Source organism: Paralichthys olivaceus, chromosome 16 (genome assembly GCF_024713975.1).
Source record: "Paralichthys olivaceus isolate ysfri-2021 chromosome 16, ASM2471397v2, whole genome shotgun sequence".
Classification (NCBI taxonomy): domain Eukaryota; kingdom Metazoa; phylum Chordata; class Actinopteri; order Pleuronectiformes; family Paralichthyidae; genus Paralichthys; species Paralichthys olivaceus.
The window spans coordinates 13,387,501-13,503,930 of NC_091108.1; the positions used below are offsets into that span (position 1 = coordinate 13,387,501).

Below are 116,430 nucleotides of genomic sequence, written 5' to 3' on the forward strand. Positions count from 1 at the left end.
TTTCTCTTTCTTTTAGTTTTCGAGTAGCTAAGTATTGCTTGAGTGTCGGGACAAAAAATCTACAAATGTTCAATGCACCACAAAACTTTTTAGGTCTTAAACCATCCATTGTTACTCACCAGTGATTCTAAACATACACTAATATTTTTCAGAGCACAAAAATACCCTTGTCTTGAATTATGCATGGTTTTGTGCAGCAACGTGGAGCAGAAAAGTTTGGAGTGGGAGCTGTGCACTAGTCGGAGGCAAGAAGAGGATGGGACTGATATTACCTCATGACCCTGCACCCTGTAGGCAAATGATACTCACAAATGCATGCACACCCACAGGACCAACCACATACACACACACACACACACAAAAACGCAAATAAAAATGACAGATGGCAAAGCATCATGGGGGAGATTGGCACTCACTCTCTCACACTTCCCTTCACTCTCTTAGACACGCAGCCCACAGACACACTAATATGCGGACACACACAAACGCACACACACAAACGCACACACGTCGAGGATCAGAGGCGCAAGATGAAGCGCAGCTTACTGCAGGCATGAGCTGCACCGCCCTGGTTACATTTTTAGCAGTGGAAATAAAATATCTGAAGCTCCTCTCTAACAAGAAAACACACCTGTCACTCAAATACGGTGATTCTTTGCTCTGAATATAAATGAATCTAGAGACTCGGGAGTCTCAGCTAAATCTTGTGAGACTTTCCTAATGCTGGAGGATGCTGAAAACCAGGACAGCCCAGTTCTGCATACCTCCAAACAGCGGGACACAATGGGAAATATTGACAAATAGCAATACAAGTCCCAACCAGAGACGGCGAATTTCATCACTGGTGAGGAGGCATTGATAAGGTTTCCACTGCAATCTCAAACTGCACAGCTGAGTCCAAATATGACTCATGGAGACAATAAAATCACACCAACCTGTAGGCACAATAGGAAAATCTGTAAATGTAATCATTGATTATGTGATGCTCAATTCAAACAGTGTACTGCTGGAATAAAATGAAGTAAATGACATGGATTCTATTATTATTCAACCAATACTTTCAATTAATAATCCTGACTATTTAAATTTCAGTTCACGTCACTTAATATTTTAACTCTTGTTTAGACAAAAAGGCAAATTTAAGACATCACTCTGGTTAATTGTGATTTGCATTTAATATTATTGAATTATTCATAACTGAAGTAAATTATGAGTGAAATTACTAATTAAACATTCAATTATTAATTAAGGTAAAATTGACAATAGCATTATTTTAACAAACTACTTCCTTATGAAATCCTAAATCATCCCTCTTGTCTCTTTTAGGTATTTTCATACTGCCGTCTTGGCCTGGTCTCTTATAATCCAGTTATATATATAATAATAATCATGCAAAAATGATCTGCTGCTTTATTAAATTTAGAAAAAAAACATTTCTCTGCTTATGTTTTATAAAAAGTATAATTGTTTCTTTGTTTGAAAATACATGACATCTTGAATTTCATTATTTATGTGTTCTTCCAGCCTCTGTGTTTAGTGGTCAATGATGCTAAACCTTTATTTGTGTTGGCAATGTTCTGAAATTGGGTTTTTAATTTCCACATTGTAAAGATGTATGATTTGTGTGTGTGTGTACAGAAAGCATTCAACTGTGGAGTGTGTGTGTTCTTTGTTTGTGCGTTTTCAAATCTCTCACACATTTATCATACCCATATCACGTGAACTTTAGTGGAGCAGCGTGGTTTTCTGAAGATTGTGAAATAATGATATCCACATCATAATAATAATAGCTTTCTTGGGATGATGAAGAAACAGAATTTTAAATTTGTATCCACCCACGTCGTCTCTCTGGATTTCTCTGGCAGGGAGAATGGGTTTTGCTTGAGGACCCAATTTAATTAACTGATCACCTGCAGCTAAAGGGTAGAAGAAGCACACTAATAAGAATTAAAAAGATACTAGAACGTCAAACTTTAGCTACTGTACGAGTTTAATTTCCTCAACACTCCTTCATTTTAGCCACGTTAACAGCAAGAACAACTTCCTCGCTCTCTGACCCCTCCGTCAAATCCAAGCCAACTTTAGAATATCGATGAAATACACACCCGCATGACTGTTATTTATGACGACTGAAGCTGTTGGATCACTGTTTCCCCCATTTTATAATTCTGGATGTGCTTCAGGTTTTGCTCGGCACAACTCCATCTCAAAGCCAAGACAACACATGGATTCGTGATGAGGAACAAAGGGAGGAGAGGAGAGAGAGAAAGAGAGAGAGGGAGAGAGAAGCGTGACTGAAACCTTCAACTGGCCCAGTGCTAAAATAACCAAACTAACTTTCACTTTGACCTCAGTCTCTGCATGTCTAGGACACAGCAAAGCTGTAGCAGCCTGACAATGGTGCGGTAAATGTACACCCACGCATCTTAAAGGGGCCCCAAGGTCGGAGAAAACCAAAACAACAAGAGAAAAAAGGCATCAAGTAATGGATGTGTCGGCTTCACAAGAGCCCGGCAACAGCTGGACTGGCTCCGGCTAAGCAGGAAGTGAATTACCAAATGAAATAAAAGTACATACAGAGCAGATTATCAGAAGGGGTCAGAACAAGAAAAAAACTAGTGTTTATGTGATGAGTGAAGCTGGTCTGTTCACAGGAAGTTTAGTTAGTGCAGCAGGAATGAGACAGTAAATCTAACATTTCCTTTAAATGGAGATTAAGAGACTCAAAATATCAGTTTACATCTGTTAGTGATGTGTTGCTCAATATTATGTTCATTACATTAAATAACAGAGCACTATTTTAAGTGTTTATTTCATTAACTGTTGTTCCTTCAGTCAGTCACTAATGTAGCACCACTGAGTTTGACTATGCTTCAAATGTTACACAAAGGGGTTTGAGAAATATATTGTGATTGAATAGAAAAGTATTACAAAGAGCCAACAGAGCCAAATAAACCTACTTCAGCTGCAATAGAGTGTAACACTGGCCTCTCACTGGTTTCTGAAGTAAATGTCCCATTAATTCTCTCCACTCTTATAAAATCCTTATAAAAATAATTTGAAGTGTGAAGCCAGCTACGAGACGGCACTTGACCACAAAACATTGATTCAGAGCAAAAAGGGATATTGGAAAAAAATGTAATGGTAGAAGACAGTATACATTTTTATTTTAAGAGCCAAGAAAACTATGCATCCCATAAACTATTGCAAACACGAATTAAACTTTAATTTAATCTTGTATTGATATCATATAGATTTGTGGCTTCTACAGGTGCAAATAAGGTCATTTTAAGATCTCTTAGCTTGAGGTAAATCTACCTTGAATGGGTGATAATCAAATCAAAATCTCAATTCACTTAATTAATGAAACTATGTTGTTAAGCTCTGTAACTGCCTAATGTTTTGTACCTTTAATATTCTTTTAACATAAGACTCACTGTGAATGTGCCCATGATGCTATAACATCTCCCAAATTTGCTTTAAAAATGATCAATGTACAACACTGATGGATGAAAACCTTGCAGCTTCAATTTCAACAATTTTCATGCTTTCAAATAAGTGGAGGGATTACTTGCTCCTCCATGAGCTGAGTCAATTTTTCAGCCCCTTAGGCTCATAAACCTCTTTCAAAGCCTTTAGGGAAATGCCAAAAACTGCGCCGTCATCTGGCTAAAAACATCCCTGTTTTTTTCAACCTTCTTCTTGCAAAACAAAATCGACATTTTGCAGAGTCTCGCCTCACAGGTGATGGTTTTCACCCGACAACAGCAGACTAACAAGACGCGTGCATGTTCACATAGGGACACCTACACAGCCCTCACTCAATGGAAACAACGGAACGCAGGGCTCGCAAAACACCCAAACGCATTTCGTCATTTCTTCCAGCGACCTCTGTCTCACTGCTGCTTGCTCTTCAGAGGCAGCCCATCTTCTGTGCAGCGGCTCATTACGCAGGCTGATGGTTGAGTCCTTGTCAACTCACTGTCCAATTAGCATATCTAAGGCTGGCTCACTTCTGAGAGAACTGTATATACATACTGATGTTTGCATAGCTGCACACTTGCATGTGCATCCCTACATCCCTAATTGTTAAACCGCTCTGACATAAAGGCATTAGGTAAATCATCCAATTACTACCGAATCAAAATCTAAGCCACACAGTTGCTTCTTCTAACACTCTTAATAAATGTATTTGTAGTACATTATTACTGATTTGATTTGTTAATGTTTCATTTCTTATGGCAAAGTATGTGGAGAAAATAATAAAAACAGGAGAAGGTATAAAAACATCTATTTATTTCTCTTCACCATCATTTCTCAATAAAATGAATGACGAAGAGTCCATTGAGCAGCAAACACACGCACACACGCGCACGCACACACGCACACGCACGCACACACACACACACACACACACACACACACACACACACAACACACAACACACACACACACAGTGCCAGACGAGACGCAACGGCAGCCAATTAATGAGCTTCTCCTGGAGCAGGACTAAGGCTCCCTGACAACAGAGAGCACCTTCATCTTCCTGGACATCATTGTCATCATCCCGGCCATCATCATATTTCAGTTGTGCTTCATTAATGAGACATGCCAGCCATTTTTTACTCCCCTGTTTCAGCTGTTTAGCAAAACCTACACATCAGTCACTAGACAAAGCGCAGTGGATTGGAGGGCTTGTTGATAAGCTGACGGTGAGAGTGATAACAGTAGCCTGGAGAAACACCGCGCTTTGTTTTAATAACCTTGTATTGATCGATCAGTCATATACAAATATCCAGTGGGGATGTTATTTATGTAAGACGCATTGAAAGTCTCAAATTGATTCCTTTTTTCACGGTTTACAGAATGAATTTCATCCTTTGAGAACATACATTTCACACAAACACACACCTGGTACATAGGTAGAGTTCCAGCACAGATCTGCGCTGCTCATTCACCATTACAAACGTTGCGCTGTAATCTTGAAGGAAGCCTTTATTCATTCTTTGCTTATGTTAAATACCTCCGGACCCTTTGGGAGCTGCTGGCGAATTTTCTGGAGACACACTGTTGTGTTTGCTCAGGATCCATCCCTCTCCTGTGTATTTGTGCTGCCATGGTATCACCTGTCTACTCTTGGTCACATGATACCTCGTCCACTGAGAGCTAATTATCTCACAACTGCAACACTGCTCTGCAACACCAGCTAGATCTTCCATAGAAAATGAACTCATACTGTTTGATATATAAAGAAGGCCAATTTCAAGAATGCAGATTACTGATAACTCACATGGTCACAAACTTAAAGAATTCATTATTACATTTCTGAGGCTCTGCATGCTGGTGAACAAATCTATTTATGTGGCGCACAGGCGACCAGTCTTTGCAGTTCTGTCACTAACCAGGCATTGCATGACTTCCTGATGAAGATGAGATTTGTGACGCCAAATGAATTTCTCCTTGAGGGACGATAAAGTTGTGAATAGAATTGAAAACAGGAGTAATGGGGTAGAAAAACTGCATTTGTCCTGCGTCCCATTGCAGAAATCAGACGGTGAGGGCGTCTCTGTATGCGAGGAGATGAAATGCTTGTCGAGGGTAACAGACTTGCGCATGGATGCTTCCCACCAATGACTAGCCATTACTTTCACCTCCGACAAACAAATACTTCATCTAACCTGGCACCCTGTGCACTTTGGAGACAGAGTAATGATGAAATGCCACAAACAAATGTGAGGCTGCATTCAGGAGCTGTGTCAACCACTCCCTGCATCTACACAGACTGCACAATGTTCCCACTGACCCCTGAGGGACACCAATCTTCTAGCTTTCAAGTTTGCTATCAGTGGGTTGTGATGGGAAAGAGCAGTATGTTTCCTGGACGTCGTGTCTTCTCCACCCTTTTGGTCTTTTGGAAGAGCGGAGTTGTTTCACTGATATAATACTGATGCTCTTTCACATGGTATTTGGAGGGACATCATATTTTTCTTTCCTTTGCTTTTGTGTGTGTAGCATCTATTTCAACAGGCCACTTTTAGATAGGTGGCTTTGGCATAAGGTCTGATTGTGCTTTAGTATGTTAGCATGCTAACATTTACTAATTAGCAATTGGACACAGTTTAGTTTTGTGTCCGTAATTCTGTTTCATATACCAGTGTTCAAATGCATTGCATGGAGAGGAATGAAACAACAAAGCAACCTCTATTTATAGGCTGACAAATGAGCAGAAATAAAGTCTACATATCAACTCATAAAATTGATCTGTACTGCAAGATTAGTGATTAAAGCACATTATTCATGTGGGATATATCAATATCAATATATTTATTGATATATAGAAATAAATGAATATATATGAATGTATTCAACATCAAATTTTTTAAACAAAACAAAATTATCTGAATATGTTGACTATTGACAACGTAAATCAACTGAACAGAATGGAATAGCCTCGCAACACATCGGAGATCACTGAGGTTGCCTAGGAATCAATATGCTTCCAAGTGACTTGCACACACACAGCGTTGTGTGGAAATGTGGTGTCAAACACAAGTAGCCTACAGTTTATGCTGATGGGAATAGTTTTGCAGGTATTTATCCACATTTGAGAGAGTATTGGGTAAACTGAAACTTTCAAGGGATTATAGACCCAGATGAAAGTTAGTAGACCAATTCATCAGTGCAAGATTTCTTGAGACGATCAATCCTGGCCAACTGACTCTACTGTTTCTTTAGCCAAACTGCTAGAATGACTTTAAAGTCAGACATCTCACATGCTATGAAACCAAAGTTAAGTTAATCACATGCCACTCAATGTATACGCAATGTGTAACACAGGACTTAATGGCCCTGGGTTGAGAATAAGAGTTATTTAAAATATGTACATGAAAAGAAGATAGCAACAATTGTGCTTTCAGCATTAGCATTCAAATGACTTCATATCATGAATAAAGCAATTCGAATATTCTGGTGTTTTAACTTTTATTATCAGCGGATTGTTCCCCTCGAAGTGGATGGTGCCGACTCTAGGTAGTTTGTCTCGTGCTTTGTCAGCCATCTTGTCAGTCAGCCCTATCCTCCTAATGACTCCTGTCAGTCAGGGATGTAACTGTCAAACCCAATCAATAGCTACACTTCCTCCTCCCATGATTGGATAATGAGCTGTGTACATCAACATGTTAAGCCATTTTCAGTGTGATCGTCAGCAGAAGGAAAAGCTCAACGCGTTTTTCCTCGTTGCAGTTCACTGAAATTTCCGCAGAGGAGAGACTGTAAAAGTTTGGAGGAGGACAAAAGAATGAGTCGGCGGTTGAGGGTTGAGCAGAGGACAGCGACGGGGGAAGCGATGCCCTCCTTTGCATTCGGGAGGAGAGGGGGCTGAGGCGAGGGGGCACGGCGGAGATGTCTTCAGATGTGGCAGTTGTGATGAAAAGAGGGGCGAACGACTGAAGACAAGAGGTGGGGAAGAAAGGAAGCGAAGAGAGGTAGTGGAGGAGTGTGCATTATTCATCCCTGCTGACACATCAGAATCTCTGATTCATCATCTGGAGAAGGGCATCAGTCAAGTCACAACCCATCTCTTAGCCTTCACTCACATGCACACACGCAAACACTGACACATGATGGACACACTCACACACGCAAATGACCTGGCTGAGAAAAGGATAATTATAGGTCTAGCTCGCTACAGGGATCTTTAAAAACAGACTTTGCACAGGTAGCTTCCACTGATTGTTTATGCACATATAAATTACCTTTCTAAATACTGTGTATGTGGTTACCTACAGCTGAGGGCAACACTGATCAAACATTACAATACTGTGGGATACCAGTTCAAACTAGAACACTCAGCAGAGCACAAACCTCCACTGAGGCCCAACTGTTTCTTTAAATTCAGTCAAGCTGCACCAAATGTCACAGTCCCTTGATTTTTTTTCATCAAGATACATGAATTATTCCCTGGGAAAATAATAAAAATGTTAAAAAATTTACCATCTCACTTTTGTAAGAAAGTGAAAAAATATTCTGTCCCCCAATCTGGATCCCCACCAAAATGTATTAGGTTCTTCCTGAGCCATAACACATCCTTCCACCAACTTTCATGGAAACCTGTTCAGTTTTTTTTGTGTAATCTTGCTTACAAACGTATAAACCAACCAACAATAAACAAACGGACAGGGGTGAAAACATAACCTCCTTGGTGGAGTTAATACGGCTAAAAGGTACTATATCTGAAACTTATAACTTACAGGTATTTATAGTATACTTGATTGTATGTTTAGTAACCTAAACTATGTTTAAATGACTTTAAATATATTTTGCTATTCGTGATAAAAGTTGCATTGAATTTGAATTGGATGATCATTTACTCTTCATCGGATACAACCAGTGTTTCTAGTTTTGTAAAAATAATATGACCCATATCAATTTGAAAGAAATTCAATTTCAGTGGCAAGAGCATTGCAACAATATTTGTCTAACACAATGCATATCCCATGATGCACACACTCATTATTGTTGTAGCCCATTTCTATTTCCAAAGTTATATGTGATTATTTATTGCAGCACAATATAAATTCATATTGGTGGAACACAGCTGTGACCACAGAGTGTGTGTGTCCATACACATCATAGAGTTTAGGGCTGACTAATGTGGTTGGAATCAATATCACAAAAGTGACAAAGTGCAATGAACCGTGCTCCACAATACAATTTAAGTTCCTAATTTTTCACATTTCTAAGTAAAAAAGCTTGTTCAGAATATTGCACCAGCCACCAGAATTTGACGAAGATGTATTTACATAATTTATTTATGGGTGAAATGTATATAAGAGTATGATCATAATTTTAAATATGATAAAAAATAATAATAAAATATATAACAAGCAGATAAATGATATACTGAGTCAAAAGGCTCCACGATTAAACAAAGATTCAATTTAAAAATCTAAATGTAATATTTTATCCATAATCCATTTTGTCCAGGCAGACTAACCCCTTCCCCTCGTTATGTTGCTCTCCTTAGGTTTCTTCCTTTTTTTCCATTAAAGACTCTCATTCCTGCATTTTTCTCACTCAACAACAGGATCAGAAAACAACCTTGCCCGGCCCTAATGGCTTCATTCTGCATGCCGTATACACTGTGTTCAGCAGTCTCTGAATAAACAAGAACAGGAGCGGAGAAGACAAATGCTTGCTGTTTGGGAGGCTTTGAAAAGGTCAATTAATATCAATGCCGAGACAACAACAAAGTTTTTGTCTGCTTGTAACACAGGTGGCTACGTTCCCAGCATCAAAGTGTAATGCCTTGATGTTCTCTCTCCTTCCAGCTGTGGTGCAGTGAAGCTAATGCACGAGTGTGTAGTGTGTACGGAGATCCAGACAAAATCCATGCATGGGCAGAACATGTTAACACAGAGAGGGAAAGCAGAGAGCCGAGCCGTTGGGTTAGGCTGCTGTTAGAATCTGGGAATAAGACTTCAATGAGGCCTTTTGACGTGAAACCAAAGCTGCACCACTGGGAGCACACGTCATCTGGCATATTTGAGTCTGGATGGATCTTACAGTGGTTTCTGCTTGGAAGGAGCAGGAAACCATTGAGGCCTATGGTTGAACCCTGTGAAATGCTATTTAAGGGAGTACATGCCATCACTGATTTCATAATCTGCTGCTCTGAACAGTTCTTAGATGAATACCTGTGGGGCCGAGCATCTCTGGGCTCACGGAGGAGAATATTTGATCTGTTTCCCAGAGACAGACGGGGGAAGGAAATTTGCCAGCTGAATTATTCTGCTTCCACATAATGGTTTTTGCCTGTCAAAATAATCCAAATACCCAGATCCCTGTACCTCTTGTGCATGTGGAGTGCCTTTGTGAATCCGCCTATTAAACAGGGGAGTGGAACCTGAAAAGACAGGGATCGACTAAAGAGAGGAATCCATGTGTAAAAATGACTGATTAAAATAATTAGGGATGTGGAAATGGTGTGGAACAATAACCAGCAAACGCACAGTGCCCCCGGGGGAAATTTCCCATCTGTGTGTGAGGAAGACCTCCCTCGGATTCACCACGACAGTGCGATTTTCCAGTTGACACAGGCCACACAGCGGAAATACAGAAAAAAGCTAAACAGGCGTTTGGAGTGTACATGATTAAATCCCAAACAAGCAACAGCCCTCAGAAAATGTGTGAGGATGAATCGATGTATCATAAAATTACACTTTGCCTGTACGCCTGAGTGGCTGCGTTAACAGCAATCCTACTGCGTATTATTATAGACATATGAGACTATGGTTTACAAAACACTGTCTAATGTGCAGATGGGCTCGTTTTAAGTAATGCTCCAGAGTAGCACATGCAGCTGCCACTCTATTGTCTGGAAATCAGTCTTGCCAAATAAGTCCATCCATCTGACCACCTGGTGTCAAAGAAACAGAGGTCTTAAAAGAGTAAAATATCCATTATGGATTTATAATGTGTCTGGGACGGTTTCCTGAAAAGTGTGCAGAATGACATAATCATAATAGAATTTGTACTAATATGATATTCTTATATAAAGCGTGATCTGGCTCTTCTTTTTTTAAACATCCTTGACCAATCTAAGATGCATGAGCTCTATTTAATTTTTAATTCGCCAATGTTATCATCTATTTTTTGCTCCTCTCTCTGTTAAATCTGACTTTACATAATAATGTGTTTTACCTAGAGAGGGTTTCCATCAGGAGAAGCCACTTTAAACGAATGTATGAGGAACAAAGGCTTTGCCAGTCAGTCTACCAGGGTCTCTCATGCTGCCCAGCCGACAATAAGCAGAGGGGGGGTGCTGAGAGAGGGGGCGCGCACTGGCACGGGTGTTGTTAGCAACCGACCTGATCCCGCACAGCCCCGCACAACCCCGCGGTCTCGATTTCCACCTCACCGTTAGAAAGAAACTCTCAAGTGATGCTGAGATAGCAGAGGGAAGACGCACAGGAGACTCCCGGGCCATGCAGGACAGCCACACGGTGTCATTTCACTCCGCCCGGTGAATATGCTCTTACCTCGTTAGTTTCCAAAAGGTTATTCGACATGTGAAAAGAAGCCGTCTGGGTGGGGTGCACCACGGCATGCAAAACATTAAAGTGCGTGAAGGAAGGATGCACGCCTGGATGCTGCGTTACCTTAGTGGGAAGCGCTCCGTCTTCCTCTCTGTCTGCTAGATTCATGTGGGTGGATTTGCAGCTGGAGGTTTCCTCGGATACATGTAATCCAGTGGCAGCGGCAGCGGAAGAGCTCCACTCGGAGAAAGGTCTGTCTTTGTGCGGGACGCATGCACACATCGCCCGGTGTTGCCCCGCACGCACCGTCCTGGCTGCTTGCTGACCGAGCGGACCGAACCTCTTCCCCCCGGGGGAGGCGCAGCGCGGCGGCGGGTCACGGCTGCTTCCTCAGCCCTTCAGTCGGGAGAGCATCGCCGGTCGGTCGGGCGGCCTCAGAATGTGCTGGTTGATGTCATTGATACTCTCCTGCCTTTCTTCCTCAATGCCCTCCTCCTTTCCCTTCCTCTCCCTCTCTCTCTCCTCCCCCTCCCCGCTCTATCTCTCTCTCTCTCCCTCACCGGTGCTCCCCCCCTCCCCTCCCCCCACCGCACACACACATGACGTGATGCGGGCAAGCCATCTCCAATGGCAACCGTATCCCCCATCACCCCTATTACCCCCATTACGTCCCCAACACCCCCTCCCCCCTACAGCTGTGGCTGGATCGCTGACTGGTGCAAAAGAGGTGGCTGCTGAGGAGGGATGGAGATGGAGGGAGGTTGGTGTGAATTGGTGACTGATTACCCCCCTCCACCACCACCACCGTGCTCCCCGGGGGCTAAAAATGAAGATAAGCACCTTTAAACCCTGTAGATTCCTATAATACAGTGTCTAATCATAGCTGTTGGCAGGATAACAGCCAGAGGTGCCGTATCAGTTCCTACAGAGTAGAACTCCCTCACTGAATTATAGCTGAGATACTGCAGTGTAAACCAACTCACCGTGGGACATCATGGGGGAACATTATTAACACCACATGACCTAACTAATACAATAATATGAAATAACAATTGTTGAGGATTGCCTAGATTTGTAAATTAAATGTTCTGAATTTGTATAGCAATTTATATAGATCTATTTTTCATCAATATAAAGGTTACATTTATATCGATATATCACTTATACTTGATCAGATTTGTAAAATATTTTTGCTGTTCATTAAGTTTTTTTTTAATTCTCTGAAATAAATGTGAGTTTAAATCCACAACATTCACTCACAAGCAAAAAATAGATCTTTGAACAGCCAGCGATGTGCAGCGGATAAAAAAGAGGTGTTTTAAAAATATATATATAAATCAGATAAACACATCGTAATTAATCAATCAATCATATGCTATCAATATAAAGTTTAGCCCAAAGTGCATTTATGTTGATATTTTTTATGTCTGTATTAAAAAATATAGATATGTTTTTGAAATATTTTTGGAATTTGCAAGAAACACATAAATAGATGCAGGAAAACCATCCAGCAAACAACACTTCAACAAAGCCTCCTTTTGATCCTATAAGAAGCGACATATACTGACACTCGCCTTTGTTTTTTCTTTTAACGTTTGGTTAAATTTAGGTCACACAACATGACAAAAACAACCGCCACTAGGGCCTAGTCTGAGGTGTTGGCGCACGGTGTTGGGAGGTTGGCATGACGCTCCAGGACTGAATGTGAAGGAGGCTTTATTCTGACCTCCCTGCAAACAGGCTCAACATCAGCAACTCTCAATTCTTTTAGTTCAATCAAATACATTTACAAATTTATATCGAGCCCTGCCTAATGGCTTGTGTAAAAGTCTCTTCCTCCACAACTCCCGCCTGTAAAGATGACTTGACAGAGTGTGAGAACAAGTGGAAAATTAACCAACTGCCATCACGTCTGATGGTAATTGGAAGCTACAGTTTTTGAGTCTATCACATGAGCCTACAGGGACAACTACCAGTCTGATTGATTTTTTCTTTGTTGACAGTGACATCTAGTGGGATGTTACCATAATGTGTTGTTGCTTTTTACCGGAGGTGGGAAGTGTTAACACAAAAGGTTTATGAATCCAGCATCAACTATTCAACTGTGTCTATTATGAGTCTATTTTGATGGCACGCTATAAATTAATATAACTTTATGATGCTAAAAATTCCAATATTTTTAAGGAAAATTTTTGTTTTTTGACATCCTGCCATAATAGTCTTCTTCCAAGATTAATAATCTAAATGTGTGTCTACATATCATGATCACTCCTCTGCGGAAGACGTTTTAAATGTCGTTGCTGTTTTATTTAATGACACCTGAGCTGTACATGTTGTCACAAGCATTTGTGCCCCCATTTACCAGCTGGAGTTCCTCAGCTAACCGTGCCAACATGACACCTGTCACAGTCGCACAAACAATGCATGGCAACAAAAGCAGATAATTATTTTTTACATTCAGCTAATGTTACACCAATGGTCATCTTTAAAATCATCAGCCCATATTGTTTCTGTTTCCTGTCTGAATAATGCAGCCTCTGTTGTCTGTGCACTGTCTCTGCCAGTCACCCCCGTGACCTGCCTGACTGTATAGCGTTACACTTCTCCCATTTTCAGAGTTGAAGCTAGGGCAAAAGCCCTAAAATTAGAAGGGTAAGTGCCCTGTCTCTACCACTGCCCCGCAGCAGTGACGTTAATTGCACTCTATTTATACTTTAAGAGAGCAGGACTCAGAAAGATCATGTTTCTGTTATGCTTTATTTCGGTGTCCTCGCGTTTATGTTAGCGAAGCAGTGGAAAGCCCTTGTTTAGTATAAAGAGATGAATTTAAATGATATGTTTCCAATGTTGTGCTAATATAACACTCAAATAATGTGTCTCCCACTCTCTAAATAAGATCTTTTTATAGACCTGGCTGCTTTGATGGGCTGGTGGTGTTTTTATGTCTTGTTATTGAAACCATTTCAATCCATCTAAATATGCGTAATGACGCTATTAACACAAATGCTGCAATTGTAAGCAACAGCACTCTAAGTAAAGAACTAGTGACTGGTAAAAGCACAGACTCATTTTTAGTTTTCTGATAGTTAAAACTCGTTTTCCAAATGACATGTAGAAAAGACACTGAGATAAGCCACAAACCAGCGCACACATCCTGCTGTGATACTGAATTTTATTCAAGTATCTCCAACACACTTTTGTTCTTGAGTTATCATCAGTTAAACGAATCGGTGCCAAGAGAGACGAAGGCAGCAACAGTTCATAGCCTGAATGTAAGTTGTCGATTTATGGGGCCTCTCCGTGTGCATTCAACTTGGTGGTTCTTAGCATTAGATTGACAAATTAAAACATTCATGATAACACAAGAAAAACTAAAGAGAGACTATTTAAAATAAAACTACAATGCAGGGGATGGCTGGAGCACCATCTGTACCATCTCTGTGAACTACTTTTGAGGTTAAATGGAAAATTCACTCCAGAACAGAATTAAAACATGGCTTTGGATAGTTGATTGGATACCAACAGGATGGTGTGAGTTCTGTTGATATCACCACAGATGCCCTGTTTCTGAAGCTGCTTCTTTGATACTGAATTTGTGACATATCCCATAAGCACGGGGACGTAGGCACAGTTTAGGCTTCAGCTTGTTCATTTGGATATAGGCAGAAACTTATAGAAAACATTCTTAGTTCATAAATTCAGAGGATAAAAAAATCACTGTCAAGAGAAGCAGCCCCAGATCTGACTCGTCATGTTAAGATGAAAATGTGAAATTGAAAAATAGTCCTTTCCCATGTAAAATCTGTTTGTGCAGTGAACCTTTGCATGAAAAGAAAACTGTCTCTGATTGAAACATCACAATCTGCATAGGTTATTAATGCCTGGGAGGAGTGTTAGCCAACTGTGGTACCAGCTCTTTTTATCTCCAATCTCATACTGTTTAAAGCAATGACTCTCCATGCAATCATGTTGCAGTCTGAAATAACAAACTATTCCAGCTACTGATCTTCTTGGACGAACAGTTTCATGAAGTTCCCCACTTTAGATTACAACTCCTGCTTCTAATCTGCAAGATAAGTGAGTTGCTTTTCATTTTACCACCCATTTAAAGTCTGAAACAAAACTCCATAGCTGACATTTGGCACAATGAATTCAACACCCTCCCCTATCACAGAAGCATAGCAGATGGTTTAAAGTAAGTAGAACCAGGCCAGCAATCCAGTTTGGGTGATGAGTATGTTCAAATACATCCTTTTCGAATTAATTAGCAAAACAAGTGAGTTGTCATATTCACCGTTTGTTTTTATGCATGTTATCAGAATAGTTTGATCAGATGCGTCCCATCAGCAACACTTAAACCCATCCCTCCTTCAGTCCAGCCACCTTCAAACACACACAAGCACCATCATACTATAACTCTGTTTTCAGTAGGAGAAACATTTAAGCCTGTACCAAGTGGCTGTTTCCCCAGATGTAAATCGTAGTACAAACCAACAGTCACTTTAAAAGTCTGTGTGAGAATTATCCGATACCTTACCAGGTCTCAGCCAGAGATTTAAGCCCAGAGGCTGGATGTTTATGCTATGGTTTGTCTGACCATAATTATGTTGGGGCCAGGAGCAAAGCAGAAGTCAAATAAGGGGCCCCAATAAAGAGAATGGTGTGGAGGACAGTGTTTGTGGGAGGTCATAATACAAATAAAAGGGGACAATATGAGGAGTAGTGCAGAGGTTCCTCGTCAGGGGAAAGTAGTGGAAGTCAATGCAGCTCAATGAAAGCCTCCATCTCCTCAGAGATGAGTCCTCTGTAGGGCAGTCTGTGCTTTTCAATTGCACGTGCCGCAAGGCACTGAAGGGTGATGTAGTTCAGTGGGTAGAGGGCCGGGTGCCCACTGCTCTGCTCATCCAACAGCTCATAGGCCGTCTTCTTCTGTGCATTCGTAGCGTCAAGGTGAGCCCCAGCCTTCATAAGTAACGCCATAATCTCTGGACAACCATTGTTAGCAGCGATGTGCAGCGGCGTGTTGTTCTCGCAGTCACGAGAATCAACGTCTGCACCACACTCTAGCAGCAGTGCTGCCACCGCATGGGAGGGGAAGCGGCCGACCGGGTAGCGGCCCACAGAAGTCGTTTCCTTGTCTACAGCCATGTGCAGAGGAGTGAAGCTGCTCCGACCCCGAGGGTTCAGTTTGAGCAGCCGATACACTGTGTGCTTCTTCTGATGCTCCTGCTCCGTGCTGCACTCCAGCTTCTCCAGCAGGAAGATAAGGTGGAGGATGATGGAGAGGGACTTGGTAAACTGTGGAGCCTCTGGGGGGTTGTCCCTCTGTGCCACAGCTCTCTCTACCTCCCTCACGCTTTTCCCCAGCACGGTCATCAGATCATGGAAGGTGACACGTGTCGACAAGGTGCCTTTGGCCCGGTCTTGAAGGACAAAAGAGAAGAGCTCTGCAAAGGAGAGGAAACTGGAGGCTGTCATGGGACTGAGAGGGTCTAGGTTGCTCTGCTGCATGTCTAAAGCGTATTTCCACAGGCTGATGCAACGCTCAAAGTTTCCTGAGTCAGCATACACGGCTCCCCTGTAGCGGATGTAATAAGAGGTGTCTGGGTGGGACGGGCCCAGGATGCGCTCTCTAACCAACAAAGCTTGCATCCTCATTTCATCTGGGTCTGTGATCAGAGCTTCCAGGTCCTCAGCTGTGTTCACCTCCTGAGCACAGCCATAAGCAGGGATTGGGGGACCAGGTGGAGGCTTGGCCAGGGATCCAGCTTTGTCCCCTGGCTGCCTCAGCTCCATGGCCCTCCTCCAGTACCTCATCGCCCCTAAGAGATCACGCTTTTTGTCCACAAAAGTAGCCCCAAGGAGTTCAAGTGCATCGATGCGTTCCTCTCTGGAGGTGCGAGGCTGGTGAGCCAGATACTCCACGATGTTGGTGTGACCTGTTACACTGGCAGCGAGCAGCGGAGTCATCCCATACCCGTCTCTTTCCATGCGGGCGTTGCACTTGAGCAGCATCTTCATGATGTCCAGACTGCCCGACTCCGCACAGTCGTGCAGGGCGGTGTTGCCTTTCACGCTCTTGCGGTTGACATCGGCGCCGCGGTCCAGGAGGAACTTGGCGATCTCCTTGTGGCCCTTGTAGCAGGAGATCATGAGGCAGGTGTGGCCGTGGCGGTTGGCGACCTCCATGTCGGCTCTGTGCTCCACCAGATAGCGCACGATCTCCAGGTGTCCGTCGAAGCAGGCGGCCCGAAGCGGCGTGGAGTTGGTGAGCGTCGCGTTGTTCACGGAGGCTCCGTGTCTCAGCAGCGTCTTCACCACGGGGAGGTGACCGGCTGCCGAAGCCGCCCACAGCGGCGGAGCCCCCTCGATGGTCTCCCCGTCAAAGTTAACCGAGCCCCCGAGTTCGACATTAGCTTTACAGTGCTCCAGGAGGTAATCCACCACCTCTAAGTGTCCGTATCTGGAGGCTACTAGCAGAGGAGTGCCTCCCTGGGTCTTCTCCTCGGCTAAAGCCTCCAGCTCCTCGGGAGTTTTGTTGCCCAGTAACTTCTGGATAAGTTTGATCTTACCATCTTTGGCCGCGTTGAAAACCGCCGTCGTTATGTCCATTTTACAGACTCGGTGCTGCCGCGCTGGACTCCAGCCCCATACCCGCCGGGTCGTGTTCAAACTGACCAGTCCGCCTCTAGACAACTCAGAGCCGGGACCTCGGTGTGGAGTCGGTTTCTGTCCCACATCTTTCTGCCATTTTGAGGCTGCTGTCAAGATGGCGTGTGTTGTTTGACAGGTCTACGTTTGCGATTTCCGCGAGGCGTTGTGGGTGGCGTAGTTTTGAGGGAATCCCCACTTCCGGGAGAGCCGGGCCGTTCGCTTAGAAAGCAACTACATATCCCGTGGTGCACGTGGGCCGAGCGGCGCACCAGCTGACGGTTCGTTTGTTATGGTCGCTCGGACCAACCAGCTCCTCGGATGTGTTATTATGGTGAAGACAGGAGCTGAGTCAGCTGATACTGGCTCCTCTCATCTAATGCAGGAGTTTAATGGAAAAGCTCTTTAATGGAGAGTAAGGGATTTGATGTGGTCTACTTGTGCAAGTATGAATATGAAAAATATAAAAATAGGAAACTCAAATTAAATAGAAAAACATTCTATAAGCACCATGGGGGTGATTGTTCAATATGTTGTAAGTAAACAAAGTGCTTAGTAGAGTTAGTGCGTTATTTGCCACAGGAAGTTAAAGTGGAAAAGTGTCACAGTCAGAGGCAGGGACATCATTATTATGGATCAGGTGGTGGAAGCTTTCTTTCAACATTGTGAGATTGGGTGTTTCTCACCATTTTCATGAATTTATCAGAAAATAATTCATGGATCTTGATGAAAAAAAATTAGGCATATTTAGGTGACTGATATTTAGAGTGTGTGCAATTTGTTGCGGATACAAATCTGGATCTTGTAACTTTTGAGTATTAAGATGTTTGATCATTTTACAGTACACTCTAACTGATCTGAACATTGCCACAGTGAATTGAAGAGCTCACAGGACGTTATCCTCCTCCACAACGGCAGGGGCCATAATACTGACGTGAATGTTGACATGCCTGATGCTGAACATGAACGCCAAGACCTTACATTAACCGGAATATAAACCTTAGTGTGAAAAAGTCAGTAACCTTCACAGAATATGTTTCTGGTGTAATGACAGGACAACAACAGAATCACAAAGATGCTGATGGCCGCATCCCAAAGCAAGCACTCCTGTCTCTAATACTATTTAATGGAGTGGAAACAAAAATAAATCCAGATTAAATCAACACTTTGTTTAATGGTCACATATATATGCATATTGGAAATTTACAATAATAATGAATAGACAGTGTTGAAAAATATACTGTTTTGATAAACATGTGGTGACTGTTGCCTCACAGCAAGAAAGTTCCTGCTTTGTATTCTGCTTGGCTGATGGATTTTTCCATGGTACTCTGGCAAATACATGCAGATTGCAAATATTAGTGGTTATTTCTCTTTATATATTTGTTGGATAATACGCTGGCGACCTGTCCAGGTTGTACACCAGGTGTACCCCATCTCCTGGCCAATGTAAGTTGGCAGCTCAAAGGATAAGTGGTATAGATAATGTATGGACTATTAAAAAAAAGTATAACAGTGGTCATGCATGAAGGAAATGCAGGGAAAGTTTGCATATTGATCTTTTAAGTGTTTTTGTATATGAGAAGGTGTAATTTTTATTTCATTTATAGGATGTCTGGCCTCAAGATAAATGTTATGTCAAATATCAAACATTCATCACTGAATATGCAGCAATCCTATAGGTCAAGTTTAGAAAAAAAGAAAACATTCTCATCTTCTTTGAGCTCACATATGATTGTGCACACGCATTCTTGTGAAATATTTCAATACTTTCTAAGCAAATAGAGCTGGATACAAATCAGCCTCGTGTTCTCAGAGTGTTTATATTTTTTAATGAAATATATTTTTCCTTCTGGGTCATAACAGCACCTGTCTAGGTATGTATGGGCAGAAAAAACACAAAAGGCACCCAGCGGAAGACAGTTGATTAAAAGTAGCCAAAAATGGTTTCAAAACTTTAACTTGACTAATTTTTAGGATTTGGTGAAGTGTCTTTCTGGTATTTTACCAGTAGAGGAGGCAAAAGATCCACACTTGGCTATTGCTCTGTCTTGTATGCCTGGCAACCAGTGTGCCTGACAACCAGTGTCGATGACAAGGTAGTTTTGTTTTTCGTTCAGACTGTTCCTGCAGGAAAAATACACATTTATCAACCATATATTGAACATATAAATCAATGTATATCTTCATTGCACACATAAATTGTGTTTGAAGCAGGAAAGAGTGTGTCAGCCTTAGTTTCAGGAGAGAGATGTAGCCTTTATTTTACGTGCTGCCCCTTAACAACTATTTGAAACTCACTTGGGGGCAGCCTGAACAGGAAACATGTTTTTTTTTTTTTTTGGTTAATTAAACAGGGAGTTTAAATGCACACACAGACAATATTGTGGTTAGAGAAGCATGATTAAAAGCCTCACAAATGACACCCAGCACAGAGGAGGGTCTATAAGCATTTCCCGGGGCTCCAACTTGATCCTGAGGAATTATTAGCAGATGAAAATCACTGAGACACTACTGCAAGAAAAAAAAACACAAGAGTGAGTCTGGTATTTTTATTTGTAAGACCCAAAAGCATACAACATAACAACACTTATATAAACATTACATCCACAGCATTTGAAATCGAATTCCCAAAGATAAATTCTTTCAAGTACACACATGGCTTTAGTCATTTCCACAGGTACGTGCAAAAACTCACACATGTTATTTTACCGCATTATTACAAAAATACAGCTCCAGCTTAAACAGCATCGTCATTGCATCACGGTCGAAATCAAACAGTGCCACGTCACAACGTTCATCAGAGAAGGCAACACTGTAACTCAATACACAAAGAGAAGTACACAAACATGGAGCACAGATCCACTGTTCACATTTACTGGTAAACATGTAAATAATGGTGCTTTGTTTGACCTGGACCGACTTCTGTGAAAACATGAACCTAGTAGAGTTGGACCTTTAATTCTACCGCGTCCGCTGCTTTGTGTCCTTTGATGTACATGACACAGTGTGCAAGATAAAACTCCCTTGTCATGACCATGCTTTCACGTGTCCAGTAGTTATCAGATCTGTGAGGAGGGATAAAAAGGTAGCTGGAGAAGAAAGGGCCTTCAAGGTGCAGAGCTGCTTGTTTTCACCAAGTCTTGACAGGAGCTCCCTAGAGGGCTTCCAGCAGCTCGCTGAGCAGCACCTCCCTCTCTCCTAGCAGCACATCTCTCTTCAGACTCGTTCCTTTGTTCACTACTTTTATCTTCATGGCCAGAGTCTTCACTTTTGCCTGAGGCAGCGCGTCAAAAAAAAAGTCCTCGTTGAACACTGGATTCCTGCTGTTCTTGATGATGGTGCTTCTCTGTTTCTGCTGCTTGCCAGGGTTCAGGTAAAGTGCCACACAGCAATTAATACTTTTGAGATCTGTCTGCCTGTCATAGAGGGCCTCTGCCGTGAGCACGCGTACCCTCAACCGAGCTGCCTCTGGGTCATAGTGAGTGCTCAGCCTAAGTGTCCCCCCCTTGTGGAGGTTGACAGTATGCTCGCGCTGCAGGAGGTGTGTCGCTGCGCCCCTCAGGCCGCTGCTCTTACATCCTCTGAAGGCAGGAGAGGGAGGGCAGCGCATGCGGCGGCGCTGCATGTTGGGGCTGTTGTCTGCTGAGCTGCATTCATCGGTTGAGAGAGAACTGTGGCGCGCCAGGGAGCGCTTGGCACGGGACACCTAGAGGGAGATGGAACAAGTAAACATACAGAAATAGGCCGCATGTTGATCAAGCACGAAAACAATTTTTGTTACACATTCATTGATAACCTATAGAAACCCAAATCCTCACCTTTGCTTGTGTCTCCTGGGTGATGGAGCGTAAGAGGGAGGCAGAGCGGGACAGGAGAGGGGAGTTGAAAGGAGACGACTCTGCTGAAGAGCAGGTGTCACTCTCTCCACCACTAAAATAGCGGTAGGGGTTGGGGTCAGCAGGGGCCAGTAGAGTCCCCCCTTGGGAGCGCCTCTGTGAGTTTGGGGAGGTGAGCGGGCTGCTGGGGTCGCTGTGGAACAGGCTCTCCTTGCGTCGGGTGTGAGGAGACTCCACCAGGGTGGAAAAGCCATAGGAGGTCTGAGCCTTAGGGACATACGGCAGAGACATGGCAGTCTGTGACTGAGGGTCTGCATTGGTGTTGACATCAACACTGACTCTGTCCACAGAACCAGCACCTGGCTCATCTGCACTCTCTATTTGGATGATGTGACGGTTGGCGGACTTCTGCAGATTGCGTGCGTCTCCCCCCAGGCGGGAAAAGAGGCGAGGGCTGCAGGGGTTCTTGCTGCTCCGAGCTCTGGGGCTCTGGCTGCAAATGGCATGGTCAGAGGCTGAAGGTCTCAGGGTGGAACGGAGCTGAGGTTCTGGGGTGAGAGAGTCCTCTGGTGGACAGCAGATAAGTTTAGGGGGGATAAAGAAGTCGGGGATCTTGTCTGGAGTGAGGACATTGGCATAAACAGAGATGGGAATGGCCTCTACTGTCTGCGGGGGTTCAGATTGTGTCCCTTTACTACTCTCCACAGAGCTACGGAGTTTCTCCAGTAGCCACATGCCCACTCAAATGCCTCAGCCGCAGTTTTTTCTGTGAACAGAGGAATGATGCTTGAAGAGGAGACATCACAGCTAATCATAATAAAGAGCCACAACAACTGAATTTCATTTATTTGTAGAGATTCACAAAAGATTGCTCCGAATATGACATAAACCTTAAACTTACATAAAATAGCAGAAATATCCCCTTGAACCATGAATTGATGAAGAGTTTATATTCATGTTGAAGCCAAGAGGCACATTTCTTTCACAATTCAGACACTGAATGTGTTTAAGCTGCTCCAGAAAGCACCTTAAGTCTTTGATTTAAAATCATTGTGCATCACAGTGAGATTTAAAATATAAACTATACATACATTTCCCCTAAACGATCTATAGAGTGCTTTTTAAGTTTAAAATGTGTTTTCAACAAATCAAACTTTTATCTTTTCAATTAAAATTCTGATTGAAATCTTTCAAATTAACGAGTGAGGAAAGTCAAAATAACTTTTCCCCTCAAACAAAAGCCACATTCACAGCCTTCGCGATGCAAATTTAACATCAAATATACCTACCTGTTGGTTTTAAAACTCTTTTCCTCTGGAAAATAGCAATCACCGCCGTGCGCTCCTGTGCAGCCTCTCCAGCCAACCCGTGCGTAAAAGGTGAATAGTGATCCTTTAACGGCTGCCAGCGGTAAAAGGCTGCTATAGATCGGGCACTCTCTCTTTATATGACGGGGGTCTGCGACTTGTGAGCCAATGAGAAGGGTGTGAAACCTTCCCATGATATTTATCGCAAAACTATTCCCTGCGCAGACACGAGGGGTAAATGAAAAAAAAACTAATTTAAAGGCAGTTGTTCCATCGCCCACAGAGTGCCTCAAATTATGTGGGTTTCAGATCTCACGCCTCATTGATTTTCAAACGGAGCGTCTCTGTGATTTCATTTGGCGTTCACGTGAGATCTGTTCTCTTGTGCATTGTTGCCAGATAGAGCATCTATCTCCATAACGCACGGCGCACACGGACAGACACCTCATAATTGGACTTCCTAGAGACAAGGTGGTGATGATTTGTAGTGGCAATGTTGTGTTCGCATGCACCATCTGAACTCACTTTATACACTAATGACAGAGAAAGCTTTTGTATTTAAAGTCGACAAAATAAAATCAACACACCATGACAAATAAACTGCAGCATTGTTTTCATCACAATCTAAAATGAAACTGCAGTGTGAAGTTAAAGGCGGCTCTGCCTTGCTTCAGGAAATTGTTGTCAAATAAGCCTCATTACAGTCTGCAGTTAGTGGATCAAACAGCAGAGCTCACATTGTGCCTGTTCTGATGTCCCCACCACTTGCTTAGACTCGTTCTTCGATGGTTTGTCAAAATCCCAGTGTTTGTCCATAGATCTGCATGGACGTGCGACTGATGTACTGCCAAGACATGTCCCCCAGAGCCTTCAGATTTAGAGAACCTCTGAAGTTGCCTGTGGCAGATTTGGACTTAAGCTCTGGAGCACGATGCCCTGCTGATCTGAGGACTGCAACATCAGATGACGTGTTTCACACCCCACCACACAACTTGTCCCTTCATTGACGAGTTGATAAGTAAATGAAAAACTGTTGGACCAACTTAAAAAATTACTTCAATCGGCAACACACAAATTAATTAATTTTGCTTAAGTTATATATAAGTGGTAACTTTGATTTGAAAGAACATAATTGATTTGTTAAACCAATTAGGTTTGTTTTTAAGTTGGCATCAAATTTTGGTTTAGACAACAACCTGATATCTTTGGGTTTTGAACCTTTGGTCAGACATATTCAACAAGTTCAAGACATCACTCAGAAAATAGTGTCAAACATTTGTATTGATGTAAGTAATAGATTAAATACTTAATTGATTTATTGAAAAACGTACCAGCTGATTAACTGATAACAAATATCCATGTTAAAACATTTTATTATAGCCTATTCATCCTTTCTGTGCGTATGTATTTTGAACGTTGTTTCGATTACCGCCCCGCCTCTCTTAAACTCCTGTAAATGTTGTAATTGTAATCAGGTATAAGTGTCAACAACTATAACTTCTTATAGATAAAATACTTGTTGACAAGTGTACAATATTACATTTGTAAACTGTTCTTAAAACAACTGTAATGTGACACTTTCATTCATTTAATGCTTATCATGCTAAATTGTGGGTCTAGTGTAAAGTGTTACCAAGTATTTGAAGTTGTTACTTGTTATTAATCACTTTGAGCTTGAGTGAAATGATCCCTGACAGTCACTATTTATTCGATTTTTCAAAACAACATAAGGAAGCCCATACAAGCCATGGCTGGACCGCAGATCTGATCACAAAAAGTGTTAAAGTACATAAAGTGGTAAAACACCATGACACATATCTGCATACTGTGTGTTTGAAAAGAAAATGTATAACATGGATGAATCAGATTCATTTTCTCTTTGGACCATTTTCTGTTAAAAAATTTTCCAACCCACAATGTCTTTTGCCAGGTGTTAAACGTGGAGGTGGATCTGTCATGGTATGAGCAGCCATCTCGTAGGAGTCAATTGGACCAGTCAGTGTTCTGCAGCTTTTTTTAAAATGGCTAACAAATATGAGGTTGTTTTACTGGACCAGTTACAAACATGATCCCTCCATCGTATAAATGTTAAATGTTTACTGCCCACCACATTATGAATACAGTTGTTACTGTTACTTGTTGTATGCTCTCTATAAATATGTACAATCATTCTGCAAGTGTCAGTTGCAATTTTATGCTGTAAAGTCTTGAAAAAAATTATTTTTGTATCTTACATTACAATCTCGGAGCCTATCAGCTATCTTCTGACCATGAATATTCACATACACAATCTGTTCATTGAAATTACTGACATTATTACTCCCTTTTATTTATTTCTATTTATTTCACTAATTTATTGAAAGGTTTTTCTTCCTATTTTTATCTAATCAAGACATTTTCTTTGAAATGATTTAACCACAGAGTAGTTCCACAGAGAACACTGCTCTGGTTTACTGTCACTACACGGTATCCTCCACTGCTCAGTACAACTACAGTTTGATCTGAAGGTCACAGAGCAGCTCCAATAGAGCTGGGATTAAAGACAGGAAGATATCGATAGAAATATCAATTAAAGGGATTATCAGCCACAGTTACGAGGTTCTTAGTTCTGAAAAACACAAACATTTCATCTAGGACCTGAGGAAGATGTTGCTGCAAAAATGATTATATAACAATTATTAGTTTCTGTCTTCACTGTGAACAAACACAACATTTATCTTAGAATCTATCAAATGAAATGTCTCTGTCTATTTATTGCACCGAATGTTGACCAAAAAAATATTATTGTCAAGACCTGAAAATACCGATTCACTGATGCACCACAGGCAAGTCAATTGAGCTGGAGGAGCTCAACATGCAGGTGCGTGAGCCTGGAAATCAAAAACACTCAGCCGTGTCTCAGCCGTGAGTGCTGTCAATGACGGCTCTACAAAAGAACTTATGCAAATGAGACCCACGTTATTTTTCTAAAAAAAGATATAGTCAATTATAGATTAGTGATGAACCATTGAGTTAGAACATCAGGGGTATGATTCATTCCACGGCCGAGACACCCATTTAGACATTTGACCAGTCAACTATTAATTGTTGCCATAGAGAAATTCTACCTCCAAACCAGTTGCATAAAGCTGTAACAACACTAAAAGTCTATGAGGGAAAGACTGTGGTGTTTTAAATTGAAAGAGCATGTCCTCTGCATGAGGCCGCACTTCAGACTCAGCTTGTCAGACTCAATTCCTCAGAGATGCAGCTTTGCTCAGCCTCAGACTATATTTAAAAAATAATAAGAAAAGGTACAAGCAGTTTACTGAAGAAACTAGAATGTCACTAGAGTGTGAACCTTCGGCAAGGCCCGAAAGTCCCCTTATGAAACCAAAATTAAATTCACTAGATCCAGATTTTAATTGGATCTGCACCAAATGTCACACACTCATAAACATCAGTGCTCTAAACTTGTCTGATTTTTTTTCTCTCTCTTTAAGATCCATTAATTATTCTCTTAGACATCAACAAAAATCTCATCACACATTTATAGATTCTTTATATGTTTACAAATCTGATGCACACGGACATCCACATTCTGATTACATTTCTGTAAGCAAATCACAAATTTGTGGATTCTTTTACAAATTTACAAATAACAAACACAGATTGAGATAAAGTTTCAGACCTCTCCATGCACACACACAAATAATAATCCTACCATGTTGGCCTAATAATCATTTCTTAATAAATCAAAAACTGGGTTATTGGCTTAATTGTCACCATTAAAAATATGAAAAACCTAATTGGACTATTGCCTGTTATGCAATACTGGCATCAGTGTCACCAATAGTCTGTGCAGTCAGTTCCTACTCAACACTAGTAAGCAGAGAGGAGAGCTAGTCACTGTTGATATTTTACTTAATCATGCAATCATGGTTTATTCATGGATTGCACATCAAATTGTAGCATGGGAAAATAGGAGTCACAGCACAGCATGAGTCTTACCTTATTCTGTGACAGTGTACACAACATGCTGAAATAATGAATACTTGAGGATAATGCACTTCCTTGTGTAATATTCTCTAAATCATCTCTCTAAAACAAACATGAAAAGGATCAATTAAGCCAGCACTGGCACTGTATGAACATGTGCGTGTGTTTGTGTGTGTGTGAGGTAACACACGTACAAGCAGGCGAGGTAATGGGACTCAGTTTTAATTGGATCAAGGCTGGTGTGCCTGTTATAATGAGGCCTTCCACACTTATCTGATTCTTCCCACAACCTGTTCAACCCAACCTACAGGATCGACAACACCATTTCTTGCTCCAATTAACTCCCTCTGTAGGTCTTCAGGACAGTATATTGACATGCATAACAGCGCATGTCACTTCAACCGATCATCAGCTGATCCCTATGGATCATCGCCACTAATGTTGGACAGTGGGAAAAGTGTGGACTTTTTTCTACTGAACATGTGTCCCTCTCCGCTGCTCTAAATGTCCTTGTTTATTTTTCAGTTCAACCTTCTCATCCATGATTTTCATCAGTTTCATGTGTGTGTGTGTCACTGATCTGAGGGTTAAGGACAGGGGATGTTGCACTTTGTTGAGCCCTTTGAGACAAATTGTGATTTGTGAATATGGGTTATATAAATAATATTTGATTGATTGATCTTGATGTGAGATTATTTTTCAATTACTTTATATGAAGAGGGACAGCTCCTCAAAACTATAGCCTAAACATCGCGATCACCCCCCGGTGGCCGGCTGCGGTATATATCTTGATTCATTGGCTCCACTCCCTGATCGCTAATGCACAGTTTAGCTCCAAATGACATCACCAGGGAAAGATGGCAGAACCCATATCTCGGATGTTTTGGCTTTTTTTATTTATGACAGGAGGAAGTGGGACATATCGTCCATCTTTGTACACATTCGATACAACCTCTCAGAACCGCTGGCATGGCTGTACAGATATTTAGTTATAATTTATACCTGCAGCTGGAGGTTTCCAGAACACATTGTTCATGTTTCAATGCTGTAGCTTCTGCTCATGCAACCTCTCAGCCCTTTGACTTGTAGGGTTCCTAATTGAGCAAATTGATCCAGAGAAGTCAAGGCACTGGTCCTGACAATGGATGAGCTGGTTGAAGTATTTTTCTTTTAACCTTATTCCTCAGGAAAGGGATTGTGCTCCTTCTTGGAGAAACGGTTCAGTATCCTAAGAGTAACATTTAGCACTGGTGACAAGTTGCTCTTAAGGCAAAGAGTTTTTTTTTCTTTATCTAAAAACATACATTGCCTAATAAGCAGCAGTGTGACTGTATTTACATTGACACTGTGACACTGCAATTAAATATTTTTAAACTTCAATATGCACACCTAGAATGATGTTCATATCCGTAATCCTGTGACATTACTCCCATAGATGTGAAAACTAAGAAATGAAATTGGGAGAACTCACCATGTCAAGTCAACCAGCAGTTATATTTTCTCAGTTATATGTTATACCAGAACAATTGTTGCCTAAAAATAGGACACAGGGCTCAATAGACAGAAATGTTCAAGTCCACCCACACCTTTCGAACAGCTTTCCTTCATTAGAGTGTATTCACTACTGGATGTGCTTTGGCTGTCACATGGGCTTTATAGGCAAAAAATGATCCCATATCACATGGCAACGACAGAACCTGCTGATTTCAGAACTCATTACTTTCAGAGCTGATGTTAGTGGTTGAATTCTCCTCTGAGAAACACTAAAAACTTAAATGTATCAAATTAGTATTATGATCCAGTCAGATATTCTGGAAAATTTCAATTTCATATTTTAATTAAATGCAATTCAGTCAAATACACTCATTAAAATACACTTTTCAGATTTTTCTTGTTCCATAAATGATAAATCTGACTAAAAATTCAAAATGGTAATTTTTCTTGCTATTGACCTTTTGTCACAGTTTTATTAGGAAACATAATTTTACACAGTATAAAAACCTATTGTTCTCAAGTGATGTCACTGCTGGGTCCATAGACTGTGTATAAAGATGGACAACGTGTCTCCACTTCCTCCCATTATCCAGAAATGAAGCCAAAATATTCAGGATACAAACACAGAGCACCCAGAGTCTGAGCAGTGGGGATCAGGGGATGGAGCCCGGTAGTGAGATCCCAATACAGGCACTCAACCAAGCGTGAGTCAGTCTCACCTGTCAATCTTGACGTCTCACCCTATTTGTCAGTGAAAAATTCTGACTTAAATAATAAAACAAACCACTTAAACATACATCTGCATGATAAGATCTGACTCAAATGAAAGAAAACATATTTGAGAAAAAATTATTTAACATGTACTTTGACTTTGTAATATGTTCCATGTCCGCCTTCTGATTAACATGGAGAGGGCGGGATTTATGACCAATACTGCAGCCAGCCACCAGGTGGCGATGCTCCACGTCTCTGCTCGAGGCTACATCAGCCTTGACTAGCATAGCACACATGAATCTCAGACCAGACTATTGGCAGTATGAGGCTCTGAGGGTTGGTAATGTAAGGATCGGTTTTTGACAAGGATGAGGAAGGAATGACATAAAAAAAACATGGTATCTCTGCTTCTGCTGCATCCACCTAACTGTCCTGTGTGAGTCCAACAACGTGATTAGATTAAATTAGTAGATTCTCATTAGATATTTGTTGTCACCTCAGCCGGTGGGATTATGTTTTTACCTCTGTCCGTTTGTTTGTTTGCTGTTGGTTTGTGTGTGTTGATGAGCAAGATTACACAAAAACTGTTTGGCAGATTCCAAGCTTGATGAAAGGATGTAGGTCAGGGAAGAAATCCCATTTTAACACTCCGAGATATGGCGTTCACCATTTAAACCATTTCCCAAAAGAGTAGATCAGATTTATAGATCTATAATCTGTATGTTTTGTAGAAAGTAAACCCAACCACAGTTTTCCTCCTTGATTGAAACTAGAAACATTACCAACGATGTTGGACTACAGAAATCATCATGTAGAATATAATGTATGTAATAAGGGTAGATAATGGCCCACAATAAAGTCACAAGCTTTCAGTGTGAGTCATGGCCCCCACTAAGATAAATGAAGAGGATGGTATTGAGTTGAGTCATGCTGGTACAGGAGGAACAGTTTGAGTGTGGAAAGAATCCAGGCACTTCCTGTTGCTGCAGCACAACAATCAGCACATGATTTTAAAAATGGGGAATATTTATCTAACACTAAATATATCTAAACAGCAATTCACATTGAATGAATTATGATTAAATGATGGGATGATGATGTACTGTTGATATAGCTATTTCTGCGTCTATAAAACATATAAACCTGTGTGTGTGACAGGTTTCCTTCACTTACTTTAAATGTAAACCTCATTTTACCGGAGTCTGTGTTGCACATGTGGACCTATAAGTAATTATCAGCGTGAGCACAGAATACACTGTCGGATATGTGAGTTGGTTGCCATGTGGCTCATCCTGCTGCTGTACTGATATCCTTTTTATGGCTCTGAGACAACCGACCCATCTGGTTCGGGGCCGCCGGGCACCAAGGTAAACAAAACACCCATGCAACACACACACACACACACACACACACACACACACACACACACACACACACACACACACACACACACACACACACACACACACACACACCTCTATAGAGAGAAACAATCTCTGTGATGCTGAGCCTTGATCTTCAGAGTGATGATGCTAAATTTGTTTGAGGATTGTCACACATACAAACCAGCTGAGCAGAAGCCATGAGTGTGCATAGAACAAGTAAACACGACAAACAGGAGGCAAAAAAAGAGGAGACAGATGGAGAGGGGGTGAAGACAGTACAAGATGAAGTATGTACAAAGTGAAGAGTGGACCTGCACCATCTGTAAAACAGTTGGGAGAAATAGCCTGAAAGTCATTTCATTTTATGTCACTTCCGTAGAGTTAACATAGAGCAGATGTTCTCTGCAGTTCTCTCTGCTGCAATAAACCCAAAACCATCTGATGATAAAAAACATTAAAATCATCTGAGGGGCACAGCTTCCAGCAACAGCTCATTCCTCCAACTTTATTGAAATTGCTTATAAATATAAAAACTGCATATTCTCCAATCTTTTAGAGGTTATGTGAGGCTGCATGCAAAAGAGAGAACAGGAGCAAAACCTCAAAAAGTTTAAATGCATTTCAATCAGGAGAATGTTATTGAGAAATGAGAATGAGTGGATTAGAGAGAAATTAAATTCATCGTGAACAAGAGGAATAGACTTTTGACCCCAGGGGAAGAGGAGCACCATGTTGTTAAGATATGAAGGTGACGTTTTCCCCTAACACTGGTAATGGTGATGAAGAAGCATGAAGATGGAATGTCCCCTCTGGTTGGATGGTTGGGGGCAAAGCTTGAATCAATACCTACATAACTAACACCTTGAGAAGTCTTGGTATAATACTTCATCACAGTCTGCAGTCTTTATGTCACTCAAAGTCACCTATTTTGCCTTTAAGAGTTACTATAATTTCTTCCCTCTGACTCAATTATCTACTTATTTTTAAATGTCAAAAAAATTTTATTTGATGCTTTTCATCAAGAACTTCTATTTGACAGACAAGATGAAATCCTTCTGTTGTCTTCTTTGGATCCCCTCCCTCAGCATTTATACTTGAGAGTTTGTGTGTGTGTTCTCTTCTTTCCCTTGTGACTGCGTGGCATTTTGACAATTGTGTGACAGTCAAATCTGTCAACAACGGCAGCATGATGAATCCTTACACAATATGCTGGCAATGAACAGTGTCTCTCAAATAGACAGAGGGAAAAGAAGGCGCGACCAAATGCTGCACTGTATATTTCTGACAAGAAGATAAACATGGCAGTGACGGGTTCATCACCAATACAAGTAAATCGATGTATAAATAATGAGGGTCGCAGATTGGCCCTGAGACAAGAGAGGCTTGATTGGGTCCACAATCAACAGATGTCAATAGTTGAATGTGTGTCTGCTGTGTCCGTCCTCCCGGAGTCATTTCTTCTCCTGAAATCAACAGAGAATGGTCGACTGGTCTTTCTGTTGAGTTTGAAGTTGCTTTTCAGCAGTGACTCATAACACTGAGCCTGTCAGGACAAATAAAAATACTACTGTGGTGCCATGGGACTCTAGCTTGGGTTTGACACCTCTGATGACACATTGCCTTTGAACAGCAGATTGTCCTTGGCTCTGCGCACTTTCTTTTTTTTTTTTTTACAGGAAAATAACATTTTGTATATATTGACTATGTTTTAATCCCCTATCTGCAGCAGAAAGACAGAATTGACTCTGGAGTGTTGACAAAAAGCCAGAGGGGGAGAAGGAGGAAATGGCGGTAGCAAAGTACTCAGCTAATAGGAGAGAATTAAATGAAACGAGCACCCTTGAGGCTCAAGTCTCCATGGACTCCTGAACAATGCTCTCACTGGCCTTTTAGAAGGGCAACGCGTGGATGACTCATGGCTCTGCTTCACCATGCAATAGTGACTGATTGCTGGTTTTTATGTACGACATAGAAGTGGTGAGGGGTAAAAGGTAGCAGCGCGGCTGGAGATGTACAGCACTGCTCTCCAGAAAAATAACATCTATAATTGGTGGTCAGAGGAAAGAGTCATGGCCGCTTATGTTTGGCTGGAGAACATTTTCATGTCAAGATGTTATTCATATTGTGAGGCTTGATTCCGTTCATATTTTCAATCTGTTACTTTGATAAGCCACATAATATATGTCACAATGAATTCAGTGATAATCGACAGATGTCAATAAAAACAATGTTGAAAAACGTTTGGAAAAATACTTTGACAAGGGGAAGTAGAGATTTTTATTGAATACCCTGATAAATTAAACTGTGCTGCTCTTTGGAGGAAATTCAATCTTGGTTGAGATTGGAAGCTGCTGTCCATGACTTTATATCATTAGTATGTATTCCTGTGGTGGAATATTATAAAGCATATAAGAAAGTCGTTTCATTTGTACATGTTGGGGTATTTCCCGACTGACCATTCATTAAACCCCTTCCCTTAACGGTAACAATTCAGCTGTAGCTTAGCAACCATGAGTACACACAGCCTAATGGGACAAGGGCTGAAGATATTGTATGTTTAAAACTGTAAAATAAAGTGAAAGTATATAATATATAATATTTTTCTCTGACATATAGTTCAGTAGAAGTATACAGAAGCTGTAATAGTATATTCTCAAGCGTACAAGTATCTTACAAGTGTATTTAAAAATGCAGATGTCCGAGTTATCTGTAACCTTTCCTGTCAGCCACCCTGTAAAATGTCTGAAAGTCTATATGGAAATACAGCAGGAAAATGTCCTAAACAATTCACAGCAATAGGTGTGTTGATGATGTTCTAACATGCGACAGACGCAAAACTGAAAAAGTCAGAATAAAACTCAGGATTAAATCTCAGGATTTAAAGGGTTGACAGAGATGTTAACTTGGAAAGAGTGAGTTTTAGCAGATTTTCATGGTAAGGGCTGGCGCTGGTGTCGATGTGCTGTAGACAAAAGTATGATTTCCACAGCAGCATTTACACTTACCTCACCACCCCTCACCTGAATGCATTTTCCTGTTGTTGTGCGTCTGACCCGGACAATCTCCTGCTTTTTCTACTTATCTTCATACATGAAAGGGAAACTGTTGGGACCCAATTTTCTAGAATTCATGCCTGAAAACAGCTGAAGGTACATTAACTCTTTAAAACAGCGAGCTGTCTTCTGGATCTTGTGAAACCTGTCCTCCCATTTCAGGGGGCAGGAGATTGTTTTCTCAGTGAAGAAAAAAAAACTAGTTCCAGTGGTATGTCTGTATTTTGTGGAGTCTGTGGATGGTTTTACATTGAAACTGCAGGAATAAAAGCTTCAGGGTCCGACATCTCATGCTGTAAATGTGTTTGTAATGCTGCTTAATGAATATGGCCAAAGCTCAAACATGTGTTTAGTTTAGTTAAAGTGGGGATTAAAGATAACTGCTCATCACATTCTATAATAATATCTAATATCTGGGGGCGCGATGAAATCAGAGCTGAGAACAATTATGTTCCACTGCTGAAATGAATATGTCAAAGTGAGTTGTGACTGAACTGTCCTCAGAGAGCCCCCTTGTGATCAGATCACCTGAGATGCATGTTAATGGGCATTAAAAAAAACCTACACACACAATACATGACTAGTCTTAACCAACTGTCTGCCTTTGATTGCTGGATGGTATTTCTGGCTCTCTGGCTTGCGTAATGCACTGACTCATTCACATTAAATGTTTTCTCAGTTGTACGTGAGTCCTCTCTGCAGAGCTGTTTTCTGTGTTTAAAACAAGTCTACACACTTGGTCAATACGACCAGCACTCCCCTTACTATCCTGCTAATTGCCTTCCATATAAAAGTTCAGCGTCCCAGTTGCCAATGATATTTCTTGCCCTATCCACAGTTGCTCACAATGGCAGCCTTTGTGTGTGTTGTGTGAAATGGAGGAGGACCTAAGGCAATAACACTTAACAAAACAGAGCCTGCATTTATTTATATTGTTAACACTCCCACAAACTACAGTTGGAGACTTATCAGCCTCCAGTTATCTGGTGATAGGTGCCAGCAAACCTGGGTGTCATTACAAAGCCATTGTTGTAATTTTTAATGGATTATATCTTGCGTAAATTAGAAATCATTTACTACCAAAAAACCTGGACACATTTGTGCTTTTCCACATGTTCTTTTGTCACAGCTGCCCAATGACAATATAATATGGGAGGACATCATGACAACTCCTCTAAAGTGAAGCCAAAACATCGCCCCCTGGTGGCTGGCTGTAGTTCATGCCATAAACACTGCCTCCGTGTTAGCAGATAGGATGTGCAAGAAACATCTATATATGGTTTCTGTCAGCTCTTATCACACTGATGTGTGTCTGTGTGTTCATGTTTCTGATACGCTTGGTTTTAATTATTTACTTGAAAGTGGGGTAAGACGTCATGATTGACAGCTGAGACTGACCTTTGGACAGGTCGGTATGGGATGTTGTTACCATGGCTCCACTTCCTGATCAATAATCCACAGGTCAGCAGTGTCACATGAATGCGCTTAGGTCAAGAATGTTTTAGCTTCATATAATGGGAGGAAGTGGAGGTTTCAACCTGCCCATTACCAATTAGGCTGTTTAGACCTGGTATCAACATTCGATCACAAGTGGACAGCTCGAAGTGCGTCAGTTCGAAGTGCGTCAGTTCACACCTGACATTTGAATGTGTCTCCAGTGACCATTTTTGATTGGATCTATCATCTCTACATGCAAATAGACACTTGCATCATTTCTGTTTACAAAGACTAAATTATGTTGTTTTTAGCCTGTCTGAGACTACAGATGGGTCCCTTGTCAATGACCCAATGTGTGTGTGTGTGTGTGTGTGTGTGTGTGCGTGTGTGTGTGCATGTGTGTGTGATGATGTTCATGCTGTTATGCAAATGACCAATGTTATGAGCCTATGAAGAATGCGCTTTAGTAAATACCATACAGGAAATGCTATTTTTCGTACATTGAGTGATACCAAAAAGTAAATATGGATATTTAAACCAGAGAGAAGGATGTGGGGCTCTTTCTTTATCTGCAGTGCAGAAATGTCATGTCCATATACAGCTCACTGAACTGAAACTGAGGGAAAAAGAGAGGCAGATCACATGTCTCTCCATATCTGTCTGTTCAAATTAATCTCCACCTAATGAATGGGTCCACCTGTAAACACACGTTTTTCATGTGATGTCAGCTGTGCACTGAACAATTTCTGTTTGTTCCCGCCTTGCCATACAATTATGCCTTTAATGGAATTGTATTTATGGCATGACAAATGTATAACTCCTCACTTCATTCATACCACCAGGAGTGTGACATTACTCATGATGATATAGATCTAATGGGTAAGACTAACGAGTCTAAGACTCATGTAGCTCATCACCTCTGCCAAGGAGGTTATATTTCTTCCCCTGTCTCTTTGTTTGCTGGCAAGATCCTACAAAAACCATTAAACTGATTTCAACGAAACTTGGTGGAATGATACGATGTGTCAGGGAAGAACCTATAAAAAGGGGTCAGATCCAGGATTTTCTTTCACTTTCTTTAAGATTTTCACAGATTTCCCACAAAGTAATTCCTGGATCTTGTTGAAAAACAATACACACCATGGGACTGATTTCTATGAGAGGGTAAGATTTGGTGCACCTTTGATAAGAGACAGAAAAACACATCAACATTAAAAACAATATACAGTTTGGTTAATTCACAGCAAGTTGTATTTTCTACTTTTATAAGATTGTACGATTATCGATCTGTCATGTGTCATAAAACAAGGTGACATCATGCTCTACTGTTGCTGTCGAGTTTCCAGGATTGTTTTCTGTCTTCCCATTAGAGTGGAGATATTTTCTGCATAGAAAAGGTTGTTGTGTGCTGAAAGAGCTTCAAGGGTATTTTGATATTTACTAAGTTAATTCCTGTGGACATTAGAACAGGGTGTCTTAGGCTACGGCCCCTAATGTATTATTAATAGCCTTGATCTATAGATAAATGTTAGCTCTGGAACTATTCATCTGTTTATGCATCAAAGCACTTGACATTTGATAAAAATCCTGATTAATGAATAGTGATGACAAATCTTCCCCCAGTGGAATAAAAAGGTGCAATCATCTTACTTATTGATAATAATTAACAATTCTTTGTGTAATCTCATATTGTTTGGTTTGTTGAAATATTTGATTAAGTCTATGTGAAAAATAAAGTAAATACAAAATAAATAATGTTTATGATCAAAGCACAACATTAAAACATTTGAGATTTAGTTGGATATTGGTTGGCATTTGCTCTCTTTCATAAGAACAGAGGAGATGAGGTGTGCAACAGATAGATGAAAAATAAAGGAGCTGCTGCAGAGGTGAAGAAACGAAGAGTATCAGATGGAGCAGACACAGAGTCAAACACGGTTCATAGTTCTGATCGTTCACAGTTCAATGGGAGCTCTTGACAAAAAACTGAAGGAGAAGCAATGAGACCAGGGTTGAGACAAACTTTGGCAACATAAAATACATCTAAAGATTTCTGGGTCAGGCCTCAATGTTTCCAAACAAAGCTGTAGAAATAATCTAAATAGGTCTTAGGAGAATGCAGAGAATAGGCTTAGAGGTGGAATACGCTGAGACTACTTCTCCTGATTATCTTAGTAACACAGTATCGACTCCAGTTATAGCAGGAATTACAATGCTCCTCACAAAGGTACAGGAAGTACAGGAAAACATAAGAAACAATTTAAATATCTTATACACATACAATGTTTTTAAATAGATTAAAGAGATGAAAACAAAGGGGATATCACAGCATTATATCATGTTCTCACAGGGTGAGACAATCACACACATACACACCACCACACACACACACACACACACACACACACACACAGAGTGTACGAGTTAGTCCCTAATTAAGCTGTTCCCTACACTTGCACTTGTTCGTGTGCAGGTGAGGAGGAACCATTACAGAGAAAAGTCAACTAATTTGCTTGTGGGAAAGAGGAAACGCAGCAGGCTGTGGACTATAAAGACAGAAGGTGGGAAGGGGGTAAGCGAGAATAAAATGTTGATGCAATGGAAGAAATAAAAAAAAGACAAGGGGTAATAACAAAGAAAGAAAAATAATAAATGGTGTGGAAAGGGAAAGGCTTCCTTCAAAGGCAGCTGCAGAGGTCAGTCTTGCTGTGAGGCAGCACGTGAACATCGTCTATAACTCTCTCCTTTTTAACATTGCAGAGACACTCATCCCCTTTTTGAAAGCACATCTAGAGCAGGGGTGCACTGCTGCACTCACCAGCAACCCATCACGGTCTTAATAGTCTAAAATGACATGAATCCTAACAAGTACATTTCCAACTGAGATGCTTCCTCAAGTGTTTATCTGACATGACTCATGTTGTATTTTTGAGCCACTCGATGTCTTCAGTCCACACAAACCGTGGATGAAGGAACTACATTTATCTATTCATTGGCTTTTAGGAAATTGATTCAGCTTCTGTTCCGTGAAGACAATTTTCTATCACTAGCTGTAACAGAGTTATTATTCTGCTGCAGCTTGTTCCACACATGTTGGTGTCATTTTGTGAACGTGATTGGAGCATGTAGACTAATGTTCCAAACAGGTAAAATGAAATCCACTGTCAAGCATTATTTCATCACATTATTTCAATTATTCACTTTTGAAAACGGTAATAGTGAGAATAGGGCTACACCTGACAAAGAAATCAAATTTGGCTGTTCATTGAAAATATGCACAGATTTTTTTCTTATTAGTCTTATAGACTATCAATCAGTGCTGGACAGCTGGATTTTTTGAACATGGTTTTTTTTGGACATTCATTGCTTGGAGGAGAGGTGAGGAGTTAGTCAGTAGGCTGCACCACTTGAGGGCACTAAATACTACACACCGTACCATTGATGAATTAACGTGAACTGTAAATTCACCACAGGGCAGAAGATAATGTTATCTCAGGGCCTGACGGTGCTGTTGCTTCAGTCTCAATAAGACTCACGCTGGGGCCGGGGAAAGGTAACGATATTAGTGCAGCATAAAAGTGAGGAGCGCTCACTCTGCAGCTACTTGTGCAGACCAAAATGTCCCCAGAAGTACCATGCACACGGACTGGAAAAAAAAAACAATAAATGATTCAACAACAAATGATCCAAATCTTTGACTTTTAGGCGTCATGAGAATAAAGTCAAAATGTTTTTTGTCAAAAACCTTTGCCAGCTGTAGGCCCTAACAACGTACATTTTCATACTCGCCGGGAGAATGTCCGAGCAGAGCAGAGGTAGCATTTGTATATAAAAATGAACTGATCCTGTGTTTACTATATTTACTAAGACAGATGATAATGAAAAGCTTCACTAACCAAAGCTCATCTATGGGAAGCAAAAACACAAGGGACAAGCTGAGTAGTCAGAGAGAAAAACAAAGAGAAGCGTTGATGTAGATGAGAGAGGAGAAACAGATACCGCCCACTGTGCCCAGGACAGGATTAATGTCATGTTCCTGTGCTGTGAAAACCCACCAGATCACATTCAAACAATGGAGACCTTTGATCACAGAGATGTGTGTTCTTTGGTAATTGCAATTGAATCTATACACTCAGTTTAAAAACACAAACTAGTTTTGCTTATGTGTGTATATGTGCAGTTTATATTTCCATATTTCAATTCCATTTCAATCTTTATCCCTTTCTCTCTTCCTTCCCACACACTCACCTCCCTACAACCAATACTGTATTTTCACTTAATACCATGTATTTTCATATAGGCCTAATGAAATTGTTATTGGTCAAAAATATGCCTATTCATTTTTCGGATCAGAGCCGTTCTAATGTCCATCTAATAATGGAGAGATATATATTTATATGCTATTTATATTCCTGTTTACATGTCAGTGTCATTGTGGTGTTATTCCATCCCAACCGGAAACCATTTGATGTTCAATGTTACTGTTCTATCACTTTGGGTGATTTCTTTTTAGTTTTGCAAAAGCTACAACTCCATTTTTCTTGCGTCCTGTGCATGTGTCTTCAAGTAGTTGGTAACTGTTGTTCATGTAACGAGAGGTTGTGACAAACACGACCTTAAAATATGATTAACATGTAACATGTTATTCCAAGTAAGGCCTTATTCATGTTATTGTGATAAGATGCTGTTTGTATGGCAATGTTTTAATCAGACTATTGTCTAATCCTGTTAATATCAGAAGATTGGTGTCGGTCAATGTGATTTGCTCAAAAGTTTAATAAAATGCCTTTGAACGCCTCTGAAGCTTTCTAATCAACGTGCTCTATCTTGTTTGATTAGACATTCAGGATTTTAACTCTATCTTTAACTCCCTGTTCCTGCTTGCATCCAGTCTTCATGCTAAGATAAACCAATCAGCTCCTGACTCAGCTCCATGTTTAGAATACAGAAACAAGTATCGCGTCCATCTTCTCAAGACGACAAATAAAGAATACTTACGTTTCTGATGTTGTTAAGCCAGGGCATTACCTCTGTATTTAAATGACTATATACAACATTAACACTGTAATAATACACACTGACAATGGAACATTGAAAGACATTGACACAACACAGTGTTGTGAGATCAACAAAATACCAAATTAGTCAAGTTTCTTTGCCGGGTGAATCAGACTCTTCTAAAGTTGCATTTGTTTTTTTAACCTCTCATTCAAGTGAGCCGCTCAACAGCAGCTCCTTCCCAGCACGATGTTGCCACCTCATTGGCTCTCAGTGGGGGATCATGTAAAATGGTTAATGAGCTGTGCTGCTTTCTCTCAGACATGTCTCTTTTAATTACAGCAGAGAGTTCACGTCTCGTGTCAACAGACCACAAATACTTTTATCTGACGCTTTCTTCTTCCGTCTTTGTGGCAGATCCAGTCAGTGCCGAGTGTCTTATTCCTCCAATGATCACAGTCAAATGACTCTGTTGAAAAAGTGAGTATGGTTGTCAGGGTGGTCCCAAATCTTGAAATAAAAGAAATTTAATTTCTGTATCTTAAAATAAATGAAACTACACTACATATTCTAATTTACTAATTCTAAAGTTTGGTTTACATTAGCAGTGTGATGCACAACGTCCCAAAAACTTCTCATGTGAATAATGTTACACTAAGAAGGATGCTGGCATGCATTGTTTTTGTAAACCTGCTTATAAGGCTGGCCACTATAGTGACAATGAAAACAGACGGATGTGCTGTCAGGTAGCAATTCAGCAGACCAGGCAGTCTAGCTTGGTGGATAGGCAATTCATCAAATAAGTATTAAACTAAACTAAACATTCAACTAAGCTGAGAGTGTGTTTTTAGAATTAATTTTATGTTATCAAAAATATTTTATTGCTACCAAACACTGATATAACAACACTTTTTTCCCCAATGTTTATTTTCTTTTAATCTATCTTTATTTAGATTAAGAACTAGAAGAATTTTCCCATGAATAAATACTTAATCCTTTTGTTTTTTTTTTTGCAGCCCATTGATAATATCAAATAAGGGTTTGAGAAACAAGAAGATATGGAAGCATGGTATGGAAAGTAGGTTGAAATTTCTATCTAATCTAAAATGAAACATTTGATTTATTTAAAGCTCAGGTTGAGTTGATCCTCAGGATGGATTTGAGAGGTATGAGTGTAGGATGTGGTGAGGAGGAGGCCATTCACCTGTCAGTATTAACACTGAAGGCACGCCTGCCTGCTCTTACTTCTGTTCTCCCAAGGAAGATGGAGTGATAAGGAGGCTGATCTGGACCATTGAGATGCAGTCATGGGAAACTGCAGAACCTGTTGCCTTGCCAACCAAGCCCCTCGGAGTGTGAGGGTTAAATGTAAAAGATTCCCTGCCAATGCAAATATAGGCTGCCATCTGTTTTCATTACACCCCTTTTGTTACATATTTTTAAAATATGCAAGAATGTGCAGTCTTGTAGATGTAGGTGTTCACATCACTGGTCCTTTTCAGTAGGATCCTAATTAGATATTTAAATGTGAGTGCAATATGCTTACCTGGAGTAATTACAAGAGCATCCATATGCTTCTCAAGGTGCAGATACGATATATATTTATATATATATATTATATAAGTATATGTAGGCTCTTTATATTATGCAATTTTATTGATACCACTGCACGTGTAACATAACATTTAAAGTGAGCACTGACAATTGATTAAATACATAGAATTAGTTGAAGCTTGTAATCATCAATGTTGCACATGGTTTCACTTCAAATGCTATAAAGTAAATAGTCCATTCATCCATCTCACAATTTTTGGACATAATACCCAGTTGTCCATTCCAGCTAATACTAGTTTTAACTGTGCTTTAAAATATAAGGGGAACTTCTGATAATCTAAAGTTTTGTGGTCAACTTAATTTCTGTCTCCGACTGTAAATCTCCAGAGGAGCTGTCACGGATACAGCAAAGGCAAAAACAGCAAACTTGTTGCTTAGGAACAGTGAGAAATAACCCTAACTTTTCTTGAAGCATCTGATCTTATCTCCTACGGTGCGCAAAGCTGGGTATGTATGTGTGTGTGTGTGTGTGTGCGTTGCAGGGGGTGGGGGTGGCGGTAAGGCGAGTCAGGTTTAGAAGAGGTTGTTTCCAGGCAACTGTTTTTTTTTTTTTATACGAAACTTGTTTGTTTTTCTGTGTTTGCTGTCTCTTCCTATTCATGACGATCCTGCTTTTCCACAAATACAATATAATTTAGGCAAGGTTAACTGACTTTATGACCCAGCATATCTCTTTGACGTAAAAATGAGTAAGATGCTTTGTGTTTGTCTGTTTGAAAAAAGATCACAAAGAGTATAGTTATATAGATCTGAGGTGACCATATCTTCTGCAGAACATACACTGTATATGCAGACTTAGGTAAAAGAACTGCTAAACCTAATTTTTTTTCATACAGGGAAAATGATGGCAAAGCCTTTTTCCTTTTATCCTCTGTGTGTTTTTTGTTTGAAATGACATTTCTTATATTTGTTCTCCTGCACATCCATCTTTCTGTTCCCATACACATGCCTGCAGCTCGCCAGAAGTGGCCTTTGAGTATTTGTGACCTATAGCTGCTGCCCAGTCTTGCCTCAGACAGGAACAGTTGATTAAACTGCAGGCGCTGAGGTGCAGTTCATAAACAAGTAGCCTAAACCAGCTTTTCATTAACTTTTCAATGAAACAAAGCCTGTTGTTAGGATAACATACGTGTGTCATGCAGCAGTCTGAAATGTCATCTTGTGACCTTATTACCCTCATCATTCTAATTAAAGCTGCATGTGTGAGGCTGGACGCGTGGGCATTCGTGTGTGTGTGTGAACAAGTGCAGATACATTTGAACATTTGTCCAGCCACACATGCTGCATAAATACATAAAGAACAATGTTGTTCTGCACATTTCATATGAGGTAGTTACACAATAACAAATTTTTGTACAGCTGAAGTTCAAAAACAAGCACAGAAAATCTACAGTATTATTTCCATAGAGAACAGAAGAGCGGTGACTAATGACAGCACCTACCTCCTCCTCAACATAGCTAAACAGGACACTGATGTCTTTGATTTGAGTTTTAATTGGCTGCATGAGGTGTTTAATTAGAGGCTTTAACTAGAAGTTTCAGCTGGAAACCTGTGGCGGATTCTGTGTTTTGTTGTAGCCCTAATTAAAAGCCCCTTCCTCAGAAGACACAACCTCCACATTACCCAAACGCACATACTGTGCATGTCAGCATGCATGTGTGAGGGTCAGAGGGCCGACGTCCCGCTGCCATCACTAACAGCGAGTTCACGTGCAGCATCCTTTTAACGATCCCAGGCGGTAGTTTATCTTAGGGATCCAGTGCTCAGCTCCACGGCGTGTCGGTTTGATCAAAACCCTTTTTATGTACCTCAGTGCTGATGTGGTCTAACTGAAAAACTGCCCCTTAATGTGCTGGATTATTTTCATCAAGATCCATGAATGATGAAATCCATGACAGTGTTGAAAAACATCTCACAATGTTAAATATCAAAATTGGGTGGGTCCCTCCTTTACCCATAGGACATCCTTCCACCAAGTTTTGTAGAAATCAGTCGAGGAGTGTCTGTGTAATCTTGCTTTAACAAACAAATCAATAAATAAACAAACAGACCAGGATGAAACATAACTTTCTTGGAATACGTAATAAAAAGACAGGTTATCTGACATAACACTGGTAAAAAGTAACAAAGACAAATAAACAATGGCTGCTGCATCTTACATTCTTTAACAATCAGTGGATATCTGTATTTGTATCTTGTCTTTTATCATGTGATTGATTTAGGATCTGAGTTGGGGGGGATCTAGGATACTTTCCACTTGCTCTTTGGTCTGTCTGGTTCATATGACTCAGATTTCTCTCATTTTAATTTGGTTTTCTTATATTTCTCACATTTCAATATAATTTCAGTCACTGTAAGTTTCTTAAAACATCAGGGAAATGTGGGAATTTGTGTTGTATTTCATAAATATATTAGAAATTTGTCAGCAACATCTGCTTTATTTTCTGTGGACTGATGTAATAACTGTCAAGGGTCAAGGACATCTTAAGCAACTTTTTTTGCAGTCAGCAGGAACCACACAACTGGCTGTCAGGTAATGAATGATGAAAAGTGAATTTTAGACCACAGCAAAAAAAAAAAAACAATAACTGAACCACTCTTCTCTGTATTGGCCTGATGCTTTATGGTTCACATTGATTCCTTTGTGTGTTGTGTTCAACTCCAGGATCCAGTTTCAACAGGGAATACATTCAATTAAAGAAATAAAATGCTGTTTCATTGGGACTTTAATTGTGGCCCAAGTCTGACATCAGACTGGTGCAGTCAATTTCTATATAATATCACGGAACAAAAAAGCAGCTCTCGTCCAAATATGAGCCAAGATGCAGGGATCGACTTGTCTCTCTCAGTCCTGGGTTTGAGCAAATGAACTTAACTAAATATATGACAATAAAACTGCCTTCAGTCTACTTTCTCAACATAACCTTCCTGCATGTTGCATTCAAACAAACCGTATGAAGGAAGAACTCTACCAGAGACATTTTACAAGGACTTCGACACCATGCACTAATCTTTCCTACAGTTAGATAGCGCTCTCTGCTGGACAAACTAATGAAACCACCATTTAAGCTTCTACTCGTCTGTATTGTACCACTTTACATATCAGTTCTGTTCTATTTCTATTTTTACCTTTTTCAAGTTGGTAGCCATTTATTATTTTCATGAACAACTAGTCTGACAGTACATAAATACGATTGTTAAACAACTGTCTTCTCACCTCTTCTCTATTCTCACCCCAACGGTACTGTCGGAGATTAAAGGGAGTTTTTTCTCTCTACAGGCACCAAAAGTGTTTGTGTGCTGTTTGAGGGAACTGTTGGGTTTCTCTTGAATATATTTATGTGAAGTACCTTGAGATTTGGCACTAATTGAATTAAATTGAATCCTGAAAGTGCAGCAACTAAAAGTTCCAACATGATCACAGACAGTATGTGGATAATCTGATTTTACATGATGTTATTCTGTTATGTTGATTATTTTTTGCACACATTACCATCCACATTGCACAACCCTCATTTCCACTTCTATCTTAACTGTGTATAACACACAGTCTATGGTACAGTTTGAGATAATGTGGCACATACATTTATTGTATCTGTTAATATGTTATAGTTTCATATTCTCCCTTTGTAGTACTATTCTGTTTTTCTCTTTTATATTCTATTCTAATTTAGAATATTTGATTATTGCTGATATACATTATCTGTGTTTGCTGTAGACACTTAGTTTGAAAAATCCTGTAATGGCAATCAAGCTAAACCTTGAACCTGACCTTAAACTTGGTAAATGTGGCAACAATGATTAGAATACTGTTGTTACTGTATATTCCATAGATTCTGTCTACTCAGCTACTTATAAATAGAGGAAATAAACGCAATCAGAGCCAGGGGTAGTTTCCTCTCATGTGGTTTGAGTCATTGTATTAAACGTATCTATGCTTTCAGAAAACCTGCACACATTATTATATCAATGAAGATTTTGCGCAAACATTCATAATTTTCAGTTCAAACTCAAATAAATTATCAGATACAGAGCAGATAAGTGTGCATCATTAACCTTCCACTTAATACACTCTCCGTTGCTGCCCAGGGTTTCCAAGGAGGAGTTAATTTCCCTTATAGCAGCAACATGTTTCGACAATAAGTCTGATGTCATATTCCCCAAGAATCTTATCACATGGTTCCTCCCTTGTGAGTCAGGGAGGGGTCCCGGCTTATCAGCAGAAAAAACTCTTACTTTTGGCCTTGTTAGTAGAATATCTTTGAACCTGTCTAAAATATTCTGTTTGTCTTCTTTTCATCACATGCAATTTATTTTTAATGTATGTCATCTAATTCCTTTATATTTTTTTTCTAGCAGCACGGGATAATATGTTGAATATGTGCTTGTGTTAACAAATGAAGAAAACAACCTCATCAAAATGGACTGTGAGGTTCCATCACCACTGACATGTAACAGACTTCAATAACTTCACAAAACATTGAACTACAGCCAGATTCATCACTTTTTCATATGTGTTGTCAATTTGATGAGGTTGTTATCTTTTCCCCTGAAAACATTTCTTGTGTTGTTTTCGTTGTTTGCAGCGTGTTTCTGTATTCGCATTTGTTGTGACTTTTTGCAGCGCATGTGACATCAAATTGGTGAAGTTGTTTTCTTAATTTCCACGTGTTTTTCCTATTTGCACGTGTCTCCTTAATTTGCATTGAGCTCTCTCAGCCACCTTACTAAGCCACTAAACGTATTGTGAATTAGAGCTGAGGTACTCTTTGTTTTAAAAATAATTAGATTTGACTGTAGGAAAATACTGCATTCATTAATGTAAATATTAAAAGGTCAAGCCCCACATCGACATAAAGAAGAAGGACTACAGATATTCACAGAATCTTGTACAAAACGTCTCTCTGCTTGAATAAGACCCTCTGATTGTTCAGTTTTTTATTTAAATCTTACTCTTCTTTTGTTGTATTACCTTTAAAGGGTCAGTGTAAAGAATTTAGTGACATCTAGTGGTAAGGTTCTAGTGAAGAAGTTGCCCCTCACCTCACCCTCCCCTCCCAAACATGACAGATAACTTGTGGTAGCCTAGCTTACACTTTAAATGAAACACACTACTGAAAACAGCACTAGGATTCATTTATATTAAACTTCTGCCAATAGATCCCTTTCACCTCAATGATTCACACTCAACCTTTACCTAGATATTAAATCATGGCCTGTGTCAGGTCGAGTTCCTGTGTGGGCGGCGCTCTAAGACACGTGACAGCTGACGGCACAGCTGGCGCCATGCTGCAGCTCCTGAGACGCACAGCGCTGTTGTGTGCGGTGGGGAACGGAGGCATCGTGAGAAGCATGGTGAGTGTGTGTCCACGGTGTGTTTCCTTGTCGACTGTTTTCTTCGGTTCAGCCGTGAACGCGTCTGATGCCTCTTTGTCACAGATTAGAGGTCAGGCACGTTCAGGACGTCTATTTTTAAATCCGGTGCAACGTTGAAATGGGTCCGACTGTGATGCAGCTAACACCGCTAGCTTCTCAGAATGAATCTGATTCACTTCACCTGTAGTTTGACTTGAGCTGCTCGAGCTCACGTTTAAATCCAACCAGACACTTATGTGTGTGTCCGCTGTAGTGTCGTGACTGCTGTAATCGGCTTGTTTCACAGTGACGCCATCGCAGATGTGATAATGATAATAATGATAATCTATTGTGATAAACTACAGAAGTTACTGGTGTGAATCCCCTGATCGTAAAACCCATTCACTCCCTTGTATTTATCAACTGTGGTAGATGTGGTGGTTAAATCTTCGATCCAGCAAGTCATTTCCTGTTTCTGTGAGACTTTAATTAGCCGTCGTCTGTTTTGGGTTGGGGGATGTGCATTATGTGTGTGTGCGCGTGCGTGCGTGCCAAAGTGCACTGAGATTAAGCAGAAATTGTTGACGTCTATGTCTTTGCTCACATCTGGCTCAGTCATTTTACTGCTGAGACATTATGAACAAAAAATACATCATATAATTTGTCAATGTCAGACGATATCGTTTATTATCCCCATAAATGTCACATTATTATTTCTGTTAAGTTTAAAGACTCATTTGTGCTCTCCTGAGTGAATTATATGTTAACCGTCCTCATCTACGCATCCATTAAGCATCTCATCAATGTATGAGGAACCTTTGATTAATTGCTACTGATGAATATTATCCTGCAATAATGACTGATATCGTTTTATTGCCCAGCCCTGATTTATCTTGTGTATTTCTCAAGTTTGAACCTATATTTGACCTTTGGTTTGACTCAGTGGACTTCAACCATGCTGTGTTACTCAATCACACACCCTCACCTGTATCCATGTCTTTCCTTCACCTGTATGCAGTGTGCTCAGGTGGGAGACTGGCAGAGCGCCAAGTCCATCTACGAGTTCTCTGCCAAGGATATCGACGGCAATGAGGTGTCTTTTGAAAAGTACAGGTAAAGTGAATGTATAAAACACAATATCATGCATCCTTGTGCTCCCACACAGGCTTAAATGGATAGTTCACCCAAAAATTTAAATTCACTCATTCTCTACTTGATGGAGGGATGGGTGAAGTGTTTGAATCCACAAAACTGAGTTTCAGGGGTTAACAGCATTGCAGCCAGATCCAAATAGAGTAACTGCAGTTACTGTGAGAACTTATACAAGATCAGTGAGAAGGCTTTCAAGGCTTTCTGACACTTGGATGACACCACACAATTTTTTTTCCCTGTTGTTTTTTACGTTTGAAGAAGTTGTTGCCATTTACGCCGTTTTCTCCTGAAACTCCCAAAAAGTTTTTGCACCGCCATTAGCATAGTGATGAGTAGATAATGAGTGCCTTTTCATTTTTGGGTCAACTATCCTTTTAAGTGGCAAGAATTGGAATATTATGGAGTTGAAATGTCTCGCCTTTGTTGTACTCGTCATGACAAATATAACAGTGATAGTTTGCATAGTTTTTTCCCCAATATTCTTGTTTGTTTCTTTTTTTCCCGGCCAGAGGGTTTGTATGCATCATTGTGAACGTGGCCTCTAAATGAGGAAAGACCGAGGTAAACTACACTCAGCTAGTGAACATGCACGCTTCCTACGCTGGGAAAGGTTTACGAATCCTGGGCTTCCCCTGCAACCAGTTTGGAGGACAGGTAACTAGCATAGCCTGATGACTGTACAGCTTTTGTTTGTTTCATTTTTTTTTCCATTTCTGTACTGTATCACAAGAATTCTGCCCAGTGTTGCCATTCATAAAACACATCACCCCTGAACTGTTAAACTATAGGTTGTTCATTCCTTCCATTTCCCAATGGTTCCTGGTTGGATAATCATTTCACTGATTATTCATCTAATGTCAAACATACATCTTTTGATTTCATACCATGTAAAGCTGTATCAATTCAGTTGCAAAACTAGGATCAATATAATATTTGTCTAATATATTTCTCTCTGTCTGTCTGTGTGTGTGTGTGTGTGTGTTTTCAGGAGCCAGGGACTGAATCACAGATTAAAGAGTTTGCTGAAGGTTACAAAGTACAGTTTGACCTCTTCAGTAAGATTGATGTGAATGGAGACAATGCTCACCCTCTTTGGAAGTGGATGAAAGCACAGCCTAAAGGCAAGGGAACCCTGGGGAAGTAAGTTATTGCCCAACCTTACTGTTGACTTAACAAGCATGGTGACATTGTGCAACAAAAATTATAACAGCCTTCAATGGCGCATGAATTTTACTGGGGGAAAAAAAGATAATTCTGGGCTAATCCTACCTGAAACAGGTTGAGGTGCAATATTTGAAAATGGATTGCAACACATGCAGAAGAGTGCAATCGTAATCCATGCCATCATTAAGCAGTTTGATATAATAAAGAGACCGTGGAGCCCTGCCCTATCAGAAAAAATGTAGAAGAAGCCAACTGTAACAAGACTCACAGAGAAGTAGATCCGTCATGTTTGGCTAAGATGGAACAGACAAGGAACTTTTGAAGCTGATGTTAGAAATGAGTTCAGAAAACTGACAGAACAAAGTGATGGCATCCAGTATGTTACAAAAGCCTGTGTTAATAAGCTGTAATGGAACTCAATTGATAGTAGTTATAATTATCACACAAATATGAAAACCATCATGTGAAATCTCTACCTATGAATGTGATTTTACGTATGAAAAAAAGGCTATTTTTGAAAAACTGTACTGTATATTCAAATAACCAATAATTAATGGCTTTTAACACTAAGTTGTTTAGGAAGTATTGTAAGTCCTCACTTTGTCCTTCTTTAGCTTATAACAATAAATAAAGGCAGCCAATGATCAAAACACTGCAGGTGAATAAAAAAAAAAAAGTGAAACAGCCTTGACCGTGTTTGCCCTGTTGCCTGTTGTTATAAATTAAGGTTTGGTTCATTATTGTAATCCAATGAAACTTGAATTAAGGTGAACTACACATTCTGTGTTCAACCGAGGATGAAACGACAGTCTTTGTGTTAATGGCTGCTGGTCGTGTTATAATACATTTTTGTGCCTTTCTCTCCACAGTAACATCAAATGGAACTTCACCAAGGTAATTCGCTGATATACTTGCCATTAACCCATTTCAGCTCTACTTTCTTACCTCAATTTCATTCAAATCCATATTTGTGCTAATATGTCTATGTCTCTATACTCAACAGTTTCTTATAAACAGAGAAGGACAAGTGGTGAAGCGATACAGCACAATGACTAATCCCTCTGTAAGTGGCATTCACTGTAGTTTTTGTAGTTTCATATTTCCATGCATTCTGTAAAATGCAACAATTGTTACATTATATTTAACCTATGCATATTGTTTCATACTTTTTTGATTTAGATAAACATTATCAATCTCAATTTATAGGATTTTTTTCCTGCAATTTGTTGCAATAGGTTTGTCATAGTGGACAATTAGAAGGGAAAGTGGATTATAAATGGAAGATAATAACTGCTAATTAATAGTACATGTAATATAATACAATTAATCTCTGTCCATGGTCTGTAATGATGCCATTCATCATCTCTGTAATTGTAAAAGTTTCTACTTGTTTCTGTTTGCAGGATATGGAGAAAGACCTGCTCCCTTACCTCTAATATGACTGTCTTCCGTTGACCCTTGACCTCTTTCATGGACATAAGGGTATTTGTGTGCTTGGGTGTCTGGACTAGTGACGGCTTGTCTGTAAACCCAACATTGGGGAGGGCAAGCCTGATGATCCCCAGCGTGCAACTGACCTACCAGAACTCACCCACACCAAACCCTATTAGACCATGTGAGAGGACAGTTTCAATAGTTATCAAAGTAGAGATACTTCACATTTTACTTTAGTCTCAAAACAGCCATTCCTTATTCTTACACAAACCCCATCTTATCCTTTCTGAATGTTAGTTGACAAGCTTGTGCATGTGTCAATATTAGTTTGATGTAAGGATATAAGATGCCATAAATTTCACTTATTTCTGAAATGCTACTGATAATATTGTTTGCACTTAAGTTATGAATGGGCCCATTATTGTACCATTAGCATCTGTTGAAATTGCAAAATAAATACTGCATGAATGGTTACTTTAGTTGTCTGTCATTTGAATATTATAATATATTGTTTATTTGAATAGCCTACTTGCATTTTGTAACTGATAACAGAAGGTTTTACTTTAGACAGTAAGATAAGATTTAAGTTAATTCCTACCATGATTTGTGTTAAGCTTTTGTGTGTTTCAATATTTCAATACAGTGCAAATTTCAGTATTACCCAGAATACATTAGGAGACTAATTGGTACATTTTAAGTATAGCCTAATTGAAGAGGAAAGTATGAACCTATAAAATGAGGCATAACCTTGTAATTGTGATGGGTGGAACTATATATATATATATATATATATATATATAATAAAAGCAACAATGTGAAGTCTTGTTACTAGTATCAAAGCAACACTATATAACTTTAACTGAACAACAACGCCCTCTGCAGCCACACAAAACGTTGATTTTTTTTTATTTTTTTTTTAATGATTTCTGTAAAAAAAAAAAAAGTAACTCCTAAAGTTCAGCATTACTCTTGCTAGGCCCTTCTAGCAATTCCAGCTATGACTATCAGTCTGTTACACACTTGACACGGGAGATCGTACCCAAAGACAAATAGAAATAGAGCAGGGAATCAGTGAGACGTCAAAATTGTCTTGAAGCTGCTGTTTTTAAGGTTGGACAGTGAGTCGTTTTGCAGTCATACCAGCGTAAATAAGACTGATACCTAAAGGTTGGATATGCTCGATGGCACAGGGACACTCCTAAGTGCTAAATCGTTTACTGTCACAGCTTCAGAGAGTCTGGACAAATTGGATTTGAGCCTGAAGTGGCCCACCTGTAAAATAGCAAGTGTGGCCCAAATATTACTAAACGAATGTGGGCCTTTTTTGGCAAATGTGGTGCTTTAGTCAAGGTGCAATCTGGATGTGAACCTAAAGTGGTAAATGGTGAATATGGCTCAAATAGCACAAAACAAATTGGGGCCATCTTTGGCTGATATGTGGAATGAACTTGTGGGCCAGATCTGGCAAACTCGATCTGACCGCCCAAGTACCATCTTTCCATGTGCTGAGATTTACATTGTAAATTATTTTGTTTATATGCTGCTGCTACACTGGCAGCCATTTACAACAGACGAAGAAGAAAGAAATATCATTTTTTTCACTGTAATTTATTCATTTTTTCAAAACATGACAATTTGATTTCCATCATGTAAGCTTTACTTTTATCTTTATGTTATCTGAGATCACTAAATGTCATCCTCTAATATTAATATTACGTGCCTCGTGATCTGGGCACGACGATGCTGGAGCTGCACGCGGCTCATCCTTTGCGTGAGAGCGCTGACGCACAGCGGCAGCAGAGGCAGAGTCTTGATGATGAAAACAGAGACATGCACACGCCCGTGGAGCTACAGGCCCTGACTGCAGCAGCGGACATCGAAGACATGACGGGATTTCTGGATTGAGTGGAGGCGCACATCTGCTTCTGTTTGAGGAGGGACACGGCTGCGCGTCCTGGAGATGGACGGCAGCACTGCGGAACCCGGCGATGACGGGTCTGCCAGCCTCAGCATACAGCTCGACCTGGGGGACACTGGTGCGTATGTCTATCAGACTCATTCTCATATAGTGCAGTCATTGCAGAGGGTGTATCCGAACCTGCAGGTGCACTGGAGGAGAGAATATGGACCTATAGGGAGCAGATCCTGTCATGCAGACATATGTAAATGTAGTCAGACTGAACAAGGACCGAAAAAAAAAAAAGAGATTTTTTTTCCACTGAGACAGACACAGGAAATAGTAGTGAGAGGAACCTGAGCTGTGGAAATGAATAATCAATAGCTTGGTTAGATAACAGTGTCACAGTCAGGGCTGCTCAGCTGTGGATGCTCCACAGTGTTAGTGGCTCACTGCAGGTTGGCACAAACACAAGGTGTGTAAGGGCATACACACAACAGTTTGCATGTAGGTTATACACGCGCACACACAGCCTTGCACTTCTGTCTTAGTGTAGACACTCATTGGCATAATGCATTACCCAGCCCCTTATACCCTAACCTTAACCGTCACAACTAAAAGCCTGACCTAAACCTGAAATTAAACCTTGTTACCGAGTCTTAACCTTCAATAAGCTCATTGAAAGTGGGTCAGAAAGTGAGGACTGACCAAAATGTCCTCACTTTACTATACTGTCCTCGTTCTATAGGGACTTATTAGGACTTTTTATTGACTTTCATTCATTGACAGCTTAACCAAAACCTTAACCATGACCAATTCACGCCTAATCCTAACCTTAACCTATATAACCATAATTCACATCTATCCATTACCTTGGTTAGGATTTCAAAATTTAGCCTCATTAGGACTGGGCTTTAGTCCACATGGTGTCTTCTGGTCATGGCATGGTCAATGTTTGTTCTGTAAAAGGTCCTAAAGAGGCAGCATGAATGAGGACACACACACTCACACATACATTTGTATCTACAGGAGCCATATCTCTGTGGGAAACCTACACTAAGGCCCCCTCAGCACCACTGTAATAAACACATTCTCTCTCCTGTGCCATTTTGTCCCTCTACTCAACCTCTGTGTGTCTTCATAAATCTTCCCATTTCCTCTTTACAGCTAAATCTGAGGAGTGCTTTACATAATCTGATATGGAATTATAGCATAAACCACATACTAATCCCTCGTGGATATCAATTTCCAGCAACTCTGACAATGTTGTGGGCTACACATAAAATGGCAGAATATCCTTGTCAGGTTTACGATGTTTATGTGCAAATATAATGTTCCGAACGGGAGAGAAGCAAATTTGATCCTAGTTTGTTGAGCACGTCCGACAAGTTTTCTTTGCATGTGCACGTTCAGATAAGGGAGACATCTAATCCTCTTATAAACACACACACACATGCCATAAGGCAAACATGTCTTAATATTGACACACAATTTTTCATCACAAACTGAGTGAGTTTTCCTAACACATTAAAAACACACATTGTCTTACAGGTTGCCAGTTCCTTACATAGTGATCAAAACTGCTAAATTTGTCCTGTTTGTTGCTCGCAGCTCAGTGGCACATTAGTCTGGCGTGACCCTAATCCTACAGAGATTGTGTGTGTATGTGTTTGTGTTTGTGTGTCTGTTTATATGTGTGTGTGTGTGTGTGTGTGTGCATGTGCATGTGTGTGCATGTGTGTCTCAGGATACCCATTGTTCTGTCTTACAGGCTTTCATGTGGCATTAATGAGGTGTCAGGTGTAAGTAGCAGTGTGTGTCCTGTCACTGCTTGAGTGAAGGCCCCAAATGGATGCAGTCATTTTTACTGTGTGCAGATGAATGCTGAATTTTGTCACCATGATTTTACATGGTGTGTTTTGGTACAATTTCCCAAATTTGTTTCAAACTTTTTAACGTTCCCTTTTCATTTTTCAGCCGCTCTATTGGCAGGGATGTAGGGATGGAGATGTCAGTTTATATGTTGGTCCTGACTGAAATATCTCAACCAATAATACATGGACTTCCATTGAATATGTTATATGCGTGCATGTCATTTTGTTCTCCTCTATCATCACCCAAACAAAAATACAAAAGAGAGTAGAGTGGGTCATCCATTAACCAGAAGGTCGTTAGTTCAATCCCCGGCTCCTCTGGTCCGCAAGTAAAAAAAGTGTTGCATAGGAACTAACTGTGAATGTAATTTTTACTGTAATGCTTTGAGTGATCATTAGACTATAGAAAATATAAATGTACCATTAAAATTATATTCATATGATAGTTTGCAGCATAGACTTTGCTGCTATATTTGTGTACCTTGTCTTTTTTCTTAATACATGTATTTATTTATCTTCCTCTCTTAACTCTTAACGGTATTCATAGTGGAAGGCAAAGACAGAATGTCATTGTGCAGGGCCTGTACATATGACAATAAACACTTTGAACTTAAACTTAAATGATATTATAAGGTTTCACAGAGAAGAAGATTTCTTAATCTCTTCTATTATTTCTGAGGTCCAACAATAAAAGTGCATTCATGTGTCCCCCGGTAGGATGCAATGTAACCTGTCTTCATGACTTTGGTGATCTGCTGACTTGTCATCTAGCGCCACCATCAGGTCATCATCAGGTTTTCAATTTAGTTATTGCCAACTCAAAACTAATGACAGGCTAAACCAGGTTAGCATTATACCTGCAAAACATCAACATGCTAACTGTCATTATGAGCATGTAACACTCAGCATTTGACTTAAAGGGATAGTTCACCCAAAAATGAAACTTCACTCATTATCTATTCACCACTATGCTGATAGAGGGGTGGGTTAATCCATAAAACACTTTCAGAGTTTCAGGGGTAAACAACATTGCAGCCAAATTCAATACAATTGAAGTAAATGGTGACAAATTCTTCAAACGTAAAAAAGAACAGAAAAAAACCAGAAAATGCCTCCATACTTCCACCATGTGTTTGAGCCTAAATGTCCTCTGTGATCCACGGGTGCACACTGCTCAAAACATGGTGTAAATGACACCGGTTTGAGCCCATGGATTGGGATTGTTCTTGCTATTAACACTGACGTGTTAATGTCTCCCCAGGACGATACTTCCTCACTGTCAGGCTTGTTAGTTTAGATTTTTTGTATTTCAGATTACTATTAGAAGTCATTACATATTGTGTATGAAGTGTCATTATATTTTGTCGTGCCTCAGTCATAACAACATACACTACAGTTGTGTGGTGTGTGCTATAACATGGTTTACAGAGTCATTATACTTGCTCTATCAGCAACACTTCTCTTAATCTTCATCCTCCTATGACCTGAGACTCAGCTCCACGATGTAAAGTAGTTTGTAGTAACATTGGAGCACAGTCAACTGTTTCTTTTCTCATTCACCTCCTTCCTGCTCATTCATCCTATTAAACATACACAGACACGGTCCAGTTGTCTCCCTCATGTCGGGTGGGAAAGATTCCTCCTAATCCCCCTCTGTGATTGGTCAGCCATGTGATCTGGTGACCTCGACCAATGACAGCGCTCAGATTATGGAGGAAGTCAATCCAATAGAGTTTTTACCTTCTCGGCACAAATCTGACTGATCCAAAGATAGAAAAAAAAGCACATCCTACTCTGCAGTGGTCTGACCGCTCAATGTCAGAGTTTGGTTCTGGCAGGATTCTTTTGCTGCATGTTTTTCTTTTTCTTTCTCTCTGGATTATCAAACTTTATAATAAATTACCTGTAGGCATTGAACTCTTCCTCTGGTGAGTTAAGATTGTATGGAGTATTAGTTCCAGAATTAGCTTTAATCTGATGCAACAAAGGTATTGTGCATGCTCCTTTTAAAATAAACAGAGTAGTTAGAATGAGCTGAAGGATGTGCATCTGTATGGTTATATGCATAGTATATATAATCTCTATATATATCAATAATCAATGTATAAGATTCATTTGAAGCTAGTCTGTAGCTTTGGTTTTGATCAGTTTTGCACTTATCATTGAATTATATAATATATTTTGAATTATCTGCATTTCTGTATTAAGATATTTAGATGATGATAGATAAGATATCAAAACCTAATGCTTGCACATTATTCCTTTTTTTTCAATCAAAGGGAACTTTTATTTTTGTCCTGAGGCTGGTGGGTATTTATTCAACTTATTTTATCCGCTTACAATCGCCAACCCCCCAATCAGTTATCATTAATTTCTAACTCATGCTTAATATTCTAAACAACTCTGGACCTGTCTCAGTCTATTTCTCTCTGTTTCTGTCCGCAGATTCCGCCAAGAGGGCTCAGACCACAGAGGTGAGAGGCCACTTCACACCATTCCCCTGTCTCACATGTCTCTCTCACTTTCTGCTTCTCTGCATATGACCTCTGATTGGATCCTTTTGACAGATGCCGTCCCCGTTTGGAGCGGGCCTAGCCCACGAGAGGAAGATCGGTCACAGAAGGGTCGACGCCTCTGGAGAGACGACATACAAGAAGGTATCTTCTTCTTGCTTGTCTCTTTGTCTTTTGTCTATTTGTAGGTTTGCTTTGAGTCACGACTTCATCATGTACTTTCCACCCACACCTAACGCTGTTGTTCTCTTCACTTCTCCACCTCCAGACCACCTCCTCTGCCTTGAAAGGGGCCATCCAGCTGGGTATTGGCTACACCGTTGGCAACCTCAGCTCCAAGCCTGAGAGAGACGTGCTGATGCAAGACTTCTACGTGGTCGAAAGCATTTTCTTCCCCAAGTATGTTTGTATGCGTGTGATCACCAGTGTGTGGGAAGTATCTTATGTAATGCTTCGGCTTCTTTTACACTCTTTGTAACAACCCTGCCTTGCTCCACACAGTGAAGGCAGCAACCTCACGCCCGCCCACCACTACCTAGACTTCAGGTTTAAAACCTACGCTCCTGTGGCCTTCCGCTACTTCAGAGAGCTGTTTGGGATCCGACCTGATGACTACCTGGTGAGATTTGCAGTTTCTCTGATGACATGTTGTACATGTGAATTGTTTGCTGTCAACTAACATCATCATGAATAATGCATACATGCACATCACACAAAATGATTTGCATCAGAACACCTACACTTAAATATTTGCTAGGACCCTTTTTTATATTTTGCAAATCTGATTGTGGATGTATTTTGTGTATTTTGCATGTCACGGCGCACACACACACACACACACACACACACACACACACACACACACACAAACACACACACACACACACACACACACACACACACACACATACACACACACCCCCCTCCCACATGCGCTCACATGTAGTGACATACAGTGAACTCAGCTGCATGTTTAAGCTCACTCTCTCCCTGTGCCAGAGGGAGATTAGAAGACTACAGCTGCCTTTTTTAAACTTCAAGTAGTGCAGCAGACACTCAGTGAGTGGTGTGTGTCTGCATGTGTTTGTGTTGGTGGGGGGGTACCAGTGTTACTTGCATTGTGTTGACTAAGCCACAGAAAATTGATTTACTTGGTTTGACAAATTAACAAAGGCAACAGGCACTTTCCCTCACTTTTTAACTTAAGACTCTTATTCTCATTTAAGTCTTATTGGCTGTGAGACGTCTGGTATGAATTCAAACCCACTGATGCTGTTGTTCACGTTGAGCTGCCACTTGTGCAGTTTAATATTGTTCACTTCAAATCCTAATAGTCCACTCTGCATTCAGCTCCAATACAAAGTAAGAGAAATCAGCATAAGCACATAGAACTGACCGAGTGTAGCTTTTACTGATGTTTGGAAATAAATGTCAAACCGTGTTTACTTTCATAATACGCCCTTACTACAGCAAAAACAAAGTTCCCTTTTGCTGCTTATGAGCAGTACTTTGTGAGGGGGTTGACATGTTGGTATTTTGTTGGCTATATAAAAGCTGTTTTAGATCCAAGGTGAGCACTGCGGCCCTGCAGGAAACACTGACGTGTTAAATTTAGGATGAAATTCAGCTGAAACAAACAACACCTAACAAATTTTCAACATTTTCAACACCTTTTCTAGAGGGACAGATCATTTCTTCAAAGCAAGAAAGATTAAAAAAAAACAAGTCTGTTTTGTAGCTATGTTAAAACTGTCTTTTCAAAGATTTGAGTGAAATTGTCTGACATATTCTAATCTATATTCATTCCTATGTGTTCCTCCTCCTTTTAGTATTCTCTCTGTAATGAGCCGTTGATTGAGTTGACGAATCCAGGAGCAAGTGGCTCCATATTTTACGTCACCCGTGATGATGAGTTCATCATCAAAACCGTCCAGCACAAGGAGGCTGAGTTTCTACAGAAGCTGCTCCCTGGATACTACATGGTAACTCAAACAGAGTATCTCTCATTCCATACATTTTAGATTTCCTTGTCATCTGTATTTACACTGAAATTCAAACATTTTAAACCATTTTGCCTCAAGATTTTAAATTATGTGTCTTTTTAGAAATATGGGTGTGCAGTCAAAGTCAAATATTGTCAAGTCTGCCATATGTACAGGACATAGGTGGGATTGTAAGGCTGTTTCCCTCTGATCCCTTCTGTAAACATATAAGTACACAAAAACAAAACATATAGGTACGCAACATATTAAGTACTCAAGACATAGTACACAGTACAACATGTATGCAGTCATAAGGCACACGGTGGATAGGATGAGAGTAGTGCAAACAGAAATAGTGCAAAAATGGATTGAGAGAGCAAAAGTACTTCATGGGAAGTAATGTAATGATAGTGTGTTTGTGTACATGAGCACATGCTTAAGAGCAGTGCAGGGGCTGGAACTTGTGCTCATCTTTATCCTCTTTACCCGTTGGTGTTGGCCTCAGTCAGCAGTGACGCCAGCAGGCAGCCCTGTAAGAGATAAGAGCAGAGAGGTTGAACCTGACATTGGTCTGGGCTAAGTACTTCATAACAGGTTAAGCATGCACACAGGCCTGCGGGTGGGTCACGCTAAGTGGCAGGTGCATGGTACTGAGGCCAAACTACATAGACTACGTGACTTGTTACAGAATAACACTTATTCTTTTCCTTCATCTTCTCCACCACCCTCTCTCCAGAACCTTAACCAGAACCCCCGAACTTTGCTGCCAAAGTTTTTTGGCCTGTACTGCGTCCAGTGTGGGGGGAAGAACATCAGAGTTGTTGTGATGAACAACATTTTACCACGTTCCGTACGCATGCACCTCAAGTTCGACCTGAAGGGCTCAACATACAAGAGGAGAGCTTCCAAGAAGGAGAGAGAGAAGTCCAAACCTACATTCAAAGACCTGGATTTTCTGTGTGACGTTCCTGAAGGCCTCATTCTGGACCAAGACACATACAGTGCTCTGGTCAAAACGCTACAGAGAGACTGTCTGGTGAGAGAGAGGAGGAGGTGGATGAATAGTAGAGAAGTAGAAGAGCAGCGTGCATTTTGTTTTATTTTATTTTACCTGCGAACTTCAAAATGATAAACAATTGAGATAATAGATGGATGGATTTTATTTGGTTTTTCCTTTAATTTCCATCTAGTATTGGATGAACTATAGAGCAAAAGGCAGAATAAAAGAGTAGATTTGGTGGTTTATGTATATCTAGTGTATATGTTAATTTTCGCCATTGCCCCAGGCTGTAAAGTTTGAGGATAATGTTGTAAAACACCCTATCAGCAATGTTAGAGAAAGTGGGGGGAAAAAACCTCCTGGATCCTGACCGAATTCTTCTTTAAGTCATGCCCCACCCCTCCACAACAGTTCAAGGAAATTTCGTTAGTAGTTTTTGTGTAATCCTGCTCAATAACAAACAAGCATTACCTTCTTAGTGAAGGTAAACATGTAATTCTCTTGGAAGCTTGTTCTGAAGTGTTGTTCCTGTGTGTTTCATTTGAGGTTCTGGAGAGTTTTAAGATCATGGACTACAGTTTGCTGCTTGGTGTCCACAATAAGACCCAAGCAGAGAGAGAGTATCAGTCCCAGGGTTCGCCTTCGGCCGGCGGGGATGAAAAGAAGCCGGCAGCCCAGAGAGCCTTGTACTCCACTGCTATGGAGTCTATACAGGGAGGCTCCACCTGCAGGGATACACTGGACCATGACGACACGTGAGTTATATATACAGTATATATACATATGTCCTCATCATCACTTTTAATTGTTCATGTGATGGTAATGTTCTCCTCTCTGTCTGCAGTATGGGTGGCATTCCAGCTGTCAGTGGTAAGGGAGAGCGCCTCCTGCTGTTTATCGGGATTATTGATATTCTGCAGTCCTACAGGTAGGCAACCAGAAAATGCAGCAGTTGAATGTGTTTCACAGTTTACCTTTTTTAATATGAATAAATTAATACATAATTTAAATGTTGTTCTTTCCGAGTCTTCCACAGTGTAAAATGTTGAATGGAAAACGGGTTAATAACCCTCACCCCCCAACATCTTAATTTCTTATGGACAGTTCTCTGACCAGGGTCTCATATTTTCTTTGTAATGAAGACAAAGAAATATACATTCATAAATTAAATACTAATGCTTTAAGTTACCTTCATTATTTTTATTGGATAGATTTAAAGACAAAAATAAATCTCTCCATGGCTTCACACTAAGGATATGCTCGGGGTTTGGATTTAAATCCGGGCTTGATGTGTCTGCAAGGAAGAGTAGAAGATGATGAAGGATCACAGAGAAACAGTACATGTCTTACTGTCTTTAAACGGAGGGGAAACAGTAAACTGTGAAGTGTGGACAGTTGTGAGGGGGTCGGATATGATCATTTTAATACAAATCTAAAACTTCTAATGCAAGTAGGACGGTGGCCTCTGGTTCAGCCTCTGAGTTGCCAGGTAACCACAGTGAGTCACTGGCTGAGCTAAATAATTGATTGTCTTGTCTGACAGACTGATTAAGAAACTGGAGCACTCCTGGAAGTCGCTCATCCATGATGGGGTGAGTAGCTTTTTCACAACTGGTGTACAATAGTATACAAGCTAAACAAACCCCAGAACGTCATGATGAATTGAATGTTTTGCCACTTTTAGACATTTTGTCACTATGTCTGAGTGCACATCAATAAGTTGCCTTGACCTGATGTCTCTTTTTTTCCACTTCTGCTTGTCCACAGGACACAGTGTCAGTCCACAGACCAGCTTTCTATGCCGAGAGGTTCTACAAGTTCTGCAGCACCATTGTGTTCAAGAAGAGCAGCTGTGAGTCTCGTAATTTGTGCATGAACCTCATACTCCTCTACATTCAGTTTGATGACAACATTACGAATTAATTTCATATTAATAACTGGCACATTGGAATGAGAGCACGTGTCCCTTGCTTTTTACAGCATTGCGATCCTCTCCATCTAAGAGGGGCCGAGGGGCTCTCTCCATGTCGAAGTCCAGTGCAGGGACAGGTTCAGCTGGACAGAGACCCTCAGTGAGTGACGAGAGGCAGGAGAACCTGGACAACCTTGACAACCTGGAGAACCTGCGCGGAGCTCACAGCTTCCCAATGCTGGAGGGCAACGGTAGGATTAACTCTGAGACCACAGTGATTTAAAGACACTTTTCATTCCAAACAACCCCAGAAGTCATTATTCTGAGACTGTTTAGAGACTGCCTGATCCACATCCAGACTAAAATTGAATGGGTTCTGTCCTGAGCACCAAATATCCTGGTAAACCATCCAGTAGTGTTTGTATAATCCTGGGACAACAGACAAAAACATAACTTCCTTGACCGAGGTGAAGAGAGTTAGCTGGTGAGTCCTAGTTTCCCCTCATTTCTTTGTGTCTTTCTAAATTTAGCAAGTCATTAGCTTCACTTTTGTGCAGTTGAGAGCTGCATTGTCTCTTTAAATGACATGAAGTGACCCTTTAATCGATCCCTGAGGAGAAATAAGAGCAGCAGCGAAATAGCAGCAATTTCAAGGGAATCAAATTAAAACTTAATTTAAACGAGTTGAGACTATATAGAGATTTAATGTGATCATAACACAAAACGAACACAGTAACACCATCGACAGTAATTGTCTGGGATGTGTTAAACATCTAGAAGGCAGTTTGCTTGAATTGTTGAGGTTCAATCACACTCCTGCTTGTTTAGCCTCAGTTTCTTTTGTTTATTTTTTATCTCGTTCATTTTTATTGCATGCCAACGTGTCCTTGGGCAAGACACTGAACCCTGAATTGCCACTTCTCACAGGGAAATTGCAGCACATAGGCACTGTATGAATGTGTGCGTGAATGGAAAAAAACACTGGAAAGTGTTTATCAAGACAAAAATAAGCTCTATACAAATACAGAGGCTGTGCACATGTCTTGTGATTTCTTATATAATTTTCCTCTCTCTTACAGGGAGAGAACCACCCTGCACTCCTCCGTCATTTGAAGACGCCACCACGGCATCTATTGCCACCACGCTTTCGTCCAACAACTCCTTACCCACCACCCCCTTCGATACACCGGAGCACCCGCGCTTCAGGAAACAACTGAACTCACCAAGTGTGATCAGGTGAGAATATGCAGCATTTGATCTGATTTGTAACATTCTGTTTAGAAAATGTAGAAATGTATGACAGGGCATGAATTCACTCATCAAACTTTATGTTTTTTCAGGTCACAAAAAGAGGTGGTTGAGCTTCATGGGGAGAAGCAGGACACCATAACAGTGGAGGTGGAGTTAAGGTGAACACATTCACAAGAGAAAATAATAGAAAATGTCCTTAGCTGCCTGTGTGACAGTATTTTAACAGTGTTATTTCTTCTTCCTCGTATAGTAAAATCCCCCAGAGCACGGAGCTCACACAAATGACAGACATGACCTCCCCCAGCCACCTGTCACCTGATCATGAGCCCCGCACCTTCCCTCCATCCACCCCTCCCTCTGTCAGTCCATCCAAAGCACATTCCTCCTCCACCCTTCCTCCTTGCCTTCTTTCTTCCTCCTCTGCTGCCCAACCCACCAGGAAGTCTTCCTCCACCACGCTCTCCTCATCCATCTGTCCGTCCACCAAACCACTCACCTCTCCCACGGTTGCTCAGTCTTCTACTCCCTCTCCTCTAATCTCTCACTCGGCCGCACCATCCACACGTCCCACCTCGGCCAGCGCCTCCACGCTTCCTCCCGCCTCGGCATTTACTCCCATCTGCCCCGCGTCTCCTCACTCCCCCACCCAAAGCTCCTCTCACCCTCTCCCCTCGACGCCTCCCTCCTCTGTCCCTCCGAGTCCCCAGGTGCCTCAGCAGGAGCCGCGCAAGTCGTGCAATCAGCTGTCTTTGTCCAGCAGTCACAACTCTTTGGATGGAGAGGTGCAGGTGTCCGACATCTATTTTGTAAGTTTGCCATCGTCTCGTTTCGGTGCCTTTTTTATGAAAAACAGTTTCAAAGAAGTGAAGTTAATGGTGAAGTGTCACGACCAGACAGTCAGGAAAAGAAATTATAATACTAAATATACATTATACATCCACTTCCAGAGAGTAAAGGTTTTTCTTCTTCCTCTCTTTTTCTTTTATCCACTGGGTCTCTTGCAGTGGCACAGTCAGGACAGCGTGGTAGAGTTGTAATGGTGAGGGGGTGAGGGCGTGTGTGCGTGCGTGTGTGTGTGTTGGGGTATGCACGTATGACGGCGTTGCTCTCGCTGTCCAAAATGCTTTTGATCTGAGTTCATGCTTTTGGATGCACCAGCAAAACACTGGGGTTGTCTTTCCTTCCAGCATGATGTATTTATATCTGTCAGTCTGCATTCATTCGCCCATCACTGTCATGCACAGCTCTCTGTTCCTCTGTCTTTTGTATGAAATTCTTCTCATGCATTATTGCGTTTATTCTCCATTTCTACTTTCTTTCTTCTTCCCAGCCTCTAATAATCACTTCACATCATCCCCTTGTATTACTCTTTTGTTGTGTAATATTTCAATTCCCTTTCTTTTCCTGCCCACACATTATCTCTGTCTTCATCTGTGTGTGTCCATCCATCAGTATGCAGACGGCAGATATTGGGTGTACTCTCCAGTGCTTGGCCGTCGTAAGCTAAACTCTAGCTTGAGTTACAATGTAAGTCACCACCAGGGTAGTGGGAGTCATTTGTAATGCTGGGAGATGTTCCCATAGACAGAGGCATTTCCAGGGACTGTTGGGACTGTCACTAGCACAGATCCTCAGAAGGAGTTAAAAATAAAGTTACAGCGATTTTCACATAACTTATTTAGTGTCATGTGCAAAAAAAAGGTACTGCATGTAAAAACTGCACCTTCCCATGCAGCTTTTTTATGTATTTACAGGAAGCATGCATCTGCACATAACACATTACATAAACTGTGAATTAAGTGTCTGAGGATCTTGCCCTGCAGTTAGTCACCTGTTGTCGCTTGTATTGGCTTATTGATCCCTCGAGCTTGTGTACTCTGACACCCAGGTAGAACAGAGGAGCTGATCAGTGTTGTCGATGCTTGGCTAGAATGAAATCCTCTGTGTGAAGATAAAAATCACCTGTTCATTAAAGCTGCACTTGACACCACTGGCAAGAAAACGTGAGCACCCATTAAATTAAATTAAATTCTAATGTGACTGAACACTGATGCACTTGACATTGAATCATTCAGGAAAAGGTAGAACAAAACCCAAATCTGATATGAAACTGAAATTAGACTTGAGAAAAAGTGAGAAAATTGTGTGCTCATTGTGGATCTTATCTGTCCCAGGTGGTGGATGGAAGTAATGTTACACCCATTTAGCCAGAATATAATTTCATCCATTCATGTTTTCTTATTTCATCTAAATTAAATTGCAGTTTAAAACGTAGGCACATTCCTACAGACAAGAAGTGATTCATATTTAAAACATAACATTATCCTCTCGACAGTAATAAGGAATAAGGAATATTAACTGACCGAACATATGAAATCGCACAGTTCAGCTTTAATCAACTTGATTTCTTCATAAATGTGTTTTCCCAACTCATCCTCTGCTCTCTTCTTCTTTCCTCCGCTGCTGCCCTCTGTCGGATGAATGTGACGGTGGCAGACTCAGGAGGATCGGAGCTGGGTGTACTCTCCTCTGCACTTCAGCTCAGAGTCCAGACGGGGCTCAGATGGGGAGAGTGAGACAGTGAGTGTGCATTTCACTCAGGATTTACAGCTAATGCACAGAACAGGGGTGAGTGCATGTGTTTGTTTGCTGTGTTGCTGTTATAATGTCCTGTTTCCATCTCGCCCTGGTTCCCTCCCAGTAACTCAAGGTGGAGACGGCAGGGACAGGTGGAGCAGGAGGCTTTCTCCATATAGAGGAGCTGAGAGGTTTTAATAATAAAGCCGCCAGGACTCGATGAAGATTCAACTCTGGCTGGCCAAGCTGCACGCGGACGCCCCGCTTTGCCAACTGTGACAGACCCTAAGGAATATAGAAGCATACAACAATGCAAAGACAAACGATTATCAAAATATTATGCAAGAAAAAAATCATAAATCTTAAACTATTGATTCATGGACAATCTGACTGACATCAAGGGGAGAGATGAACTATGGATGATTTCTGGTGTTGTTGGTCCTGCTGTGGAGGTGCACTGTGCCAGCTCTGGCTATGCAATACAGACGTACAGGACGGGACATCAGTTCCTCTTTTTGACTGATTATGACTTTATTCATGCTTTTATTTTTCATTTGGGACATGTCAATGCTGTATATAATCTTAATTTTTAGCACTTTATCAGTCATTTGCAATCATTTATGTTTGTCGTTAGTTATTGTGTAAAAAAACAACACTGAAACGGTCAATGATGTTTTGTGTTTGCACTGTGTTCTTTTTCTCCAGTGGTGTTTGGTGATCCACTTGATATGACAGTGAATGGTCGTGTTTCAAAATGCCTTATCGACAAACTCGTTTTTGATATTTCACTCCCATCATTTTAAAAGCAATCATTTAAAAAAAAGTAAATATATAGAAAGTATTATATTATGCGTAAATACCAGATCTATAGCAGCCATGCATTTACACCTTATCAGGTTTAGAAAATGGACATCAACTGAGAAGAAAAAAAAATCTAATTATCTTTTGTATATTGTGGAGAAAGTGTGTATTGTGTGTGCTTAAGCACATGCATGTAAGTCTGTACATCCCCTCCTGTGTCAGCGTGTGCATGTGTTCGCATGCATGTGATGTGTGATTGGGAGATTTTTCTGTCTTGCCTAATCATCAAAATGTCAAAAGCTAAATGTAACTTCCATTTATTGTTATAAATCATGAAGGTCTGAAGCAGCTATGAGCATGTTGGCTGTGACATATCTGAGAAATATCAAACAAAGGATGTACCGACGCTGGATTTAACAAACTGAACTTCTCTGTACAGTTTAGTGAGAAACCACAGAAAACACCTTCCTCCTTTCATCCATCATACATGGTGATACTCAGTGAAAACTAACCTGGCCGTGTTTAAACTTCCTGTCTGTGAGCACTTCTGTAACTTATTATTGTATCATTTGAGTATGCTGACATTAACCTGCCAGTTTATGGTCAACAGTGTTAATAGCTGATCACTGTGTAAAAGAAATTAAAGATTATATTGTGTAAAAAATAATTAGTAGTAGATCTGAGTGTTCTTATTATGATCAGATGCACAAAGCAAACATCCGGGTTAATTGCATAATCAGGCACTAGATGGCACCATAATGTCCTAATACATTTTTCAGTCTTGCCTCATATTAAATTGAATTCCGTGTTGCACGACTGGAAAATTCAAAAACCTGAGTTGCGCTGGAAAATTAAATTGCACAAAGACATATGCCAGCTGCCTGAAGACCATAATTCATTTTAGTGTGTTCCTGATGGATCATAAAAGATAGGCCCATATTTAAAGCCCTGTACCTCACGCTCCACATCACACTGAAATTTTAACACAAACATAATTAGATGAAATCTTGATTGTTTCACTGGAGCTGGGTGTTCTTCTATATCTACAGAGGCTTTGCTGCTTAAGATAATGGCAGCCCAAGGGGATCTTAGCTCTCTCTCTCTCTCTCTCTCTCCCTCTCTCTCTCTCTCTCTCTCTCTCTCTCTCTCTCTCTCTCTCTCTCTCTCTCTCTCTCTCTCTCTCTCTCTCTCTCTCTCTCTCTCTCTATATATATATATATATATATACGTTGCACATACACTGTGGTTACACATCGTTGTGTGTGTGCGTTACATGTGAACACCTCAGTGTGGCTCAGTGTCAGGTCAGTCACCTTACCAACCAGTAGGGAGAGGAACTGACCCTCTCCCTACTTTTACCCTATTATACCTACACACACACACACACACACACACACACACACACACACACACACACCTTTTTTTGCCTCTTTTATTCCTTCACTGTCTTCATGAAGTTTTTCCGTCACCAGTTCAGTGGTGCAACTGATGGATTGAGACAAAGAGAATTATCAAAGAAGTCTGTTTTCAGTGCCACAGCCCTGCACTGTTGTCTAAAACACACTGGCTGGTTTATTTCATGAATCAATCTGACACATTGGTTTAAAATAGTCCCCAAAAATGTTTACTCTTAGAATGATCAGAATGAAAGCCAACAGTGATCTGCTTTTTACTGACAATATTTATACATTTTTAAGATCATTTTTTTTTACAAGTGGCATATTCAAAAGGCGTGGGGCTGAGAAGCTGGTTATATAAGTACTAAAACACAGTGTTGATCTTTTCATGGGATTTGTTGACAATAACCACAATACAGCTGGGCAAGGGACCCTCTCTGAGCGGGGTTTGTATTATCAACCAGCGTCCACTTGAGGCTGCTCTCGTTGTTTTTCACAGGGTCCAAACTCATGCACATCTGATTCATGTCTTTATGCTGCTGCGGCTCCTCCCCCCAGCTGTGTCCGCCAAGTGCAGGCTGGGATCGGTCATTAGACACCTGTGACTTAGAATAGAGACAATATCATCATGATCATCATTAAAAACACACACAGAAAAAAGCTACATACAAATGATTACAAGGAAAGAGTGCACATTGTAAAAAGATTTGATGAATTTACAAAAAATTATTAAGCATTTGTAGCTGAGGTGAAATGAGGCGTCACCGAGCTGAGCTTTCATCTCCTGGAAATATACACAAATGTCTTTGTTCTTTCAAAGGAGAGAGGGGCCAAAGCCACAACAAACAGGGCAGGGTGCGTGTGTGTGCGTGTGTGTGTGTGTGTGTGTGTGTTTATGTGTGTGTTCCAGGTATTACCCATGTTGTGGGGACCCAAATCTGTTTACACAGTCACATAAAGGGGACTTGTAGCCTAATGGTAAATGGCTTTTCTAGTCTTGATTAAACTCAAAGTGCTTTACAGTATTTGCCGTTCAACCATTCACACACACACACACTTTCACACAGTGCATCTATGTGAAGCACTTTCTCTGGGGCAATTTTGAGGTTCAGTATCTTGCCCAAGCAAACTTAGGCATGCGGAATGGGATCAAACCGCTGACCTTCTAGTTAGAGGACGATCACTCTACCTCAGCCACAGCCGCCCCAAACTTCACTAATTTATGGGGACAAAAATCATGTCCCCATAATATAAGTCATTGCATTAATTAAGGTTTAATTTAAGGTAAGGGTTAGGGTAAGGGTAACTACTATGGATAAGTCAATGTAATGTCCTCTGTAGTCATGCAGACACGAGTGTGTGTGTGTGTGTGTGTGTGTGTTGTGTGTTGTGTGTTGTGTGTGTGTGTGAGAAGAGACATTGAAGGGGAGTGAGTGAGAGAGAGAGAGATCAAAGCAGGGGGCATGTTTTTGAATCTCTGTGTGGGAGGTGTAGCCTCACCTACCCAGAATGCCTTGCCTTGCTTCTTACAGCCCACCAGGAGCTTTTAGGAGCATCACTCCTCTTTGCAGCGAACCTATTACGATGCCACCTCTTCATCAGTCATCTCCAGCTATTCTCAGACAGTCTTGAATCGGTGACTTGGTGTGAACTAGCAGTCAATCTCTGATCCGTCACACACACACACACACACACACAACCTGCAGCTCCCACGCACAGTTCAACGTGTGCACTTCAACCACTCTGGCATTGCAGCGTACTGAGCAAGAGAAAAAAAATAGAAAGCAGAGTCTCGCGTGGATCTCACTGTCGGAGACGACTACTAAGTTGGATCAGTGCCCATCCCCCACCCGCCCAATCTCATGAAGGGATCGAAGCATCTCTTTTTAACTCAGCATGAGAAGCTGCAAACAGATGTCTGTCTGTCCACACACAGCGAATGTCATGCCCTCTCACACACAGATGAAAAGCCGTGAAAGTCTCTGTGCTGCCCTGTCAGTGTCTTAAGGCAGTGTTTATCTTTGGCAGGCCGAAGAAAACAAAGCCATTGATTTCTAATCCTAATCCCCCTCTACCGTTCTCTCCTATTGATCATCTATCCATCCTTAATGAAATGGAGGGATAGAGGAATGGAGGGCTGATGAAGGACAAAACTTTCCCTTTTTTCCCTCTCCAGCCATCTCTCATTTCATTTCAATCGGCCTCGCTCTCGCTCACGGGGTTTTCACTCACTTCACTTTCTGCTGGAATGGAAAATAAATGCAGCCCCGGTGCTTTTGTAGAAGTTCATCAAACCTGGAGGCTGACGGAGCCGTGGAGGTTCGACTAAATATTGAAATTGAATGACAAGGATGAATGCACTAAACACACAGGAGCACATCTCTGCTTACACAGTGAGAAGAGATTGAGTTTCCTTCCAAACAGCAGTAATGGTGTTCGTCTCTGTGTGGCTCCATGTCTCTGAGTCAAAGACGTACTCTGATAATATGATAATGTCCCTTCACCCCACTGCTCGACTTGTACAGGGTCTAAGAATCCTCACATTATTGGATCTTAAAACAAACGTGTGGACTCGCTGTTTCCTCTTGCTTCTACTTTCTCATGTTTGTGTCTGATATACGTGGTGTGTCTCTCTGTCTAATTCAGTGGAGTTGGTTTGATGTTCATCGGGTCAGTTTTAGAAGTTTCGTTCGTTTTCTTTCATCACAATCGACTATCTTTGTGATCAGTGAAGGTTACTGCATTTATATTATAAGTGTAGTGAGTGTATGTCGCAGCAGGTTTTAACAATAGACTTTATATAAAGATGGATATCCCACATACAAAGCTACCATCTAGCACCAAAGATTTCATTTGGAGCCAGAGCCTTCACAGTAGTGATCGGGGGATGGAGTCGCGTTTAGTGAGGTCCTCTGATTGTTCTCAGCTGTCAATCATGACCTTCCACTCCTTTTTTCATAGCATCAAACAACGAATTGAAACAAAAAAATGTAAGGACTTGAACAAACAACAGTTTGGTAAGAACTACCTAAAACGACTGAAACCATCTTTGAGAAAATGTATTTAATATGTTTCTATTTGGACCATGTCCCATCCACTTAGATGGTGGAGGCAGGCTTTATGACCTATGCTGCAGCCAATCACCAGGGGGCGATCAAAACATTTTGGCTTCACTTTTGGGAGCTGCCATGATGTCCATCTTTATAAATCAATGTATTAAACAGCCACAGTCTATGGTCATGTGGCTTATGTTTGGCTCATATGACATCATCAGAAATCAGCCACTGAGTAGAGGTCGACAGATCCTTTAACACAAGCATGTTTTAGTAAGTTACAGAACTTTTTTAAGTTTATAAACACCAGAAGTTAAGCTTTGTGTCAAAATGCAGACATTGCGAAAACCAGAAAAAGGTACTAACCCTGTTTGAAGCTGCGCTACTGAATGTTTTTCTTTTTAGAGAAGGTAAAACTACTACCTATAATATGAAAGACGTTCCCTGCAGTGACAAACCCACAAACCATCAGCTCTGTGAAGTGTGTCAGCGTTTTAAAGTTCACTGTTTGCAACTGTTTAATTTTGTTTCAGTCTTGCACGTCTAAATAACTTTGTTTGTGGTGCTGCAATGGTTTTAACATAAAGTTCTGATGAATCAAACTATTTTCTACCTTCTCAACACTAAACAAAGTTTGCGACTGGCTGGTGAATAATGTGGAGCCTTATGCAGCAAAAGAATCAGAGTTGGTGAGTTTGTGAAAACAGAGCCAAAGTGAATATTGAACTTAATCACAACATAACATGACAACATGTTGACTGTATCAACTTTATGTTGCTGCCTCAAGTGGGAAAATAATACGTTCATTTTAGTTTTAAGCCAAAAAATGTTTAATTCAATAAAAAGCTTGTTGGGGAAATTTAACATATAAAAAATGTAAACTAAATTGAATGTTTAGCAAAACATCACATTTTATGAAATGAATTAGCAGTGCGGGATTCAATATGCTGATCATCGATACATTGACAGCACAGAGATCTGAGTCATTCAGAAAAGCAAATTTGACATTTACTTCCAACTGACAAGTAGAGTTTCTATTGATGTGTGTGATTTAAATCCTCACATCTTCTATTTCCTTATTAAGCTTGTTTACGTAGCTATGGCCGACTGGTTTCTTGTTCTAATCTTCTTAGCGAGCGTGTGTCTGATTTGTGTCTAATGAAGACAAGTTACTAACTAGAATAATCTGCAAAACAAGTTAATAAAGATTGATCCTGGTTGTGACATGAAATACAAAAACAGATTCCTCTGCAGTATGGCCGGAATGATTGGAAAGAAAAAATGATGGGAACATGTCAACTGACCGTGACCTTTGTATTGAATGATAGTGTATGGACCTATCAAGCCTTAATCTGGACAGACACAGCGTTAACGTCACTGAGGCTTTTGAACACCTGCTGTTGATGTTGGAGATCTTGAGATGGTATTCCTGTTGTTTGTGCACAGACTTGTAGGATTAATGTTAATCACAGTGGTATTCCCTTGGGGCTCATGGGTAAACAATCAATTTGATGTGGGAGGTCCGTGTGCCACACCCACTCACATTCCTTGAGCCACCTCTGAGAGCAGCTCGTGGAAATCCTGGACTTAACTCGCGGTACCATCACAAATGACAAAGACGAGAAACTGAAGGACTGGTCAGATTATAGGAGTGCAGCTCTGAAAAAGCTTTCTGTGAAATTAAACCAAGTCTCGTTTTACCAAATCATTGCTTTGCTTGCACTTTGAGAAAACTGGATGTTTTATTGAATATATAATGCATGCAACTGCAAAAATGGCACCCTGGGGATGTTTCTCCCTAAGTGTGCGATAATGGCTGCAGCGAAAGTCATTAATAGCAGGCTAATGTGTGTCAGATGCTACCTGTCCAGCAGCAGCAGCAGCAGCAGGGGAGAGAGAGCCAGGACACGAGTGACTGGCCAGCATAATGAGAGGGACATGGCCTGCCAACTTGTGCAGCTGCTTCTCCAGTGGGACGAAGTGTGTGTGTGTGTGTGTGTGTGTGTGTGTGTGTGTGTGTGTGTGTGTGTGTGTGTGTGTGCAGATATGCCTCTTCTAATTTTCTTGTGCTCTCCCCTTCCTCTATGTATTTCTCATCGGCAGCATCACACACACACACAGCCTCACATACACACAACCAAACACACGCAGACAATCTCATCGGGGTTACCGTGGGAATGCCTGTGGCCTAATGTCAGTCGCTGAGGTGATGCCTTTAATCCTGAAACAAATCTGGACTTTGTGTTGTGTGTTTGCGGCTGTGTGTGAGTGAGCGTGCCTGTGTATAAAGCTCAATCTCACAGCCATTAGATTCCGGCTGGCTGCGCAGCAAAGACTCCCCACTGCCACTCCCACATGGAAGAGCGGGCAGGATTAGCCTCCTCTATACTCGCACTTATCTGGGGACAAAACCCCACAATCTCCTCCCACTGAGACACAGAGACAGAAAGATTTGATTTGATCTGCCCTCCTCAATATAACAAGAGTGTCTTTTAGGGTTAAATTACTACTGCTCACTCTACCATCGGTCAATGTGGATTCCGCCTTAAACTGTGTCGTTTTTATCCCTATGATCGATCCCCTTTGTCACGACTTGGAACACCTACAGGCCTCGTTCTGTGGCACTGAATGCGAATGGTTGTCCATTTGTGACGCTGAGTCCAGGATTATATCACAAGTGTCTGGATGGGAAAATGTGCTGCTGCTAAATGGAGGGCATCAGAGCTCTTTGCTCTTTACATTACAGAACCACACATTTATTAAAGCCTGCAGCACGGCAGGGCTTTGGTAAACAAACCCGACGCACAACAGGGAGAAAATCTGAATCTACATGCTTTTGTGATTTGAGTTAAATGCTAATGGCCTCATACAATGTCTCCATAACAATGGTAACATGTTTAGCAGGTACATCGGCCTCAGCTGAACTTTGTTGTGCTTATTGGCAAATGTTAGCATGAATTACTAGAATGGAGAATATTGTACACAGCACATTCTATATTAGCACTGAGCATTTAGCTCAAATCACAATTTCCTATAACCTCAATGACTCTCAATGATCCAAATACACATCTGCATTATAACATTTGCTGAGGCTGAAGAGAACATTTGTACCCAGATAGCAAAATTATTCTTCGAGTACTTCAGTTTGTGTCCCTTGCGTGTTATGACAGTTAGACCATGTAGGGGAAGCCAGAAGTCAATATTTTGTTATCGTTAATATTTCAAGTTATTTCCTATAGGAACAGATGTATTTTTTTTACTTTTCCAGTAGACTTCAGTGTGTGAGGCAACCTGATGGTGTCAGTGTCTCATTATTTGACGGAAGCTTTCAAGTTTCACTGCCCAAAGCCAAGTCGACTCGTTCCCTCTGTCTCTCTTCCACTTTCTGTCTCTTACTCAGGAGCATCTGCCTCATTAACCACCATCAGCATTTTGTTTGCTCTGTGTAATTTGGATGTATTGGAAGGGAGGAAGGGGGTGGTGTGTGTGTGTGTATATGTGTGTATGTATGTGTATGAGTGCTGTGCATTCACTTGTGCATTGTGTGTGTGTGTTTGCAGGCAACTCTCATTAGGCTGGAAAAACATTGACATTTTTGCCAGAATCGAGATCGCATCTTCTCTTCCTTTATATATATCAAAGGCTTCCTCCAATCAACTCCCCAGTGTTTGTGTAAATGTGTGTATATCGTGGTGCTGTGTGAGACAGATGTTTGCTGATTTGACAAGTTTGTGCTGCAAACTCAGCCCAATTTAGCCGACAAAAAGCATGATGCCATACAGACACTCGCAGTGACAGCCCACTCTTAATATTCTGTCCTTTTAATTCAAGCTGGCGTTCTCCCCCTCAGTTTTTCTCTCTGCTATTCTTCTTTCCCTCTGTGTGTGTTTGTCCTCTTTCACACACACACACACACACACACACACACACACACACACACACACACACACACACACAGGGTGTTCTTCTGGAGTTGTTTTCCTTGTTACAGGAATCTCTGACTAAGTCTCAACTTTCACAGAAGACATTTTCTTCTGCCAAACTCAAAAATTACAAACATTAAGCGCTTGAAGCTCCACTCCATTCTTTGTCTAATATATGGTGTCCATTAGATACATTACAATGTAAATGTTCTGCTGAAACAAAGTGAAACCTGCATAAATAGATTTTGGCATTTATTGCGATGCAATATGGTGATCATTACAATAGTTCCTCAGTGTATCTATTATACAATGTACAAACTAGATTAAAAAAATACCATAAATAAACAAAATGCTTCATGTAGCTAATTCTTAGCATCAAACAAGAGACGCGAACATAGACACATATGGACGACACACTAATCTAAATGTCTAATTCAACAGAAATAATAATTCGTACAGGTAAAACAAAAAAAATGAATAAAAAAAAAAAACACAAGCAAATCACATAGTTTGTTAGTATGATCCTCCAGCATGAAACTAGTAAGAGCTTGTAATGGTACATTCTGTCTGGCTCCTCCCTCTCTCTGGTAAATTTGCGTATTCAGAATATTCAAAGATAGCTGGCGCCTTCACATGGGAGTTTCCATGTTGTGTGGATTTCACGCCACACACACACACACACACGCACACACACACGGACACACACACGCACACACACACGCAGACATACGAGCAAACACGAAACACATTTTTATTCAAGTCAAGCCCAAAGCAGCGAAATAAAAAAGTTGGAAGCCATTCTGCTTATGCACACCATCACATTTCAGCCTTCACAAAACAGATAATAAAAGAAAAACAAAGTTGAATAAGAGGATGAGGCTTCAGTCTAAGCTCTCAGTAGCTCAATATTATCTGTGGCCGCGTCCATGTTTTTCTTTTTTTTTTTTAGAAAACTCCACAGGATGGAAGTTCACAAAAGTGCTGCTTTTCTCCTCTTGTTCTCCTCTTCTTACTTCGTATTTTTTCACTTCAATCCACTCCTTGTATTTCCTCTGGTGAAAGGTCCCTCTAAAGTGCATGAATGAGGTAAATGAAATTCTTCTGGAGACAGGTTTGTGTCAGTTCTGCAGTTCAGACAGGAACCATTGTGTGTTGCATGTGCTGCATCTGAGACAGCATTTCTTGTTGCACACTGGCAATTAGTCTGTCCTGGTGTGACGGTGTGATTATTCCCAGTCTGTCCATCTCCCTGTGGGTCCAAAGACAAAGATACTTAATCAGACACATAAAGCTACGACTTGTCTTTTCTAAAGGATGAGGCAGTGCAGGATTTTATGCTTGAACAACGACAGCTGGAGGAATAATAATTTAGTTTTTCCTATTTTCAAGAATGTGATATCTATGAAACAACTACAAATAACAATTTACTTGGGCACAATCATGAAATATTTAGAATTTGGTGGTGAAAGGTCAAAGGTCAAGGCCACTATGACTTCATAAAATATATTTTTAGCCACAAGAACATAGAAGCTGTGTCTCAGTTCAGGGGCTGATTCCTCCGGAGGCTGCATTTGAAGACAGATTGCATCACAGAGGCTCTACTTGGCTGTCACTTTTCAAAGGCTCCTTCAAATGCTTCCTTTAATCCCAGAATCTACTTGTCTTCAGCTCTTTTGCATGGCCAACTGCAATAAGACCTGGATGAGCTGCTGACGCAGATCACGGAAAGCCTCTCTAGACCAGATCGTGTCATTTTGGTTTGGCCCCCACGTGGCCCACAAAGACCACCTTTCGTAGGGCCAGGTAGACCGTATCCTCACCATAACACCATAACTCAAGAAAAGAAGAAGACATTATCACCATATTACCTGTAATTTAACTGGCTGGCTGAGACACCCATAAGGTGATATTTTTAGTTCTTCTTGTCCTTATCATTACCATGTAAAACAACAACCGTAACCAATATTACATTTACTTGGCAGACATGTTGATCCAAAGAGATTTAAATGTTTCCCTAGATATACAGGAGCTTCCTGGGCTTCAGTTTCTGCTCAGTGACTCATCTGAACCACTGTTTACCACCACCTCTAATAATAGCCAACCCTGTATAACAATTAAGCTATAACCATAATATCAAGTTGTCTGTGCAGCCACAGCCTGATATAGTTTATGCCATTGTGCTTCCCGTCAAGCTTTTTCCTGTTAGAAGGGAGTTGTTTCTTTGTCTCACTGTTGTTCATTGTGGGAACTGTTGAGGTTTCTCTTTAAATCTCTTTGAGATTAAGATTTGAATGTAAGTTGTGATTTGGTGCTATATAAATAAAATTGAACTGAATTGCTGTAAACCACTGTTGTCTTTCAAAGCTCTTTAAACACATAAAAGATAGCGGTAACATAGGAAAGTAGACATCCCTGAGCATGAGTAACATGAGAATACAGTTCCAATGTAAATTCACACTGTAAGAGCCATATTCATTGTGGTGGAGGAATATGTCGCCCATGTACTGGCAGGGTTTTTTTATGAGTCTCTAAGTGTCCTTTAATTGTTGTGTTCACAGTGGAGTTGTATGACACAGATGAATAAACTACATCAGACATTAAAAAAAAATACATTAAATAAAAATAAAACACAGTGTGACATCAGGGATGTGCTCACGTTGCTCAGCATGTGGGTAACTCTCATTATACAAGTGCTATATGTGGGATCAGTATATTTGCTGGATCATCAAACACTGACTCATCAAACACACACCTTTCTGATGTTGGAATTGTTTTTTACACGTTCTGAAGCCGACAATCCAACAAACAAACCGGTCGCTGGCCATGTGTGTGGAGATAAGAGTGTCTGGAATATTTCTCCTCCAGCTCTGTTTAGTCTTCTCACAGCTACTTCGCTCTTTGTGTGTACAACTGAGAGGAATGCCATGAATTTCCCTCAAGGTGAGTCTGTCCAAAAACCATATTTCACACATCTCTGTGACAGCTGACTCATCACCCCTCCTTCACGTGTGCCCAGAACACGTATATGACAAATGACTGACTCGTTCATCGTCAGAATAGTGAAGCCTTCACATATCCCACTGTCAAATCTCTATAGGTATACACAGGGTTTTTTTTAAACCCAAATATAAAAGGCAATAGACTTTCCCATTGCAAGTAGAGGAGTTTGCTTATCTGTTTTTTTCCCCAATGAGTCATGTTCAATGTCCCTAACAAAACTGAGAAGCTCTCTCGCCTCGCTGTGTTGCCAGTGTTGCACAAAATGAAGACAAAAAAATCCCTGATGCACCAAAATGTAAAAAATAATTAATACAAAAACTTTCATGGTTATTTAGATGTCAACACCAGGAAGTTCAATGCACTTTGTAAGGTTGTGCAGAAAAAGTGTAGTGACATGAGTCTAGACTGAGAGAGCCAATTAAAAATGTTGACTACATAGACATTTGACCTGGGGGCGAATGCTGACTGTGTCCGTTCTCATTGCAGACGAAAGCCAGAAGTTAGTCGGGTTTTGACCAGTGGAAAAGGGACTTTACTGTATGTAGTTGAATACAGCGCAGGCAGTGTTAATGTTATTATGAGAACAAAATGAATATGATTTAATCTATTCTGCGTTTTGAGTTTTGAGTGTGATTGAGGTGCAGAAGTAGAAATTAGATTCTGTTTTGATTTTCTTTTCTGGCAGTAAGAAATGTGACGAGTAAAAACGACTCTCACTTAAATCCATTTCTCACATGAGGGTACACTTACTGGTGTGTGAGAGCCAGAAGACTGTCAAGGCTGGTGTATCCTGCTGCTGCCAGTGTGTCTGTGTACCTCTCCAACCCGATGGACTGCAGCCACTCACATACCGACCACTCCGGCACACACACCTCTGGCACCATTGACACACACACCTCTGAACCCATCCCTGACTCCAGCATGGTGGGTGTAGGTCTGTAAACGCAGAGAAAGAGGAGAGGAGACAAGTTGGTGGAAAGTTTGTGTACATGAATATGTACAGTCATATAGGGACACTTGTATTGGTCCCTGCATACTGCTGTCCATGTGTTTGCCTACATGTACACACCTGTCCCCTCCTGTCCGACGCAGAGTCCCGGGGTTACGGATGAGTTTATCCAGCATGTTGAGGATCTGGCTGAAGGTGGGTCGCTCTGCTCGGTCTCTCTCCCAACAGTCCAGCATGAGCTGGTGCAACACCACGGGGCAGTCCATGGGAGCAGGCAGCCGGTAGCCCTCCTCTATCGCTTTAATCACCTACAGGATGGATAGAGGTGGAGGATTAGTGTTTTTATCAGGGTGCATCCAAAAGAAAGAGTTTACACAAGTATTACAAAACTAGAAGACTAAAGAAACAGTTTTATGAGGTTGTGCTTTGGCAACGTGGTGCTTTGAGCTAAATGCTAATGCTGGTATGCCACTATTCTCATGATGACAGTGCTAACATGATGATGTTTAGCAATATAGTGTTTTATTTGAGGGTGTTTGCACTACAAACTGAACTTTGCATGCCTTTCCTCTTGCAGGTACTTCTCTAGTTGACATGGCAGTTCTTCCCAGTCCCATTGTAATGGCGCACAACACATACTACATTGTCACAGCATCCTGTTTTTAGCAGTTACCATATGAATAAATAAATTCAAAACCACTTTTAAGGTTTTTATATGAGAAAAGATGAATATGTCAATCAAACTGCTTTCAAACACAACTGCTGAATAAATGAAAAGAAGAGGGAAATAAAACAATGTAAAAGTTGTATTATTTTCTGGTTTTCACAGATCTTTCCAGGGCTGTCTCATCACCATCTGCAATTTATTCTAATTTATCTGCAGCTTTGAGCAGCTCCTGTGTCTCTTGTGTGCAATGCATTGTGGGCCTATACTTTATATCAATAACACACTCAAAAATAATGCACCTTTGTTCAAATCTAAAATGAAAATATTACATAAAACTCAGCTGAGGACATAACTGGATCACACCTGAGGACTTAGATATAAAAGTAGGTTAAAAGATGCTTACACATATAGTTGGTTGTGAGGTAAATCAATACATCAGAGTTTCACTGAAACAAGATTTAAGAGAAAGTGAAGTGCCGCTCAGTGTGTACTAATTTGCTGCTATCAAAAAAGAAATAAAAAAATATTCTGGATAAAACGTCTCATCAGGAAAGTTTTCTGAAACTACATAAGTTGAGAAGATGAAATCAATCATGTTTGAAAATATCCATATGCTAAACTGGTCTCTTTGACCTACTCAAACTTAACAAGCTTTGATCGCAAAGTGATTGCAAATTCACTCTGAAAATGCATTTTTCTCTCAGATCTTCGAAACTCTTCAGAACTAAATCACCACTAAATTTATAAAGTGTGTGTGTACGTCGCTGAGGGATAATTTTAAGCAGCGATTACTTGTCATCTCTATGTTAAGTTTAAGTATTTGTCTTCAATAAAAATGTCCTGTGACTGGTGGAAAAAAATATTTCTGCTGTTCAGATGATTTCAAGGCAAAATTTGCAGAGGCTAAAGACACAGGGTCAGAAAACAGCACGTCACACAGCGGGCAGTTTATTTTCCTCCCAGAGTCGTCTCTAAAAATATCCTAAAGACGGGCTGCCTATTTCATTCATTCATCTGATAAAGATGCTCATTTTAATCCAAGCACTGCAAAAAAGTGTAAGTTTAAATTGACTTCTCTAGAAAGTGGGAGAAAATAAATTATTTATAGGGAAACTTTAATTAAATAATAAGAAAACTGTGACTGATTGGGAATTTTACTGTTTTTCATTTTAGTGTTTGTCACTGAATCCAGAGCTTTTAACTGTTGTCTGGACAGGAAACTTGAAAAGAAACTTATTACCATGACTTTATGGGTTATAGGTTATTTTTGATCATCTACCCTTTCACTTCTGATAATATTTAACTCATCAACTTCACTGCTAATAATTCATGCAGGTCTCAACAACAGAGAATCATAATTGATTTTGTATGAAACATGAAGCTGTTGGTACTGCAAGTGTCATATTCATTACTTAGGTTGAACGATATAAAGATTACTCACATCCTGGTTGTTCATGTCCCAGTAAGGTCTCTCTCCATATGAGACCACCTCCCACATGACGATACCGTAACTCCACACATCACTGGCTGTGGTGAACTTCCTGAAAGCTATGGCCTCTGGGGCCGTCCACCTGATGGGGATCTTTCCTCCAGGGGAAAGGTAAGTCCCAGTGGCCTCCTACAACAGCAACACACGTCATACCTGGGTCAGTGACTGAGGGAATTTGTTGATTCCACCATTTAAAAAAACATTTGTGAATGAAAGACGTGATAGCACACAAATGGCATGTAAATCGATCAATGAACATGTACAGCATATGCCTACATTAGTTTAAGTGTATTAATTCTTTGTGTCTCACCCTTGTAGTGTAGGCAGCCTCTGGGTCGTCCTCCAGAACCCGACTCAGGCCAAAGTCCGACACCTTACACACCAGGTTGCTGTTGACCAGGATGTTCCGAGCTGCCAGGTCTCTGTGAACGTAGCTCATGTCTGACAGGTACTTCATACCGGAGGCGATACCGCGCAGCATACCGACCAGCTGGATCACCGTAAACTGGCCGTCATGTTTCTGCAATGTTTAAACGACAGAAACATTTCTTTACATTTTCAGTTGACTGGAACGTCATTCCAAACTATATTTATCAGACAGAAAAACACAGAAGAATAAACTGCACATACTCGAAGAAAGGCATCAAGGGATCCATTTTCCATGTACTCTGTGATGATCATCAATGGTTTGCCTAAAGGGGTAAAGAGTTTGAAACATTAGGTTGAATTAAAACCTGCACATTAAGTTATTATCAACCAACAACTACCACTCACATCTTGTGACGACGCCCTCCAGCCTGATGATGTTCGGATGGTCAAACTGTCCCATGATGGAGGCCTCGGACAGGAAGTCCCTCCTCTGTTTGTCAGTATATCCCGCCTTCAGACTCTTGATGGCCACGTAGATCTCCCTCTTTCCCTGCACACGCAGCCGACCACTGCACACCTCCCCAAACTCTCCTACACACACAGAACAAACAGCAACGTCAGTGCCAAGTAGGCATGTGTGTGTGGGTTTGTATGAGTGTTTGCAAGCGATAACACCAGGCTTACCCATGCCAATAACCCTCTCAATGTGAATACTGCTAACATCAATCTCCTTGGCAAACTCGTGGATGGCCTGATCGGGGTCCTCGTAGGTGAAGGGATCCACGTAGATTTTGACCCCTGTGATAGAGGGGAGGAAGCGAGGGAGGAGAGGAAGATGTGCAGAGGAGGGTATCAAATATGAGTTGTGTAACTTCTGCATATGTTATGTAAATGGCTTTGGCAGTGTATGTATAAGAAGTGCAGAGAGAAGGAGGAGATAAAGAGCATCCATCTGTCTCTCTGTTGTTTTGACAGTGTGCTTGTACGTGTGTGCAGTGTGTCTACCTGGGTTAAGATGTTTCTCCTCCTCTGAGTCCTGCCTTGTTTTACTGTACTTGCTCCTCCTGATGAGACATAAGAAATTATAGACATTTAACACAGAGACAGATATGACAAGCAAGTGCATCCCTGTCACTTTCTCTTCACTTCTGGTTTTTGTTATGATTCTTTTACAGTTAGGTGTAGTGATAAAGGGGCATTCACTGTGCGTCGCATCGCTTTTAATTTGGTTTCTTTTCCTGCAGCAACGCACATTCATTCATTGGTTTTTCCAGGGTTCACCTCAATAAAATGAATGAGAACAGAGAGCCACGGGCTGCAGGAGAGACGGCAAGCGAGCAGATGAAAGCATTTAAGGCCGAGAGGAAGGAGGGGCACCGCCTCAGGTAGCGTAAGATAAAAGGTGTTTTCCATTAAACAAAGAAACTGTCAAAAACACCTTTATAGGAGAGCAGGTGTGTGTGTTTGTGCACGCGCATGCACTCGCACAAGCTACTGTGCATGACTGTGCACGCCAGGGGAAGCTGACACACAAGCTGTGCTAGTGAGGAGACAGTAATGACAAGTCAGGGACAAAGGGATTATCACTGTCTCCACTCTAATCCCCTTTAAAAGCTTCAGGTAACACACACACATTATTTAGCCGCACAAAAGTAGGAGAGCTGTGTGTGTGTTGTTTGTGTGCATTAAGGCAGTTTGGTCAAAAGCAGTAGTCGAGGTAGAGGCAGCACTGATGGGAAACTTCAAGCCGACCTAACAAGCATACAGGGCAGCACGCCGGTCTGGATGCTTTTAAATGTGTGTGTGTGTGTGTGTGTGTGTGTGTGTGTACCTGCGGCTAATGATGAAGACAGCTGCAGATATCAGCAGTAAAATTCCAACCCCGCTGACAGACAGCAGCAGGAAGGCTGAGTTAACTCCTTCTCCAATCAGAGGGAAGGGATCTAATGAGGGAAGGACACAAAAGTCACCAACCAGAAAGTTAGAACTTTATCACGATAATAAAAGCTTCATGCATGCTCTGACAGTTCTGATCATTATTGTCACAATACCTGAATTGGTGGAGAACTCAAATGGAGTGCTGAACTCTCCATATCCGGCAGCTGTGCGGGCACGTACATGAAACACGTACACGGTGAGGGGGTTGAGACCTGTGACGTCCACAGCGCGAGCGAAGGTCCTAATTATGCGGTAGGACCTCTCTCTCTGGTCCTGATTAGACGGGACAAAAAAGAGGGGCCACTTTTCAGCGCCTGACTAGAAATATATCTTTACCATCATCGGTATATACAAACAACGTTTCCGCATATTGACATTTGCGAAAGCTGCATGAGCTGCATTAACCTGTGGGTCGCTCACCTTTTCATAGAACTTGACCTCGTATTCCAGGATGACCCCGTTAGGTCGATCTGGCTGTTGCCACGACAACGACAAACTGTGCCTTGTGACATCGGTGGCGAGGATGGATGACACCGGAGAGGGAGCTGAGCGGAACGGAGATGGAAAGAGATAATTCAGCCACAATGGTGTAACTTTGTATAATGACATACTTGATGTTCTGTGATAATAACATCTGTGATCATTTCACAGGCCTGCACACAGCTCCAAAGGTATGTACGCTGTCTGTTTGTCAACAATCCCATTGACCCTGTGCACCTGAGAACTGACCCAAATCCCATTCCTGCCTATTCCACAGAGACCAGACCTATTCTCCACTCTCTCTCCTCTTACATCCCTCCATTGTCGAGGCCTTTATGGTGTTTGTCCTCCTTTGTGGCTGTTCACATGATACCGGGCCATATGGTGGCGCAGGTTGGACGTGACACATCCCAGACTTGCTCTCGTGCTGTGCACACACAGCCAAGTTATTTCCCATGGGGTGGCAATTCAGAACTGAGCAGGTGTGCTACTTTCTAAAACGCCAGCACAAAGTCTTAAACCAATGACAGTTGAGATGTAACAGCACGCAAAAAAGGAAACTAATGGAGAGCATGTGTGAGGAAACGCCACACACCAGCTGACACCCTCACAACTAAAATGAAACACGTCATAAAACCTGGGTGATTTTTCAAACACTTCCCTGGTCAAGAGCTGACGCAAGAAAAATCCCACAGTTAGATTCACTGAGGTTTTTATGAGTCCAACAATTTCCTCTACATCTTCACGCAGCTCTGTCTGTTTGTATTTAAGTCAGCGATTTACATTTCCAAGAATGCTTTCTGACATCCACTTGAGAACACCCCTACAATTAATTGAGCGGTTGTTAAGTGTAGGAGGACAGAGTAATAACTATGGCAACTGTGACAGTGATAGTAAGAGCGAGCTTTTCCAGTTGAGAGAGAGGGCGAGGAAAGTGTCTTGTAGCTGTGTTACATGCTGATGTTAATGGAGAATAATCTCTGCCTGTTCTATGATGGATGAGTCCTTTGTGTTTGTTCAACATTGGTTTTATTCTGTGACGATCCATTGTAGTATTATACTGTATAATCAATGCAAATCTAAAGTGAATGTATAGGTTATATATAATATAACATTTATCTTATCCGCATGTATATAGTTAAGAGCCAGAGGAAGTGCGGAGTTGAATTTGGTGCAATTTGGACACGTGATAATTTCAATGTTAATAAATAAAAAAGAAGCAGGAGATTCTCCGGTACAGACGTGTTCACATAACACCGAAATCTCTGGAGTGTTCAGAGCAGCATGCAGGACGTAACATATCCTGCGCAGATCAAGTGTTTTTGTTAACATCACATCGGCGTCAGACCCTGTCAACAAAAGCTCTTCTATGTGTATGGCAATTCTTTTTCATCCTGAGATATTTGTATTACCTTTATTTGTTCCATTTTGCTCCCGGTGATTTTTTTAGAGGCAATTCAGTTCACAAGCGTTTAAAATCTTTTCTGGACTGCATTTTGGAAACAGGCGCATCATGCAGTGATTTTAAGCTTTAAAATATATATTTAGAACATATTATAGTAAAATATATCAATTCCAAATACATTTACTTACTTTTTGTAATGGAAAAATCCATCAGCAGTTGCTGTTCTGCAGTGTTTTAGAATGGACACCAGCTTTATCATGCTCACACTTAACTACATACAGAGCTTGTTCATATCATGCTACACACAATTTTGAACATTACCCATGGGGCCTTGCTCCCTTGTGGACCATGTGCACCGAGCAGCAGATTGCATTGTGCTGACCCACATACAGACAGAACATCTATAAGCACATTTTTACTGCAACAGTCAACAGTCTGACAAACTCATTTATCACACTCTTCATTCTCACCAGCTTGGTTGGTGGTAACGGTGACAGAAACACTCTGGGCTGACCCTGCACCGCTGGCCAGGGAGACCCCGTTGCGTGCATGGACGATGAAGGTGTAGTGTGTGTGGGCCCTCAGCTCGGTCACCACCACCCTGGTGGTCTTCAGGCGGGTCTGGCCGGGAGAGAAGAGCACATCGGAGCCACAGGGAAGGCAGAGCTGAGAGCTAGAGCCAGAGCCGAGTCTTGGGTAATCTTCAGATACGGGTCTGCCCTGGAAGACGCCCCTCCCTGACTGGATTTCTGATCCCACAATGCCCTGGTCTGACTGCATCCCCAAGCCACTGTGCTGAACCTCAAGCTGAGAGATGTTGTGATTCCTGGGCAGGGCTTTGCCGGCGGTCCGACTGTGGCCCCCTGTTTGACAGATGAGACACTCCAGGCTATAGCTGGTGTCGCTTCGTCCTCCCAGCCGACGGGGGGGTGCCCACTCCAAGACCACCGAGGTCTCGTTCACAACTGAGATGAGCTGCTGCGGTGCTGAGGGTGGCTCTGAGGAGGACACAGGGACAAAACTGAGTGTTAAAAAAACTAACCACATATACTGCACATCCTAGACTACACATCAGGGGCTGAAGTGTAGACGTATATGGTAGCAGACCGAAAACCATACTGTTCATAGATGTTTTCGATGACTTGGATGTTTTCTTTAGAGGCATTTCTCTCTCACTTTGTGTGTGTGTGTGTGTGTGTGTGTTCATGTTTCCCAGGCCAAGGAAACCATGTGCTGTATATAGGCATAATTAAGTTTACGACACACAGACCGAGGTCTTTAGCTCTGTCCCACACACACGCACGCACGCACGCACGCACGCACACACACACACACACACACACAGAGGTGGAGAGAGAGATAGAGAGAGTGAGAGAGAGAGGAGATCAACATTTATTCACTCCTCAGTTTCTTTAGTTATCACTCCCAGACAGGATGTAGATGGTGGCTTAGTCAGAAGTAATGGGATCATGAAACAGAGGTGGCATTCAGACAAGTCTGTGTCTCCCTCTGTTTGGTAAAGATAGAGAGGATGGGAAACAATGAGTGTTCTTTTGGCTTTTATTTGCCAGCAATGCACACATGTTGTTTTCACTCATGCAATATCTTATTGTGCGTGTGTGTGTGTGTGTTCTTACGGGTGCAAGCCATCGAGGCAGGATCACTGTCAGCACGGAAGAATCCGGAGTGGCAGTCACAGACAGTTGCCCCTTCTCTGAGCGAGTGGCTATGTGGGGGACACTTGGAGCATCCCGCATCAGAAGACTTGGCCTTGTAGAACCCAGCAGAGCAGGCTGCAGACAGACACATCTCTACTTTAATATTCATCCATGTACCATTGATTTAAGTCAACAACATTCAAAGATTCAGTGATAATTATCCACAAATATTCCAAATTTGGAGTGCATTTGTATTTGTATAGGCTACTATACTAAACTATTAGAAGGCAATGTATGGTCTAATGAAATTGGGGAAAGAGGGGAAGTTGTATAGTTTATTTTAAAGGAGGGCACAAAAGCTGACATTCAGGCAGTTGCAAGACAGTTAAGCTGCGCAGGTGTTAACACATTTGCCAGTTTGTCGATTGGGCTCATCTTTGCAATTTTGTAATTTATACCAGATGCTTGAATTGTTTCATTTCTTGCTAAATGTCATTTTTAACTTATCAGCCAGTCACATAGTCACATGTGTGTCACTGTCCCAGGGTCAGTGCATAACAAGACACACAAAACTATCAATAAGAGTAACTTCTACAATTTAACAATAAATTAGGTTGGAATACTATTTCTTATTTCAGGGAGTGGGATTTTTATGGTCATGCACATGTAATAATGTAGTATTTGCAGCATTCAGTCACTGATTTAGATGTTGGTTACCATGGCAGCAGTTGAAGCTTTTGAACAAACAAATGAAGCTGGAACCATAACCTCCTTGGCGGAGGTACAAATCGACACTAAACTAAATATATTTGAGTTTTTCTGACAACGGAGCAAAAATTTAGTTAATCAACAGTTAATCAGCATATGAGGTGACATGATGTTTTAAAACAGTAAAAAAATAAAAAGGTGGTTAAAAGTGTATTCAACATTGAGGTCAGCTGACTCCTGACCCTTGATAGAGCCGATGTCTCCTGAAACGATCGCTCAGATAGCCCAGACAGTTACTCAGCACATGGAGTTGTTTTTTCTTGCACTTGCGCATTTGAATCCACAGACCAAAAAAGCATAAAGAGAAATCTGGAGAGAGAAACAGATACAGCACGAGGAGCAGGGGACACTTTGACCTCTTTTATCTTTGATTTTGATGAGCAAAGAAAAAAAAAGGCACACACATAAAAGAACACTCGCTGATCAGCTTCCACTCACACACAGAAACAAGAAACACCAGAAGCAACTACATCAGATACTCCATGACACCAGCAGCCCACACAAATATAACTGACATTTAAATATATGAACGAGGGGGAAACAGAGAAAGGGTGAGGGAAAGACAGGGGGAGAGGAGGGAGGATTTCATGCATTGATGGAGCAACAATACAATAAATGAATGTATAATTATACTGCTTGACATCCACTGGTGAGGCAAAGGAGATGGCAGAGCGTGCCCGGCTAGAGACGTTTTTTTTCCCCTCTTTAATTTCAGAAGGAAATCCTTCATTTGTTTCAACTGCAATCATTCTTTTCAACACCTTTTTCATCATCACTCCCTATTCATCCTCCTTTCTCAATCACCATCTTTCCTGGCTCCCTCCTTTTCCCCCTCACAACCCTTTCACGACTGGGATGTCTTCATCCCAGTCGTGAAAGAAGACATCCCAGTGGGAGTGGATAGGAATGTGGGAATGATCTGGGTGTGTGTGTGTGTGTGTGTATTCAACTGTGTCAGCATGCTTTATGACACTCTCATCAGTAGATGAGAGGGAGAGGAAGTCTCCCCTGTAATCTACTCGTGTCGACCATCCTGCCCCATCTGCGTGAGCCTCCGTAGATTTGCTCTTTCACACAGTCACACAGTCGCCCTCTCATTCACATTTTTCACCAACTCCCTCATTTGCTCCCTTGTGCACTTCCTCATCGACCTCCACTTACACGGCTTTGTGCCTCTGCTCACTCTTTGTGCATCCCCGTACGAATCCCTCTCACCGTCAAAAACCTTGAGAAAGCTTTGAAGCCAGCGAAGGGTGTTTACAGCTCGATATACTGACACCGATTCAGATGAGACGCACATGTGGACCCTGTACTCTAAACCCATAAAAATCATAAAAACATTTACAGCTGATAAGAGCGGCTTTCATCCGTCAAATGGCTTATCATGCAGTCAGCTGATATCATCAGACAAGAACACATTTTTATCATTCTCCTGCTGTTCAGTACATTCCTTTCTTTCTTGTCATCAAAATAGTCAAGTCAGCCGTGGATGGGAACGAGAGGGAGTTAAAAACACTGAGAAAAGTATTTGACCTGCTGAGGATTTAGAGGTTGATTACAGGGACTCAAAACGACGCCGCCGGGGGGTAGCACGCTGCCTTTGTCTCCTACCCGATCCTCCATCCCTGTCTCCAGCACAGAGGACAAAACGAAGAAGTGAGAGAAAGAAAGGAGGAAAGAAAGGAGCAAGTGCTGAAGCCATAAACTTCCTTCAGTGCCCTCTCATGTCTCTGTTCTCTCTGTAGCCCTTTGTGTCTTTTTAAGCGTTGGTTTCGAAAAGGAGTTTGGGGGGGGCAGTGCTGGTGACCTGGAATAAGAGCTCATGAGGGTGTCATTAACCCAACATTAACCCTGCACTGCGCGGGAGCGTGAGCTAAACTGGACACAAACACACACTGATAAGATAAGGTGAAACCTGGGTTAGATGTGTGTGGCTGTGTGTGAGGGCATGTTCACATTCTGCCTGTTAGCACGACAGTAAATACACTGTTATCAGCTGCTGGGCTGTTTGATACAAAAGGGTTGCAGAGTCTATAAGGGATGGGAAAAGGTTGACTGGGAGAGACAGAACGAGAAAAAGACTGACAAGGTGCGTGAGATAAAGACGAGGAGAGAAAAAGACGGGGGGGGGCGAGGTAGAGATACTTAGGGGAAGGTGCCCTTTGATTACTATCAGCATTGTCCCCATTTGCATATGCATTCTTCTGCTAACGAAAATGCAAATGCAGCTCATTGTAAATCCAACTAAGAGCCACGTCCAGCACACTGTATGTGTATTCTCCTTGACCCTGTGTTATCTGTCATCGTCTCTTGTTCCTTCCCAGCAGAGGGGTGCAGTTGGAAGGAAGTACCCCTGACCGCTCCGCTATGACACCTGTCTCTGTGATGGATAGAGGGAGGGACGGAGTGACGGATGGATGGACGGATTGATAGACTGTCACGCGAGAAGGCGGGACACTATTAATCACAGAGGTCATGCCCTGTTAATTAAAACCTGCAGAAATGCTGGAGGGGAAGACAGGATTCTTATCTTTCCCTACTGTATACCTTCATTGACAGGATCTCCTGCCTCCCACAAGGATCAAACCGACCCCTGTGTGAGACTGGTTCCAAATTCATCTCATATCTCACATCTCCTCACAGTTAGTTTGCATTAAAAACCTTGGGAATGTTCTCAATGGAAGCCGCGGCTTTAAGTTTGTCTAAATTTAAATACGCACAAAACACTGGTGGTTTGAAGAGAGAAGTGTGTGAAGGGATTTGTGTGTGTGTGTGGGTATGCCTGCCCAAAGCCAACAGAGCAGCCATTAGCATGTGAAAGGGGCTCGACAACAATACGCCCCCCACCCCCCGTGCTCCCCATCACACTCCGATCACCCCCTGCCACCAGCAGCACCCCCCCCCCCCCCCCCCCCCCCACCTCTGTCCGCGGATCAGGGAGAAGAGTTGGAGAAAGAGAAAGGAGGGATAATGAGAGCAGCATGGAGAGAGACGGAGAGCGAAGCTTGTTCCGATGCCAGGGAGCCACAGACGGACTGTTGGAGCTGGCAAACCTCCTCTACATTAGGAGCAACCTGGGAGAGGGAGACAATAGCTCTCTCTCATACATACACACACACACACACACACATACTGTGATTGTGACGGTGGAATGCAAACCATTCCCCCCACCTGGGTTTGGCTTGCTTCAGACAACAGACAATCGCTTGTGCCATTCCACTGTCATTGGCTGCTTTGTCACCTGCCACACACACACACACACATATCTCTGTTTGTCCCACTCCTATCTGGGCATTCCCGGGCAGTCCTCCAAACTGTCTTTGTTGCTTATAATATGGAGTACACACACACACACACACACACACACACACACACATACACACACACCTACACACTCTAAATCACAAATCCAGCATGTACAGAGTCCAGAGACGCGATGCAATAATTAGAGGCACTGAATACAGCGATTACGCACTCTCTCTATCATGCGCTCACTCTCTCTTTCTGTCATCTCTCTTTCAGAGTGTCTCTCTTTACTTCTTCTCTCTCTCTTCCCTCTTTTCATCCCTTCAGTCCAAACGCATTCTGCTGCTTACGAGACTCTGCAGGTGTGTTGGAAAGAAGAAGCATAACCATGAAATCTCTCCAGATGGAAGGGAACGCAGAAACACACACACATGCAAACACACACACACACACACACACATTCCAACCCTCCCAAGCCGTGAACAGAATCAGAAAAAAACCCAGTGGGGAGACAGTGAAACAAAAAGTAGGAGGTTTCTCTGTCATTCCCTCTCTCCAACCGTTCACATTTCAAATTCTCTGTGTTCTTTCTCCACCGCTCGCCTCTTGTCTCTCCAACCTTGTTTCCGATCCTCCCAGACGGATCGCAGCTGTCAAACTTTTGACGTCTTCATCTACCTCGGTCATGACCCTGCACTCTGCAGCTAAACTCCTTCTCTGTGCATATGTGTGTGTGTGTATGTGGCTGTCAGTCAGAGCTTTTGACGTCTTCATCAGGCTCAGTCGTGACCTCGGTCTTAACCAGGGGTCTAAAGAAGAGGGGGAGTTCCCTGTCTCTTGTGTTTCCCCGCTCGTCTCCTTTGCACCCAATGACGAACCCCCAGCAGGGGAGGGGCGGCTCGGCATTGATGCCTTCTGCTGTCAGTGGCCTTCTTTCAATCCCCCTCTCCCCCCATTCAACAGCTAATCCCTTCTTCCTCTCCAAAGCTTCTCCTCTCATCCTCTCCATCCTCATTACTCTGTGTCAACACTGAAAATGAACTTTTCACATTTCACCGCTTTGGCTAAGTCGACTCTTGTTTCAGCTCAATTCAGCTGCAGCTCTTGGGGGAAGTTAGATCACACTGACAATGCAAAGGTATTTCTGCAGGAGACGGCAGACGGTGAAAAATGAAAAACTGCAAGATAAACAAATTAGCTGAAAACTGCAATGAATCTAACTAATGAGATGTACTATATATAACAGGTGGACATTTATAACAGAGAAGAAGAAGAATGTGCAAAGATTTTACACAACACTAGGATGAATGAACAATTTGTATGATTTTGTCTCTATGAGAGTCTGGATTTGTTTGTGAGCATTCACCATAATTTGAGTTACTAAAAGGATTAAATTAAAGAAATAACACTAGAATTAGATGAGAAGACTGATAACATTCTCATATCTGCATGTTAACATGTGAAGCTGGAATCAGGGGATGATTAGCTTTAGCTTAGCATAAACTCTGGAAAAAGAGGCAAAGAAAAAAGAGAGAGGAATGCAATAGTAAACATTTTACGACTTGTAAACATCAAAGTGCACAATTGATAAGTTGTGGTGTTACAAGGAAGGTTACTATTTCCTGGCTGTTAGGATCTTGTTGGATAGAGAATGTGTGTGTTCTCCACAATTCCTTTAAGAAACATTGTCAATGCAGCCTGTAATGACAGGGGTATCTGTCCATGCTATGTTTTAACTAAGTCTACCTGTCTGTTATAGTGACTGAATGAAGAAGTCTAGAAGATCCAGAAACCTTTTGACCCCGGGGATGGGACGAGACACAGAACATCTAAATCTCCTCACAAATCCATCTGCTTTTTCCTTCCATCTTGCTCTGCCTCTCCCCCCTCTATCTTCCTCTCTCTATGAAATTCAGACTTAAAATTGGAGAAGCATTAAGGCATCCATCCAATAATGCAGGGTCAGAGTTTTTTGCTGAGCAGCGTTCGGTATTTATCCAGACTTTGATGGAGGCAGCTGAGCCCGGCCAACAGCCTGACAGGCAGCGAGAGCGGGGAGATGGGAGAAGCAGATAGATAGATGGCACTTCACATCTGCTAGAGGTTCAACAGAGTCAAGGGTCTCTCCTAAATCTAGTTGAGGAGAAACATCTTTCAGGCCTCAGGGACCACCCCGCAAACCTCCTCCTCTTTTCAGTGGGAACAAACGGGTTAAGCGGGGGGAAAGCTTTTAGAGAACGTTTGTCACTTCGAAATTTTGGCAACTGCTTTTCCTGTTGCAAAGAAAGAAACTTATTTTTCTTCCCTCTTTAACGCCAACTGGCAACAACGGCACCCCTCTCTTAATGTCTGTCTCTGTCTTTCTGTCTCTCAGCATCTCTTCTTCTCTTTTTGAATTATGGGTCTGTTTGTTATACAATTAGCCTTCTGGGATAGGCTTCATAAATAAAACTGAGGGAGCAGATCCATTAGTCCCCCTCCATTCCCGCACTCTCTCTGTATTGGTCTCTGTCCATCTGCGCATGTGTTTGTGCAAGCGAACATGTTGTGTGTCTGTTGTGTGTGCAACTGAATAGGGGGAGTGAAGTTGTTAAAGTGTCTCCACCGACTCTGTTGTCCGACGGTCGCCCCATTTTCTCGCACAGACGTGCACATTTTCGTCGTCTCCACAATCACAACAGTCAGTTCCAAACATTACACGTCATCCGTGCCACATGTATGTTGGGGAGAGGTGTGAACAGCTTGTATATTTGTTACTGTAAAGTTCAGGCCAGATTTGTAAGTGACAGAAAGACAGTTTTGTCCAGATGGCTGTTGTTATGTCAGCACACCTCACACTAGGACCTGAGAGCTTCTAATCATGAGACTGCATTCAACTATAGAGACTGTATGAATCTCTGTTAACAGCCTCGGTTTATTACAAGGAAAAAAAGGACATTGATTATGTAAAGGATTCATGATATAGATATTGTAAATACTGGCAGTAATTAGGAGTTAGATTTCAAAAGAAGCTCAAAGCAAATTATCTATGGTAAAATGTTTTCCACTTATTTCACTGAAATGTATTGTTCCTGTTTTCTCCTACAACCACTACACCTTAGTAAGTAACTCAACAATGCACCAATATCATTCTCTTGACTGTCCACTGAAAATGATTCTCCTGTCAAGAGACAGTTAGTTGAGCTTAGCACACAAACTGGAAGTCAGTTTTTTAGGTTACAAGGCAGCAAATAGCATTATAGACAATATATTCATTATTGACTTAAAGGTGTTTTTGGACTGAGCCAGACGAGCACGTTTCCCTCTTTATCCAGTCTTTAAGATAAACTAAGCTACGTTAAGCTAATTGTCTCCTGGCTCCAAGTCATATCAATCAATGATTGTCCCTTTAAGCCTGCATCTTGGAACACATTCTCAGAAATTGATTAAAACAATCCACAGAATAATATTTTCCATCATTAGCGAGTAGCTTGTGAAGTGAATGTTGAGACATGGGATTTAGAAGTGGCGACACAAAGGGAGCGGAGAGATAAAGCAGGAGACCAAATCAGATGAGACAAAAACAAACAGCAAATCAGGGTGAAGTATTCCTGTCGCATAACTTACCTTTACACGCTCCCCCCTTCTCCTCATATCCCGAGGTGCACAGACATCCACCAATAGGAACGAGCCACTCTCCATCAGCACCGCAATACATTTTAGGCTCCTCTCTCTCATCTGATTGGTTGACACAAGACCCCCTGACCTCCACTAAGGAGGATGTATCAGCTCCGGTGACAGTGTCTGGGAAAGTTGCCAGGTTACGGATGGTGAGCGGGCAGGTTTTGAAGAAAACCCTGACAGACACTAAAGCGATGCAGGCACCAACATCCTGAAAGGCCAAGTAGAAGCCCTTCCTGGTTGTGACCTTTACGTCCCGCACCTCAGTGTTCAGCTTCATGATGCGGTCTCCAACATCCACCTGAATGCAAACAGAAAGGAGCTTGATTAACGGAATGTGCGCTAAACTGCGTCAGCGATCAATCCGCTTGTTTAACCCAAAGTGGCAGCTGCAATTCAACCACAGCTGATCTTCACATTTTCAGCATTTGGCTCTAGTCCAGACGAACTTCTATTGATTACTGAGGTGAAATAAGATTTAAAGCCCACAAAGCTTAACTCAGACGTCATGATAGTAACGCTTCCTGCTTCTCCCTGGGATGGCGAAATGGACGTCTAAGATAAAAACGCTTGTGAAACAAATAAAGAAATTAAAGCCGAGTGCCAGGGCGGTTTAAATTTTATCAGGATAAGAGCAAATTAAAGAGAGCAGAGGAGGGAGGATAGAGAGCTCAAGCCCTGACGGAGTTGATTAGTGTTACCTGGGTGAAGCTCTCGTCTGCTGCCACGGTGTCGACCTTAATGAAGCTGCTCTCTTTGATGTAGCTCTCCCTGTCTTCATTTGACTCATGGTAGTACAGATTGAACGTCTCCTACAAGACCAAAGAGACAGAGAAACCAAAAAAAAACTGATGTGTCTATTAATCATCAACAGTCGTCTTTTCTCTTAATATGATAATGAGTCAAAGAAAGTTGAGGGAACATAGAATGATCATCCTGTACCTTGCAGGTGCCGGTGACGCCTGGCAGGCTGTTACAGTCTCTCAGTGTGAACTTGACTTCGACATAGACCCGCTGAGCACCGGACCTCGGGATCCAGTCTGTCCTGAGCCAGTTGTTCTGATTGGGTTCCAGGACATTACACACCTGGTACGTTCTGATGGGGATGTTCTTCTCGTCCATGATGCTCACTTCTTCCCACTAACAAACAAACAAACACACTCACGATTGTATTACTCCACTCGGGAGGGCATAGGGTGACTTCATTTTGCATGTTTTGTGAACACTAATGTTTCATAAATCGCTCCATGAATATTTGGATTTAATTCCTACTTTCCAGACACCTGCTGGTCTCAGTTCATGCCAACAGTGGGAAAATCAGCTTTGAGAAACTTCATGGAAACAGATGCTTCATAACAGAGATCATTAATCATTAAAAATCAATTGCAAAAGTTGTGAAATTTTCATGTGGTAGAGCAACTTTTTCTTATAATCAGCTGCCAAGTAGCAATGCTTTCAAGTGATGCTGTCAGAAAATGAATCTGGGGGAAACCGTGAACAAATATTGTGCAACGGTAAATGTGACTGTGGAAGCATCTTGTATTTTTCACAGTTGAAGACACTCAAGTGTCAGATATCAGATGATCATATCAACATACAAACAATAACAAAAGGCCCAGTTTTATGATGTCTTGAAGCAGCATGGGATGACGGGAGTTGTTGTCTTCAACACCATTACCAATGAAAATCTACCTGATGCAGCCTAAATCATGCTCACTGATGAGTTAATGTATGAAAGTTTTATTCACATTATGCAGCAAACGAATGAATGAATAATAATGAGTCAGACCAATACAAAGGATGCAATAAAATGTGACGAAAATGAAACATCCCGTTATCTACAATAAAACTGTGGATAACTCTGGGTTTGAACATTGTTGGGATCGTTGTGGATAATGTGAGAACACAAGTCAAAATATCTTTTAACATTTAGTCATTTTTAGACATTTTCATGAAGAATTATTACACGTTATATCTTTAAAGTCTCAAAACAGTTGTGGCATGAAGTAAAACCAATGACATAACACTACGTTTGAACCAAACTCTAATCACTAGCCCTGTAGTCACAAGCCTTGTCAGAAATACTCTTATAGAAGCGGTGACCAGAAAAAGCGTGCTCACAGCTGAGGATTCATCGTGTTTTTTTTACTCACTGTCTGGCCTCATAAATACAGAGAAACAAGTTCAAGTACATTTCAGAAGCTGGGGAGCATCCACTGATTCACTGCTGTCATTTGAAACCTCGCAGGCTTACATTCGTCCCACAGTTAATGCTGGCTCAGATTTGTTGCGACTCCCAAGGTTTTCGCAGTCACATTTTCATACAAGTGGAACAGGCTCATCCTTCACCGCACCATTCATCTCCATAGAGCCGACTGTTTGCCTTGTACTGTGACCCTTCGAATGACCGCCGAGCCCCCCAACTCCAAATTGGCTTTTTATTACCGCTGAATAATAATATGCGCTCTCGCTACTACTGAGAGCTGTATACACACCAAATGTGCCGTGTCCAAAGAGGGTGAAAGAGAAAGGAGTGTGTGTGTGTGTGTGTGTTTGTGTGTGTGTGTGTGTGAGTGTGTGTGTGTGTCCAATTAGGCCTGATCGATATGTCATCAGGGACTGATATTACTGACTGATATTGGTTCATCACAAATATATTGATTTAATGATATTGATTAGCAGACATACTAAAGGTAAAGGTTTTATAGGCTTCATCTGACCTTCATTTATCTTAATTCTAATGCATTTATGCCTATTATTTGTATAATACTTTTTCATTTCTTATGAGGTTTACTTTTGAAAATGTACTTTAGTAATGCTTTAACTTATCAACATTGGAATTGGTCTCAACAATCCAGCAACGGTCCAACGTTCCTTCTCTCTAACTGTGTTTTCTATATGTACAAGATGTGAATATAAGAGTGTGTAGGCATGAGCACGAGCGTGTGGTTCTGTCTTTGTGTAGTGTGTAATTTTGCTTGTTTATTATGTGTGTCTTTGTGCGTATTAGGGTGGAGGGCTGTAAAAAAGCTGTCATAGGGTATGATGCCTCCTTGTCTGGTCTCCTCTGGAGTCTTTGTCAGTAGACAGAAATCACAGCTGTCAGAGAAAAGAAAAAAACGCTGTGCCCCTACCATACAGAAATGATGTTTTGTGTGTATGTATGTGTAGCTAAAGGATGCGGAAGGTGGGGGGGCCTGTAATCAAAAGCTCAGTGCGTGCAGACCAAGACCCCGTCAATCACGCAGCTTGTGAGAGAATGAGAGCTTGGTGACTGAAGAAATACGAGTCAAGTTCACCAATAACTCTTAAACCAACAAAGAGGTGAGGGCGCACTGAGGAGAGGACAGAGGGAGGAAGAGAGAGGACACATAGATGGGCAGATCGCAACATGCCAACAATGAAAAGTACAAAAAAGATGAGAGGAGTGGAGATGACATTAAAAAAATTGATATTTCCAGGAATCATTCTGGCAAATACATGGTAGTAAAAATCCCTTTAAAAAATCACACCCACCACCAAGCTGGTCCATGCCTTCGCCTGTGCCAAAGCCAACGCCAGCACTCTGATATTAGCACTTAAGCTTGGTGAACAACAGCACATTTCAAAATCTGTGGGATGATTATTTACAGTTTCCAGACCAAGTGTGTGTTTAAGAGAGAGAGAGAGAGAGAGAAAGAGATGGTGTGTTTTCCAAAGAGAGAACAGGCTGTAAACACTGTATCTGTAAAATACAAAAAAGAAGAAAAATGTTCCCACTCACCCCTCCCTCTGATGGACTGGCTGCCCATTTCAGCTCTCCTGGCACTGTCCTGGTATCCAGCAGGGTCACTGAAATGCACACACGCACACACACACACACACACACACACACACACACACACACACACACACACAGGTGGTTTCAAATAAAACAAAAAATGATTGAATTCTATAACAGAGTGGAGAAGTTAAGTCTTTTATACTTGGAAGTTAACCACACCTCAAGATTACCATTAGATCACTGGGACAAACTGGTTGGCTCCTGTTTATTTGCTGTAGACTAAGATTATACATATTGATTATCGTCATTTTTATTCTATAATAGCTACATGATTTCAAAATGGCACATTGGATCAATTGCGTAAAGTGGGATCCACGGTCAAAGAAACGAATAAAAAGTGACTTTTAAGCTTTAACTGCTCATGAATAAAAGTCTTCCACAGTGAACTCATCACTCACTGCGCGCATAATATCCAAGAATCAACAGACCAAGAGACCCTGCAGCTGAACTCCCTGAAGACACAACTCTGAGAGAAACCAGGAGAATTAACAACTGGGCAATGTTTCCTCCCGAATCCAACTTAATTGCTGTTCAAGTTTCACGCTTATTCGAACCTTGCTCTATCTTTCCTTCCCATCACGGTTGGGATGCGCACGGTCGAGGCGCACCGCCGCGGCACCAGCTCCCGGCTGCAGCGGCACACAGCTCCGGAGCCACCCCCTCCTCTATAACTCACCTTCGTTCGGCGGATAAATCCTCGTCCTCGAGCACGAAACCAGTGCAATTATCCAGACGAAGGTGGAAAATATTCGCCATAAATCCGCAGCCATGTGTGATGCGTGGAAGTGTGCGTTCCCCCAGTTGGCTGCAGTGCGCGCTGCTGGCTGAAGCGGCTCCATCCCGGTGGGAAAAGTGTGTGTGAATGAACCCAAGTGTGAAAGCGAGTTGGATGCAGCGGCGGATACGTGGGGCGGTCTCTTCCACTCAGATGCTTCCCACAAACGGCATGTGCCAAATGACAGAGGGTTTATAAGGTCCATATTATCATTATTATTATTATTATTATTATTATAGTATTACGCTGCTAATATTGTCTTGAAAAACATCTGAAACATTTTGGTAACATAGATGGGCGATAACTTGGTAGATTTTGGTTATTTGTGGGTTCTGGGAATTTCAAACACGCCTTTGGGAGAACATTAAAACACTTTACTGCATAAAGCTGACTAACCCTTAGATTGATCAGATATTGGTGAGGTGTTCTCTTTTTCCAATGAGACGCTCTATGATCTGAAAGGAGCAGTTTGGACTAAACTCTGAACCCAATGATCTCAGTTAAATAATCGAGGATACACCCGTCATATAACCGTGATAATTGGCACATAGCAGCTATGGGGTCATAAACGTCATCACCTTTTTTGAAATCACATGGCTGTTGCATGAATTTCAAATCCTGAATGTGTCACCGTTTCCTGATAAGACTCTTTGAATTGGGGAGGAAGCCTGTAGAAGGCCCTTTGTCCTGAGGAGCATTCACAATGAGGCGTGTGACTGCAGCGCCATCTGTTGGTGGTTGTGGGGGGAGGATAACCCTGAGGAATGATCAGGGATGTATTCCATTACAGGCTGTTGAATATCTCAGGGATGAAGCTTCAATATCCCTCCACCATCTGTCAAGAAGAGTTTTGAATATTTTTATCTCTAAACCCTGGATGGACACAGGGAGACGCAGGAGTGCGTCCTTGTGTGGAAGCGTGTTGGAGCAAACAAAGAGGAGGCTCATGACCCGTCCTCCTACACGCTCCCTCTCTCTCAAAGACGCTGGTGAACAATCGCTCTCGATGGAGCCACAGCTTGAAGAAATGAATACTTTGATTTCCATTGATCCAGTGGGGTTCTCCCTCTCTAATTATAAAAGTTGAAGCAGAGACGTGCTCCACCTTCTGTTCTTGTTTAGGTTGTGGTTATCTTTGTTGAAAAAGACCAACTAGGAGCACTAAATATTAAGTGTTTGGCCTGTTGGGTGCCGTATGTTTGTGCTCCTGCATTTGCATGTATGTGCTTGTGTGATTCTCCATCCCAGGCCTGTCTCCATCTCGCTTTGTGTCTTCGCAGTTGCTATGCCGAAACCATCTCGATCCCCTCTAAGGCACCATTATGGACCCAGGAAGAGCATCTGGCGCTTTGAAACACCAAAAGCGATCTCTCTTGCTTCAGCCTGCCACTCTTCCCCCATCCACCATAATACGTTTTTCACGTTCATTCTCCCCCAGCGCCACGACAGACTGCGCAATCACAAAGACCCAATTAGCCGAGAGGGGATCACGATTTCGCTCGGGGACCGACGGGCCAATCGTGTCGCATTTCGTGCTGCTCGGCCTATGGGGTAGTGCCGCAGGTGGGTGGGACATGGCTGTGGGGCAGAGGCTACGTGGTGACATGGATGAAGAGCGGTCTGTTGTTTCTGGTCATTTGTGTCAGCAAAGTTTTGATTGATGACCGTCGGGATGTTTTTCCCACTCTCCCCTGAGATTCCCAGCTCTCTAGAGGGGGGTTTCCCCAATGGGCCCCAGGCGTCAAACCCCTACTTTGAGTTTGGCCCTTAGCCCTACGCCACGCACACACACTTACTTTTTGTTCGGTTTGGGGCCGCAGATGGCTGCTGCCCACACATCTGTATTGTAAAGCAGTAAATATCGGGCCTTGCGTGTGTTTTTATTAATATATACCCAAACATGAACCTGTATTCATACAGGCACTGTACCTCCAAGATTCTAATAGTGAGGAGGAAAATAGAAAGTACATACAAAGTAGCCAAATGTAAATTTGTGCATGTGTGCGAGAGTGTAAAGAGAAAAGCCCGAGGGACGGTAGGTGTGTGGGCGGCGGAGAGAGATGAACAAAAGAAGCTGAGAAGAGAGATGAGGAGCAGCGCATTGCCAGTGAGGATTTGATTGGATGGGTGGGTGGTGGTCATGTAGGGTGGGGGGAGTGTTGGGTGTTGAAAAAGGATATTCCCTTAAAGCCTCGCTAAGATATTCCTGGAGCGAGTTAGGCTTCCATTTGGCTTGCAGTCCTTGCTTACATCGCAGCAGCAGCTCATATCATTTAATATTCATCCGAACGGATCGATGTTCTTCAGGTTATGTGACAGATAATAGTCTTTTTTGTTAAATCTGTACAGTGTGTGTGTGGTCGAACTCCTCTGGTCGACAAAGCATCATTAGCATGTCAGAGGCGTTTGGTTTGGACCCGGCTCTCCTCATAACAGCTGCTCGTCTGGCGAATTACTCAATTTGTGTGTGCATATGCATGTGGACGTGCGTCTGTGTTGATGCACGCATGTGCTCGGTATAAACAAAGGAAGAAGCGAACAGAAGGTTTGATCAATGACACCAAAACACCAAAAGTGTGTGTGTACGTGTGTGTTCCATGTGTGTCACTGATGACTGAAGAAATCTCCATCAACATCTTGTGTGTGTGTTTGGTCCAGGTATTAATCATGTTGTGGGGACCTAAAGTTCCGATATCGTAAATCAACCAAGTTTTAAGGTGTTTGAAGGTTAAGGTTAGTTTTAGGGTAAGTCTCCAGGAAATCAGTGTTATATCAATCAATAGAATGTCCTCTGAAGCCATGGAAACATGACTGTATGTCTGTGTCTGTGTGTGTGTGTGTGTGTGTGTGTGTGTGTGTGTGTGTGTGTGCCATGTGTGTGTGCCATGTGTGTCACTTTGATGACTGAAGAAATCTCCATCAACATCTTGCCTCAGAGTGTGTACGTGTGTATGTGTGTGTGTTTGTGAGGTGTGGGACTGCATACACATGGTGTCGGAGTGTTGAGAGGCTCCCTCCATCCATCTGTTCTGCTGGCATTTACACCTTCACAGGGCTACAATAGAGGAGAGAGGGATGGAGAGAGAGAGAGAGGACGAGGAAGACAGAGATAAACAGCCGAGTGATATAGTTTTGTCCGTCAGACACATAAAACTCTCTCAGGTCACCTGTGGGGCTCCGATGCTCTGTTCTCATGTGATCTTTTAATATTTTCGAGGGTCTCTAAGTATCTGTGAGAGGATGTGTGTGCGTGAAGCTGCTGTGTGTTTTCCTGTGGATGTGGTTACGAGCTTCTGAGTTTATGTTTGTGCCTTTGTGGTGTAGGTGTGTGTCAGTGTGTGTGTGTGTGTGTGTCTGTGTGTGTGTGTGTGTGTGTTTCAGAGGGCTGTCAGAGAGAGAACTCATTGTTCTCTTCCTCCTTATCTAGCATCTCAGCAGACAGCCCGTGCTGTTTCCCCCTCAGCGATGTGACCTGGCTGTGATACCGCCAGCCCTCGTCTCCGCAGATAACAGACCACCCTAAAAATACTCCTCTTTCTACCACTTTACTATCTTCCCCTCTGTTCTCCTCACCTCTCCTGGCTCACTGTATCCTCCGGAGTCTCCCTGGGCCAGGAGTTAGCTCTGCCAGAATAAAATACCTGTGGGCGCCTCTGAATGTCACAGGGGTCTTTCAATTCTATATTTCCCCCCTCTCTCTTTTTTTTTTGTCTTTCTGCACTTGTGTTGGCAGCCGTGGATGTTACTGCATCGGCTTGAACAGCACAAGTGCAACTTGGACTGTTACATCACAAGTTTTCTTATGATTTTCCACAATCATTCCTCATCCCCCCCGCAGCTACTTCAGTCACCCACACTCTGGACACACAGGGCAGATGGGATGTAGGAGGAGACGGTGAGGACAGAATCTGCTGGGCTCACATAATTGTACATCAAGTAATTCACCACAGCTCCTCAATAAAATATTAAAGAGTGCATTGTTATCTGTGCCTCGTGGGCCTGACAGTCTGGAACAATGCTAATTATGATAAACTAGGTATTATTTTGTGGATCATGCTATAGCCAACTACTCTGAGAGCTTTTTTCCTTCTCCCTCGCGGCCTGAACCTTCCTCTGTTGTGATGTGTTCACTGACGATACCCCTTTCTGAAGTTTGGAGGAAGTTTCTTGCAAATTTAAACCACTTTTATTCCAAGTTTCTCTGCCACGTTTGACATCTGAGGGTCAGATAGCTGTCGTTTTTATTCTTTTCTTTGTGCGCGCTCGCTTGCATCCATGCCTATGTCCTAACCCCAAACCCACGCAGGTGACCAGAGGGGGCCGTGTGTGTGGGTGGACAACTCAATGGTAACCCCCTCTCTTTACCCTCACCCTCCCTTCCCTCCCCTTCCCTCTTTTCTTGCTCTCTGTCCACCAGTGTGAGTCCAAAAAGGAGTGAAGGGGGCCCAGGAAGAGAAAAACACCCACTCTCAGTCAAACACACTGACCGAAATTTTGCAGCTGCCAGTTTAAAAACCAAGTGAGATAATAGAATACATGAAGAAGTAGCTTCTGAAAAGATAATAACATGGATTAATCAGGAGAGAGAATATTAAGCTTCAAGGGATTGACCGTTTAACCTGCTCAAATCAAAATGTTATATTAACAATAGCTCAGATGATGAAGTACAATTTAAAAGTTGTCACTAGAAGAGAAATAAATTCTCCTCAGCTCGATGAAGCACTTTAGTCTCTTTCAGCTTGTTTTTTTGGTGAAGCCAAAGAACCTCAATCGCCCACTGGTGTCTTGCTACAGTGCATGTCATAAAACCAGCCTCCTCCATGTTATTGGAAGGGACGTGGACCAAATTAAATAGTCAAAGTATATGTCATAATCATTTTTCTCAACTTTAGTTTCTGTACTGTTAGATAGTTCTTATCACACTGACGTTTGTCCAGCATGAAGCAGCATGATTGACAGCTGAGACTGACTCACGATTGGTTGAGTGTGTATCGGCAGGACCTCGTTACTGCAGCTCCGCCCCTTAAAAATATTATTGATAGATTATCAAAATGATTTCTGACTATTTTCTGTTGACATACTAAAAATAATGATACCATTAATATAACAGTGCAGGAATGTAACCTTACACGAGGGTGGGAGTCTGTCTCTGTGTGTTTGTGCATCTTTGAAAACTGGACAGTGTTTTGGTGATGGTGTGTTTTAAATGTCTTCAAAACAGATCATTACCGTTCTCTTTATCAGTACAAGCAGTAAGTTACACAAACATTAGCACAAACACACACAGAGAAGAAGACGTTAACCTTCACTGTGCTTCTGTTTGCTGTGTGGGAGACGTTTTGGTGACGTTAAAGCTTCTCTATCACTTGTATGTCAGTGCTGAAAACATGCACTTATTTCACACTTTGTGATATAAATAGTCTAGTTTGCGTTTCACATAAGACCGTAGCTGTTTCTATTGTTGATGTGTCAAATAATCAGGTTGACGTGAGACATTTGCTTGACGTCCACATCCATACCAACACTGCCCCCCAGAGGGAGAAGGTAGAAACGGCTGCTGTTGGACATCTTCAAACGAGGCATGAGTTTGTGTGATGTGCTAAATTGAGTTGTGTGGGCCTGACTGACACGTGGGAGGACAGAGGATCTCTCAAGGACGGGACAAGCTGAGCAAGTCATACCGAGAACATAACGAGTGATGATCTCACACTCTCCAGAAATGACAGAGCACCGAACTGTCAAAACTAATTTAAGCCTGTGGATGAGACAAGGTGATGTTTATGCTGTAACAGACAAAATAAAATTGTGTAACTATAACAGCATAAAGTCTTGTAGACACAATAGAAATGCTCTAATCTATCAGAACAGAATCAATATTAACAATTATTACAGGGTTTGTTTCCTTAAGACAGTTATTGCCATCGTAAGTCATACAATGACACAAATAAACCCAGCAGAAAGTTGTTATTATTATTTCATTTTATTTTAATTTATTTCATTATTTCTTACCTTCCTCATTAGTTTTTATGGATTCTAATATACTTAAAGATGCATTCATTTAAAGTTGAGACTTTTAATCTGTTCATCATTCCAGGTTCTTCATTTTCTTTTTTTTCTTTTATCACTCTAAATTCCTCTTGCATCCTCACACTCTTAATGCATATAGTATTATATTTGACCTGATTTATAGTGAGCTCTATTTCACTGGACTTATTTTATAATGTGTATGACCTTGCTTTTATTGCCCAGCTGACCTGTTCTTCTGGTCCAACACTTTTCATTGTGCCACTGACCCTGTGTTAACTAATGAACGAAAACATAAAACCTGGAACTTGAATCACACTGTGATCTGCTCATGTGTGAATGGACTGACATCAGCTCCAATTTTGTTTAAATAGACAGTAGTTTCTCCTCCTTCAGAAAATAACATTTAAATATCAAATTAACCTTCAGAAGTGATACACCCATCACCCAAACCCTTTTATCATTTTATTTGACATTTCTATAGTGGAAAACCACACTTGGCACATTAACCCATGAGCTTAACAGATAAAATGAGTCAAATTAGGTAAAAGGATTTCAATTATAAGTCCAGGGTGCAGGAAATAAAATTTATATTTCTGGCATGTGCTCACCTGTGGATCATAGCTTCAGTTTATGTGGTGAGGCTTTAGAGATTTTCTATAAACCAGGTTCCAGTAGGACTACTCACATCTCACCCCTCAGAGTACAGAGTTTAAGCTGCTCGTTGTCATATATAGACCCTGCATGCTCAGTCTCCTGCATCTATCTCTGACCTCCTGACAACACCAGTGGGTCACATAGGTGTGTAATGTTTGCAATTCTGCATATTTTTTTTACATCTTTCTGTTGCAATTATCATTATTACATTTTGTGAAGTACTTTGAGACTTTGCTCTATGACAGGTTCCGTACTAAACTTTAATTACTGACTTACTCATTCAGCCCTGTCCCCAGTTGTCTCCACACTTTGACGACAAGCATCTGTGTCTCTGAGTATCCTTGAGCAAGACACTGAATCCCTGTCAGTGGCCCTCGTCTGTTGCTGCCCTTCACACTTTCAATTTTCCTGTGAAAAGGGCAAACCGAAAAATAGATTTCTCCTTCAGGGATTAGTTGAGTACCACTCAGAATGGTGTGTGCAGAAGAGGCACAAGCTGATTTTTTTCCTCTATAACAGAATAATCTGCAACAGTTTAGCATGCTCCATCGTCACTTTGCATTTGCAATTTGCAACATATCAAGCTGCAATCACGCACAGTATGTAATGTGCCTGTGGTACCAAGAATTCCACAGTGACTCTGCAGCACCATGAATTCATTCATGAATGAGGCAGAAGCTTTCAAAGTACTTTACTCTGCAGGAGGTGATGATTTTTACAACTAGCCTCTGACATCTTGTGTAGTTTTTGATATAAACATATATCAAATGCTTTATATTTACAATTTCATCTTATGTGCTTATCTGGGTCAGCTGAGCAACATTTAGAGTTGTCAGCTTTCTGCAGCCTAAGTAGGTCATGCTAACAAGGAAGGGGGTTTTGACAAGCCTCTCATACTCCATCAGTTCACGCCACAAAACAATCTCAAGACTGCTGATTATGTAAAACACCATGACTACAGCTTTAAGCTGCAATTTCAAAATATGACAATGGACATCGCAGTGACTTTTTGTCACTGCTGGAAGATATAAAACACCAGATAAATGCAATATTTTGTGTGATAAATTTAATTTAAGCATTGTTTTGCAGGCATATTCTCTGACAGCTAAATACACTACAACATATTGCAGCTGTGGAGAAATCTAAATTAAGAATGGATGATTAGAATCTTTCGTGCATGTGTAAAGAATTTAACAGTGAGTTTATTAACCCAAATATCATAAATATAGATGAGGGCCATGGAGATTATATGAACTGCATCGGTGCACCAGTCTCACAGACATCCTTTCACTGACCCACAAAAACAAATCTTCATGTTGCATTGAGGCACAGTCGAGCCTTAATATGGAATCAAAGTGGAACAGCTGCACCTTTGGTTGGCTTCCTGGCCTCGATTTAGGAGCCACATCTTACAAAACATGGGTAGAGCCATATTAGTGTGTGTATATATAAGCGTGGTTATGTATTCAATAAGTTCTCTGCTGTGACTCTGCACTGTCAACATGGCTCCCAGAGGAACGATCACCATGACAACTGCTCTCCTCTGCTTCATACTGGGTCTACTGAGTCCAGCTCCAGCTACCTGTGAGTTCATTTCATCACATTTAACTGCAACCAATCAGATTGGAGTATAGTATATATACATATTTCTGTGCATTGTAATAAACTAACTCATTTGTTAATGATGGTGTGTGTTTGCGTGCTGTCGGTTCCCAAACGAACAAAGCCTGTTGTACGAGATACAACAGGAAGCCGGTGCCATTCCAGCGTATTAAGGGCTACAGAGAACAGACCATCAAGGAAAACTGCCACATCGAGGCAATCATGTAAGACTTGAAACCGTTACAACTCCAACCCTGCAAACACCCGCCTGAATCTGACAACCAACACTGCACTGACTGAACTTATTCCAAAATCACATGAATTCTATGCTGATGACTGTTGCTTTATTAAAAATGATTTTTTCGGGAAGCAGTACTAATGCCGTCTTTGTTAAATTCTGCACCATAAAAATGATATAGTTAGACATGGTAATCGCTATATTCTACTGTCAGAATTTCCTAACCCTGAACAGGCAGCTGTTTGGTCTTTGACAAATCTCAATAAATAATTTGTTCCCAAACTGTAGCCTATCTAAGATGAACAAAATCCAATCACACAATTATTCAATATGTTTTGGGCATCAAACCCTTTTGGAATACTAATCAAAATGTGTCAATATTATCAACCATTGTCATTTGAGAAATTTGTCTCACTTAGATGAACAGAAAATATTATTTTACAATTAAATTTTTTGAAATTTTTCAAAGTAAGTTTATGTATCTGTTTTTTGAATCATTAAAATAAAGCATTCAGTCGTGTTAACTATGTTAACATAATTTCATCACATTAAATAGGCAGTTTTTTGATCTTTTGTACATCAAACAATCATGGTTACAAATCATTTGTTCCTAATCTGTCTAGTCTCTGTGTAACATTGGCAAAATCCAATCACACGATTATGTTATGTAAGTCTGACCATCAAACCTGAATACTTTTGGAGGACTACTAAAAATGTGTCAATATTACCAGTTAGTGTCATAATAAGATATATCATTTTTAAAAACATTATTTTTAGTCATTTTCTCTAAAGTTCGTAGAAAGGCTGCAACCACAAAGTAAATCAGTGATGCAGTAGAGAAATGTGGTTTTCTTCGATCAAGAGGAAAAGTGTTTTTGTGGTGAAACTTCGTCAGACAGAGTGAACAAAAACCGCTTCTGTATCTGGATTGAAAGTACAATATAAAGTACAAAGTACAGCTCTAAAGTATAAACAGTCTCTCTGTCTCTCTGTTACAGTTTCTACACCATAAAGAAGAATGCGATTTGTGTGACTAAGAGGGATGAGTGGGTGAGAAAAACTCTGGAATTACTCAGGTATGAGATTCTTATCCACTTCTTCATAACAACTACTACAAGTTTAGATGTCAACCTGAAAAGGATAACAAGCTTCTTTGAGTTTTAAGAGTTTTCTTTTGTTTCTATGTTGCAGCTCTAAACTGAAGAAGATGTCCAAGCCCAACTCAGCTGGAGGTGAAACTCTGAAGAAGAAGAAGAAGAAAAGAGGAAATTCTTCATTTAATGATGGAAGCGGATCTTTCTTCAGTACCACAGCAACATTCCTGAACAACACTGAAAGTTTCTATTAGCAAAAAAAAATGATTGTGGCCTCGGAGAATTACAGTAATTAAAGTTATAAAAGGGAGGGGGGTGTTTGAGAGAAATTGAACCCACTGTAATCACATCCCGTTGATGCTATAATCTCTGAAAAAGAGATGTTCATTACTTTGACTTGGCTGAACATGTGCAGGATCAGACATAATACTTCATTATCATGACTTGAGAACCTGAGATCAACAGCTTGGAGACGGCTGGTGTAGATTAAAATCTTCTGCCATTTAATCATGTTGGAGTGAGCATTTCTTTTTGTTTTTTATTATGCTTTTTTGAATATTCATTTCCTTCCTTTATGTGAACCTGCTTAATCATATTAACCAGCAAATACAGCAACCAATACTGATACTGATGATTCTTATAAACAAATAAATGTTGGTGATAGTACTCCAATAGTAATCAAACAATGTCTCACTGATATGTGCCCTGTGACTTTGGATGTCGCCAAAACCTAGAACATTAGATGTTTCATGCAATCGTATGACATCTAGGCAGAAGAAAACTCTTGACATTAGGTAACTACGACTGAGTCGACTGCTGCTCTGCATTGTTGTGTGTTTTAGTGGCGTGACATGTGCGGCTGGATGCTGCCGGCACTTGTGCTAGATGGTGTGTGAGAAGTTTTGTCGATGAGCTGTCCTGCCCTCAGAGCCCAACACATGCTAATGCACGACATGACTGACAGGGAGGCAGCATCTTGTGCTATTTCAGATCAGCACCCCAAGGGGTTTGGTGCTCCAGACAAGGTGACCCCCCAATGACACGCTCCTGCACTGCAGTGTCGTCAAGTCTCCACCAGATAGCAGTGCTGATCTGTGCCTCTGTTGGCTACATTATGATGATGAGCACACTTACTTTTGATTTCCACCATTATCCAACAATAACAACATGGGTAGATTGTGTGAAGAAACATTTATTGTGTTTAGAGCAGACAGAAGAAAAGTCTCTTACAGTTTTTACTGTAAAACACAGACTTGTTTTGTATCTTTGATTGCTACTATGCCTAAAAAGCACACAGATTATTACAAAGAGACAAATAAATTATTATAAATATTAAATACCATTTGCAGGGTAACACATGCAAACATTTTTAATATGTTAAATTAATTCTAAATTAATTGGCAATTGATAATTCTAATGGTGAGAAGTGCTTTCTATGAGCTGGAGGTTGTCGTGGCAGAAGTGGTCTTCTTTGCTCTGCGGGCCTGACTGTAAAACACACAATTAAAAGACAGTTAAAAAGCTGTTTGACATGTTCCATAAATATCAAAATGTAGTTAACATGACTGACTAGCATTAAGAGTTGATATTGTAGATGGACTGAGATGTTCAACTCACTCTAGCTCCCTGATCTTCTCAGCCACCCAGTTCTGTTTCCAGTGGCTGCAGATTTCTCCCTCTGTCGTCTCAAATCTGGTGGATAAATAATAAATGATTAGTTTTAATCTCTAACCCTGTTTTAATACAAGATATTCCATGAACTACATTTGGTTTCAATCATCACTCTGTGTTTGATAAACTTAAGAGGTGGTTCTTACATGACAGCGCGGACGCAGGGCAGGTTCTTCTGCTGGATCCTGAAGCCGATGATGGGAGCAGTGAAGTTCTCAGTGCTGACCTTAGTGCAGCACTTGCTTAACTTCATTGGTGCTTTTTAGGAAACAAACAAGGACATAATGAGTCTATACAGTTTGATTTTCATCAGAATACAACCATTTTATATGTGCATGTAAAAGCAATTTTTTAAAGTATGATGACGAACAGTGTAATTATGGTGCAGGATGTCTAAAAGTCCCCTTACCAGAAGCTGTTGCCATGGCCAGAATCCCAACGAGGACAGCCAGGCACGCAAGTCTTTTGATGCAAAGCTGCATGGTCAATGTGTGAGACGTTCCAGAGGTTCTTTGCTGAAGCTGCTGAACGATGGATTTAGCAGAGAGTGAGTGATCTTCTCAAACTCGTCCTCCAGGTTTTATACCATAAAAAGAGGAACCAAGGCCTGCTAACAGGATGAACTGTCTCACTGGGCTGTCTGCAGTGTGTGTGCATCAGGGTGGGGGCATCAGGGTGGGGACATAGAACTCGGTGGAAAATCTAGTTGTTCATTTCCTTCTTTGCTATTTCATCATAAAATGGTTATAAATGGCAAAGAAATGAAACTCAAATTGTGGCTCCAATACAGATATTTCTTTTACTTATTTAATAGGATATTTTAATAGAACTTATAAAGCAGTTCAAATAAACATATTTACAGCAGATATAGACTACTTGCATATGTTTACTGGGTGTTTACTGTTTGTGTTATCGTACTTATAGGTTGCCTGTATGTGGCAGTGTGAGATGACATGATGATAATTTATGGTTGACCTGTGATAAAATACACTGGATGAATGGGTATTCTGTGCACTTACGTTAATGTTTTGTTTACTATCATTAACGTTTTAAACAAACATAATTAGTCAATAGTGGTAAATTATTAGATTTAGGTATAAATCCTGCTGATTTCAGCAATAGTATAAAAGCCTCATCATGTGCTAGTCACTACCCAGTGCGTCATCTTTCTTTCCTGACATCCCTGATCTTTTTCTGGTGATGAACTTGATGGTCAGTACAGCAGAAAGAAAAAGGGGAAGAAAGGAGATCCCAACGCTTCCCGCCGCAAACCACAGATTTCCGAGCATCCTCCCTCCAAATTTGGTCATGTGTCAGTTCAAGCTCTGTCACTTCAGGTCACAAGTCTCAACTTGTTCCTCTGTGATTCGACCAAATCAGAAAGAATAAAACATATACTTATATCATATTGCAGAACCTCTGGAACCTTTTCCTTAACATAGCAACAATTAGGAGAGGGTTTTCACATTGTGTCACTATGTCTTTTTCAACCATGTGGTTAAAAAAACAAAACTTATGATCTCAGACTTTTCTCAGTGTCAGTTGGTGATATCCAATGCTAAATGTCACAAGAAAGTTATCTCAGTGACCTCTTATCCTCTTGGGAAGATACCAAAGTCCTTTTGCTTCATTTCACAGAAACTTGCAAGAGTTAAAGGAAATGTCTCCTCTGCCAGAAGATCGTGTTGAAAAGGTTGGCTGATAGCCAAGGGAAAAGGGGGGGGGGGGGGCACTGCATAGTTTACTTGGTTTTAACTTTCTCAGATTTATGTTTACAGGTGCTTTTGTTTTCTAGTAAATAAAGCGGATCTTAATATTAGTCTTACGTGACTAATCTTGTACATTTTACACATGTTACTCGTGAAAAACTTGAGCATTGATTCAGTGTAACAAAAAACTGGAAGACTACATTGTAATATAATCTGTATTCATGCATTGAATTACACAGACAAGACTTTACAAGTTTTGCTTATTCTTTTCTTTTCTGAATGGAACATTGAAATTCCTTGTCAGTGAAAAGCAGAAATGACAACTCAAAATGAGGAAGGAAGTGCACCCAGTGTGATCAGCTTCACTATCATAGGATTATGAAGCTAACATTGCCAAAATCCATGGACTCTGATTCCCCATCAACTGGTTTTACGTTACTTTGTCAAGCACGACAACGTCTCTGCTATTAACTACTTGTTTCAAACTTCACTCAGTAGACAGCGCAATAAGACACTACCATGTAAGCAGCATTTGGTTTTGACATGAGACATAAATCAGACTATGCTCTATATGTAAATGGAATATGAACGGAGTATACAATTAGCAACTCATGTAAACATCATAATCTGTATAATGTCTTATTTAAAATAGGGTGAACAGTCAGGATATTTCTGTCCCTGTCTCTACAGATCAACTCAATCAAATCTTCAGTTTACACTTTCCGATCTGTGACATTTAAACCGAAATGTGCCTCATTAATAAATTTAGATTTTTCTTTTTTGAGTCAAGTCAGTTTGCTCCACTGCACCATCATCTCTTATATCACGATCTTAAATGGCTCTGACTTACTGCAAAAATGAAAAATATACCACTTGACTTAGAAGAACAATCTTACCTCAGCACTCAACTAAAGGATATCAGTGATTTAATCCTGACTCATAGTAATGGGCTGTCATTGACATGGGACAGGTTAGAGTCAATTAAACATAATGGACCATCTAAAAAATTCCAATTACACTGTCAGTTTTAAATGCAACTGTTTTATCAGTGATGGCTATAAGATAACTTCAGCAGAGACATGGTGACTACAGGAGAGTCAATCCCTGATTAATTTTACTCAACGTTTCTCTATGTAATGTAATTTCAATATTTAGTTTTGCTACAGGTTTGGTTCTTGTGTGTGATAATCCACCCTGTGAACCCCAAATTGCCCTTGATGGCCAATGTGTGAATGGAATTCATGAGTGATAGTCAGAGTGATAAATATAGCATCGCTGTGTGAATGTATGTAAATGTCAAATGTACTTGAAGCCCTTTGAGTGTTCATGAAGAGGAGAAGAGTGCTATAAATGCAGCCCATTTACCATTCATTTGAATAAGAGAGATTCATTCAAACAACCAGCCACCCTCTCTTTGTGGGAGGCTGATGAAACTACATGACTAGAGCTTCAATAAGGAGCAAACAGTACAGTTTAATGAAACCAACATAATATCACATGGCTCACTTTTAAACAAATGAAACAATTAACACAATGTTTGCCATTACAAAATCCCAGTTTGTATACAAGTCTCTTCTCATCTCCTGCTCCATTCCTCAAAATAACATCAGTCAATGTGTATTTGCCTTCAAAGAAAGTTACTCATAACCTATACAAACTAGTGGCACTCAGTAGAGCATATATCTATGCCAAGGCAGAGCAGTATGACAAACCTATGTACACAACTGGAGGATTTTGTTGCTCAAGCCTTTTTGTCCGAAAGGTCAACACGGTCATTGCTAGACTCCACTGGTTGCATTTGCTAATATAACTCCTATCTAACTTAATGAAACTCTCAAGAAGGTTAACTGCACAACTAGGAAGCCACAACTAAGGAACTGGGGCACTTCAACACAAACTTTCTACATGTTGAAATGTCTCTGCAGCCTGCTCTTCCTCTCAGATGGTGAACAAAAACCATGTGGTTAGTGCAGCAGTTTATGTAGAGCATTTGTTTGTGTGTGTAACCTCAAATTTGCACACCTGCAAATGTCTTGCATAAAAGATTCCCCATTTGTATGTGAGTCTTGTTTGAAGATTAATTTGAGTTGTACAAGTTAACAGTGGACACAACAGTTTATACTATAAGTAATTAACTGGCTGCTTTACTGACAAAACTGGTATGTGAAGCAAAGTTCACTAAATATGCACTCATTCCTTTAAAATACAGTAAATGGAGTTAAACAGTAATATCACACTTTCACTGACCATACAGGTTATTTTCAAGTGACGGTCACAGGTTAAAGGAAATTATCACATTATTATTTGAATTGTAAATACTATGGTATATGCAAAGCATATTCCCCCCACAGTGGAAAATGCACTGTCACCCGCAGACCACTACTTACGAGTAAAGGGGTGTGGACCTCTTACAGGGGGAAACATGTACTCTACTTTCCAGCCGTGTGCATGTCTGTGGGTGCTGCACACTTCAGTTCCAAGAGATATAAACTGATGTGTACACAGCGCTGGTGGGTTTAAAGGACTTGCAGAGCAAACTACACACCATACCTTTTCTTAGCCTGACAAATGCAATGACTCGTCTCACCTTCCTCTTGCTTGTACTTGTAACTACCATGGTGTCCACAGCCTCAGCTCAAGGTAAGGGCAATGTGCATGCTTTTATCCATGTGTATTTTACATGCATTTATTTCTAACATGGTGCAATGTTCTTTTAAATGTTTGATTATGATGAAGTATTTTGTGTGTCATGTCCAAAGGTGGGATCGCAAGTTGTTGTCGCCGAATTTTAAACACTGAAGTCCACCGAGACCGTCTGAAGAATTATTATGTACAACAACAGCCGTCGTGTCTTCTACGAATAGTTGTGTAAGTCAGCATAACAAACCAATGTTGGATTTGTGAACATAGTTTGTCTTCAGATATTTAAAAAATGTAAAATGTAGAATATTGACTTTCTGAATAAACCACAGATGTCATTATTTCAGGGTTAGGGTTGAAAACGTTTGAAACAATCACCTTCTCTCAAGAAATGTTACTTGTCACTGACTGGATGTTTTCTGTGATGTGATTTTCAATAGCTTCAAGACGATAAAAGGCAAAAGGATCTGCTCTGACCCCAACAATCAGTGGACAAAGTTGAGCATGGCCTACCTGGATGAAAAGAATGGGCACAGCCAGCATGTTCCCTGACACCGCCATGCCACAGATCCACCTTCATGCAATGACACTGTACTGTAGAAGAGAAAAGACCACTGAGTTATTGCAAAGCAGTTGAATTATTTGAATATGCACTATGTTTGCTTTTCCATCTTATATAATGTTAATCTGATCTTGTTGTAAATATGTAAATAATCAGTGACATTTTTTATTGAACAATGATTCTGAGCATCATTAAAATGTTTACAGTATAATGGTTGTTTCTCTGGTTATGTGATGAAGAATAGATTACAGTGTCCATATATGAAAAAATTTCCCAAACACACTATCTCAGCATCTCAAAGCTCATTCTGCTCATCTCTTTCTCTCATCTATGTACGTGCTTCATTGCCTTAAAAAGACAACAAACAAAAATAATCATCATGGTAACGCAGTGCCACTCAGGAAAGAGAGAGAGGTTGTTGCATTGGAGAGGATCCAAATAGACTTAAAGGTCCAGTGTGTAAGATTTGGGTGAAAGGGATCTATTGTTTATTTCTGTACCCTAGACTGAGCCTTTTATATTTAAGTACTTTATATTTACATTGGGAGTGGGTCCTCCTCTCTACCATGTTTTTTTTTTTTAGAATAGTCCTTTGAGTTTTTTATGACAACTGAAGACTACCGCAAGTTCTCCATGATGTTTGGAAGGGGAGGGTGAGGTGAGGGGTATTCAGTTGCAACATGCAGCTTCACCACTAGATTTCACTAAATATTACACACTGAACCTTTAAGTGGGGTTGTATGAAAAGGAGATGAGAGCGAGTGGAAGAATTATTATGAGGCCCCAGCTAAGTTGGGATACCACACTGAGAAATGGTATCCGTAAAATTTACTTCAATTATTAAAAGTAAAAGTGAAAGGATTTTTTTAACATGGAGATTTTGGAGGCATTTTAAACATTTTCATTGTTTTGTCAGAGAATAATTCATGGAGCTTGATGATAAAATCTGGCATGTTTAGTGGACCGATATTTATGAGTGTTATATAATTATATTATATTCGTATATGTTATATAATAGTCTCACAGGATGTGAGGTCACTCACTACCCTGCAGAGCTGTTCTCCAACCGCACACAACTTTTTAATTCCACCTCATTATCAACCCCAACACAAACTTTTCTTTAATGAAAAGTTTACTCTACGTGGCTCTCATATACAGTGTAGTCAGTTACATCAGTTAGTCAGTGTAGTCAGTTATACCATGTTCCACCTCCC

The 116,430-nt window shown here is 41.2% G+C and overlaps 9 protein-coding genes across 13 annotated transcripts in view; 4 read left to right on the forward strand and 5 right to left on the reverse strand.

Moving 5' to 3' along the window:
* The window catches only part of LOC109643526 (receptor-type tyrosine-protein phosphatase S-like), a 67,013-nt gene extending 55,455 nt beyond the window's left edge, over window positions 1–11,558 (reverse strand). Inside the window, exon 1 of the mRNA XM_069510498.1 lies at window positions 11,160–11,558. The gene's annotated coding sequence lies outside the window, so the exon portion shown is untranslated. The remainder of the gene's footprint in view (window positions 1–11,159) is intronic.
* Window positions 11,559–14,191: 2,633 nt separating this feature from the next.
* fem1a (fem-1 homolog a) lies at window positions 14,192–17,847 on the reverse strand. Its single transcript, XM_020110469.2, has one exon. It carries the CDS (start codon window positions 17,646–17,648, stop codon window positions 15,795–15,797), a length of 1,854 nt encoding a protein of 617 aa, XP_019966028.1. The 5' UTR covers window positions 17,649–17,847; the 3' UTR covers window positions 14,192–15,794.
* A 2,145-nt stretch (window positions 17,848–19,992) lies between these two features.
* On the reverse strand, window positions 19,993–23,431 carry LOC109641941 (C2 calcium-dependent domain-containing protein 4C-like). The gene is made up of 3 exons (XM_020106540.2): window positions 22,816–23,431; window positions 21,509–22,292; window positions 19,993–21,396 (listed from the first exon to the last, which is right to left on the reverse strand). The coding sequence occupies exons 2-3, from the start codon at window positions 22,259–22,261 to the stop codon at window positions 20,845–20,847; spliced, it is 1,305 nt and encodes a 434-aa protein (XP_019962099.2). The 5' UTR covers window positions 22,262–22,292; window positions 22,816–23,431; the 3' UTR covers window positions 19,993–20,844.
* Window positions 23,432–46,703: 23,272 nt separating this feature from the next.
* On the forward strand, window positions 46,704–51,086 carry LOC109647764 (phospholipid hydroperoxide glutathione peroxidase-like). Its single transcript, XM_020113577.2, has 7 exons — window positions 46,704–46,862; window positions 47,881–47,975; window positions 48,524–48,668; window positions 49,003–49,154; window positions 50,048–50,072; window positions 50,182–50,241; window positions 50,582–51,086. Exons 1-7 carry the CDS (start codon window positions 46,719–46,721, stop codon window positions 50,612–50,614), a joined length of 654 nt encoding a protein of 217 aa, XP_019969136.1. The 5' UTR covers window positions 46,704–46,718; the 3' UTR covers window positions 50,615–51,086.
* Window positions 51,087–52,367: 1,281 nt separating this feature from the next.
* On the forward strand, window positions 52,368–67,086 carry LOC109637903 (phosphatidylinositol 4-phosphate 5-kinase type-1 gamma-like). Of its 5 annotated transcripts, XM_069510997.1 has the most exons (19): window positions 56,153–56,311; window positions 56,663–56,689; window positions 56,829–56,857; window positions 56,951–57,040; window positions 57,165–57,295; window positions 57,398–57,515; window positions 58,726–58,878; window positions 59,615–59,914; window positions 60,425–60,633; window positions 60,723–60,806; window positions 61,422–61,470; window positions 61,646–61,730; window positions 61,859–62,041; window positions 62,870–63,026; window positions 63,131–63,199; window positions 63,292–63,847; window positions 64,494–64,568; window positions 65,538–65,621; window positions 65,743–67,086. In XM_069510997.1, exons 4-19 carry the CDS (start codon window positions 56,951–56,953, stop codon window positions 65,743–65,745), a joined length of 2,346 nt encoding a protein of 781 aa, XP_069367098.1. In that variant the 5' UTR covers window positions 56,153–56,311; window positions 56,663–56,689; window positions 56,829–56,857; the 3' UTR covers window positions 65,746–67,086. The 5 variants fall into 5 exon arrangements, 4 of the variants coding, with proteins under 4 accessions (XP_069367096.1, XP_019956130.1, XP_069367097.1 ...); XR_002203304.2 differs by lacking the exons at window positions 56,153–56,311; window positions 56,663–56,689; window positions 64,494–64,568 and adding exons at window positions 52,368–52,648; window positions 64,046–64,080; XM_069510995.1 differs by lacking the exons at window positions 56,153–56,311; window positions 56,663–56,689 and adding an exon at window positions 52,368–52,648.
* Window positions 67,087–75,031: 7,945 nt separating this feature from the next.
* LOC109645065 (ephrin type-A receptor 4-A-like) lies at window positions 75,032–99,325 on the reverse strand. The gene is made up of 19 exons (XM_020110580.2): window positions 98,921–99,325; window positions 98,185–98,252; window positions 95,364–95,561; window positions 95,123–95,233; window positions 94,368–94,722; window positions 86,727–86,882; window positions 85,560–86,087; window positions 83,625–83,749; window positions 83,318–83,477; window positions 83,098–83,209; window positions 82,272–82,330; window positions 81,951–82,064; window positions 81,672–81,857; window positions 81,528–81,589; window positions 81,208–81,417; window positions 80,850–81,026; window positions 78,862–79,049; window positions 78,543–78,728; window positions 75,032–76,041 (listed from the first exon to the last, which is right to left on the reverse strand). Exons 1-19 carry the CDS (start codon window positions 99,222–99,224, stop codon window positions 75,924–75,926), a joined length of 3,417 nt encoding a protein of 1,138 aa, XP_019966139.2. The 5' UTR covers window positions 99,225–99,325; the 3' UTR covers window positions 75,032–75,923.
* Window positions 99,326–107,129: 7,804 nt separating this feature from the next.
* LOC109642248 (C-C motif chemokine 20-like) lies at window positions 107,130–109,141 on the forward strand. The gene is made up of 4 exons (XM_020106948.2): window positions 107,130–107,284; window positions 107,427–107,526; window positions 108,539–108,616; window positions 108,732–109,141. Exons 1-4 carry the CDS (start codon window positions 107,203–107,205, stop codon window positions 108,886–108,888), a joined length of 417 nt encoding a protein of 138 aa, XP_019962507.1. The 5' UTR covers window positions 107,130–107,202; the 3' UTR covers window positions 108,889–109,141.
* Window positions 109,142–109,810: 669 nt separating this feature from the next.
* LOC109642077 (uncharacterized) lies at window positions 109,811–110,995 on the reverse strand. The gene is made up of 4 exons (XM_020106732.2): window positions 110,715–110,995; window positions 110,452–110,563; window positions 110,252–110,326; window positions 109,811–110,122 (listed from the first exon to the last, which is right to left on the reverse strand). Exons 1-4 carry the CDS (start codon window positions 110,785–110,787, stop codon window positions 110,068–110,070), a joined length of 315 nt encoding a protein of 104 aa, XP_019962291.2. The 5' UTR covers window positions 110,788–110,995; the 3' UTR covers window positions 109,811–110,067.
* A 3,459-nt stretch (window positions 110,996–114,454) lies between these two features.
* On the forward strand, window positions 114,455–115,427 carry LOC109642451 (monocyte chemotactic protein 1B). The gene is made up of 3 exons (XM_020107254.2): window positions 114,455–114,654; window positions 114,774–114,882; window positions 115,095–115,427. The coding sequence occupies exons 1-3, from the start codon at window positions 114,588–114,590 to the stop codon at window positions 115,204–115,206; spliced, it is 288 nt and encodes a 95-aa protein (XP_019962813.2). The 5' UTR covers window positions 114,455–114,587; the 3' UTR covers window positions 115,207–115,427.
* The last annotated feature ends 1,003 nt before the right edge of the window (window positions 115,428–116,430 follow it).

Coding starts and splice junctions, on each gene's coding strand:
- fem1a (XM_020110469.2), bottom strand. CDS start 17,648: ATGGACATAACGACGGCGGTTTTCAACGCGGCCAAAGATGGTAAGATC.
- LOC109641941 (XM_020106540.2), bottom strand. CDS start 22,261: ATGTGGCTACTGGAGAAACTCCGTAGCTCTGTGGAGAGTAGTAAAGGG. Junction 21,397..21,508: donor CCCAGGAGACACAAGCAAAG/GTGAGGATTTGG, acceptor ATCTCCCTCTAG/GTGTCCCGTGCCAAGCGCTC.
- LOC109637903 (XM_069510995.1), top strand. CDS start 52,573: ATGGACGGCAGCACTGCGGAACCCGGCGATGACGGGTCTGCCAGCCTC. Junction 57,041..57,164: donor GAGAGACGACATACAAGAAG/GTATCTTCTTCT, acceptor CTCCACCTCCAG/ACCACCTCCTCTGCCTTGAA. Junction 64,569..65,537: donor ACTCTAGCTTGAGTTACAAT/GTAAGTCACCAC, acceptor TGACGGTGGCAG/ACTCAGGAGGATCGGAGCTG.
- LOC109645065 (XM_020110580.2), bottom strand. CDS start 99,224: ATGGACCTTATAAACCCTCTGTCATTTGGCACATGCCGTTTGTGGGAA. Junction 86,883..94,367: donor GAAGGGGGGAGCGTGTAAAG/GTAAGTTATGCG, acceptor GTCTGTCTGCAG/CCTGCTCTGCTGGGTTCTAC. Junction 81,590..81,671: donor GGAGGGCGTCGTCACAAGAT/GTGAGTGGTAGT, acceptor TTACCCCTTTAG/GCAAACCATTGATGATCATC.
- LOC109642248 (XM_020106948.2), top strand. CDS start 107,203: ATGGCTCCCAGAGGAACGATCACCATGACAACTGCTCTCCTCTGCTTC. Junction 107,285..107,426: donor GAGTCCAGCTCCAGCTACCT/GTGAGTTCATTT, acceptor AAACGAACAAAG/CCTGTTGTACGAGATACAAC. Junction 108,617..108,731: donor AAAACTCTGGAATTACTCAG/GTATGAGATTCT, acceptor TCTATGTTGCAG/CTCTAAACTGAAGAAGATGT.
- LOC109642077 (XM_020106732.2), bottom strand. CDS start 110,787: ATGCAGCTTTGCATCAAAAGACTTGCGTGCCTGGCTGTCCTCGTTGGG. Junction 110,564..110,714: donor GGCCATGGCAACAGCTTCTG/GTAAGGGGACTT, acceptor TTTCCTAAAAAG/CACCAATGAAGTTAAGCAAG. Junction 110,327..110,451: donor CCCTGCGTCCGCGCTGTCAT/GTAAGAACCACC, acceptor TTTATCCACCAG/ATTTGAGACGACAGAGGGAG.
- LOC109642451 (XM_020107254.2), top strand. CDS start 114,588: ATGACTCGTCTCACCTTCCTCTTGCTTGTACTTGTAACTACCATGGTG. Junction 114,655..114,773: donor GTCCACAGCCTCAGCTCAAG/GTAAGGGCAATG, acceptor TCATGTCCAAAG/GTGGGATCGCAAGTTGTTGT. Junction 114,883..115,094: donor TGTCTTCTACGAATAGTTGT/GTAAGTCAGCAT, acceptor GATTTTCAATAG/CTTCAAGACGATAAAAGGCA.